Genomic DNA, 144,179 nt, shown 5'->3' with positions numbered 1-144,179 from the left:
TACCTAATATGAATTGAGCTTCTGTGAACATTGATGTGACTGTGTCATGTAGTATGCTTATTTTTAGTCCTCTATGGATAAACCAATGAGTGAAATAACTGGTCAAAAGATGGTTCCATTCCGAGATTTCTGAGGAAACTCCATATTGCTTTCCATAGTGGTAGCACCAATTTGAAATCCCACCAGAACTGTACGAGTACACCTTTTTCCCCACATCCTTGCCAACACTTATTGTTGCTTGTATTCTTGATACTTTCCATTCTGACTGGAGTGAGATGGAATATTAGAGTAGTTTTGATTTGCATTTTGCTAATAACTAGAGAAGATCAATATTTTTTCATATGTCTGTTGATCGATTGTATGTATTTCTTTTGCGGTGAAGTGTCTATTTAGTTCCTTTGCCCATTTGTTTTTGTTTTTGTTTTTTGTTGTTTATTAAAATCTCTTTTTTTATTTTTACAGACTGCATTTTGATTCATTGTACACAAATGGAGTAAAACTTTTTAGTTCTATGGTTGCATACAGTGTAGGTTGACACCATTCCTGTAATCATACATATACATAGGGTAATACAGTTTCATTCTACTATCTTTCTGTCCCCCACCCCCTCCCACCCCATTTTCCTCTACACCATCCAAATTTACTTCTTTCTTCTCTTCCCCGTGCCACCCCCCCATTATATATTGTCATGGACTTACCAGAGGAAACATTCAACCTTTGGGTTTTGGGGATTGTCCTATTTCACTTAGCATATTTTCCAACTTGATCCATTTACCTGCAAGTGCCATAATTATATTCATCTTTATTGCTGAGTAATATCCCATTGGATATATACATCACAGTTTCATTTTGCATCTGTCAATTGAAGGGCATCTCGGTTGGTTCCACAATCTGGGATAGGCAGAATTTATATTACCAAAATGGCAATACTTCCAAAGGTTCTATACAGATTTAACACAATTCCAATTAAAATCTCAATGACATTTCTCATAGAAACAGAAAGAGCAATCATGAAATTCATTTGGAAGAACAAAAGACACAGAATAACCAAAGCAATCCTGGACAGAAGAGTGATGCAGGAGTTATCACAATACCAAACCTTAAACTCTACTATAGAGGAATAGTAACAAAAATGGCATGATATTGTCACCAAAATAGACAGGTAGAACAATGGTACACAATAGAGGACATGGAGACATACCCACATAAGTACAGTTATCTCATACTAGACAAAGATGCCAAAAACATACAATGGAGAAAAGATAGCCTCTTCAACAAATGGTGCTGGCAAAACTGGAAATCCATATGCAGGAAAATGAAATTAAACCCCTATCTATCACCCTGTAAAAGATTCAACTCAAAAAGGATCAAGCATCTAGGAATTAGGCCTGAGACCCTTCACCAAATAGAAGAAAAAGTAGACCCCAATCTCCATCATGTTGACCTAGGACCAGACTTCCTTAACAATACCCCCTTAGCACAAAAGATAAAAGCAAGAATCCATAAATTGGATAGATTCAAACTAAAAAGTTTTTTTCTTCTTTGCCATTTGTTGATTGGGTTATTTGTTTTTGTTTTGTTTTGTTTTGTTTTTTTTGGTGTTAAGGTTTGTTTTGTTTTGTTTGTTTTGTTTTGTTTTGTTTTTATGTATCCTGGAGATTAGTGCTCCATCTGAGGTGTGTGTGCTAAAGATTTTCTCCCACTCTATAGGCTCTCTCTTCATGTTATTAACTGTCTCCTTTGCTGAAAAGTAGCTTTTTAGTTTCAATCCATCCCATTTATTGATTCTTGATTTTACTTCCTGTGCTTTAGGATTCTTAAGGAAGTCAGAACCTAAGCCAACATAGTGGAGATTGAACGTATATTTTCTTCTATTAAGTTGAGGGTCGCTATTATTCTGCATATGTCTTTGATCAACTTTGAGTTGATTTTTGTGCAATGTGTGAGATAGAGGTTTAATTTTATTTCACTAAATAGGGATTTCTAATTTTCCCAGTACCATTTGTTGAATAGGCTATCTTTTCTCCAATGTATATTTCTCATACATTTGTCTAGTATCAGATAACACTATTATTTATGTGGGTTTGGCTCTGTGTCCCCTTATCATTGGTCTTATCATTGGTCTACCTGTCTATTTTGGTGCCAAAACCATGTCGTTTGTGTTACTACTGTTCTGTAGTACAGTTCAATGTCTGTTATTGTGATATATGGGGACACATCTATGACTAGCAAAATCAGTCTTGTTTGAACCATCAGAAGCAGAGGTCTCACTTTCAGGAAAAGGCAATCATTGGGAGATTGTTCCCGATCACCTGAAGTATGTGATTTCAGTGTAGAGTGACTGGTCATCCATAATTTGCTGGTCCTGTTGTAATGAACTGCTAGAGAAATGGATGCCTTAACTCCACCCCATCCTTTTGATTCTCACAGCGGAAGCTCCTCCGGCTCCCCCTTTACCAGTACAACTATAAAAAAAACGGAAGTTAGGCTCCTCCATTATTATTAGAGCCACATTGGTATGGTTCAATGGATCATGCCCCTGTTTCAAAGAATAATCGTCTCCTGTGGTTCTTCTACTAAATAAGTTTCTTACTGATTAACGTACAGCCAGCCCATTCCTCCAACAGAAACCCTTTCCCTCACGCATGTTGGATGTGGAAGAAACTGGATAGCGATGCCTCCTTCTTGACTCCTTTTCCTAAGGATTGATTTGTCTCTTCTGGGTCTCTTGTTTTTCCAAATGAATTTCATGATTGTTTTTACTTGTTCCTTGAAGAATGACTTAGGGATTTTAATTGGAAATTCATTGAATCTGGATAGCACTTTTGGGAGTCTGACCATTTTGACAATGTTATTTCTGCCTAACCAAGATCATGGGAGACCTGTCCATTTTCTAAGGACTGCTTCAATTTCTTTCTTTAATGTTCTGTAGTTTTCATTGCAGAGGTCTTTCACCTCTTTTGTTAGGTTGATTCACAAGTCAATATTCTTTTGAGGTTATTCTGAGTTAGGTAGTTTTCCTAATTTCTCCTGCAGTGGATTCATCACTGATGTTTTGGAGTGCATTTGATTTATGGGTATTGGTTTTATATACTGCTACTTTGCTGAATTCATTTGTTATTCCTAGATGTTCTCTGGTGGAGCTTTTTGTATCTTCTAAACATAGAATCATGTCATCAGCATGTAGTAGTATTTTGAGTTCTTCTTTTCCTCTTTGTATTCCTTCATTTCTTTCATCTGTCTCATTGCTCTGCCTAAACTTTCAAGGACTATGTTGAATAGAAGTGGTAAAAGAGGGTACCCCTATCTTGTTCCAGTTTCTCTTTATCCATTTAGGTGTAGGCAGAAGCCTAGGCTGGTTGCATAACTTGGCTATTGTGAATTGTACTTCCTTAATTGCAGTGCATGTACTGCTATAGCATCTTCATTCTACTTTGTTGTGGTAAATTTTCAGTGTGGAATAGCTGGGTCAAAGGGACTTCCAACCCTGGTCTTCTGAGGAGTGTCCATACTGATTTTCATAGTGGTTGTAGTAATTTGCAGCAACACTGATAATGTGTAAGTGTTCTTTTTTTCCCACATCCTTGCTAACATTTATTATTTATATTCTTGGTTATTGCCACTGTACCTTGAAAGAGAAGAAATCTCAGTGTAGTTTTGGAGAGAGCATTTTCCTGATTGCTAAAGATGTACTTTTTTTTTTATATAGTTGTTTACCAGGCATTGTACATTTGTTCTTTGGTAAAATATCTCTATATTTCTTGAGTTTTGTTTGTTTCTAGCTCCTATTGTTTTTGGCATGAAGTTTCTTGAGTCTTTTAGATATTCTACTAATAATCCTATTGAGAGAATAGTCATGTACACCCACAAGATTGGGATCCAAATTATAATAAGGTAAACTCCATATATATATAATATTTCAAAATGACTGTGAAATGTGAATACAAAAAACAATCTACTGTCACGTAGATCTAAAAAGAACAAGTAGAAAAGTTACCAAAAAAATGAACATTTTTTTTTTCTTTTTTTTTTTTTTCTTTTTTTACGTTTACATAGGGTAATGATGTTTCTTTTTTTTTTCCCTTCCCCCCCACCCCTCCCACCTTTTTCCTTTATACAGTCCTTCTTTCCTTCATTCTTACCGCTCTCCTTAGCCTAACTCTAAACCTAACCCTAAACCTAATGCTAACCCCTCCCACCCCCATTATATGTCCTCATCCGCTTATCAGCGAGATCATTCGTCCTTTAGTTTTTTGAGATTGGCTTATCTCACTTAGCATGATATTCTCCAATTTCGACCATTTGCCTACAAATGCCATAATTTTATCCTTCTTCATTGCGGAGTAATATTCCATTGTATAAATATGCCACAGTTTCTTTATCCATTCATCAAATGAAGGGCATCTAGGTTGGTTCCACAATCTGGCTATGGTGAATTGAGCAGCAATGAACATTGATGTGGTTGTATCTCTGTAGTATGCTGATTTTAAGTCCTTTGGGTATAGACCAAGGAGTGGGATAGCTGGGTCAAATGGTGTTTCCATTCCAAGCTTTCTGAGGAATCTCCACACTGCTTTCCAGAGTGGCTGCACTAATTTGCAACCCCACCAGCAATGTATGAGTGTTCCTTTTTCACCGCATCCTCGCCAACACCTATTGTTGCTTGTGTTCTTGATAATCGCCATTCTAATTGGGGTGAGATGAAATCTTAGGGTAGTTTTGATTTGCATTTCCCTTATTATTAGGGATGTTGAACATTTTTTCATATATCTGTTGATTACTTGTACATCTTCTTCTGTGAAGTGTCTGTTCATTTCCTTAGCCCATTTGTTGATTGGATTATTTGTATTCTTCGTGTAGAGTTTTTTGAGTTCTTTATAGATTCTGGAAATTAGCGCTCTATCTGAGGTATGGTTGGCAAAAATATTCTCCCACTCTGTAGGCTCTCTCTTCACATTTCTGATAGTTTCCTTTGCTGAGAGAAAGCTTTTTAGTTTGAATCTATCCCAGTTGTTGATTCTTGCTTTTATTTCTTGTGCTATGGGAGTCCTGTTAAGGAAGTCTGATCCTAAGCCAACAAGTTGAAGATTTGGACCTACTTTTTCTTCTATAAGATGCAGGGTCTCTGGTCTGATTCCAAGGTCCTTGATCCATTTTTAGTTGAGTTTTGTGTAGGGTGAGAGATAGGGGTTTAATTTCATTCTATTGCATATGGTTTTCCAGTTTTCCCAGCACCATTTGTTGAAGAGGCTATCTTTTCTCCATTGCATATTTTTGGAACCTTTGTCTAGTATGAGAAAATTGTATTTATTTCTGTTTGTGTCCATGTCCTCTATTCTGTACCATTGATCTACCTGTCTATTTTGGTACCAATACCATGCAGTTTTTGATACTATTGCTTTGTAGTAGAGTTGAAGATCTGGTATTGCAATGCCCCCTGCTTCGCTCTTGCTACTGAGGATTGCTTTAGCTATTCTAGGTTTTTTATTCTTCCAGATGAATTTCATAATTGCTTGCTCTATTTCTGCAAGGTACATCATTGGGATTTTAATTGGAATTGCATTGAATCTGTATAGCACTTTAGGTAGTATAGCCATTTTGACGATATTAATTCTGCCTATCCAGGAACATGGGAGATCTTTCCATCTTCTAAGGTTTTCTTTAATTTCTTTCTTTAGTGTTCTGTAGTTCTCATTGTAGAGGTCTTTCACCTCTTTTGTGAGATTGATTCCCAAGTATTTTATTTTTTTCGATGCTATTGTGAATGGGGTAGTTTTCCTAATTTCTCTTTCTGAAGATTCATCACTTATGTATAAAAATGCATTGGATTTATGAGCATTGATCTTGTAACCTGCTACTTTACTGAATTCACTTATGAGTTCTAAAAGTTTTCTGGTGGAATTTCCAGGTTCCTCTAAATATATAATCATGTCATCAGCGAACAGGGATAGTTTGAGTTCTTCTTTTCCTATTCGTATCCCTTTAATTTCTTTGGTTTGTCTGATTGCTCTGGCTAGAGTCTCAAGGACGATGTTGAATAGAAGTGGTGAAAGAGGGCATCCCTGCCTTGTTCCAGTTTTTAGGGGGAACGCTTTCAGTTTTTCACCATTTAGAATGATATTAGCCCTGGGCTTAGCGTAGATTGCCTTTACAATGTTAAGGAATGTTCCCACTACCCCAATTTTTTCTAGTGTTTTGAGCATGAAGGGATGCTGTATTTTATCGAATGCTTTTTCTGCATCTATTGAAATAATCATGTGATTCTTAACTTTAAGTCTGTTGATATGGTGAATGACATTTATTGATTTCCGAATGTTGAACCAACCTTGCATCCCTGGGATAAAACCCACTTGATCGTGGTGCACTATCTTTTTAATATATATTTGTATGCGATTTGCTAAAATTTTGTTGAGAATTTTTGCATCGATGTTCATTAAGGATATTGGTCTGAAATTTTCCTTCCTCGATGTGTCTCTGTCTGGTTTAGGTATCAGGGTGATATTGGCTTCATAGAACGAGTTTGGGAGGGTTCCCTCCTCTTCTATTTCATGGAATAGTTTGAGGAGTATTGGAATGAGCTCTTCTTTAAAGGTTTTGTAGAACTCGGCTGAGAACCCATCTGGTCCTGGACTTTTCTTTGTTGGTAGGCTTTTGATGACCTCTTCTATTTCATTGCTTGAAATTGGTTTATTTAGGTTGTGTATGTCCTCCTCGTTCAGTTTAGGTAATTCATATGTCTCTAGAAATTTGTTGATGTCTTCGAGGTTTTCTGTTTTGTTGGAGTATAGATTCTCGAAATAGCTTCTAATTATGTTTTGTATTTCACTCGTGTCTGTTGTGATGTTTCCTTGTTCATTCCGAATTTTAGTAATTTGAGTTTTCTCCCTCTTTCTCTTTGTTAATGTGGCTAAGGGTTTATCAATTTTATTTATTTTTTCAAAGAACCAACTATTTATTTTGTTAATTTTTCCAATTGTTTCTTTTGTTTCGATTTCATTGATTTCGGCTCTGATTTTAACTACTTCCTGTCTTCTACTACTTTTGGTATTGGTCTGCTCTTCTTTTTCTAGCACTTTGAGCTGTAGTGTTAAGTCGTTTATTTGTTGATTTCTACTTCTTTTTTTGAATGCACCCCATGAAATAAATCTTCCTCTAAGTACTGCTTTCATAGTGTCCCAGAGATTTTGATATGATGTGTCTTTGTTCTGGTTTACTTCTAAGAATTTTTTTATTTCCCTCCTGATGTCTTCTGTTATCCATTCATCGTATAATAGTGTATTATTTAGTCTCCAAGTATTGGAGAAGTTTCTGTTTTTTATTCTGTCATTTATTTCTAATTTCAATCCATTATGATCTGATAGAGTACAAGGTAGTATCTCTATCTTCTTATATTTGCTAACAGTAGCTTTGTGGCATAAAATATGGTCTATTTTAGAGAAGGATCCATGTGCTGTTGAGAAGAAAGTGTATTCGTTCTTTGTTGGATGGTATATTCTATATATGTCTGTTAGGTCTAAATTGTTGATTGTGTTGTTGAGATCTATAGTTTCTTTATTCAATTTTTGTTTGGACGATCTATCCAGTGGTGAGAGAGGTGTGTTAAAATTGCCTAGTATGATTGTGTTGTGGTCTATTTGAATTCTATAATTGAGAAGGATTTGTTTGACATACGTGGATGAGCCAATGTTCGGGGCATAGATATTTATGATTGTTATGTCTTGCTGATTTATGCTTCCCTGAAGCAGCATGTAATGTCCTTCTTTATCCCTTCTGACTAGTTTTGGTTTGAAGTCCACATTATCTGAGATGAGGATGGATACTCCAGCTTTTTTGCTGTGTCCGTGTGCATGGTATGTTTTTCCCCATCCTTTCACCTTTAGTCTATGGGTGTCTCTTTCTATGAGGTGAGTCTCTTGCAGGCAGCATATTGTTGGATTTTTCTTTTTAATCCAATCTGCCAGTCTGTGTCTTTTGATTGATGAATTCAGGCCATTAACATTCAGGGTTATTATTGTGATATGATTTGTATTCCCAGTCAATTGACTCATATTTGTTTTTGACATGATTTGGTTTCTCCTTTATTTGGCTATTCCTTTAGGCTAGCGCCTCCTGTTGCTGATTTGCATCGTTGTTTTTCATCTCTTCCTCATGGAATATTTTGCTGAGAATGTTCTGTAATGCTGGCTTTCTTTTTGTAAATTCCTTTAGCTTTTGTTTATCATGGAAGGATCTTATTTCATCGTCAAACCTGAAGGTAAGTTTTGCTGGGTATAAGATTCTTGGTTGACATCCGTTTTCTTTCAGGGCTTGGAAAAATGAACATTTTTAAAAAAATTTCCTGGCAAGGAATTTCTTCAGTCAGTAGGGTGTCTTTGCATGTTCTTATTTCCAGTTTCTTCAGTTTTTATTATGAATGGGTGCTACATTTTTTAAAAGACTTTTTCTGCATCTACTGAGATGTTCATATGATTTTGATCCTTAATACAACTTGTGATTAATTATATGTGGTGATCAGATTATGTTGAACCATCTTACATCTCTAGAAAGAATTCAAATCAATCATGATATAAAAACTTTATAATGTGTTCTTAAATATAATTTGCTAACATTTTATTAAGGAAATTTGCATCTATGTTCATCAGGAACATTGGTTCTCTAGTTTTCTTTCCTAGGTGTATCCTTATCTAGTTTTATTATTAGTGTGATTCTGGCTTCCTAGAATGAATTTAGCATAATTTTACCCCTTTCTATTTCACAGGGTAATTTGAGGAGCATTGGCATTAGAACCTCTTTAAAGGTCTGGTAGAATTCAGTTGAGAGTTCATCTGATAGTGGGATTATCTTGTTTGCCAGGCTTTTATTACTGCTTAATTTTATTGCTGGTTATTTTTCTATCTTGGTTTCTATATCCGCTTTGATCAATGTTGGGAAATCTTCTGTGCCTACATATATGTCCATTTCCTCCAGAGTTTTCAATTTTTTGGAATATACAATTTCATATTGTTCCCTAATAATAATCTGGATTTCAGTAGTATCTGTGAGGACATCACCATATTCATCTCTAATTTTATTGAGTTGGGTCCCCTTCTTTCTGTCTATATGATGACTTAGGTTTTGTTAACTTGTTAACTTGTCTCCTCAAGGAATCAACTCTTCATTACATTGATACTTTTCATTTTGTATTTTTTATTGTTTATTTCTTTAACTTTAGCTTTGATATTAATGACTCCTGTTCTTCTACTGGTTTTGGAAATGAATTGTTTCTCTTTTTCTAGGTCTTTGTAATTCAGTCAAAATTTTCTGAATGTTTTCATGTACCAATGTTAAATGTTGACTCTCCTCTAAATAGCCAAAAATAAAGCTAGGTGTCTGAGATTATGATATGTTGAATCTCTATTCTTACTTAAATATTGGAAATTTTATATTTCTACCCTGACTTCTTCTATCACCCACTTATCATTCAAAAGTGTGCTGTTTAATATCCATGTTTTCATATTTCTGGACTTTTTCTTTCATTAGATTTCAAATTTCATCCCATTTCATGATCTTCCTGTTGATTTCCAATTTCATTCCATACAAGATTGAAGAAATTACAAAATTTATTGTATTTTCAAGGACTTTCCTTGAATCCAATAATATTGTCTGTTTTGGAGAAGGTTCCATGAGCAGTTGATTCAAAAGTTAATTTCGGTTAATTTAGCTGGATGACCTATTTTATAGATGTTTGTTAGGACCATTTGATTTATAATATTTTTAGTTCTGAAGAGTCCTTAATGATTTTATATCTGGGTGACTCATCTGGTGGGAGAGATGTGTTCAAATCATCCCTGTTATTGTATTGCAGTCTATCTGAGTCTTCATGTCAAGTGGTTTAGTGTATGTAACTAGGTTGACTGACATTTGGGAAATAAATATGTTTATTGTTTCATCTTCTTTTTGGATTGGTCCCTACCAGTATAAACTGGTATCTTTGTTTCTTCTTGATTCATTTGGACTTGATGTTTGTATTGTCAGATATTAGAGTAAATACCTTGCTTGTTTTGGGATGCCATGTGCATGAAATATCATTTTCCACCCTTTCAATTGTAGCATATGTCTCTTGATGACCATAAGGTGAGTGCCTTGCAAAGAACATATAGCTGTTTTTTTATTCATTCCTTTTTTATTTGGATAATCAAAAACACTTATATTCAGTATGATTATAGAGTAATATTTGTTAATTACTGCCATTTTGATGTTTCCAATATTTAGTTTTCTCCTGTTTCCCATTTGATTAGTTTCTTTTCTAATGACATTCATCCATTCACTGATTCTAAAGTTCGTATTTAATGGCTTCTCTTTGCTTCAAGTATTTTCTGTTGTGCTGGCTTCATACTCATCAATTGTTTTGTTTTCCATTCCATTTGAAAGATGTGTTATACCTCCTTCAATTCTGAAGGATAGTTTTGCCTGATATAATCATCTTATTGACAATAGTTTTCCTTCAGTTTTTGGAACGATGACCACATGGATTTTAGAGGTTGTGTTGAGAAATCAGAAGCATTTTATTTGCCCTACCTCTAAATATGACCTGACATTTTTCTCTGGAGTCTCTTAAAATTATATCTGTTCTCTATTTAGGTTTAGCATTTTAATTATAATGTGTCATGAAGAGGTTCTTTTATGTCTTGTCTACTTTGAATTTTGAATGATCCTGTACATAGATGTCCATCTCATTCCAAAGCTTTGGAAATTTTTCTGAAATTATTTCACTGAAAAGTTGTATCTCATTTTTCTTTTCTTTTCAAACCAAATTATTCTTACATTTCATCACTTAATGTTTTCTCAGAATTCTTGTATCTCCTGATCATGGTTCTTTTTTTTTCTCCTAATTATTGACTTAATATTCAAGTTCATAGACATTTTATTTAATACCTGAAATTTTGTCTTCTATATTATCTAATGTATTGGTGAGATATTTAAATGAATTTCTTTATGGTGCAGACTACCAAGGATTGAACTCATTGGCATTCAAATACTCAGCCATATCTCCAGTCCTATTTTATATTTTTAATTTACAGCCAGGGCCTCACTGAGCTCTTTAGGTCTTGCATTTGCTAAGGCTCTTTTTGAAACCTTTAAATAAACAATTTATGGGTTTTTTCCTTTATTATGGATCTTAACCATAAGGACTGATCCACCTATCAGACCCCAGCTTTTGAAACTAGTTTTCATGCATTTTTGTCATATTTCTAAATATATCTTAATCCTTTAATTTTAAACACTTGTTTACCACATTGTTTTGTTACTGATCCCTTGTTGCCTGGGTTGTAGCAAGAAAAACAACTCAATATAAAGAAAGAAAAGAACATATATTTGGAGGGTTAAATAAAGTTTCAAATACTGAAGAGGTAACAAGGAGAGGGCAAAAGAAAAGTAGCAGGTCACAACTATAAAGAATGAGAAAAAAACAAATAAAGGAAACAAAATAGAAAGACATAAAAATCAGCAAGAGAATGTGGTTATTACAGGGATAAGAAAGAATAAAAAAGAGTAGCAAGAGAAAAAAGAAACTAATCTTCCAAAAACAAAACAAAGATAGATAACAGAATTATAATGTAGAAAAAATGAGAAAAAGATGCAAACAGGTATGATATATGTATGAGCATGTACCAACTAGCAAATATAACAAGAACAACCAAAATTTTTTAATGAAAAATGAAAGAATTATCTCCACTGGAGATGGTTGAAACTATGGATAAGGATGAATATTAATTTTCTATCGATGGACTGCACTTTTTTCCAATTATTTTTGTCTTAAAAAGAACAAAGGCTTACGGTTACTAACTCTTTCTCCTTTTGTGTTGTTTACTAAACTACCTACTGGAGAGGCCTAGAATCAAAAACTGGTTGAAGTTGTCCTCAGTTTCTCTGCTCACCAATGCAAAGAAGGATAGAGTGGAAAGTACTGTGTATTGGACTTTTGTCCAGAAAGATAAGACTGATGCACTCCACAGGAAGGGATAATGCAGAGTTAGAAAAGGAATATTTTTGTGTCTGTAGTCTAGTTCTTATCAAAACACAGATATTTTGTCAGGTGGCATATACTTTAGAGAGATTAGATCAACACATCACTAGGGTCAGGCATACACTGATCTCTGTTCGGCCTCTAACATCAAGGGGTCTTTTGAAAATTGTACTCACAGAGCAGGGTTGCCAACAGCATGGGTAGATGGGGCATTGCAGGTCTCACACACTCCACCACCTACAGATATGGCCTTCTAAGGCACAGTCCCCAAAGGCAGTCATGCCTTTCTCTTCAGTTTAACCATCTTCTTCAGCTGGTTGCAGGAGGTAGCACACAAAGGGAAAGTGAGTTGCCCTCACCTCCATATCTCTGACTTGATCGCCCTGGGTACAATTTTCTCTGTTCCTGTTTCAATTGTGTTCTCCAAGGAGTACCCAGGCCACAAGGTAGATGTTGACTAGGATATTGTTTCAATATGTGCTATGATCTCCCAGGTTCCTGTACAAAAGTTCCAATGGGACCTGTTTATGAAGCTCTCCACCACAGCTCTCTGCTTAAATTTTGAGAAACATAGGCACTTTTAAACACCAGCTCACTATGACACCTCTGATTTAGCTAAATTCAGATTGCCTTTTTGTTTTACCAATGTTCCTCTGCCAAATTTATGTTTTCCTTCTTTCTGTTGGTGTAAAGCAGCCCATCTGATGTGACCTGATACTGCTACTGCCAGTAATTTGGCTCCAATGTACCTTTTCTTGTTCTCTGTTCAAAACACCGGAATTTCAGTGTCGCTGATAGTCTGATATTAAATTTCACTGAAATCTTTCAATCACTCAACTTGCTGAGCAGTAGCATTTCCGCTGCTTCCTTTTTCTTTATTTAAATTTGTTTTGAATTGACTCATAATATCCTTCAATATTTAACATTTATGAGGTAGAGTATGATAATTCAATACACATAAAATTCATAATGGTCATCACAGTAATTATCATTTCCACTTCCTCAAACATTTATCACTTCCACATATTGGAAAACTTCAGACTCTTCATTTGTAGTTATTTTGGAATTATTATTTAATGAAGCAAACAGCTCTAGCCAAGAGAGTGAAGCATCTGTATCTGTGAGGGACTTCGTATTAAGACCTCCTGTCCATTCATTTAGGCAGTGATGAGAAATCCCGAAGATGTGAGAATAGCTGAAGTGGGATTTTCCAATCCATAAGACCTAGATTCTAAAACAAGCTTTTGTATTGTGTACTTGGTGACATTTCTCCTTACTATGTCACCAATATCCTATTACTAAACTAAATTAAATTAAGGTAGTAGACCAGTGGATCTCTGAAATTACTTCTGTCTCTGCAATTCTGTTTGTAAATTTTAACATGCATTAATTCTACATATTAGCATGACTCAGGTGATATTCCATCACTTGTAGACATCATACATTAATCAAATACAACTTCCCTTTATATCCCTTCTTCCTTCCCACTGCGTCCCAACCTTTATTAATCACTACTGTAAACTTATGTTGACAGCTTTCTTAGATTCAGTATATCATAGTACTTTTCTTTCTCTGTCTGACTTATTTTACTTAAAATAATGACTTGTGGTTCCATCCATTTTGCTGCAATCATAGGAGTTCATTCTTCTTTAAGAATGAATAGTATCCCATTGTATACACACACCACGTGTTCTTTACTCACTCATTAATTTATGGGGACCTAAATTGATTCCATATCCTATCTATTGGAAATAGTGCTACAGTAAGTATGAACATGCAGGAATTTCTTTGGTAAGGTGATAACATTTCCTTTGGATATGTATACACACTCTGTGTATCTATATATATACACACACACACAGAGAAGTGATACCTGTTCTTAGCATTTGAATACAAGTTGTTCCCCCTCTAAAAATTTCTGTATTCATGCCAGAATGTGAAGTGATTAGAGTAAGAGTTGCAAGTTAATTGGTACATCTAGTTTAAATGAACTGCATTGTAATTGTAGGCAGGTGGGGTATAGCTGTAGGAGGTGGTCACTGGGTGTGTGCCTTGTTTGGCTGCCTGTTCCCTAAGGTCTTCCCTACCTCCTTCTCCTGCTTCCTTCCTTCCCCCACCCTTCATTGCTGTCAAAATAGAGCTAGTTGCCCCCTTCATGACACATTTCACCCAGCCTAGGTGTCTGTTCAAGGATGAATGGATAAATAAAATATGAAGTATATACACAGTGGAGTTTTATTCAGCCATAAAGAAAAGTGAAATTATGCCATTTACAGGAAACTGAGTGGAAATTGGAAAAATTATATTAAGTAACATAAGCCAAACTCAGAAGATTAATGGTCATATGATTTCTCTTATATGTAGAAGCCAGAGAGGAAAAAGGAAAAGAAAGGTGTGGGGAATACATGAATATCAAAGCAACATCAGCAGAGGATAGGGACCAGAGGAAGGTAGGAGAAAAAGCTAAAGTGAAATTTTAGTGAATGATATTGGCCAAGTTATACCTTTCTATTTTATATGTGTACACTTATGTAATGACAAATTTCACCATTAGGTACAACTACAATAAACCAATAAAACATGAGAAAAATAAAGCAGAAAATTTAAAGACCATTAACCAAGTCTTTAATGGGATCCTTTTGCTTTTTAGTTTCTTTTTTTTTTTTTTTTAGTTTTTATATATTTTGGATATTAACTTTGGTCACATGAATAGACGGCACATATTGTATCCTAATCTGTATGCTGACTCATCACTCTATTGATTGTTTACTTCGTTGTGTAGGATCATTTTAATTTGATGTAATACATTTGTGCATTTTTGCTTTTGTTTTCTGTGCCTCGCAATCATATGCAAAAAATTATCATTGCCTCTATCAAAGCCATGCAGAATTTCCCCTGTATCTTCTTCCAGCAATTTTGACGTCTTGTCTTACTTTATGTTTCTTTGACAAAACACACTTTGAGTTGATCTGTACAGATGAGAGAGAGAGTCAACATTCAATCCTCTGCATGTGTATTTATAATTCTCACAGTTGTATGAAAAGAGGGATATTCTTCAATGTTCTCAGAACCATTTTCCACAGATGCATGAGTTCATTTCTGGAGACTCTATATTTGCCCTTGGTCTATATGTCTGCTTTTATGTCAGCATCATGCTAGCATTCTCACTATACCTTTGTCATGCATCTGTCATGTATCTGGAAATTATTCAAGATAATAATGGCTTTTTAAAAATTATGCTTCCATATAAATTTTAGGGCTGAATTTCCAGTCATATAAAGAATTTCATTGGTGTTTTCATGGGGATTATGTATAATATGTTAATTTCTTTGAATTTTATAACCCTTCCAATAGTACTAATTCTTCCAATGCATTAGATACATTTTCTATCTCTCTCATACTCTGTGTGCATGTGTTTGTGTGTGTGTGTGTGTGTGTGTGTGTTTTCTTTAATTTCTTTCATAAATGCTTTGGAAGGATATAGAGATCTTTCACTTCATTGGTTAAGTTTTTTTCTACATATTTAATATTTCCCTGTAGTCTTAATGAATGGGATTCCTGTCATTGTTTCTTTCTCAGAAATCCTATTATTGGTATATAAAAATTCTATTTATTTTAATATTGTTATTGTATCCTGCAAATTTGTTAATCAACTCTAATATTCTTTTGGAGGAATCTTTAACTTTTTCTATTTCTGAATCATATAATCTCTAAACAGGGATAATTTGAATTCTCTCCTTCCTATTTACATCTTTTATTTCTTTCTCTAGCTTATTGCTCTGGCTAAAACTTCTACTTCTTCTTTTTTTTTTTTTTTTTTTTGGGTGTTGGGGATCGAACCCAGGGCCTTGTGCTTACAAGGCAAGCACTCTACCGACTGAGCTATCTCCCCAGCCCCTAAAACTTCTACTTCTATATTTAATAAGAGCAGTGATAGTGGATATCTTTATCTTGTTCTAGATTTGGGAAAAATGTTTTATAATTTTCCCAATTTATTTTTATGTTACTGTTTTTTCCATACATAGTCTTAATTATGTTAAGTTACAATCTTTCAATAGGTATTCTGTTAAGGGTTTTTATCATGAATTCATGTTGAATTTTATGAAATGCTTTTTTAGCCTTTATTTTGTTGATGTGATGTGTTACATTAATTGTTTTGCCTTTGTCAAGTCACCTATGCATCCCTTGGAAAAATACAACTTTATCATGGTGAATGAACTTTTGGGTGTACTATTGGATTTCATTTGCTAGAACTTTTTGAGAATATTTGCTATATATCAGAGATACTGATCTATAAAGTTTTGTTGTGTTCTTCTGTGATTTTTGTAACAAAATGATGCTGTACTTGAAGAATGAGTTTGAGTTTCCTCTCTTTCAATTCTTTAGAATTATTTGACAAATCATAATGTTGTTAGTTCTTCTGTGAGTTTGGTAGAATTAATTAATTAAATTAGTAATTTAGTAGAATTAACATAAGCAGTGAAATCATTCTATTTTGGACCTTTATTAGTAGGAAAATATTTGATAACCAGCTCAATTTCACTGTCTACCAAGGTCTGCTTTTATTTTTATGTCTTCATATATTTCAATTTTGGAGGTTTATGTGTCCAGAAACATCTATTTCTTCTAAGATTTCCCCTATTTCAAAATGTATTCTCCTTTAAAATATGTAATATTCTATGTTATATTTGTACTATGAGTTGTAATGAGTCATTTATTATCTCTAATTTTACTTATTTGTTTTCTTTCTTTTTTCCTGGTCTGGCTAAAGGCTTGTTGATTTTGCCTATGTTTTCTAAACATAACCTTGTTTCATTGGTTCTTTTAGACTATTGTTTTATCTTTTTCTGATCTAATATTTGCTATTTTACTTCTCCTATTAGTTTTAGTTTTCCTTTGCTTTACTATGTCCTTAAGATGCATGTTTAGGTTATTTATTTGATGATATTTTTTTAAGTTTTTGATGGCAGGCATTCATTGCTATTCCTTCTAGAGTTACACTTTATACTTTCCATAACTTTTGATATGTTGTGTGATTATTTCCTTCTATAACAGAGAAAAGGGGAAGTAAGAGCCTCTGTAGGAGGAGAGTAGAAACGTTCTTCTCCTTTAGAATAAACTTAATGACCCACAGAGAGCAATCAGATTTTTTTTTTAATAGTCAATGTGGTTCTATCAGAGATTAGATTGGTTGGTTTGGACTTTAGATCTCTATAAGTCAGAAAGCAAATTAGTTTTTTCTTGCCCTGGAAAAAGTTCACTGTGTCCTGGGTTTATGCAAATTCTAAAGGTTAAAGAATCAAACGTTTCTGACCCCCATTTTAACGAGTGTGATGCATGTTTAGGTTATTTACAATAACCTTGTACAATGAGTTTGAAAGAACACCCTCATTTTCAATTGTCTGACCAAAAATTTTAAAATGTTGTTAATTTTGTGAGAGTTTGATAGACTTCCATAGTGGAGTCATTCTATCCTAAACACTTATTTGGTGGGAAATACTTATTACTCCAATTTCACTGTCAATTATTGGTCTTATTGTGGATTCCATGGCTTATAATTCAATATGGGAAAGCAACATGTGTTCAGAAATTTAATCTTTTCCATTACCTTTTCCATTTATCATCTTACATATTTTAGTAAACTCCTGAATGAAATTTATATTTCTGTGATATAAGTTGTAATGTCTACATTTTTCCTCCTTCATTTTTTTTTTTTTTTTTTTTTTTTGTGGTGCTGGGGATCGAACCCAGGGCCTTGTGCTTGCAAGGCAAGCACTCTACCAACAGAGCTATCTCCCCAGCCCACTCCTCCTTCGTTTTATTTATATCTTCTCTTATTATTCTTAGTCTAGTTAAAGGTTTTTTGATTTTTATCTTTACATTTTTTCATTAATCTTTTTTTGTATTTTTATATCTCTACCTCATTTATTTCTACTCTGATCATGGTTATTTCTTTCCTCCCATTAATTTTAGTTTAGTTTCCTCTTGCTTTACTAGGTCCCTGACATGCATCATTAGGTTGTATATTTGAAACTGATTTCATCATGTAGGCATTCACTGCTATAACTTCCTTCTTAGTACTACTTTTGCTTGGTCCCTTCATTTTCAATTCTTATGTGACTATCTCTTTAAAAAGAGAATGGATAAGGCAAGAATTTCATGGAATGAAGAAGGACAGGAAAGAAATTCATCTCATGGAGAATCAAGCTAATAAACAAGTGATAATGTTTATTTTATCAAAATTAAGAAAATGTGGTTTATCTGTGTTTAGAGTCTGAGATGGTTAGTTCAGAGGTCACATTTCTGTGAGTAATACAACAAATTACTGCTACACTTTCACATGGATAAAAAGTACATGAAGATGTAAGTTATGGAAAAATCATACCCTCTGACCCTGTTTTAAGCAATGAATGTTGTAATATTATCAGGAACTATTTCCAAAGTCAATCAGGCATTATTTCAAAATAGGGCACCTTCCTGAATACTAAACATGTTCGAACTTTTTTTTTTTTTACACTTTTTTCCTTCTTTTTTTTAAAGTTGTGGATGGACAAAATACCATTATTTTTATGTGGTGCTGATGATTGAACCCAGTGCCTCACATGTGAGAGGCTAGTGATCCACTGCTAAGCTACCACCCCAGGCCCTGAACTGTATTTTTCCTTTGAGAAAACTCTATTACAGCTGGATATATGATTTCCAGTCTCACCTCTACCACCTGCAGTATGAATGCCATTGGCCAAGACATTGAAGCTCTGAGACCTGGCTTCTCCATTTCTAAAATGAGAATAATTTTAATTTAGCTGAAGATAATTAAGAAAATCAAAAGTGGTGTAAGTGTGAAATTACATGTTAATTTTGGGAACACCTGTAAAATTATGTAACTGGGGTCTTTGCAGCAATTTTCCTGACTAAATACATTGTAAATAACAATGCCAATTGGAAACAAGTACAATGGTCTCTTTATAGGACACAACTTTGTACAGCATTACCATTAGTGATCTAGTAGTGCAACCCAATTCAATAAAATACACCTCATGACTACCAAATAAAGTCTCACATTCCAATTTGCATAGTTTCTTCTGTGCTAGGGGTCTGTTTGGTGAACTCTCTGCCTCCTATTCACCTCTAAACCACATGCCTGTTTATGTCTCTAATATTATTGCTTATGGTCCAATATTTTTCATTCCTCTAAAACTGACAAGAACATACTAAACAGCAACAAAAACAGTCCCATCTGAAAGAGGTGAGAGATTGGCAGAGTCATATTTTCTCAATCCCTCCCATTCACTTCTCCAAGATCAACTCTTCCTCAGTTCTGCTGAGTAAGTTTTATATCTCCATTGATGCGTGAGGAGAGAATTCCTTCTGTGACTCTTCCTTTTGTTACAATCTATGACCCAATTATACTGGGAGTGAAATAATAGGTAGTAACTTGAGGGAAAGCTTGTTGGTCTATGAACAGAGACAGTATGGTGTTTGCTTTACTTTTCTAATGTGGCTTTGGTGGCTTTGGAGGCAGCTCTGATGTTAGCCACAGCACACCATTATGGGCATTAGATTGTCTTCAAACGCCAGTTCTGACCCTTGTAAGTTGTGTGAGTGAGGGCCTCCCAGGCTCACAAAATCTCAGTTTCCCCACTTGTCAAATTAAAAATAATAATCTCTTCCCTCTGGTCCCCAGGATTTGGGGATTTGGGGTACTAAATAGCAAGTTCTATGTATGTTTACTTAGTTACATGATGATGTGTGTTTGGTATTTCAAAATGTTTCAGTTGTTCTACCTAGTGTATGCTTAGGCACTTTGGATGTAAATTCAGCCTTTTAAAATATTTAAAAGACTTGATTTTCAAACATAAATGATCCCTTTAAGTGTTAGAAGTTCAATATTTTATATAAAAGTCAGAGATACACTTATTTCTTCCATGTCATGAATTTCCAAACAGCCATCAGTGTGAGAATCTAGGATGTTGAGCAATGTTTTGTATCAAATGTCTCATTTTTTCTTAATCCTACCTGCACATTGGTACCACCAGAGGTTAGGTGCTTCTGTGTTTTGTTGCTTGTTTGTTTTAAAATACCAATTCCTGAGATCTATCCCAGTGTGGCTGAACTAGATTTTCATGGATAGAGTTTCAGGAAATAGAGCAAGAGTAAAAATGTTTGTTTGTATTCTTATCAGGCTACCAATGTACACTCAGAAGGGGTCAAGACTTATCTAGTAGATTGACTCAGCAATTTATGTCAATTAGCACACATTCTGATTAACAGAACACTATAAAGGTTTACACTGATTGCAAGCTCACAGTTGTCTCGGGAAAAGGAGAAGGCTTCAATGGATCCAGTTGTGGTCCTGGTGATCAGTCTCACGTGTCCTCTTCTCCTCTCACTGCAGAGATAGAAGTCTGGGAGAGGGAATCTCCTACCATGACCCATGCCTCTCTCATCTCTTGGGAATATCTGCAGATAGATACTGAAACTTCAGTAAATCCTTAAGTAATGTAAGTGTGTCAATGCACATAACTTGTAAAGGATTAATAAATTGACAGTTAGTTGTAAAGTGTAAAGTAATTTTTAATTATATTTTATTTTTTTAAATTTTATTTATTGGTTTTCATTGTTAGAGGTATTCTAATGAAAAAAATGCATCTGGGATGAAAAAAATATTTAAGATGATCATGTTGACAGCAATAAGAAAATGTCAAAAATCTGGAGTACCCTTGCCCTTCATTGATTCATGGTCAATTGCTGTGATTTTCTATTTTTTGCACAATCTAATCTGTTTGTGATGCTCTGAATGAATTTTTATTTCTTTCAGTGTGTCTTTCATTTCCAGGAATTCGGACGAGTTTTTTTTTTTTCCCCAATATCTCTATTTCTTTATTCAAGTGGTCTTTCAACCCCTGAGTTTGACTAAATCATGCTAAAAATATTTCTGCACACCAAAGGAAATAATCTACAAAAAGAAATATCCCTATCAAAGGGAAGATAATAGTACCCCAAATGTCTAAAAACCCAAAAATATCAAAATCAAAATCAATTTAAACTTTAAAAACTTCACTTAAAAGTTCACTTAAAAATGGGCAAGGTGAAAAATGAACAACACAGGAGACCCTCATGCTAAGGAAATAGGTCAGATCTAGAAAGTGACCAATTGAATGTTTTCTCTGATATGTGGATGCTAGACCAAAATAAGGGACAAAAATTAAAGGAACAATTCCACAAAAATAGAAGAAATTGGTAGAAGAAAAGAAGGGGATTAAGGGGTGAGAAAAGGGATGGGAATATTGAAGAACTGAATGAATCTGACAAAAATTCCTATGTACATGTACTAATAGACTACGATGAATCTACTTTTGTGTATATCCACAAGGCACTAATTTAGGTAAAACTAAAACCAACTAATAAAAATGGACAAAGAGTTGCTATAAACATTGATGTTACTGTGTCACTGAAGTATTCTGATTTTAAGTCCTTAAGGGATAAACTGAGGAGTTGGATAGCTGGGTCAAATGGGGATTTTATTTCAAGTTTTCTGAGGAATCTCCATACTGTTTTCCATAAAAGTTGCACCAATTTGCATTCCCACCAGGAATGTATTGTTGAGAGCAGGGTGGTATCTGTGCCGCTAATTGTCTCAAGGACAAACAGGACTGCTGGGCCCTGTGCTTACCAAGGTTGTTAAGAGATATTTGTCCGAGGAATGTGCGGTTGCCTGGAGACCTTATCCGTCAAGGACGGGAGCGGGGCTTAGCCCCGACCCATCTCCTGCATAGTTCACCCCTTCCCTCCTCCCTTCTTCCACTAGGACCGTTCAGTTCTGGCAGGACCCAATGAAAAATCAAATAGATTGGCCAGACCCAACCAGAGGAGGACTAATGTTTAGCTGTTCAAATGTTTACCAATTAAAAGAACACTGTAAAACTGCTTGCCTTTCATTATAAAAACCCTGCTAACGAGGGCTGGGGGCCTCTCTTAGCATCACCGGTTAAGGACGCAGAGGACCAGGCTCGAGCTTGTTAATAAATGACTCTTTGCTGCTTGCATTGATCGTGGTCTCAGGTGGTCTTTGCGAGGTCTCGAGCCTTTGGGCACAACAGTATGAATGTACCTTTTCCCCAAGTCTTCACCAACATTTATTATTGTTGGTATACTTGATAATTGCCATTCTGACTGGGGTGAGAAGAAATTTTTGAACAGCTTTGATTTTCATTTCTCTAAATGCTAAAGATATTGAACATTTTTCATGTATTTGTTGGTCAATTCCATTTCATCTGTTAAGTGTCTGTTCAGTTCTTTAGCCCATTTATTTATTTCATTATTTGCATTTTTGCATGTTAAAATTCTGAGTTCTTTATATCCTAGAGATTAATGCTTTATCTGACGTTCATGTGGCAAAGATTTTCTCCCATTTTTTTTTGCCTCTCCAAGTTATTGATCATTTTCTTTGCTGAGAAGAAGTTTTGGTTTGAATTCATTCATTAATTGATTTTTTATTTAACTTCTGATGCTTTAGGAGTCTTATTGAGGTAGTCAGATCCTAAGCCAACATGATGAATATTTGGGCCTACATTTCCTCTATTAGGAATAGGGTCTCTGCGTCCCTGGTCTAGCACCCAAGTCTTCAACAGATGAGTAGATTTTAAAAAGTGTGATATATACATACACACACACACACACACACACACACACACACAAATACAATGGAATATTACTCAGGCTTAAAGAGGAAAGACAGTATGGATTTTGTTGGTAAATGGATTGAGTTGGAGAATATCATGCTACAGGAAACAAGTCAAACCCAAAAAACAATTACTAAACATTTTTTCTGACATGTGGATGCTAATTCACAATAAGGGAGGGAGTGGTTAGGGAAGAACAGAGTTACATAGTTGGAGGGGAGTGAAGGTGATACCGCCGTTTACCGGTGATGAGTTCTGCTCCTTCTAATGTTGAAGATTGAACACTAGAGAAGCACACCAAGGCAAGCATATTAAGCAGGTTTTATTTAAAGGTAATAATACAGACTTCTCCCGGCAGGAAGAAGGGGGCCATGGCTGATGTTCTAAAAGTCCCCAGAAGTGTGCTCACCCTACATCTCTTATAGACTAAAGTCTCTTTTGTTCTCCAATTCTCTCTCCCCTTATCTCTCCTTCCTGCCTACATGACTAGGCCTGGTTTTGCATTAAGTGAGAAGCCATGGGCAGGGGGAGGGCCCAGGTGATTCAGGCAGGCAAGGGCCCAGGGGGCATTAATTAGCAGCTCCATGCTTGCAGTCCTTGATAAAGGCAGGTAATTTTGGTAATCAATGGGCTCTGGAGCCCCTTGACATTCCATTCTTTCAGAGGCAGTCTCCAACATCCAGAGGCAGATGACTTCATGGCTTCATTTCCTCGAATTGATCAGATTTCCTATTTCTACACTAACTACCTGTTCTTAATTCTGGCTTCATGCCCCCCTTTTGCTTTAGGAACTCCTAACTGCTGTAAAGAAAGGGGGCGCTGATTGTTCTGGCTGCTTCGAAGATGAAAGGCAAGCAGTTTGGAGTTCCTTTTTTAAAAATCCGGTCAATCGAGGGGTCCAAGGTAGAAGTCTGGTTGGGGAAGAACAGGTTGTAAAGTCATCTGGGGGTGGGTGCTTCTATGATAGAAGAACAAAAAGACATGAGTACTGAAATGAGATTAGTACAAAGTAAATGTTGCAGCATCTGAAACATGCCACTGAGTATCATGAAAATGACAGAAGTCAATCTCTCACCAGGAGGTGGTAGAACTGAGAAATTATTCCCATAACTAGGCCTAGCAAAGGCTGGAAAGGACAAGGTCTTTATTTGGGGACTTTAACATTGTCCAGGTTATCAGGAATGTAAACACAACATTTAACTCTTAATGTCATAGATGTCCCCAGAAAATATAGTTAAGCTACTTAATATCATCTGATTTTTGTGAACTATCCCTTTATTGGTATAACCTGTGTTTAGTAGCGATCTCTATACTTCTGTTATTTGGTGATAGATAATCATACGAGCAAACATAGATTAAGTCTACCTGTGTAGCTTAGGAAGGTCTGCAGGCCTTAAACTGACTAAAAACTTCTGACTCTGGCAGTTTCTCTTGATAGTTATCAGGCACATTCACTGAAGAATCTTTCTTTCATTTGTAGCTTCCAGTCTTTATTCTAGTGGGCTAATACAAGTGTACATCTTAAGTTATTTAACTATTTTTTCCTTTAAATGCCCAAGAATGGCTATATTTTGGTTTTAACTGTTTTGTTGGGTGTCTAAGATCAAGCTGGTCAAATTGACCTGGTTCCCGTCTTGTTAAAGAGTCAGCTGAGTTCCCACAGGGGTCACTCATAGAGAACTTAAGAGCAGCTTCTTAGCTCCACCAGTGCCATTGGTTAGGCAGGGTCTCCTTGATGAGGTGACTTCCTTTGGAAGCATTAAGGGATGTCTCCCTTTTTCCATGACCCTCCTCTGCAGCAGATGCACTGAGTGATTTTTCATCCTCTAGTCTCAACAATCTCCTTGATCAGGAGGTTGTGTGACCTAGAGTTGAAAAGCTTCTTAGAGAAGTTCTCTTGTTCCTGGGTTCAGGCTGACTGAGGGCAAAAGATCCAAATACTGGTCTATCTTGCCTTCTGTATTTAATTCCAATCTCTAAGTTTGATCTTAATCATCCAGCAAGCCAGTCTCACCAGTCATAAAGTAAGAGTACTGGGCTTTAACTTCAATGTCTATAACTTTACAGTTATTTACCCTTTTATCTAATTGGAGTCTGCATTAGTACTGGAAGTTACCACTATCTGTTCTAGAGGTGATGGCTTATTATCACAAATTACCTAGGTTGTGTGTTCTTGAAGCAGGTACTTCTGCAAAACATTAACAGGTAACAGTTTTACAAAATGAAATTAGCAAGAGTAAAAATATATTCAGTTTGTATAATAGTTATCTTGAATTTTGACTGAGAACCACATTATATCCCCTATTTGAGTTCACACTACTTTTACAACAAGAACCAATCTTTTGACTATAACTTTAAATAAGTTGAAGTCTGCCTTATTTTGGAGTCACACTAACATGCAGTAAGGTGGGAGGCAGAGCCTTATCTCAGGTAAGGCATGGCTCTTCACAGATTTTAAGTGTTCTAATTCTGATGTTGATCTTTGCTTCTTCCTTAAATATCATTAAGTAGTTTACATAAACTGTTTCCTGAGTCTATATAAACTTTATAATTAACACAATTTAACATTGTATCTAAAACATGAATCAAAGAAAGGTTGAGAGAGCTTTTAACTTTCCTTTTGTGTGTCAAAGTGGCAAAATGTTTTCATGTTTCACAATATTAACCTTTAAACAAGTCAGGCTCTAACTTTTATAAATACATTTATATTTGAAATTCTTCATTTCAGTGTAAAAAGTAACAAATTTTACATATACCCTATGGATAGCAGGTCCTATAATAGAACATTAAATGATAGAAATAAATCCCCAATTAAAATTTACTCTTTGTAAGTTTAAGATTACCATTACAGACAAGTTTAATCTGGAAAATAGAGCTTGATAAATTTCCTGCTTTAAAAACTTGTGTACCTGGAAAATAGGAACACATTTAATATACAAAGAGTGACCATTTCACAATTACCTTGACACTTTTATCTCACCAAATTTAGTTTTTAAAGAAAAATGTAGACTCTGTAACATAGTACAATACTCTAACAGTTGTTTAACCATAATTGTATAAACCCCAATTTTTAAGACTAATTGTTCTAAAGAATAAAACTTAATAGACACAAAGTTAGGAGTAAATTAGTGTTTCTAAGAAATCCTTGTCATTTTACCATATAGATTAAACTTTGGTTTATATCAGAACATTAGTATTTCACCTTAGGAAAAACCTTAAATAACTTTAGCTGTCTCACATACACACAACCAATTTAGTTACATGCAAACTTGTTGAAACTTGCCCTTTACATACACAGACTTTCTTAGCACTTACTTAGACCCTCATGTATTTCATGACACAAGCACTTTCTTACCCAGAAACATTTCCTTTTCCCTTTTATTAAATATATTTCCATACCCAGAACCTTTTATTTTCTCTTTCCTATCTGTTGACCCCTTTTGTCCACATTCTGAAACAACTCTTATGAAATTTCTGAATTTAGATAAATTGCTCTATTTTAATAAGATTAAAATATTTTGTTGTTTATAGTACTCTAATTGAAACACAGTTGAAACTTTTGGGACTCTTTGTATATAGAATTGCACTTGTTAGGGCCTAACTCTTAGTAATCTTGTTTTTAGTTTAGTGATGACACAAAGCAAGTTTAAACCCTTTTATTTACCAACCTATGAAAACACCAATAATGTTTAAGTATGATACCCCATGGAATTTAAGGAGTTAAGAGTACTTGATGTTATTTAACAATTAGTATTTTAACTTTGTAAATTAATCAGATGTCTCTACAAACACATTTGAGTAATCCCATACATGTTAACTCTAATTCACTTATTCTGTAAAAACCAAGAAATGAGACAAGTGTTCTGAACAGTATTTGCTGTCTCTTTCCTGTTGAAGAAAAGTCCTAGAAACAATTGATATTAGACATTTTATTAACATCAATATTTTATTAGCTTGACCACCTAGAGACTTGCAAAGTATTTTCAAAGACATTTTACTTTCATTAGTTTACCCAATTTGAATTGAACCTTTAAATCACGTGAATTAAAAGTATTTGGATCCATTTTTAAATTTCAATTTTAGGAGCGCTCAGTTTTGATACAGACAAAACATGACATCAGACAACACGACATCCAAATAACACAAAATCAAAGGCCTTGTAACTTTATAGGTGAATCTCCATTGCAATGTAACAGATGTTTAAAAACTCTAGTTGAATAAAAAATAGAACTGATCAAAAAAATCATGAGCTCAAAAAATTATAGAATTAAAAAAACAAGAGTACTGGAAAAATGGTAGGGCTGTTAATTACTTTAGTAAGGCACCATAAAATTTACTTTTGCTGGAGTTTAGGTAAGGTTCTTTTCTACCTTTTTTTTTTCCTTGTGTTTTAGACCGGTCTCCTACTGAGCCTTTAGGCTTCCTTTATTTACATTTCAATGTAAGCCTTGACTGAGATCTGGAAGGATCTAACAGGTTTTAATAGAAACCTTGTGCCTAGGACATTTTAGCCATTTTATTAGGACAGGTTGGATGTCAAAGAAAATTATGAGATCTTATTTTCCATTACTTTTGAGAATGAAGCTACTTGCTAAGTTCCTCACTGAGATATGCCATTGGTTATTGAGTTGCCTATGACTGTCTATCCAGGATTTAATTTCCCCTTTGTAACAAACGGGTTAAATCTTGCTTCATAGGTAAGCTGAGGACAGGAGCTTGAAGTAAGTCCCCTTCTTGACATTCCTGGGGCAGAATATTTTTCTATAGTGGCTATTTTCTGTAGTATTGAACCTGTTGATGACTTAATTAAGCTTTATTTTTTGAGATCTTTTAATGCCTATTAGCTAAGAAGTTTAGGAGTTCTGCAGTGGCCTTTTGATATTCCTCCTGGGTGGAGAAACAAAAAGGATGTCATTTACTTACTGGAGAACAATCACAGAATGTTTTATCTCTGAATTTTGTTAAGTCCTTAGCTAAGGTTTGTCCAGAACAGGTGAGGGCCATCTAAATCCTGAGGCAATACTGTCTAGGTTAGTTGAGATACAGTATCTGGTTCCTCAAAGGCAAACAGAAATTGCTATTCAGAGTCTAACATAGACAGGAAAAACCATCTTTTAAATCTAACTTAGTAAACCAAGCAGCAGTTGGAATCCAAGATAAAAGTGTATGGATTAAGAACTACAGGGTGGGGGAAATTACTGCTTCATTATTCTAAGGTTTTGGACTAGGCAGTTTGCTTTTTAACTCCTAAAATGGGCAAATTGCATAGGCTATTGCAAGGCATTAAAAGTTTCTATCAGTTTGAATGATCTTTAATAAGTCCTTTTTCTTGCCTATATGTTCCCTTTTCTTTCTTTTTGATGTCTATTAAAAATCGAAGATGCAAGCTGGAGAAGATCATCTGAGGATTGATCAGGGCCACGTGCCAATTTTGTAATTTCCTCTAAATATTTGGGGCTGACTAAATGATAAATTTATACTTTAAAAGTAGGTGGCCCTTTATGGATTCGGGATTCAGAGTGGTGTGCTTTCTTATTGCTTTCCTAAGTCTCTCCATGAAAATAGCAGGACTTTCCTGAAGGCTGCATAATAGTATTTTAGGCATTTTACTCATTATTCAAATCCCAGTTAGGATGGTTTCTGTGAACTGTCAGTTCTCTAGATGGTTAAAAGCATAATTTTCCAGGTGAAGTCAAATACCTGGCGTAAGTTTTGAAACATCTCAATATTTATTAGGATCCTCCAAAAGCCTTCTTAAATTTATTTTTGTCTGTCTTAAGTTGGGAGGGTTCCCTCGATTTTACTCCCTTAGTAGGTGATTCCTCAAGGCTTTCTCCTCTCATGGTAGAGATTATTGCTGTCAAGCATGGTAAGATATGAAAGGCACTTTTCTTGATCATTTGTAATTTAGCAGTATGCAGTCTAGTGGTGAACCTGGCAATACAGTTGAGAGAGAAGCTCCCTTCTGAGTTAGAAGTATTAGGGAGGTCTCCCTAACTTTGAGCTTCCTTATGGTCCAGAAAAACCCATCTCTCACTACCTGGCTTTGCCAAAGTTATTTCTTGCCTCCTTTAGCAAAGTGCTAGGGTCCTAGTTTGCCCTGTGCTAGAGACCCTGGGAGGATTCAGACTTAAGGGCATTACTGCTTTCCTCCTGCCACTATAAACTCCTAATTATGAAAAATGATGACAAAAGTAAAAAGTGTGCCTTTTGCCTATCTTCTTGCCCTGTAGACTAAAGGAATCTCTGGAGGGCGAGGGGACACCTATTGGTTGTTAGGCGTATAACGCCCTTTGCTTGGAGGATCTCACGGGAGGGGTTTTTAAATTGCCTCCCTCTTGCAGCTTAAAGAGAACACAGTGAGCACATTTAAGCACAGGAACAGTAATGGGGAGACTCTAGTGTCTAGACTAGTGAAGGCTAACTATGCGAACAAAGGGAACCTGGGCAGTTTCATACTAATCATCCCAGGCCTTAATCCTACAGTCTGAATTCCTACTGTCTGACTGGCAAGGGAAGGGGAGCATCCAGGAAGGAGTGGATGTACAGGAGTGTTGTGCACTGTGCGGCCCATATGGAGGCAAAGGTAATTGGCGCTTTCCTTCAGTGCCACTCATCTACTGATCACTCTGGATACCCCTCAGGGCTGTCAGGAGGGGGAGTCCGGAGAAGGAACCTTTGGGGTCCACCCGAGAGTAGCCTGGGCAGAGAACCTCGCAGTTGCTCCAACTCTTCCTCCACCTCCACGCATCTGGGGCAGATCAGGACTAGGGACACTGTGTACTTGCAGCAATTGTGCTCCGGACCTGGACAGAAAAGTAGGAAATGACCTCAGCAGAATCCAACATGCCTACTGAGCAGGTGATTGGAAACTTGCCTGGGCCGGGAAATCTCTCACCCGAGTCTTAAGAATGGCGCTGCACTAACTGCATTTAAGTAGCCGACAGGTGCCCATTTTGCCCTCCAAAAATAAAGTGACAGAAAGATGTACCTCAAACAGATGTGGGGTGCGTGGAGAGAGAAGCTTACTTACCTTGGCGTAAGTCTCGTTGGGACCTCCAAATCTGATACCACTGTTTACCAGTGACGAGTTCTGCTTCTTCTGAGGTTGAAGATTGAACACTAGAGAAGTACGCCAAGGCAAGCATATTAAGCAGGTTTTATTTAAAGGTAATAATACAGACTTCTCCCAGGAGGATGAAGGGGGCCATGACTGATGTTCTAAAGTCCGAAGAAGTGAGCGCACCCTACATCTTTTATAGGTTAAAGTCTCTTTTGTTCTCCAGTTCTCTCCCCCTAATCTCTCCTTCCAGCCTGCTGTGACTAGGCCTGGTTTTGCATTAAGTGAGAAGCCATGGGCAGGGGGAGGGCCCAGGTGATTCAGGCAGGCAAGTGCCCAGGGGGCATTAATTAGCAGCCCCTTGTTTGCAGTCCTTGATAAAGGCAGGTAATTTTGGTAATCAATGGGCTCCAGAGATCCTTGACATTCCATTCTTCCAGGGGCAGTCTCCAACTTCCAGATGCAGATGACTTTATGGCCTCCATGTCCTCGAATTGACCAGATTCCCTATTTCTACACTAACTACCTGTCCTTAATTCTGGCTTCAAAAGTGTATGGATTAAGAACTACAGGGTGGGGGAAATTACTGCTTCATTATTCTAAGGTTTTGGACTAGGCAGTTTGCTTTTTAACTCCTAAAATGGGCAAATTGCATAGGCTATTGCAAGGCATTAAAAGTTTCTATCAGTTTGAATGATCTTTAATAAGTCCTTTTTCTTGCCTATATGTTCCCTTTTCTTTCTTTTTGATGTCTATTAAAAATCGAAGATGCAAGCTGGAGAAGATCATCTGAGGATTGATCAGGGCCACGTGCCAATTTTGTAATTTCCTCTAAATATTTGGGGCTGACTAAATGATAAATTTATACTTTAAAAGTAGGTGGCCCTTTATGGATTCGGGATTCAGAGTGGTGTGCTTTCTTATTGCTTTCCTAAGTCTCTCCATGAAAATAGCAGGACTTTCCTGAAGGCTGCATAATAGTATTTTAGGCATTTTACTCATTATTCAAATCCCAGTTAGGATGGTTTCTGTGAACTGTCAGTTCTCTAGATGGTTAAAAGCATAATTTTCCAGGTGAAGTCAAATACCTGGCATAAGTTTTGAAACATCTCAATATTTGTTAGGATCCTCCAAAAGCCTTCTTAAATTTATTTTTGTCTGTCTTAAGTTTGGAGGGTTCCCTCAATTTTACTCCCTAGTGGGCGATTCCTCAAGGCTTTTTTCTTCTCATGGTAGAAATTATTGCTTTGAAGCATGGTAACATATGAAAGGCACTTTTCTTGATCATTTGTAATTTAGCAGTATGCAGGCTAGTGGTGAACCTGGCAATACAGTTGAGAGAGAAGCTCCCTTCTGAGTTAGAAGTATTAGGGAGGTCTCCCTAACTTTGAGCTTCCTTATGGTCCAGAAAAACCCGTCTCTCACTACCTGGCTTTGCCAAAGTTATTTCTTGCCTTCTTCAGCAAAGTGCTAGGGTCCTAGTTTGCCCTGTGCTAGAGACCCTGGGAGGATTCAGACTTAAGGGCATTACTGCTTTCCTCCTGCCACTATAAACTCCTAATTATGAAAAATGATGACAAAAGTAAAAAGTGTGCCTTTTGCCTATCTTCTTGCCCTGTAGACTAAAGGAATCTCTGGAGGGCGAGGGGACACCTATTGGTTGTTAGGCATATAATGCCCTTTGCTTGGAGGATCTCACAGGAGGGCTTTTTTTTTTTTTTTTTTTTTTTTTTTTTTTGGTACTTGGGATCAAACTCAGGGCCTTGTGTTTGTGAGGTAATCATGCTACCAGTTGAGCTATCTCCCCAGCCCAGAGGGGTTTTTAAATGCCTCCCTCTTGCAGCTTAAGGAGAACACAGTGAGCACATTTAAGCACAGGAACAGTAAGGGGGCGACTCTAGTGTCTAGACTAGTGAAGGCTAACTATTTGAACAACGGGAACCTGGGCATTTTCATACTAATCATCCTAGGTGTTAATCCTACAGCTTGAATTCCTAATGTCTGACTGGCAAGGGAAGGGGAGCATCCAGGAGGGAGTGGATGTGCGGGAGTGTTATGCACTGTAAGGCCCATAGGAGGCAAAGGTAATTGGCGCTTTCCCTCAGTGCCATTTTCTACAGATCACCCTGGATACCGCTCAGGGCTGTCGGGAGGGGGAGTCCAGAGAAGGAACCTTTGGGGTCCACTTGAGAGTAGCCTGGGCCTAGAACCCCTCAGTTGTTCCAACCCTTCCTCCACCTCCACGCATCCTGGGCAGATCAGGACTAGGGACACTGTGTACTTGCAGCAATTGTGCTCGGGGCCTGGACAGAAAAGTAGGAAAGGGCTTCAGCACAGTCCAACATGCCTACAGAGCAGGTGATTGGAAACTTGCCTGGGCCGGGAAATCTCTCACCCGAGTCTTAAGAATGGCGGCTGCACTAACTGCATTTAAGTAGCCGACGGGTGCCCATTTTGCCCTCCAAAAATAAAGAGACAGAAAGATGCACCTCAAACAGATGTGGGGTGCGTGCAGAGAGAAGCTTACTTACCTTGGCGTAAGTCTTGGTGGGACCTCCAAATCTGATACTGCCATTTATCGGTGACGAGTTCTGCTCCTTCTAATGTTGAAGATTGAACACTAGAGAAGCACACCAAGGCAAGCATATTAAGCAGGTTTTATTTAAAGGTAATAATACAGACTTCTCCCAGCAGGAAGAAGGGGGCCATGGCTGATGTTCTAAAAGTCCCCAGAAGTGTGCTCATCCTACATCTCTTATAGATTAAAGTCTCTTTTTGTTCTCCAGTTCTCTCCCCCCTGACCTCTCCTTCCTGCCTATGTGACTAGGCCTGGTTTTGCATTAAGTGAGAAGCCATGGGCAGGGGGAGGGCCAAGGTGATTCAGGCAGGCAAGGGCCCAGGGGGCATTAATTAGCAGCTCCATGCTTGCAGTCCTTGATAAAGGCAGGTAAATTTGGTAATCAATGGGCTCTGGAGCTCCTTGACATTCCATTCTTCCAGGGGCAGTCTCCAACTTCCAGAGGCAGATGGCTTCATGGCTTCATTTCCTGGAATTGTCCAGATTTCCTATTTCTACACTAACTACCTGTTCTTAAATCTAGCTTCAAAGGGAGTGGAGGGATATGGAAGTAGGAAGGATAGCAGAATGAATCAGACAGTATCTTCCTATATGCATATATAACTGTATGACTGGTGGTATTCTATGTCATCTAAAATCAGAAGAATGAGAATGCATCAAAGTGAATTCTACTGTCATGAATAACTAATTAAAACAAATAAAAAATTAAAAAGTGAAAAATTTAATGGAAAATGTAGTATAGAAATGTATTAGGATGCTAATTAACAGAAATATTTAATTCTCATTCAATTATGATCACTTTCATAAGTAAAAATTTACATTTGGAAACAAATGGATAAAGAATATGAATAGATATTTTTCTAAAAGCATGCAAATGGTCAATGGATATATGAAAAGATGCCCACATTACTTAACATCAAGAAAATGCAATTCATACCACCATGAGATATCATCTCACTCATGTTAAGAATGTTTTATCAGTGTCAAAATATAGCAAGTTTTGGCAAATATGCAGAGAAAATGGAAATTTGCTCAGGTGTGGGGGAATGTAAATTGATACAGCCATTACAGAAATGACTGTAGCGCTTCCTCAAAATATTGAGAAATAGAAGTGCCATATGATCCAGTAGTCCCACTTCTTAGTATAAGTCCAAAGGGTTGAAATGAGTATGTGCAAACTGTATCCACACTCCATATTCATTACAGCCTTATCTGCAGTCGTCAAGAAATGACACCAACCTAAGCATCCACCAGTGGCTGAATGTGTACATCAAAGTTGATTTATGTATAAAAGACAATCTTATTCAATCCTTATTTTGAAAATGACCACATATTCATTACTACAACATGGAAGGAACCTTGAAGACTTTATGGTAAGGGAAATAGTCACATAGAAAGACCTCACTACATGATATCACTTACATGTGGAGTCTTACAAAACAAAGCAGGGGGCCTCAAACTCATAGTAACAGTTAGTACACTGGTGGTGATTGGAGGATGGGATCTGGGAGAAAAGATGAGATCTTGGTCCAAGTGTACGGTCCTTTGCTACTAGGTAAATAAGCACTGGAGACCTAAGGAACAGCATTGTGACTACAGTAAATAAGAATATATCTTACACCTGAAATTTGCTAATGTGTTTTCTCCATGCATACATGAAAATGTGTACATTGAGGTGGTGTACATTTTTATTAGCTTGGTTATCATAATTAATTGGCAATGTCTACATAAATCGAAATAGCGCACTTTTACACACTAAATATATATATATATATATATACATATATATATATAATTTTTTTTCAACCATACCTCAAAAAGGAATTAATAAAAGAAAACTATGGGCTGATAAGCAGCATAGGAGAGTGAGGGAAAGAACAATTCAGTGTCCACTGGCTGTTACAGAATCCTTGTGGGTTTTGCACAAAACTGCAGTCTATACACTATGAACTGTGACAAGGTGAGGGAAATTATTCTTCCATGCTGTACTGCATGGCCTGTGGCTGCCTCCATGGTAATCAATCTCTTGCTGTGTTAGAGATATCTGTGGTCTCAACCTATGAGTCTTAAGATCATCTGGGGTCACCATTAAAAATACAGACTTCCAGTACTTATCACAGACTTACTCAGTCAAAACATTTATGACATAAGCCCTGCTAATGACCCAGAACAATTCAGCTGGGTATTGGTGCAAAGGTGGATAAGCACTGGAAACTGATAAATTCTTCAAACTTCCAAAGTGGACAAAATAAAGGTCCAAATTTGAGTCTTCTGTTTATTAGTCATGGTATGTTGCAAATGAGTTTGTAACTGTCTGACTTCATCCTGTGCATGTAAAACAGGACAAATAAGTCCTGAGGAGAATACAACCACTCTATTATGTACAAGTCTTGATTATGGCCTGAGGCTTTCCTCTAAGGATTATTAGAGATAAAGGAACATTGAGTGATCTATAAGATCTGTAGATAATTTTTTATTAACACACTGAAGAGCTATAGGAAGCACAGGAGTTAAATGAAAAAATTGGTGGGATTATGTTACTTATTCAACAGTTGGAAAAAAAGTGACAACACATCGGTAAAGTAATATATCATCAGGCCCAATCTAAATGTCCTAAAAATTGTTGAAAATAAACTAAGGAAAATTTGGAAGGAAAAGTTAATTTTGGAACATGAGGATGGAATAACCTTGGAGTATTTTATGCCCTAGTTAATAGGGAATGGTTGAATTTTTTTGTTGCCACATGGAGGCCAGATTTTAATAAAATGTGTTGCAATTTAGTAAAAGTATCTTCTGCAAGTATTGGCCCATCAATCAAAATATCATCCATATGATAAACAAGTTCATGTGGGAATAATTGTCAGAAAGGCTAAAGAGCCTTATTCACAAAAGATTGACATAATGTGGGGCTATTTAACATACCTTGAGGAAGAACTTTCTACTGATATCTATCAGCAGGATTATGATGTTTGAACACAGAAACTCTGAAAGCAAATTTTTCTCAATCATCAGGAAAGAGAGGAATAGTTAAAAAAAAAAAAAAAACAGTCTTTTAGGTCTACTATTTATAAGGAAAAATCCTGAGGAATTAGATTATGGTTAGGAAATCTATACTGAAGTGGACTTATAGGTTGTATACCTTTATTAATCTCTCTTAAATCTTGTAATAATCTCCATTTCCCTGATTTCTTCTTTATGATAAAAATGGGAGTATTCCATGGATTGATAGAAGTTTTAATATGTTCCAACTATACCTGTTCTTGAATGAGGACCTCTGTGTCTGCCACCTTCTCCTTAGACAATGCACATGCTCTACAAGAGAGGAGTGGTGACCTTCTATTTTACAGAGAATGTAGTCAAATTCACAGAGTCCTCTATAAAAAAGGTGATATCATAGACATTTGTAACTTGTGTATGATGTCTCTGCCCCAAACAGGAAAAGGAACTACCATATGTACAGTTGAATATGAGTAACTACTCATGTGTTAGAAGTATCAGAGCATCACAACCCTAAAGAGCTTTAAGACACCTGTTTATTATTGCTTCCTATGCCCCAAACTAGGGTAGCCCTTTATAAGGTCCATGCACAAGGTCACATTGAGAGTGGTATAACTAACATGAGCACAGGTGTTCAATAACCCTATGATTGAATACTCACTTAAATAAGGGTTAAATTTGGTGTATTTTCAGTAATAGTTAACCATGCTTCAATAACAGGGGTTGTTGAGCAGTAATATAAGGCATCACCATTACTTGAGCTATGGAGGATCCTTTGGTGAGATTTAAGGATATATGACACTACACTTAAATGCGTATTATACCATTATTATCAGAATCAATCAATCCAGGTATTATAAACTTTCCTTCTGTAGCACTATGGGAGTGGGGCAAAATTAAAACAAAGGCATCTTTGGGGAGAGGTCTTAAATTTTGGGTAGCAATTTTACAAACTTCCCCAAAGAAACATAGTTGAGCATCCTCAATAGTGATTGAATCTACCCCTGCATTCCCTCTTGTGGCAAGAAAGGATTTGTGGAAGGAGCTTCTGTTTGAATCAGAAACTTTTGTGAAGGAGACATCTATGTCTGCTGGTGAAAAGGGTTCCTCCTCCTTTGACCCTGAGCCAGGAGGTTACCTGTAATTGGGTTTCCCAACATATCTGCTTAGATCTGCATTGATTAGCCCAATGAAGTCTTTTATGACAGATTGGATATTTCCAATTGGGCCATTTTTGTGGCCTTTTTTTTTTTTTTTTTAATCTTACAATCCTTTTGAAGATGGCCAGGGTTTTTACAATTGTAACAGAGTTTATCAAGGGGCTTTAAATCAGTGGCCAGTAAAGCTGCTTTATGAGTTTTAGTTCCAAATCGAATCAGAAAGTGTAGTTTTCACTTTATGGTAAATAGATTTCATGACTTCCTTCCAATCTCATTGGCATTTTCATAAGCCAGTAGTTTGTCAGAATATTGGAAGCCTCCAAATTGTCTACTTATCTTTCAATAGCTTTAGTCAATAGGTTAAAAAAAATAATGAAAGACTCCCCTGAGGCTTGTCAAATTACAGTAAAGGACTTGGAAGGATCCCAAGTGTCTGGGATCCTCTTCCATGTTATACAAACTAAGGTTTAAATCTGGGCCATGGTGACTGTGGGTAACTGAGCTTGTTGTTGTAATGTCCCTCTTTGACCCACTCCAAACAAATCCTCATAATCAATACTAATATTTACCTGAGCAGGTGTTTGTAAATTGATCTTTTCAAAGGTATTTGAAAATTAGTGATATTTTGTTTAAGAATGCTTAAGCCTTCTACTTGTCCAAGCTGTGAAGTGAGTCTAGAAACCAAAGTCTAGCCCAGGGTTGGGCATCATGAAGTGAGTATTAGAAAATTATGACTGAGTCCATTACTTTAATTTATGCACAGGAAAATGAATGCCCACATAAGAGATGATATCCAAGTCCATTGGCTCTCTGGCCAGTGCTTTACCCAGTAACCCCCAAAGCCTAATCTTTATAAAGTACTTTGGTTACTGCATTTGAGCAAGGTCATGGCACTCACTGCACACCAGGCCCCTGTGGAGGACTTATCACTGACAAGGGCTGCAATTTAATCTCCAGTTAGAAATTTCATCAGTTTACTTGGCAGGAAAACAGTTATGTGATATTTGACAAATGTTCCAAAACCAGATGTTGGAGAAAAGAAAGTCTTTTAAACAAATGGTGCTGAGAAACTGCAAATCAATATGTGGTAGATGAAATTGAACCCCTATCCCTCGCCATGCACAAAACTCAACTCAAAGGGGATCAAAGACCCAGGAATTAGACCAGAAAGCCTGCACTTGCTGGAAGAAAATGTAGACCCGCACTCCAACATGTCAGCTCTCGTTAAGGAATTGACTCCCTTAACAAGACTCCTAAAGTGCAAAGAAGAAAATAAAAAAATTAATAAATGGAGTGTCATCCATTAAAAAGGTTCTTCACAGCAAAGAAATTAATCAAAAGTGTGAAGACAGAGCCTACACAATGAGAGAAAATCCTTGCTATCTGCTCTTCAGAAGGGTAACAATATACAGGACATACAAAGAACTCATAAAATTTAACATCTTCCCCCCCACAAAAAAAAACATGCAAACCTATCAATGAATGGCAAAGGAACTAAATAGACACTTCTTGAAAGAAGACACATGAATGATTAACAAATATATGGATTTGCAATAAGGAGATTCCTTAGGGAAGTTGTAATGGAACCACCCAACTATCTCACACTTTGGCCTATGCCAAAAGGATGAAAAACCAGCATACTACAGTGATGTAGCCACATCAATGTTTATAGCAACACAATTCACAATAGCTAAGCTGTGGATCCAACCTAGGTGCCCTTGAGCAGATGAATGGGAAAAAAAAATGTGGTATATATTCAAATGGGATAGTACTCAGTCATAAAGAGGAAAGATTTGTAGCATTTTCCAGTAAATGGATGAATCTGAAGACTATAAGGCTAAGTGAAATAAGTCAGTCCCAAAGTCAATTGTTGAATTGTTTCTCTACTATGCAGAAGATAATGCAAAATAAGATCAGGTAGATTAAACAAAGACTAGAAGAAAGATCTGTTGAGTAGACAAAGGGGCATGAATGAAGGAGAGGTGGGAAGGGATAAGGAAAGAAAATGGATTGAATCTGTCCTAACATTCATATGTACACATGTAAAATACCATGGTGTTTCTCACCATCTAGTACATTCCGAAGACAATAATCCATAAAAAAAAAAAAAAACTATGAGTATATAAAGAATGATCATAAGGGTAGACTGAATGGAAAACTCACTAAGGGAAGGGAGGAGGTGGAGAGATCCAGGGAATGAATTAGAATAAATTTTATTCCATGTTGTTATAATTATGTCAATTCTATTCTCATGCATAACTAAAAAGGACTAAGAAAAAAATCAATGCTTGACATACACACACACTAGAAATATTTTTATTAAGGATATTAAGGAGGGAGAATGGGATCATAAATTCTGTAAGCACACTAAACAGGTAGAGATTTTTTTATGATTGTTTTAGTCAGCTTTTTCACAGCTGTGACCAGAAAACCTGAAAGAACAATCTAGAGAAGGAAATGTTCCTTTGGAGCCACCCGTTTTAGAAGTATCATTCCATAGATGACTGGCCCCATTCTTTGGGTCCTGAGGTGAGCAAAACCTAATGGCAGGAAGGTGTGGTGGGGAAAAGCAGCACAGGACATTGAACCAAGAAGCACAGAGACCCCACTCACCATGGACAAACTATATACAACAAAGACAAACCACAAGTGACTGACCTCCTCTAGCCACAACTTACATTCCTAGAGTTAACACCAACTTAATCCCTATCTGTGGACTATGGCTCTGATTAGGTAAAGCTCTCATAACTCAATCATTTCGCTTCTAAACCCTCTTGCATTTTTTAACACATGAGTTCTTAGGGACAATTTTCATCTAAACCATAACAATCCTTCAGAAGACATCTGACCTGACAAGGTAGTAGGGTTAGGCTAATGAAATGTTTGCATTTCTGTGTGTAAGGCCCTGAAAAAATAGTTTCACCCTATACTTAGCAGGACTGGATTCTTCATTCAAGTAAATTGACTCCTAAGTTCGCTTGTGCACAGTTACTTCTTCCATTGCATTTCACGTTATTTTTAAAACCTCCCCTATTCTATAGCAATTACTCTATATTTATCAGACAGCTTCACATAGGAAAAGCAAAGAGTAGCATTATACGCTTTCCTTTTTTATTTTTTTAAAATTTTTATTAGTTCTTTTTAGTTATACATAGCAATAAGTTTCATTTGACAAAATTATAAAATCGTGGGAAATAATATATTCTAATTCAGTCCCCACCACTTCCCCTTTTCCTCTCCTCCTCCCTCACTCTGTTCTCTTCCCTCTACTCCACTGAGCACAATTCTCAGTGACCAAGCATTGTACTCTTTCTATGGTTACCCAAAGTCCTTTAAATTCTCTTCTCATCTTCAAAGCATCAATCATGGTAGTCCATACCAATCTGTATTTCCAGATTGTAGGGAAAAATTGGTTTGATAAAGGAGAATTTATATACACTTATTCTTATCTCTAAAGATAATATGAGTATAATCTTCTGATCATACTCCTCTCCCTTAAACCTTTCTATAAGCTTGAGAAGTTTTAAATATCTACAGTAAAAATTTCTCCCTCAAGGTGGACACCAATTTTTAAATTATTTTTACAGCTATTCTTGCTAAGATACCTAGGTATACTATTTATTTTTCCATATTACCTGTTTCTAGTTAATAAGTATTTTTATTTTGTAGATCTGTCACAATTTTCCTCCTCTAATTGATTATTTTCCTGGGAGTCATAAGAAGTATCTTAAGAACTTTGCTGATATGAAACAGCATTATTTGGAGAAAATAAAAGAACAACAAGAATCCCTGGATATAAAAAATCCTTGGGACTTTATTGACTGCTTCCTGATTAAAATGGAAAAGGTAGAATGTGAACCACAGCTCTGTTATCTGATTGCTTCTACACTTTGTGTTTCATTGATTAATTCTATGCTTACTCGTAATAGTCAGGGAAGACATTCTTGACAGGCATTACAAGCACATTTTTTCTTTAAAGATTTACATGAATTATCATTGAAGAATTAAAATTGAATTATTAAATAGCTAGAATTCATGGATCCTGTTCTATAGATACTAATAATCTACCTGAGGAAACACAAAATTTCTACCTCAGGTGAGAAGGAAATAATCAAAAACAAGCTATAAAATATAACATTGGAGCCAGGAAGTTCAAACTGAAATGATTGTACTCAATGTGTGGGGGAATGGGAATGTGTCAAATGACTAACCTGTGTAATGGCTTCTCAATGATCAAGATCAAGTGATCACAGCATACAAACGGGATATTTGTAGGACATAATCCCTGTTGCCCATTGTGAAACCAACAAGATGCAACAGGACTGTAGAATCAGTCCTCACAGCTGCCTGCAGTGGGTGCTGCTGTATAGGGAATAGAGCTGGTATGTGAGACACTGTGATTTTTCAGAACTTTTCTTTACTATTTCCCTGGAGACTATAGTTTTCAACTAGCTTCCAGAGTTCCAAAAAGTTTGGTTCAGAAAGTTCATACTAGGTCAATAGTTGTTTCTCTGGACATGAGTGACACCTGGAACTTACTACTCCACCATCTTTGGGTCATTACTCCTTACTGTCATCATTACAAAAAGGTTTTTAATGATATATTACAATTATCCGTAAGAGTGGGATTTACAGTGCTATCTTCATACATGCATGTAGCATAAATTTGTCAGTTTCTTTCCCTTATATTATCCCTTTCCTTACTTTTCTCCCTTCCTCATTCCCTTTTTCTTATGTCATGATCTTTTTTCCATTTTGATTTGGTGCCTTTACTTCATCTCCTCTGATTTTCTGAATCTGGCTTATCTCATTTAGCATTATGTTCTTCAGTTTCACCTGTTTCCTTGGAGATGAAATTTTGTTCTTTAAGACAGAGTAAAACTTCATTGTGTTACCACATTATCTTTACCCATCCGTCTGTTGAAGGATACCTAGGTGGGTTTCATAACTTAGCTATTGTGAACTATACTACTATAATTGGGCATGCATGTATTGCTACAGTATGTGACTTTAATTCTTTTGGATAAATAATGAGTGGAATAACTTGGTCATTTTGTGGTTCCATTTCTACTGTTTTAAGGAATCTTCATACTAATTTTCATAGTGGTTGTACTAATTTACAATCCCACCAAAAGTGTAAAACGGTTCCTTTTTTTTTTTTTTTTTCAGATCCTCTCCAACATTTATTCTTCTTTGTTTTCCTTTTTCCATATATTTTTATTGCTGCATTATAGTTCTACATAATGGTTGGATTATTGCTATGTATTCATACATGCACACACTAAAACAATGCCATTCAGTCAATATTATTCTCCAGTATTTCCCCTTTCTGTCACCTCTTCATTTTCCCTGATCCCCTTTATCTCCACTGATTAACCACTGGTTTTCATGGATTCCCCCCAACCTTCTTTTCCTTATTTAGTTCTTTAGAATAATTACTGAGGAGTAGTATAGTTGGGTTATATGGTGGTCCAGTCCTAGTATTTGAGGAACCTTCATAATGATTTCCATAGTTATTGTACTTATTTTCAACCCCACCAACAGTGTAAAAGTATTATTTTTTCCTCTATATCATCTCCAGCATTAATTACTGCTTGTGTTCTTGATGACTACCATTCTAATTTGAGACAGATGAAATCTCAGTGTTGTTTTCATTTGGATTTCCCTACTTACTAATACTGTTGACTAATTTTTCATATACTTGTTGACAATTTTTATTCCTTTTGAGAGTGTGTGTTCTGTTCATTTGTTCACTTATTAGTTGGGTTATTTGTGGGTTTTGGTGTTAAGGTCTTTGAGTTCTTTGTGGGTTCTGGATATTAATCCTCTGCCACAAGAGTAGTTAGCAAAATTTTCTCTCCAATTCTGTAGGTTGTCTCTTCATATTCTGAAATATTTCCTTTTATGCTATCCCATTTATTAAATTTTTATATTATTTCTTGAGTTTTAGAAGTCTTATTGTTGAAGTCAATGCCTATTCTTATTAGTTAATAGTTGACTTTCCGTTACTCTCCAGCAATTTCAGTGTTTCTGATCTAATTCTTAGGTCTATGGTCCATTTTGACTTGACCCATGAGGTGAATGAAAGAGAAGAATCTAGTTTCATTCATTGACATACGAATATCCAGTTTTCTCAGCACACTTGTTAAAACAAAACAAAACAAAATGCTTTTTTATCTAATGTATGTGTCTGGCACCTTTGTCAAGGAATCGCTGTATCCACTTGGGGTTATCTTTATTTATTTATTTATTTTTCTTAGTCTACATGACAGAACCATGCAGTTATTTTTGCCAGAGCACTGTAGTATAATTTGAGCTTAGGTACTATGATGCCTCTGGTATTGCTCTTATTGCTCCATATTGCTTAAGCTATTTTGGGTCTTTTATTTGTCCAAATGAATTTTAGGACCTTTTCATCCATTTCAGTGAAGAATGGCATAGTTATCTTGTTTGGGATTTCATTCAATCCATAGCTTGCTTTGGTAATATGGTCATTTGATAATATTAATTCTGCCTATTTCAGAACATGGGGAGTCTTCCTTTCTTCTAAATTCTTCTTCACTTTCTTATTCAGTTCTATTGTTTTAATTATAGAGATTTTTCTCCTCCTTAGTTAGATTCATTCCAAGGATATTTGAATTTGAATTTTTTGTTTGTTTGTTTTTAGGCTGTTCTGAATGAAATTGTATTCCTGATTTGTTTTTCAGTGGACTCATTATTGATGTACATAAAAGGTATTGATTTTTATATTTTGATTTTTACTCTGTTACTTTTCTGAACTTGTTTTCTGAAAATCCTGAAAATCATCTGTGGAAGTTTTTTGGGTCTTTCAAATACAGAATCTTGTCATTTGCAAACAGTGGTAATTTGGCTTCTTTCTTTCCTATTTGTATCACATTTGTTTCCTTCTCTTGCCTAATTGCTCTGACTAAAATATCAAATACTTTTTTGAGTTAAAGTAGTGACAATAGACATCAATGTCATTTTCCTGAATGCACAGAAAAAAGGCTTTCAGTTCTTTCCTACTCTCTATATTTTGACTTGGTGTTTGTTATATACAACACTTAAGATGTTTAGGAAAGTTCTTTCTAGCCTTGCTTTCTTTGGCATTTTGAGCATGAATAGGTGCTAGATTTTGCCTCAGACTTCTTGATGCATCTATTGAGATTACCATGTCCTTAATTCTTTTTATGTGATTAATTATGTTTATTGATTTGTGGATTTGGAACCATCTATACAGGCACCCTTGGAATGAAACAATCTTGATCATCATGTACAATTTTTTTGTTTGTACTTTTTAGATGTACAATCTTACTGTGCTTACAAACATGATCTTCCAACACTTTTAAGAATTTTTGACATTATGTTCATCACGGTTATTGGTTTCTAGTTTTCTTTCCAGGCGATGTCCTAATCTGTTTTGATGTTCAGGGTGACTGGCTTCATGAAATGAATTGGGAGGTACCCCTTGGCACATGCACACTTTGTATTTCATGGAATAATATGAAATAAAGCTGCACAAGTTCTTACTTAAAGATCTGATTGAATTCACCTGGGAACATATTTGGTCCTGGCTTTTTGTTTTTTGGGGGTTTTTTCTTTTGGAAGTCTTTTTATCACTGCTTCAGTCTTATTGTTTACAATTGCTATGATTAAGTTTTCTATGACCTCTTGGTTCAAGTTTTGTAGGGAGTATCTAGATAAATTTGCCCATTTCTTCTAGATTTTTCTTATTTGTTGGAATAGTAGGTGTTTTTGTTTTTGTTTGTGTTTTGTTGTTGTTGATGTTGTTTTGATACAAGGGATTGAACTCAGGAGGCACTTGGTCACATTCCCCAGCCCTATTTTTTTATTTTATTTAGAGACAGGGTCTCACCCAGTTGCTTAGCACATGACTTTTACAGAGACTGACTTTGAATTCTATCCTTTTACCTCAGCTTCTGAGCCTCTGGGTTTACAGTTATAGGAGTTTTCAAGGTAGTCCATAATAATTCTCTGGATTTCAGAGATGTCTCCAGTAACTCCTTTTTTCATTTCTAATTTTATTAATTTGTGTCTTTTCTGTTTTGCTTAGTTTGGCTAATTTTTATCAGTCTTGTTTAATCTTTTCAAAGAAAGAAGTCTTTGTTTTATTGATCTCTTGTACTTTTTAATTCTCTCATTGATTTCAGCTTGCATCTTATTTCATGTTTTCTACACTGTTTGGGATTGTGTTGTTCTGAATTGTCTAAGCCCTGGAAATACATTCTTATGTTATTTGGGATCTTTCTGATTTTTTAATGTATTCATTCAGAGTTTATAAAATCTTGTCTTAGAACTGCCTTCCTAGTGTTTCGGAGATTCTGGTATGTTGCATCTCTAATATTTTTTGAATCTAGGAATTTTAAATTTCTCTCCTAATTCTCTCAATGTTCTACTCATCATTCAAAAGTGTATCATATAATTAGGTAATAATTATATACTCTCTAGGTCCTTATGTAGTTTCTATGGTTATTTTCTTGCTGCTGATTTCTAATTTCTTTCCATTATGACCTGATAGGATGGACGCAAGGGATTATAGGGACTCAGAAGAATATTTTCTAAGACTTAGTACTTTGTGTCTTAAAATATGGTCAATTTAGAGAGAGATCCATGGTCAACTGAGAAATTGAATTTAGCTGCTGTTAGGTGAAATATTCTATACATGTCTGCTAAGCCCACTTAATTAATAATACTTTTAGGTCTGAAGAGTCCTTAGTGATTTTATGTCTAGATGATGTATTTCATGGGGAGGTAGGTATGTTGAAATTACCCAGTATTGTAATGTGGCCTATTTGAATCTTTAAGTTGAGTTTTATCTGCCTTGTGTAATTAGATCCACTTATATTTGGGGTATAAATGCTATCCCATTACCATATTATTACTACCTTTTTGTGAATTATTTCCTATTACTATGACTTCACTGTTTTTTCCCTCCTCTTGAAGCCAGCTTTGTTTATTTTTAGAATAGCTACTCCTGCTCATTTGGATCTCTATTTTCATGAAATATCTTTTTCCATCCTTTCACTTTTAACCTATGTATGTCTTTGCATATAAGATGAAACTTTTGAAAGTAGTATATAGTTGGGTCCTATTTTTAAATCCATTCTGCCAGTCTATGACTTTGAATGTAAGAGTTGAGACCATTTACACTCATCACTTTTAGTCAGCTTTTTTGTTTCTGTGTTCAAAAGTCCTGACAAAAACAAGATAGAAGAGGAAATGCTTATGTTCACTCAAGGTTTTAGAGGGTCATTCCATGGTTGGTTGACTGAATAGCTCAGGTGTTACATGTGGCAGACCATCTTGGCAGAAGAGCATAGTGGAGGAAACCAGCTCAGGACATGGAAACCAGAAAGGAGAGCTCTGCTCACCAAGGACAAATATAAATCCCAAAGGCAACTCCCAATGACCTACTTCTCCAGCCACACCTAACTGGCCTACAGTTACTGTCCAGTTAATCCATACTCAATTCCTATAGCTTTTCTTGGCAGATGTTTCATGTTACTAGCATTTCTTAAGCACAGGGGTTTCCACAATAGCTTCAGCTTCCTGCTCATGTTTTCATGCATTGCCCTTTCAGGGGCTGTCTACACAGAATCTGACCTTGTCCACTTTACCTGGCCTCCCAGATCTCCTTTGAAATCAGGGTGGAAGACTCCATGTCCCCTAATTCTCCCATCTTGCATTATTGCAGTACCAGCACCACTTGGTTGACGCCAAGATTTTCCACCATCTGGAGCAATAACCAGGCCTCCAGGGACCATGGCTGCAGCAGTCCCTCTGCCTGCATCACTCTGCACATAGAAATAACTTCCTAGTCCCTTGTGAAGGCAGGGTGCTCCCAAGGTGGCTTCTCAAAGAATTTTTACTTTAAAAATTTTTGAAAGTAAATTTTTGAAAAATTTTTGAAAATTCTTTCAAAAGAATATTTACTTTAAACCTGAGATGGGTATGACATTGCCAGTTCCTTTGAGGTCCTCAAGCCATCTTTCCTACTTTTAAAAGTACTTAGCACCTATTCTATAATCTTTTTAACAACCACAAATTCTATAGCCCTAGGTTTTTTTTTTTTTTTTTTTTGGACGTTTCAGGCTAAACTACAATTTTTCAAATCTTTTTGTTTTTATTTCTGCTTTTGATTAGCACAGAAAACTTGGCTAAAAGTCACTCACAATATGAATGACACAGCAGGCTGTATATTGCCTTGAAATTTCTTCTGCCAGATTAATTGGTTCCTTTTTTTTTTTTTTTTTTTTTTTTTTTTTTTTTTCCTGCAGTGCTAGGGATTGAACCCAGGGCTTTGTGCTTGCGAGGCAAGCACTCTACCAACTGAAATATGTCCCGAGTCCCCAATTTCTCTTTTAGCAAAGTTTTTGTTGTTGTGCCCATAGACCTGGCAAGAACAGCAAAGAGGAGGAAATGTTTATTTTGGCTCATGGTTTCAGAAGTTCAGTCTATGGTTAGTTGACCACAGCTCTGGGCCCGAGGTGACGCGAAACATTATGGCAGAAGGGCATAGTGGAGGAAAGCAGTTCAGGACATGATAATCAGGAAACAGAGAGAGAACTCCACTCACCAAGGACAAAATGTAAACCCAAAGGCTCGCCCCCTAGTGACCGACTTCATCCAGCCACACCCTACTTGCAAACCTTTACTGCCCACGAAAACCATATCAATGGGTTTATTTAGAGATTAGTCTACAAATCTCATAATCTAGTCATTTTGTCTCTGAGAATTCTTGCCCTTTCTCACATGTAAACTTTTGTGGAGGACACCTCATTTTAAAACCATAACAGTTATTAAGAAAGGCATTTAATAGTTGCTTTCATTTTGATTTGTTTTCAATGTTTAAATGCTTCCTGTTTCTCATTTGCTGGTCTCATCTTTTCATAAGATTTATTTGCTGTATTTAAAATTTATTTTTAACTTCTGTGTATAGCATTTCTTTTATTTATTCATTTATTTATTATTTATTTGGTAGTGATGACTTATTATCGATGAATTCTTTTAGTTTCTTCTCACCTGGAAAATTTTTTATTCCTCTTCAATTACGAAGGTTAGTTTTGCCTGATATGGTCATCTGGATTGGGAATTATTTTCTTTCAAGACTTGGAATACACCATTCCAATTCCTCCTCTTAGAGTCTCAGTTAAGAAATCAGAAGTAATTCTGCCTGGAATACTTCTAAATATGACATAATATTATCTCTTGAGACTTTTAAAATTCTTCTTTCCAGTAAGATAGGTGTTTAAGTGTGATGTGTCCTGGAGAGGTTCTTTTTTGATCTTGTTTGTTTGGAGTTCTGAATGTGTCCTCTCCAGAGCCCCTCTCACTCCATAGGTGTGGAATATTCTTTTTCCAAATCCCTCTCTTTTTTGAAATGTTTTTTCGCTTTTCATATTTTCTCTCCTCCTTCATCACTGACCTTTGTCTGGTTCATTGTTCATTTTAATCATTAAATTTTTAATTCTTTGACACTTCATCTGCATCTAAATCTGTGGATTCAGTTATTGCTAAGTTATATATTGCCGTAGATGTCCTCTTGGCCTCTTTGCTCACGTTATCATTGAGATGTATTCCTCTTCCTGTTTTATACTAGGGCCCATTGTAAATAGGTATCTTCTAATAAGACCTTATACATTAGCTTCGGCACATCCAATTAGCATTTAAAATTTGTAATTCAACTATCGGGTACCCCTTTGAAAGGAGAGAGTAACCACTCATACAGTGGTAATCAAGGAGCAAACCATAAATAACATAATGATTAGAGAAGTTATTATTACTAATCACCACCACTCTATTAACCAAAGAATATTGGTTTATAATAGGTTGAGAAGAATAAGTATTGATAGTAGTATAATAAATTTTATTGGAAATAGGGATAAAGTGAGTAAATTAAAAATGAAGTAAAATGAAAAAGGAAAAGTGAAAGAAGGGTGTGATGCAGGAAATGAAGATTTAAGTTAAAATGAGGTTAATATAAAGGATGAAAGACTTGAGAAAGATATGGATAGCAAAGGAAAGAAAATATAAATTGAGATGATTCAATTAATTGACAAAATATATAAAATTAGAAATAATTCTCACAAAATACCAAATTTAGGCAGACACTAGGAAACAGTATAAAGAAGTTGATGCAGTATCTACCTTAATGAAATTTTTCTTTTCCTTTCTCAGGGTTTTGAAATAGAGGCTTTTTCCCCCCGCAAGTGTTCAGTTTCAGAATCTCCTAAGAGTAAGATTGTTTTTCCCCATTCTGTTTTACTGACCTCTATGTGCCCAAATTTATCACAGTGTAGACACTCACCAGTCAAATGAATAAAGCCTAAGAGGCTAATTGGTCTTCGTTATTCTAAAAGCAAGTGTAAAAAAGAACCAGTAAAAAAGTGTAAAGCAAAGAAAGTAGGAAAAAGAGAAAAAAAATAGTGCAATATGAAACACTAAGTTAAATTGCAGGAATTTGTAGTTTAACACTTAAGAAGTTCAAACTGATTTTTTTAGGCTGTCATGGTTTTCCTATTGTAACTATTTCCACTGAGGATGATGGATATATAAATATATATCCATGTATATGTATATACATACATATAAATATGCATGTATTTACACATACATATATATAACTATGTCCATGTGTGAACATACCACAATGAGTCCTGCATGTATGCTTAATTTGGTAGATTTTGTGCTCCACACCCACCCTTCTTTCTCCCTCTTGATCCCCTTCCTCTACTTGACATGTAAGCAAAAACATTGAACTTTTGCATTTCTCAGTCTGGACATTTTTTACCTTGATGTTCTCCAGCTTCATCCATTGACCAGCAAGTGAAATAATTTCATTCTTCTTTATGATAGAATAAAACTTTATTGTGTATATTTATCACCTTTTTTTTTTATCCACTTTTCCATTGAGGGCCATTGAGACTGTTTCCATCACTTAGTAATTGTGAACTGCACTGCTATAAACACAGGTGAGCATGGATCACTACAGTGTAGTAATTTTAGTTCTTTTGGGGTAAATGCCAAAGAGTGAAAGAGCTGGGTCATGTGATTTTTCCATTCCTGGTATTTGCAGATCTCTGCACTGCTTTCAAAGTGGTTGTACCAATTTTCAGTCCCACCAAGAATGTATGAGTGTACCTTTTTCCTAATATCCTCCAAAGCAATTATTGTTCTTTGTATTCTTGATGGTTGACATACTAACAGGGTGGTGATATTTCAGTATAACTTTGATTTGCATTTCCTTGATGACCAGGAATGATGAACTTTTTTTATATATTTGTGAATTTACATTTCTTCTTTTGAGAAATGTCTGTTTATTTATTTGTTCATTTCCTGATTGTGTTATGTTTGTTTGGTGTTAAGGATTTTTTTTTAGATCTTTATAAAATCTGAATATTAATCCACTGTCAGAACAATACCTAAAATAGATTTTCTCCAAAACTGTAGGCTCTTCATGCTCTTGTTTTCTTCGCTATGTAGAAAATTTGAAGCCATCCCACTTATTGATTCTTGGTGTTGTTTCTTGAGCTTTACATATCTTATTCAGGAAGTTGGTACGTGTGCCAATGTTAGAATCCTGACCCTGTATTCTTCCAGGAGTTAAAGAGTTCTTGATATAATGCCTATGTCATGGATTCACTTTGAGTTTAATTTGTGGAGAGTGAGACACAGTAATCAAGTTCCATTCTTCTGCATATGAATATCCAGTGTTCTCAGCATCCCTTTTTTAAAATAGCATTTTTTCCAACATAAGTTTTTGGCGGCTTGGTCAAGTGCCAGATGACTGCATCTGCATGAATTTGTCTGTGTCTTTTATTCTGTATGATTGGTTTTCATGTTTCTTTCTCTGCCAGTATTATGCTTTTTTCATTACTATCACTCTAAACTATAGTTTTAAGTCAGATATTGTGATGCTTACAGAATTATTCTAATCACTCAATATGCTTAGGATATTCTGGGTCTTTTATTTCTCCATATAATTTTTTTTCCTTCCCCCTCTCCCACCCCTCTTTTCCCACTATAGAGTCTCTCCTATCTCCAGTCCTGCCCCCCTCCCACCCCCCATTAAGTGTCATCATCCACTTATCAGTGAGATAATTCATGCTTTGGTTTTTTGAGATTGGTTTAACTCACTTAGCATGATATTCTCCAGTTTCATCCATTTGCGTACAAATGCCATGATTTTATTATTCTTTATAGCTGAGTAATATTCCATTGTATATATATACCACAGTTTCTTTATGCATTCATCAATTGAAGGACATCTAGGTTGCTTCCACAGTCTGGCTATTGTGAATTGAGCAGCTTTGAACATTGATGTGGCTGTATCTCTGTAGTATGCTGATTTTAAGTCCTTTGGGTATAGTCCAAGGAGTGGGATAGCTGGGTCAAATGGTGGGTCATTCCAACTTTTCTAAGGAATCTCCACACTGCTTTCCAGAGTGGCTGCACTAATTTGCAACCCCACCAGCAATATATGAGTGTACATTTTTCCCCACATCCTCTCCAACACCTATTGTTGCTTGTGTTCTTGATAATCGCCATTCAAATTGGGGTGAGATGGAATCTTAGTGTAGTTTTGATTTTCATTTCTCTTATTACTAAAGATGTTGACCATTTTTTCATATATCTGTTGATTGCTTGTAGATCTTCTGTGAAGTGTCTGTTCATTTCCTTAGCCCATTTGTCGATTGGGTTATATGTATTCTTTGTGTAGAGTTATTTGAGTTCTTTATATATTCTGGAAATTAGTTCTGTATCTGAAGTATGAGTGGCAAAGATTTTCTCCCACTTTTTAGGCTCTCTCATTGCATTGCTGATAGTTTCTTTTGCTGAGAGAAAGCTATTTAGTTTGAATCTATCCCAGTGGTTGATACTTGCTTTTATTTCTTGTGCTATGGGAGTCCTGTTAAGGAAGTCTGATCCTAAGCCAATAAGGTGAAGATTTGCACCTACTTTTTCTTCTATAAGATGCAGGGTCTCTGGTCTGATTTCAAGGTCCTTGATCCACTGTGAGTTGATTTTTCTGCAGGGTGAGAGATAGGAGTTTAGTTTCATTCTGTTGCATGTGTATTTCCAGTTTCCCCAGCACCGTTTGTTGAAGAGGCTATCATTTCTCCATTCCATATTTTTGGCATCTTTGTCTAGTATGAGAAAATTGTATTTATTTGGGTTTGTGTCCGTGTTCTCTATTCTGTACCATTGATCGACCTGTCTATTTTGGTGCCAATACCATGCCGTTTTTGTTACTATTGCTTTGTAGTATAGTTGAAGTTCTGGTATCGTGATACCCCCTGTTTCATTCTTCCTGCTAAGGATTGCTTTAGCTATTCTGGGTTTCTTATTCTTCCAGATCAATTTCATGATTGTTTGATCTATTTCTGTAAGGTACATCATTGGAATTTTAATTGTAATTGCATTGAATCAGTACAGCACTTTTGGTAGTATGGCCATTTAGACAATATTAATTCTGCCTATCCAAGAACATGGGAGATCTTTCCATGTTCTAATGTCTTCCTCAATTTCTTTCTTCAATGTTTTGTAGTTTTGTAGTTTTCTTTGTAGAGATCTTTTACCTCTTTGGTTAGATTGATTCCCAAGTATTTATTACTAATATTACAGTTCAAAACCCTAGAAAAAGAAGAACAGAATAACAGCAAAAGTGGTACAAGACAGGAAATAATTAAAATCAGAGCTGAAATCAATGAAATTGAAACAAAAGAAACAATTCAAAAAATTGACAGAAGAAAAAGTTGGTTCTTTGAAAAAGTAAACAAAATAGGCCAACCCTTAGCCACACTAACAAAGAGAAGGAGAGAGAAAACTCACATTACTAAAATTCTTGATGAAAAAGGAAATACCACGATAGACACCACTGAGATACAGAACGTAATGAGACACTACTTTGAAAATCTGTATTCCAACAAAATAGAAACTACTGAAGACATTGACAAATTTCTGGAGACTTATGCTCTTCCCAATCTGAACCAGGAGAACATACACAATTTAAACAGATCAGTATCAAGCAATGAATTAGCAGAAGTCATTAAAAATCTACCATCCAAGAAAATCCCAGGACCAGACGGATTCTCAGCCGAGTTCTACAAGACCTTCAAAGAAGAACTCATTCCAATACTTCTCAAAGTATTCCAGGAAATACAAAAGGAGGGTACCCTACCAAACTCATTCTATGAAGCTAATATCACCCTCATACCCAAACCAGGCAAAGACACATCAAGGAAAGAAAATTTTAGACCAATATATGTGATGAATATAGATGCAAAGATCCTTAACAAAATATTGGCAAACCATTTCCAAAAACATATTAAGAAAACCATGCACCATGATCAAGTGAGGTTCATCCCTGGAGTGCAAGGATGGTTTAACATCCGTAATGTCAATAGACTTAAGGATAAGAATCATATGGTTATTTCAATTGATGCAGAAAAAGTGTTTGACAAAATCCAACAACACTTCATGCTCCAAACACTAGAAAAAATAGGGATAATAGGAACATACCTGAACATTGTAAAGGCTATTTATGCTAAGTGCATGGCCAACATCATTCTTAATGGAGAAAAACTGAAACCATTCCCTTTAAAAATGGGAACAAGACAGGAATGTCCTCTTTCAACACTTCTATTCAACATTGTCCTCGAAACTTTAGCCAGAGCAATTAGACAGACTAAAGAAATTAAAGGGATACGAATAGGAAAAGAGGAACTGAAGATGTCACTATTTGCTGATGACATGATTCTATATTTAGAGGATACAAAAACCTCCTCCAGAAAACTTCTAGACCTCATCAATGAATTCAGCAAAATAGCAGGCTATAAAATCAACACGCATAAATCTAAAGCATTTTTATACGCAAGCGATGAAACATCTGAAAGGGAAAGGAGGAAAACAACTCCATTTGCAATAGTCTCCATATAAATTTTAAGACTGATTTCCCTAATTCTGTGAAGAATGTAATGTGTATCTTGATCAGGATTGCATTAAACTGTAGGCCATTTTTGGTAATATCATCATTTTAATAATATTTATTCTGTGTGTCCAAAAACATGGGTGGTTTTTCCATCTTCTATGGTTGTCTTCATTTTCTTTCTTTAGCATTTTATGATTTTCAGTGTAGGGATCTGCACTTACTTGGTTAGATTTATTCTTAGTCATTTTGAGGTTATGAGGCTATATTGAATAGAATTTTTTTCTGAATTCTTTCTCAGAAGATTTATTTTTTAGAATACAGAATATCTACTGATTTTTGTATATTGATCTTGTATCCTGGTATAGTCATGATTTTTAAAATCAATTCTACCAGTCTTGTTTTGTTTTGTTCCATTTTGTTTTGGTTGGGGGGGTGGGTACTTATGAGATTAGGATCATGTCATCTGACTTCTGTTCACAATGTGACTGTGTTGGACAATGATGTCTCCTTTTGTTAAACTTGGTAGGACAGATTCATGTGTCTCATGGAAGGGAAGCTTCCCCTTCCCCACTGAGCCAGCACTCACTGGAGGCTACTCTTACCTGTTGCTTTTATTAATTCCTTTCTGCTGCAGAACCTGATGTTTCTGGTATTCACCTGTCTGCTAGTTCTATGAAAATCTCTCACAGTCTTTCTATCTGAGTTTATTCTGTAGAACTGATATTTTCATTCATTATCAAGAAACTGCCTCAATATTGTGGGTTCCTCTGGTCTTCCATTTTCCTTATTTTCAGTACTTGCATTTTAACTATACTAAATGCTTTACTCCATGTTGTGGAATATGCTCCTATTTGGGTCTTCTTTGAAATTCATATTATTGAACATCCTCTCGTCCACCTGGATATGACATAAGCAGTGAAAAATGAATTGTCCTTTGGATTGGTTATGAAATTTATGTGTTAGGGTTATTCTATGTTTTCTTATCTCCCATATTCATTATTTAAAATTAACCCTTGTTGGTCACCCAAGCAGGACCCGAAGCCAAAATTCCATTAGGGTGAATAAGTACCGTGCTTTCATGGGCTTCTCCTTTATGAAGCAAATTGCCATAAAGGACAAATAAGTGAAATACTTTATACATTACAGTGGTTGGAATAAAAATTGGGATGAATGGGTTCCAGAGAGCAGAGTACTCAAGTACGTGGACACCAACTGCAGAAACAGGGAGAACTCCAAAAAGCCAATCAGGAGCAGTATGCAGAGGGGAAGATGAGAGGGGCTGCTCCAGGAAAGAAGACATCGGGTCTGCAACAGAAAAACATTGAAGTGAAAACAAAAAAGAACAAACAGAAATCACCTGGAAATGGAGATGGTGGCAGTACCAGTGAGACACCTCAGTCTCCCCTGAAGAAAAGGGCCCAGGTAGATCCTACTGTTGAAAATGAAGAAACATTTATCAACAGAGTTGAAGTTAAAGTAAAGATTCCTGAAGAACTAAAACCATGATTTGTTGATGACTGGGACTTAATTACCAGACAAAAACAACGGTTTTATCTTTCTGCCAAGAAGAATGTGGATTCTATTCTAGAAGATTATGCAAATTACAAGAAATCTCCAGGAAACACAGATAATAAGGAGTATGCCATTAATGAAGTTGTGGCAGGAATAAAAGAGTACCTCAAATTAATGTTGGGCACTCAACTGCTCTACAAATTTGAGAGACCACAGTAGAGGAAACAAAATACAAAAACAAATAACCCCACCCAACCCAACCAACCAACCAACAAACAAACAAACCCAAAACAACAAAACTAAAAAAAATCAACAAAATGGAACATGTTTTTAGATCCATGTCTGCTATAAATTTATTTAACTTTATTTATTAACTTACATAGAAAGTTACTAGAGGATATGCTCCATCCGAATATTTGAAATCAAGGCAGAAGCAGTGACAAGCCCCAGGAATCAGTAGACCTATGTATAAGGAGAGGAGTTTAAGGAAAGGTCCTTCCCCAGGTCTAGGAAACAACCAATTGTCCATAGTAAGTAGATAAATCAGGTGTAATGAAAGATAAGAAAAATAGAAGAGATAATTAGAAGTTTAAAATTTAGAATATTATTACTAGGAGTTTGAAACACCAACCTAAGAATTTGTATACAATATAAAACAAGCAACTAGAAAATTAGGAACTGGTATAGGGTGTTCAAATGTAGATTAAACAGATGCAATGAATGAAACATACACTTACAGTGTAAACATTAGGTATGTGGTCATAATCGTGTAAACAGAGTACATTGATACAATCAAAAATTGTGATCCAAATATATAGCAGTAGACAGGATAAGTATGTGAGGGATGTGTGTGCATATTTCTTTGAGTTTGTATTTTAGATGGAGAGAGATCAATCTTAATCTTCCTTACCTGGAAGTCATTAGAAATTTTCTACAATTGTATAAATCAAAAAACCAAAATAGAGCATTATTTAGAAATATGAGTAATTCATAAGACTTCTGGAATGATTCTAAAAGCTACTTTTAAGGATTGAGAGATTGAAAAGTGTACCACTAAAAACCACACACACACACTCATACACAAAGACCACACACATACGAACACAGACTTGCATGTATAAAAACCCAGTAGAAGTTAATTTTATAATGTCATATTATTTCAGTATAAATAATGTTTATTACTGTTTTTCTGCAATGATAATTCTTTAATTTTGTGTTAACATGATATTTTAAAACATTTGTCATTTCTAATTATATTTGATACATATGCTGGTATGTTAGGCTTATATAAGTTTATACATATATTTTAATACCTAGATTATAGGAGAGTCATAAGTGGATATGACTCACAATATATGTATGTATTTATATATGTCTATCAATATTTGTTGATAAATATTGATAAAAGGATATAGATAGATATAGATAGATATAGATAGTATCATGGTGATCTGGTTATATGTCCAAAAGTATTTGTTGCATTTCTAATACCTTTTGGATACACCCACAATGCTTCATAAACCCACAATTATTTTAAGAAATGTATTATTTTTATATTTTCCATTAGTTATCTACATCTTATGAGATAAAGTCCAGGAAGAGATTGACCTTGTGATTTGCTGACACCAAAGCCCCTGCATGCAGGACAAGAGCAGTATGCCTTATACAGAGGCTGTCCTGCACGAGATCCAGAGATACATAGACTCCTCCCAAGTAGTCTGCCCAGTGCAGTGACCTGTGACATTAAATTCAGAAACTACTTCATCCCCAAGTAAGATTGTTTTTCCCACAGTGAAGTCCCCAAGTTAGCAGAATGGGTCCAATCCTCTGCCAACACTAAATGAGAGAAGTACAATACTCATCCATGTAGCACCTTGATGGACTCATGCTGGACCACTCTAGGTCATGAAGCTTCCAACTATTCCTCATATCCAGCAGTGTGAATGTTATATATTTCTTCTACTCCTTTGAGATTGTTTTTTCTACCCTCTCCAAATTTTGGAATCAGATTGTTAATTTCCTAAAACATTCTCCTGGGATATTTTTCAGTATAATATTAAATCTATGAATCAGTTTAGAAAGAATTGACATCTTAACAAGTTGACTGTTTCAGTTAATGAACATCATATATGTTCTTATTATTTTGGGGTTTTCTTTATTTTTTCCAGTAATGTTTTGTTTTCAATGGAGTGGTTTCCACACTTTGTGGAATATTTTTTAATTAAGTGTTTAATATTTTGAAAGCTAATATGTGAGGGATATGAGGGATGTGAGGGAATGAGTGCACTTTTCTTTGGGGTTTGTATTTTATATGGAGAAGAGATCTATCTTAATCTTCCTTACCAGGAAGAAATTTTCTACAATTGTATAAATTAAGAAACCAAAATAGATCTTTATTTAGAAATATGAATAACTCAGAAGGCATTTTGTTGTTCTAGGCATATCGACATATAGTCACAGTTTTATTTATGACTTTATATCTAGAGTTCTTATTAACTTTATTAATCATTGATAATTTGTGTTTAGATTCATTTGGAATTTCTTATGTACATTACCATGCTATCTGGTTAGTATTGGTTTTATTTATTATTTTCCAACTCTAGTGACCTTACTTTCTGTTTCTTACATTATTGCATTGGTTGGGAAATTCAGCACAATGTTGAATACAAGTGGTGTGTTGAGCATTCTTTTATTTTGTTTTACTCTAGCAGAAGGTGAAAGTTTTACATCACACTACTGAGGATAATGTTTTATGTACCTTTTGGAAGATATTCTTGATCAGGTGAGGGAAGTTTTCTTTTTTCTTATTTCTGTTTGATGTTTTCTTATTATGTATCATTCTGTTTGCCACTAAGGTACATTTTTATCAAATGGATTCTCTGCATCCATTGATCATGCATTGATGGTGATATAGTTTGGTCTCTTTCTCCACTAAATATGCATATTGTAAGAACTTGATTTTCTGCAACTTGTTAAAGACTTTTTTTCCTCTTCCTACATTTTTTGTTGGTGCATTACTCTTGTACATATTAATGAGATTTGTTGTCACATATAAGTGCCTGTACACAATATAACTCTAACTTGGTCAATATCACTCCCCAGCAATTTTATTCATATTTTAATAGATTATTCTCCAATTTTTCTTCTTGAACTTTGACATATTTCTGTCAATGTAATGCTGGCCTCATAAAATTAAAGAGAGTGTATTTCCTACTTTGTGACTATTTTTATTGCTTTCCTCTCTTCCCACTCTTCTTTTTGTGGCCTCTCAGATTTGTATTTGGAATGCTTAATAATATTTGCCTAAGTACAGTTATATAGAAAAACTACAGTTTCAAATGATATTCATCTTCTTCCAGAAAGAATTCTTCCCTCCCCTACTAGATAGTCAGAATGCCATAACACTTTCTACCCTGACTCAGAGTTATTGACTAACACCATTGAAAATTGACCACAGTCAACCTCTTAGGTTCCACCAGCTGTGAACTGATTTTTATCTCAGCAACTTTCCAATGAGTCTAACTGACATTAAGTTCCTATATTTATTTAGACTTTCAGGTCAGTATGCTCCTAGTTCCTCCATTTCATGTAAAGTAGAACATATTATTAATGAAATTCACAAATGATAGTACTAAAAGTTGTGTTTTCAAGGTAGAGAAAGAACTATTATTTTACTATGGCTAGAAGTACTATTTTCGTTTTCTGGAGAAGAATAAATTGAGGAATTTCCTGAGAGGTGTTAGGCATTTACCTGATGATGAGAGATTTCATACTATGGTTAGATGTTCCACTTCATTCTGTTTTCAGTAAAAAAAAACAAGCAAGAATCGTGTTATGCCTGGTTTTATGTTGAGTAAAGAAGGCCCACAGCCCAATGAAATGAGCTTTTTTCTGCATGGTACAATCCAATGAAGGAAGTTGCAATGCTGCATAGCATATTCTAATGATCCCCATATAAATTATAAAAAGAATTTCTGCTCTCAAAGATTGAGTCAGTCAGTGACATGAACATAATTGTCTAAGATAAAGTTGGCAAACTTCTTCTGAAATGAGTCAGATAGTAAATATTTTAGTTTTTTAGGCAATAGATTCTCTCTTGTTACTTCTTGTCTCTGCCATAGTTACACAAAAGCTCTCATAGATCATATATAAATGAGTGAAAAAGGTGTGTTCCAATATTTATGGACAGTGATTTTTCTAATCTCTGTCATAGAATACATGTATTTTTTTCATTTAAAAATTACTAGATAAAAGAATGTATGTGAACAGATTATAGACTGGATTTGGATGGGTTGTGATTTACTAATTACTAGACTTAGTTCTGTCCATAGAACTTTCTGAATGATAGAAATGTTCTATATCTCTGCTGCCCAATACAGTGGTTACTTTTAAATTTATTAAAAGTTTTTAATTTGATTTTTTTCCAATTGAAATTTAAATGTGTAGCATGAGTCTTTGTTTTGGATGGCACATATCTTGGGTTATTTCCAAATAGGATTCAGTATCTTTCATCATTTTTGGATGAGGTGCAGCAAAATATAGTTAGATAGTGGTAATAATTCCTGATGGTCTACAGCATACTCTGATAACTTTAGTTATTATATATATTATCTATCATATAAGGGACTGAAAGAGCAGTTCAAAGAAAAAACTAAGGTGATGAAAATGCTACTTACACTGGTTTGATCATTACACCTTGTATACATGCAGTACATTATCAAACCATGAATACATTTTTAAAAAAGACATCTTCCACCACCAAAACCTCTGAAAACAAAAACTGGATTTGGGGGCTGTCTCATTGAGTGGCCAAAACTGAATTGAATTGGAGTGAATCATTGATATTCTTTTTTATTCCACTTTCTATGCATTATTCATTAATTTTTCTAAAAATATCCATGCATTCTATGTTCTTATCCTCCATTACCAAATTGAGAGTATTATAAATATCCACAGTGTATACATCATAAAGCCTTTCTAAAACATTAAACAGTCTGACAATGTAGCAATTTCACCTCTGAGACCAATAGTCACACTAAAGGAATGAATCAAAAAGGTAGAACACAAAAAAACTGCCCTCCCTGATACACACAAACACACACACACACACATGCACACACACACACACAATCTTGAAATGATTTATGAAACATTTTGAGAAGGATAGCTTTGTCTGAGACATGGAAGGATTGGTGGTAATTACTGCAGTAAGAGCATTCACCTTTTGTGCTGGGAGTTCTGATTTCTTAGTCAGGGAAATGAAGCATCAGGATCACAGTCACATACATAGGGAAGAGGGTGAAAGAAGTGTCACTTGTGTGAAAGAGTACTTCCCTTTTTCTATTCTAAATAAATAAGGTACTGCTTTCTCTAACTGTATCCAGAAAAGAAAAATTCAAGCAGTCACTTAGAAATGTTTACCTTATTCTAAAAATTTATCTTATCCAGGGGTCCAGAGGTCTTCAGTGTCAACTCTGGCTCTGAAACTCTTGTCATATTGGGTAGATTTGTGATCCCTTTGAGCCTTGGCTTTCTCATTTGAACACTGTTGATAATACATTATTTATATTATGATGCTGTAAGAATTTGACCAGGTAATATCTGCAAAATAAAAGCTAATACTAGGAGATATCATTTTGCCCACATCATTGATATAGTCAAGACTGAGAAAACATTTTGTTGGTGAGGATATATATAAATTAGCACTTTTGCATGCTGCTGACAGGATTCTAAACTGGTACAAGCAATGTGAAGAACAATTTGGCAGAATCTTTTAAAATAAAAATGTAAGCTAGGTGGAGTAGCACATACCTATAATTGCAGCAGTTTGGGAAACTGAGGGAGGAGGATTGCAAGTTCAAATCCAACCTTAATGGCTTAGTGATGCCCTAGCAACTTAACAAGTCTCTGTTACAAAAAATAAGAAATAAAAAATAGCTGGGACTGGGGATGTGGTTCAGTGGTTAAACACGCTCAATTCAATTCAATTCCTGGTGTTTAAAATAGAAAGAAAAAGAAAGAAAGAAAGATACGAAAAGAAAAATAGAAAATGTATATTCTATGATGTGAAAATTCTAATTTTTGGTATATGCCCCATGTGCAAACAGAAATTTCCACTATATTCTCACTTCATAGTTGCTTTTCACCAAGAAATTGTGCAAATTGCCTAAAATTTATCAGCAGTGTAATAATGCATTCATATTATTGAGCATGAATAGTGTGGATATATGTTTCAACAAAGAGCAATATCTGCATTGTTTTATTAGATACAAAATCAAAATGTTGTAGAATACCTTTAATTTGGGTGAACAAAAAGAGCAAAGTAACAAATTGCATAAACCTGCTGCACTCAGGTTTGTTTGCCTTACGTGCATAGAGTAATTATGAAGGATTATATTCCATGGAGAGATATATTACTAATTGATGTTGGCAGATGTGTCTGAAAAGTCCAAACTGGGTTCTGTGCTATCCGGACTCCCTCTCACTCTGCTTCTTGGAGCAGGCCTTCCCAGTGAGACCTTTTCCACACAGAGCCAACCCCAAGCCCTGAACCCAGAGGTGGTCTCCGGCCCGCAGGGAGCTTCTGGGACCAAGGCATAACAGGGAAAGGCTTTCCCCAAGCAGTCCAGCTCTGTCAGGCAGGGACAGGCCCTGTCTATAGCCAGCTTCTAGGAGCAGGACCGCCCAGTGAGAGGATTTCCAAGCAGAACCAGCCCCCAGCCCTGGACCCAGTAGTGGTCTAGGGGCAGCTTTCTTCAGAAGCACTGCATAATCATGTTCCTCCAAGACTTCAGGCTACTGAAGGCTGGGAGGTGATATACTGGAAATCTACAGGGACACTATAAGCTAATAGAAGAAATCTGCAATATATCAGAGTCCCACTGGTATCTGAAAAATATGAGAAAAAAATGGAAGAAAATGTCCCAAACAAACCTAGATAATATATCAATAAAACCCAATGACAGCACAGCAGAAAAAATGTCAGAAAGGGAGTTCATAGTGTACATAATTAAAACAATCAGGGAAGCAAATGAGGAGATGAGAGAGCAAATGCAGGCATTGAATGATCACACCAATCAAGAGTTAAAAGAGCAAATACAGGAAGCAAAAGATCATTTCACTGAAGAATTACAGATATTGAAAAAAAAAACACAGAAATCCTTGAAATGAAAGAAACAATAAACCAAGTTAAAAACTCCATAGAAAGCATAACCAATAGGATAGAACACCTAGAAGACAGAACCTCAGACATTGAAGACAAAATATTTAATCTTGAAAACAAAATTGACCAAACAGAAAAGATGGTAAGAAATCATGAACAGAATCTACAAGAATTATGGGATATCATGAAAAGGGCAATTTAATAATTATTGGGACTGAGGAAGGCTTAGAGAAACAAACCAAAGGAATGAACAACCTATTCAATGAAATAATATCTGAAAATATCCCAAATCTGAAGAATGAAATGGAAAACCAAGTACAAGAGTCTTAGAGGACTCCAAATACACAAAATTACAACAGACCCACACCAAGGCACATTATTATGAAAACACCTAACATACAAAATAAAGACAAAATTTTTAAGTCTGCGAGAGAAAAGTATCAAATTATATTCAGGGAGAAACCAATAAGAATATCAGCAGATTTTTCAATCCAGACCCTAAATCTAGAAGGGCCTGGAACAACATTTACCAAGCCCTGAAAGAAAACAGATGCCAACCAAGAATCTTATACCCAGCAAAACTTACTTTCAGATTTGAAAACGAAATAAAGTTCTTCCATGATAAACAAAAGCTAAAAGAATTTACAAAAGACAGCTGGCATTACAGAACATTCTCAGCAAAATATTCCATGAGGAAGAGATGAAAAACAATGATGCAAATCAGCAACAGGAGGAACTACCTAAAGGAATAGCCAAATAATAGAAAACCAAATCATGTCAAAAAACAAAAGTGAGTCAAATGACTGGGAATATAAATCATATCATAATAATAACCCTGAATGTTAATGGCCTGAACTCATCAATAAAAAGACATAGACTGGCAGACTAGATTAAAAAGTAAAATCCAACAATATGCTGCCTGCAAAAGACTCATTTCACAGAAAGAGATACCCACAGACTAAAGGTGAAAGGATGGGAAAAAACATACCATGCACATGGACACAGCAAAACAGCTGGAGTATCCATCCTCATTTCAGATAATGTGGACTTCAAGCCAAAACTAGTTAGAAGGGATAAAGAAGGACATTTCATACTGCTTAAGGGAAGCATAAATCAGCAAGAAATAACAATCAGAAATATCTATGTCCCAAACATTGGCTAATCCATGCAAGTCAAACAAATCCTTCTCAATTCTAGGAATCAATATGACCACAACATAATAAAACTAGGCAATTTTAACACACCTCTCTCACCACGGGATAGATCTTCCAAACAAAAATTGAATAAAGAAACCATGGATCTCAATAACATAATCAATAATTTAGACTTAACAGACATATATAGAATATACCATCCAGCAAAGAACGAATACATTTCTTCTCAGCAGCACATGGATACTTCTCTAAAATAAAACATATTTTATGCCACAAAATTACTGTTATCAAATACAAGAAGATAGAGATACTACCTTGTACTCTATCAGATCATAATGGATTGAAATTAGAAATAAATGCAGAATAAAAAGCAGAAACTTCTCCAATACCTGGAGATTAAATAATATGTTATTATATGATGAATGGATAGCAGAAGACATCAGGAGGGAAGTAAAAAATTCTTAGCAGTAAACGAGAACAAGGACATAACGTATCAAAATCTTTGGGACACTATGAAAGCTATACTTAGAGGAAGATTTATTTCATGGAGTGCATTCAACATAAGAAGAAAAAATCAATAAATAAATGACCAAACACTATAGCTCAAAGCCCTAGAAAAAGAAGAGCAGACCACCACCAAAAGTAGTAGAAGACAGGAAATAGTTAAAATCAGAGCTAAAATCACCGAAATTGAAACAAAAGAAATGATCAAAAAATTAATGAAATAAAGAGTTGGTTCTTTGAAAAATAAACAAAATTGTTAAACACTTAGCCACACTAACAAAGAGAGAGAGAGAAAATGCAAATTACTAAAATTCGGAATGAACAAGGAAATATCACTACAGACACAAGTGAAGTACAAAACATAATTAGAAGTTATTTTGAAAATCTATAATCCAACAAAACAGAAAACCTCAAAGACATCAACAAGTTTCTAGAGACATATAAATTATATAAACTTAACCAGGAGGACATACACAACTTAAATATATCAAATTTAAGCAATGAAATAGAAGAGGTCATCAAAGCCTATCAAAAAGGAAAAGTCCAGGATCAGATGGGTTCTCAGCCAAGTTCTACAAAACCTTTAAGAAGAGCTCATTCCAATATTCCTCAAAGTATTCCATGAAATAGAAGAGGAGGGAACCCTCTCAAACTCATTCTATGAAGTCAATATCACCCTCATACCTAAAGCAGACAGAGACACATCAAGGAAAGAAAATTTCAGACCAATATCCTTAATGAACATCGACGCAAAAATTCTCAACAAAATTTTAGCAAATTGCATACAAAAATATATTAAAAAGATAGTGCACCACAATCAAGTGGGTTTTATCCCAGGGATGCAAGGTTGGTTCAACATTTGGAATTCAATAAATGTCATTCACCATAACAACAGACTTAAAGTTAAGAATCACATGATTATTGTGATAGATGTAGAAAAAGCATTTGATAAAACACAGCATCCCTTCATGCTCAAAACACTGGAAAAAATAGGGATAGTGGGAACATTCCTTAACATTGTAAAGGTCATCTATGCTAAGCCCATGGCTAATATCATTATATATATATATATATATTTTTTTTTTTTTTGGAGGTTCTGGGGATTGAACCCAGGGCCTTATACTTGCAAGGCAAGCACTCTACCAACTGAGCTATCTCCCCAGCCCCCAATATCATTCTAAATGGTGAAAAACTGAAAGCATTCCCCCTAAAAAATGGAACAAGGCAGGGATGACCTCTTTCACCACTTCTATTCTACATCGTCCTTGAAACTCTAGCCAGAGCTAATAGACAGACCAAGGAAATTAAAGGGGTACATACAGGAAAAGAAGAACTCAAACTATCCCTATTTCCTGAGGACATGATTATATATTTAGAGGAACCAGGAAATTCCATCAGAAAACTTTTAGAACTCATAAGTGAATTCAGTAAAGTAGCAGGTTACAAGATCAATGCTCATCAATCCAATGCATTTTTATACATAAGCAATGAATCTTCAGAAAGAGAAGTTAGGAAAACCAAACCATTCACAACAGCCTCCAAAAAAATAAAACACTTTAAATCAATCTAACAAAAGAGTTGAAAGACCTCTACAATGAGAACGACAGAACACTAAAGAAAGAAATTAAAGAAAATCTTACAAGATGGAAAGATCTCCCATGTTCATGAATAGGCAGAACAAATATTGTCAAAATGGCCATACTACCAAAAGTGCTATACTGATTCATTGCAATTCCAATTAAAATCCCAATGATGTACCTTACAGAAATAGAGCAAGCAATTATGAAATTCATCTGGAAGAATAAGAAACCCAGAATAGCAAAAGCAATCCTCAGTTGAAAGAGCAAAGCAGGGGGTATCGCAATACCAGATCTTCAACTCTACTACAAAGCAATAGTAACAAAAACAGCAATGGTATTGGTAGCAAAATAGACAGGTAGATCAATGGTACAGAATAGAGGACATGGACACGAACCCAAATAAATACAATTTTCTCATACTAGACAAAGGTGCCAAAAATATGCAATGGAGAAAAAATAGCCTCTTCAACAAATGGTGCTGGGAAAACTAGAAATCCATATGCAAGAGGATGGAATTAAACCTCTATCTCTCACCCTGCACAAAACTCAACTCAAAATGGATCAAGGACCTCAGAGTCAGACCAGAGACTTCATGTTACAGAAGAAAAATTAGGTCCAAATATTCAACATGTCGGCTTAGGATCAGACTTCCTTAACAGGACTCCAGTAGCATAAGAAATAAAAGCAAGAATCAACCACTGGGATAGATTCAAACTAAAAAGCTTTCTCTCAGCAAAGAAAACGATCAGTAATGTGAAGAGAGACCTACAGAGTGGGAGAAAATCTTTGCTACTCATATTTCAGATAGAGCACTAATTTCCAGAATACATAAAAACTCAAAAAACTCTACACAAAGAATACAATAATCCAATCAACAAATGGGCTAAGGAAATGAACAGACACTTCACAGAAGAAGATCTACATGCAATCAACAGGTATATGAAAAAATGTTCAACATCTCTAGTAATAAGAGAAATGCAAATCAAACTACACTAAGATTCCATCTCACCCCAATTAGAATGGCGATTATCAGGAACACAAGCAACAATAGGTGTTGGCGAGGATGTAGGGAAAAAGGTACTCTTATACATTGGTGGTGGGGTTGCAAATAAGTGTAGACACCCTGGAAAGCAGTATGGAGATTCAGAAAGCTTGGAATGGCGCTTCCATTTGACCCAGCTATCCTACTCCTTGGCCTATACCCAAAGGACTTAAAATCAGCATACTACAGAGATACAGCCACATCAATGCTCATAGCTGCTCAATTCACAATAGCCAGATTGTGGAACCAACCTAGATGTACTTCAATTGATGAATGGATAAAGAAACCGTGGTGTGTATATATGTGTGTGGAAGCACAAGATGGAAACAGCCTGGGTCCCTAAACCACTACGCAAAGCAGGCCTGCTTGCCAATTAGGAATGTCCCTTTAGGACTTTCAATAAGTAAGAAAGCACAAGTAGCAGGTCTGAGCCTTCAGACATGTTGGGCTTTGCTATAGAAGCAAACAGATATATATATATGTATATATCTATGTGTATATATGATATACACATATATAACAGATATATATATGTGTATATATATATATATATACACAATGGAATATTACCCAGCAATAAAGAATGTTAAAATTGTGACATTTGCAGGCAAATGGATGAAATTGGAAAATATCATGCTAAGTGAGATAAGCCAATCTCAAGAAACCAAAGGATGAATGATCTCACTGATTAACAGATGATGGCACATAATGGGGGGAGTGGGAGGGGTTAGTGTTAGGGTTAGGTTTAGGGTTAGGGTTAGGGAGGGGGGCAAGAATGGAGGAAGGAAGGACTGTGTAGAGGGAAAAGAGGGGTGGGAGGAGTGGGGGGAAGGGAAAAATAACAGAATGAATCAAACAACATTACCCTATGTAAATTTATGATTACAGAAATGGTAAGTCTTACTCCATGTACAAACAGAGAAACAACATGTATTCCATTTGTTTTAAAAAAAAAATACTAGCAACCAAAAACTGAAAGTGTTGAAAGTAGAAAGACAGAAGTGGCTCATCACATTCAGTATCTTCCATAATAGTGAAAACTGATATTTCCTCAGAAACTATGAAAGACATTCATCTGTGGCAATATGGATTCAAAGTGCTGACAGGAAATATGTCAATGAAGACTTTTCTGCCTGCCAACACTATCCATTCACAATATGTGGGAAATTAAGACATTTCAAGATAAGAAAAAAGGTAAGGTAGTTCATCATGTGTACATCTTTTCTACAAGAAATGTTAAGACAACTCAGCTTTGTAGCTGAAACAACAGGAATCTGACATAATTTTCCTGTGTCATATAGGAATACACCACAGCAAATCCACCATTTTGTAAATCCAAGAGTATGGATCCTATTTAGAATAAAATACATTCAATGTTCATATAATTTTATTAAAATGGATTCTACTCTCATGTATAACTAAAAAGAACCAATAAAAGGAGAATAAAAAGCAAAAACAATGATATAGGAAATAAATCGCTGCAAATTTAATAGTCCTGATGAACTGTAGCTCTATGAATCAATCTAAATATCAATAACATTCTATTTTTTATTTAACCATTTTTAATTTTCCATATTATTTCAATGAATTTCATTAAAAGAAATTATAAATATAGGCTATGGGTACAAAATGTAGAAAGGTGTAATTTATAACCAAAAGAAGACAAAGACAGAGTAATAAGTTGGATCAGAGCAGAATAAATATATGTGTTTGAAAAACTGAGAATCATTTTAAATTAGATATTTGTAACAGTATTCCCCATGGTAACTACTAAAAAATAACTTCAAAAAATATACAGATAAAAACCAAGAGGGAATCAAAAAGTGCAATATAAACAAAGGTGATCAAATAAAACTTAAGTCAACAGAAGAATGAGGAAAAATGTATAAAAGGCATACAAAATAAGATAGCATTACAGGAGAACAAAATTATCAACATCATTAAGCTCTTCATTTGAAAAGTATTAGGCACTTCATTAAAAAAAGATATAGAAGTAATAGGCAAAGTAAAAGAGACTCACTCATACCAAACATAATTTTGTTGCAAGTTAAAAAATGAATGATTTCCCGTGCAATTAGTAACCAAATAGGGAGATGGTATAGCAATATCAAAAAATCCATATTAATGAAAATGTGTTTAGAGGTCAAATGGTTTTCTTTCTTTTTTTTTTTAAGTGTATGTGGTTATATATTTTTAATTTATTTATTAATTCATTTTTATTGTAAACAAATGGGATACATCGTGTTTCTCTGTACATAAAGTAGAGGCATACAGTCTTTGTAATCACATGTTTACCCAGGGTAATAGTGTTTGATTCATTCTGTTATTTTTTTTCCTTCCCACCACCCTCCCACCCCTCTTATCCCTCTATATAGTCCCTCATTCCACCATTCTTGCCCCCCTCCCACCCCTCATTATGTGTCATCATCCGCTTATCAGCAAGATCATTCTTCCTTTGGTTTTTTGAGATTGGCTTATCTCTCTTAGCATGATATTCTCCAGTTTCATCCATTTGCCTGCAAATTCCTTCATTATATTATTCTTTATGGCTGAGTAATATTTATTGTATTTATATACTACAGTTCCTTTATCCATTCATCTAGGGCATCTAGGTTGGTTCCACAATCTGGCTATTGTGAATTGAGCAGCTATTAACATTGATGTGGCTGCATCTTTGTAGTATTCTGCTTTTAAGTCCTTTGGGTATAGGCTGAGGAGTGGGAAAACTGGGTCAAGTGGTGGTTCCACTCCAAGTTTTCTAAGGAATCTCCACACTGCTTTCCAGAGCAGCGCACTAATTTGCAGCCTCACCAGCAATGTATGAGTGTAACTTTTCCCCATACATCCTCGACAATACCTGTTGTTGCTAGTATTCTTGATAATCCCATTTTAATTTGAGTGAGATGGAATCTTAGGGTAGTTTTGATTTGCATTTCTCTTATTACTAAAGATGTTGAATATTTTTTCATATGTCTGTTGATTGCTTGTAGATCTTTTTCTCTGAAGTGTCTGTTCATTTCCTTAGCCCATTTGTTGATTGGGTTATTTGTATTCTTGCTGTAGTTTTTTGAGTTCTTTATATATTCTGGAAATTTATTCTCTATCTGAAGTATGTGTGGCAAATTTTTTCTCCCACTCTGTAGGTTCTCTCTTCACATTGTTGATAGTTTTCTTTGCTGAGAGAAATCTATTTAGTGTAAATCTATCCCAGTTATTTATTCTTGCTTTTATTTCTTGTGCTACGGGAATCCTGTTAAGGAAGTCTGATCATAAGCCACCATGTTGAAGATTTGAACCTACTTTTTCCTTCTATAAGATGCAGGGTCTCTGGTCTGATTTCAAAGTCCTTGATTCATTTTGAGTTGAGTTTTCTGCAGGGTGAGAGACAGGGGTTTAATTTTGTTCTGTTGCATATAGATTTCCAGTTTTCCCAGCACCATTTCTTGAGGAGGCTATCTTTTCTCCACTGCATATTTTTGGCCCATTTGTCTAGTATGAGAAAATTGTATTTATTTGGGTTTGTGTCCATGTCCTCTAATCTGACCATTGATCTACCTCTCTGTTTTGGTGCCAATACAATGCAATTTTGTTTTTATTGCTATGTAGTATAGTTGAAGTTCTGGTATTGTGATACCCCCTGTTTCATTCTTCCTGCTAAGGATTGCTTTAGCTATTCTGGGTTTCTTATTCTTCCAGATGAATTTCATAATTGCTTGCTCTACTTCTGTAAGGTACAAAAATGGCATTTCAATTGGAATTACAATGAATCAGTATAGCACTTTTGGTAGTATGGCCATTTTGACAATATTAGTTCCGCCTATCCAAGAAATGGGAGATCTTTCCATCTTCTAAGGTTTTCTTTAATTTCTTTCTTTAGTGTTCTGTAGTTCACACTGTAGAGGTCTTTCAACTCTTTTGTTAGATTGATTTAAAGTATTTTTTTTGAAGCAATTGTGAATGGTGTGTTTTTCCTAACTTCTCTTTCTGAAGATTCATCGCTTATGTATAAAAATGCATTGGATTGATGAGCATTGATCTTGTAACCTGCTACTTTACTGAATTCACTTATGACTTATAAAAGTTTTCTGGTGGAATTTCCTTGTTCCTCTAAATAAATCATGATCTCAAGAAATAGGGATAGTTTGAGTTCTTCTTTTCCTATACGTACCTCTTTAATTTCCTTGGTCTGTCTATTAACTCTGGCTAGAATTTCAAGGACGATGTAGAATAGAAATGGTGAAAGAGGTCATCCCTGCCTTGTTCCATTTTTTAGGGGGAATGCTTTCAGTTTTTCACCATTTAGAATGATATTGGACATGGGCTTAGCATAGATGGTCTTTAGAATGTTAAGGAATGTTCTCACTATTCCTATTTTTTCCAGTGTTTTGAGCATGAAGGGATGCTGAATTTTATCGAATGCTTTTTCTGCATCTATCGCAATAATCATGTGAGTCTTAACTTTAAGTCTGTTGATATGGTGAATGACATTTATTGAATTCTGAATGTTGAACCAACCTTGCATCCCTGGAATGAAACCCACTTGATCATGGTGCACTATCTTTTTAATATATTGTATGCAATTTGCTCAGATATTGTTGAGAATTTCTGTGTCGATGTTCATTAAGAATATTGGTCTGAAATTTTCTTTCCTCGATGTGTCTCTGTCTGGTTTAGGTATCAGGGTGATATTGGCTCCATAGAATGAGTTTGGGAGGGTTCCCTCCTCTTCTATTTCATGGAATATTCTGAGAAATATTGCAATGAGCTCTTCTTTAAAGGTTTTGTAGAACTTGGCTGAGAACCCATCTGGTCCCAAACTTTTCTTTGTTGGTAGCCTTTTGATGACCTCTTCTATTTCATTACTTGAAATTGATCTTTTTATATTGTGTGTGTCCTCCTAGTTCAGTTTAGGTAATTCATATGTCTCTAGAAACCTGTTGATGTCTTCAAAATTTTCTATTTTGTTGGAGTATAGATTTTCAAAATAGCTTCTAATTATGTTTTGTATTTCAGTCATGTCTGTTGTGATATTTCCTTGTTCATTCCGAATTTTAGTGATTTGGGTTTTCTCTCGTCTTCTCTTTGTTAGTGTGGCTAAAGGTTTAACAATTTTGTTTATTTTTTCGAAGAACCAAGTATTTATTTTGTCAATTTTTTGTATTGTTTCTTTTGTTTCAATTTCGTTGATTTCAGCTCTCAGTTTAACTATTTCCTGTCTTCTACTACTTTTGGTGTTGGTCTGTTCTTTTTCTAGGGCTTTGAGTTGTAGTGTTAGGTCATTTATTTTTTGAGTTTTACTTTTTTATTAAATGTGCTCCATGAAATAAATCTTCCTCTAAGTACTGCTTTCATAGTGTCCCAGAGATTTTGATATGATGTTTCTTTGCTCTCATTTACCTCTAAGTATTTATTAATTTCCTTCCTAATATCTTCTGATATCCATTCATCATATAATAGCATATTGTTTAATCTCCAGGTGTTGGAGAAGTTTCTGATTTTTACTCTTTCATTTATTTTTAACTTCAATCCATTATGATCTGATAGAATACAAGGTAGTGTCTCTATCTTCTTGTATTTGCTGACATTAGCTTTGTGGCATAATATATGGTCTATTTTAGAGAAGGATCCATGTGCTGCTGAGAAGAAAGTGTATTCGCTCTTGGTTGGATGGTATATTCTATAAATGTCTGTTAAGTCTAAATTATTGATTGTGTTATTGAGATCTATCGTTTCTTTGTTCAATTTTTGTTTGGAAGATCTGTCCAGTGGTGAGAGAGGCATGTTAAAATCACCTAGTATTATTGTGTTATGGTCTATTTGGTTTCTAAAATTGAGAAGGATTTGTTTAACATACATGGATGAGCCACTGTTTGGAGCACAGATTTTTATGATTGTTATATCTTGCTGATTTATGCTTCCCTTAAGCAGTATGAAATGTCCTTCTTTATCCCTTCTGACTAACATTGGCTTGAAGTCCACATTATCTGAAATGAGGATGGATACTCCAGCTTTTTTGCTGAGTCCATGTGCATGGTATGTTTTTCCCCATCCTTTCACCTTTAGTCTATGGGTATCTCTTTCTATGAGGTGAGTCTCTTGTAGGCAACATATTGTTGGAACTTTCTTTTTAATCCAATCTGCCAGTCCATCAGTCATCAGTCTTCTGATTGATGATTTCAGGCCATTAACATTCAGGGTTATTATTGAGATATGATTTGTATTCCCGGTCATTTGGTTCATATTTAAAATTTTATTTATTTATTTATTTATTTTTTTACACATCTTGGTTCCTCCTTTATTTGACAGTTCCTTTAAGATAATTCCTCCCTTCGCTGATATGCTTCTTTGTTTTTTATCTCTTCCTCATGAAATATTTTGCTGAGAATGTTCTCTAATGCTGGTTTTCTTTTTGTAAATTCTTTTAGCTTTTGTTTGTCATGGAATGATTTTATTTCATCGTCAAATTTGAAGGTAAGTTTTGCTGGGTATAAGATTCTTGGTTGGCATCCATTTTCTTTCAGAGCTTGAAAAATGTTGTTCCAGGCCCTTCTAGCTTTTAGGGTCTGGATTGAAAAATCTGCTGATATCCGTATTGGTTTCCCCCTGAATGTAATTTGGTTCTTTTCTCTCACAGCCTTTGAAAGTCTGTCTTTATTTTGTATGTTAGGTATTTTCATTATAATGTGCCTTGGTGTGGGTCTGTTGTAATTTTGTGTATTAGGAGTCCTATAAGCCTCTTGGACTTGATTTTCCATTTCATTCTTCAGATTTGGGAAATTTTCTGATATTATTTCATTGAATAGATTATTCATTCCTTTGGTTTGTTTCTCTAAGCCTTCCTCAATCCCAATAATTCTCAAATTTGGCCTTTTCATGATATCCCATAGTTCTTGCAGATTCTGTTCATGATTTCTTACCGTCTTCTCTGTTTGTTCAACTTTGCTTTCGAGGTTAAATATTTTGTCTTCAATATCTGAAGTTCTGTCTTCCTGGTGTTCTATCCTATTGGTTATGCTTTCTATGGAGTTCTTAATTTGGTTTATTGTTTCCTTCATTTCAAGGATTTCTGTTTGTCTTTTTTTTCAATGTCTCTAACTCTTTATTGAAATGATCTTTTGCTTCCTGTATTTGCTCTTTTAACTGTCGATTGGTGCTATCATTCAATGCCTGCATTTGCTCTTTCATCTCATCATTCAATGCCTGCATTTGCTCTTTCATCTCATCATTCAATGCCTGCATTTGCTTTTTCATCCCATTGTTTGCTTCCCTAATCATTTTAATTATGTACATTCTGAACTCCCTTTCTGTCATTTCTTCTGCCATGCTGTCGTTGGATTTTATTGAAGTAACATCTAGATTTGTTTGGGGCATTTTCTTCCCTTGTTTTCTCATATTGTTCAGGAATCAGTGGGTCATTAAGATATTGCAGATTTCCTCTATCGACTTATAATGTCCCTGAAGATTGCTAGTATATCCCCTCTTATCCTTCGGTAGCCTGAAGTCTTGGAGGAAGTTGATAATGCGGAGCTCCACGAAGAAGCTGCCTCTCTAGGGGTGGTGACCCTCAGGTGGCGTATATTCCCTGCTAGTGGTCAGAGGTGCCTCCACTTGTTGACCAATGGTCATCCAACGGGGAACTAGGCTGCGGGCTGAGGCAAGTCCTGTTTGTGCCTGTGTCTCTGGTTTTACCGTCCCTGTGGGAAAACCTCACCCGGCAGGGAAGACTCACTTGGTGGGGACGTCTTGCTGATCCAGTTCCCCTCCTAGAGGTTCCCCTCAATCTACAACTACCACCTGGGCTGGGCTGTCTTCCTCTGCAACGTTCCCAGGGGCCCGGACCTACCTCCTGGGCCTGGGAGCCTCACCCTTCGCAGGCGAGTCTCCTTAGGTTGCCTGTCCCAGAGAATCTGCCCGCAGTCCTGGAAACTTCGCTCCGCCCCTAGGTGTGTCTCTGTGTGGCTCTTCCAGCAAGAAGTCACCTAGCTCCTGGGACCCTGCTCTGCACCTAATCACCTGGCTATGCGGTCACTCCTCTGAGCCACCACCTGGAGCCCTGTACAATAGCTCTGATACCCAGAGACCCGCCACACACCTCCTCCTCCGGACAGCGGCCGGGTTTCCGATGCAGTCACTAGGAGCCCAAGCAATTCACTTCGCGTCTCCTCCTCCCGCCAACCGCCCGTAGCCCAGGCAGTCACTCCGAGTCCAAGTGACCCGCCCTGTTCCCCCTCCTCCTCCTCCTCAGGGTAGCCCCCCAAGTGTTCAGGAGCGGTGGCTCCGAGACCAAGTGACCCACCACACTCCTCCTCCAGGCAGGCCACCAGTGTTCAGGAGCGATCGCTTTTAGTCCAATCAACTCACCACTCGCCTCCTCCTCTGGCAACTGCCTGTGGCTCTGATGCAGTCACTCCTAGACCAAGCGACCCGCCGCACTTCTCCTCTTCCTCTGGGCAACCCCCCGGTGTTCAAAAGCGGTCATTCTGGGTCTAAACAGCTCGCCACGCAACTCCTCCTCAGGCAGCTGCCCTGAGCCCCAGTGTTTGTCCGAGTCCAAGCGCTGTGCTGAGCCGCCTCCTCTACGATGATCCCAGTTGTCCGTGTTTACCGCTCCAGTGGGGGGAGGGGCGTCTCGCCGGGCAACTCTACTTCACAAAGTTCCCTGCATTCCGGGGCTACCGCCCCATCTGGGTCGCCTCCCCAATGGGAGAGACTCACCCAGCGGCTTTGAGTTGGTCCCAAGTCTCTCACTATCTCCTCTTTTGAATCTTGCGTCCTGGAACAACGTGAAATGCAGCCACCCCCTAGTCCGCCATCTTGAAACCTCCCTCGAGATTTTCTATTTTGTTGGAGTATACATTTTCAAAATAACTTCTAATTATGTTTTGTATTTCAATAGTGTCTGTTGTGATATTTTCCTTGTTCATTCCAAATTTTAGTAATTTGGGTTTTCTCTCTCCTCTTTGTTAGTGTGGCAAAGGGTTTATCAATTTTGTTTTTTCAAAGAACCAACGATTTTTTCAATTTTTTGATCGTTTCTTTTGTTTCAATTTTGTTGATATCAGCTCTGACTTTAACTATTTCCTGTCTTCTACTACTTTTGTTGTTGCTCTGTTCTTTTTCTAGGGCTTTGAGCTGTAGTGTTAGGTTGTTTATTTATTGATTTTTTTCTTCTTTTATTGAATGCACTCCATGAAATAAATCTTCCTCTAAGAATTGCTTTCATAGTGTCCCAGAGATTTTGATATGATGTTTCTTGTTTCTCATTTACCTCTAAGAATTATTTTAATTTCCCTCCTGATGTCTTCTGTTATCCATTCATCATACAATAGCATATTATTTAATCTCCAGGTGATGGAGTAGTTTCTGATTTTTGTTGGGGGCTGCAGACCCCATCCTAGCCTGGTACTAAGCCGGGGCAACCTGCCATTGAGCCGGGGATCCTGGTTTGCAACATCAAGGACTTCAGTATGGCACCTGGCACTGAGCCGGGGCTCCTGTTTTGCAACATCAAGGACTTCAGTATGGCACTTGGCACTGAGCCGGGGCAACCTGGTTTGCAACAAACAGCTGACACTGCTTAAAGAAGTTGCCCCGGCACTAAGCCAGTGCCAGAATGGACTGCTCTGATTGGACAAGGTGACTCATGCTCGCTGTGCCCTTATTGTATTACATTGTTATCATGCTTATTGTATTACATTATTAAGGTGACTCATGCTCGCTGCATTACATCATTATCATGCTCTCCCCACATGCTCTGTAATCTGATTGGCTCATGATTCATATAAATATGACTGTAACTGCCTTGTAAAGATGAGAGAGGATCATCTGAGGATGATCAGAGGAAGAAGAGAGAAGAATAAAGAGCTCTGATGAACAACTGATGTGTTGTGTCTCTCTCTGCGGGCAGAAGGAACGCGACAGATTTTTACTCTGTTGTTTTTTTTTTTTTTCTAATTTCAATCCATTATGATCTATTAGAATACAAGGTAGTGTCTCTATCTTCTTGTACTTGCTAACATTAGCTTTGTGTCATAAAATAAGGTCTATTTTAGAGAAGGATTCATTTGCTGCTGAGAAGAAGGTGTATCCGCTCTTTTTTGTATTGTATACTCTATAAATTTTCATTAAGTCTAAATTAATGATTGTGTTATTGAAATCTATGGTTTCTTTGTTCAATTTTTGTTTGGAGGATCTGTCCAGTGGTGAGAGACATGTGTTAAAATCACCTAGTATTATTGTGTTGTGGTCAATTTGATTTCTGTAATTGAGAAGGATTTGTTTGATGAGACACTATTTGGGGCATAGATATTTATGATTGTTATTTCTTGCTGATTTATATTTCCCTTAAGCAGTATGAAATGTCCTTCTTTATCCCTTTTGACTAACATTGGCTTGAAGTCCACATTATCTGATATGAGGATGCATACTCTGGCTTTTCTGCTGTGTCCATGTGCATGGTATATTTTTTCCCATCCTTTCATCTTTAGTTTGTTTATCTCTTTTTATGAGATGAGTCTCTTGGAGGCAGCAAATTGTTGGATCTTTGGATCTTTCTTTTTAATCCAATCTGCCAGTCTATGTCTTTTTATGGATGAGTTCAGATAAGTTCAGGCTTTTAACATTCGGGGTTATTATTGAGATATGATTTGTATTCCCTGTCATGTGGCTCATTTTTCTTTTTTTATCTTTTTTTTTTTGGCATAATTGGTTTCTCCTTTATTTGACTGTTCTTTTAGGATACTTCCTCCATTTGCTGATTTACTTCATTGTTTTTCATCTCTTCCTCATGGAATACTTTGCTGAGAATGTTCTCTAATTCCAGCTTTATTTTTGTAAATTGTTTTAGCTTTTGTTTATCATGGAGGAATTTTTTTTCATCATCAAATCTGAACGTATTTTTTGCTGGGTATAAGATTCTTGGTTGGCATCCATTTTCTTTCAGGGCTTGATATATGTTGTTCCAGGCCCTTCTAGCTTTTAGGGTCTGGATTGAAAAATCTGCTGATATCCATATTGATTTCCTCCTGAATGTAATTTGATTCTTTTCTCTCGTAGCCTTTAAAATTCTGTCTTTATTTTGTATGTTAGGTGTTTTCATAATAATGTGCCTTGGTGTGGGTCTGTTGTAATTTTGTGTATTTGGAGTCCTATAAGCCTCTTGGACTTGATTTTCCATTTCATTCTTCAGATTTGGGAAATTTTCAGATATTATTTTATTGAATAGATTGTTCATTCTTTGGTTTGTTTCTCTGTGCCTTCCTCAATCCCAATAGCTCCCATATTTGCCCTTTTCATGATATCCCATAATTCTTGTAGATTCTGTTCGTGATTTCTTACCATCTTTTCTGTTTGGTCAATTTTGTTTTCAAGATTAAATATTTTGTCTTCAGTGTCTGAAGTTCTGTCTTCCAGATGTCCTATCCTATTGGTTATGCTTTCTATGGAGTTTTTAACTTGATTTATTGTTTCCTTCATTTCAAGGATTTCTGTTTGTTATTTTTCAATACCTCTAACACTTTATTGAAATGATCTTTTGCTTCCTGTATTTGGTCTTTTAACTGTCGATTGGTGCGATCATGCAATGCCTGCATTTGTTCTTTAATCTCATCATTCAATGACTGCATTTGCTCTTTCATATTCTTGTTTGCTTCCCTGATCATTTTAATTATGTACATTCTGAACTCCCTTTCTGACATTTCTTCTGCCATGCTGTCATTGGATTTTATTGCTATACCATCTAGGTTTATTTGGGACATTTTCTTCCCTTGTTTTCTCATATTGCTCATGTATCTTCCCCTCTAGTAGTGAAACTATGGGATATTGCAGATATCCTCTATTGACTAATATTGTCTCTGTAGATTTCCAATAACTCATCTCTTAGTCTACAGTAGCCTGAATCTTAGAGGAACTTGATAATGCAGTGCTCCACGAGGAAGCTGTCCCCTTAGGGATGGTGGACTTCAGGTGGGGTATATTCCCTGTCAGTGGACAGAGGCCCCTCCACTTGTTGACTGATGGTCAATCAAAGGTGAACTAGACTGCAGACTGGGGCATGTCTGATGTGGACCTGCGTCTCTGATTCTACTGCCCTGGTAAGAAAGCCTCACCCAGCAGGGAAAGACTTACCCTGTGGGGAATTTTTGCTGGGCAGCTCTCCTCCGAGAAGTTCTTCAGTCCAGAACTACCATCTGGACTGAGAAACCCTCTTCTGCGATGTTCCCAGGGGTTCTGACCTACCACCTAGGCTGGGGAGCCTGGTCCTGGGAGGAATTCCCTTGCTGAGCGGCCCTCCTCTGTTATATTCCCTGGGGACCGGAGTTACCACCTGGGCCTCAAACCCTCACTCTGTGTGGAAGCCTCTTGCTGTGTGGCCCTCCTCTGCAATGCTCCTGGTTGACGGGGTACTCGGCTCCAGCAGGGGAGCCTCACTGGGCTGCTCTACCCCACGAAGTTCCCTGCATTTTGGGACTACTGTCCCATGCGTGGAGCCCAACCAGTGGGAGAGATTCACCCGGTGACTCTGAGTTGCTCCCAAGTATCAATACCTCCTCTTCTTGACTCCTTGTTCTTGTCAAAGGTCCTCTAATCTCCTGTAGGTGTCTCAGGAAGGGAGCTGCCCTTCCAATGATGATAGCCACATCATCAGGTATCATTCAAAATGCCTTTACCAGTCTATAAAGAAGCCTCTGGCTAGCTCCATGATGCAGGCGGGCTGGCTCGTCTGCCGGCTTGCTCCGTGATGGCAACAGATCTCGTCGTGGTGGTGGTCCTCTGGGGTCGCTCAGTGATAATGCCAATATTGGTGCAGGGGTCAGTGATGGCCTCTGCCTTTGGCCTGGTGGGTGGGAGGGTTAGCTGCCTGCTGCCTAGCTCCACAAGGCAGGTGGGATGGGTGCCTACCTCCTTCTTCTGTGATGCAGGCAGCCTGACTCACCTGCCAGCTCCCTCCATGACTGCAACCCACCAGTGAAGGAGTTCTCAAATGGTTTTCTGATATGCAGATGCTAACACATAATAAGGTGTGGGTGGGGAATAGAAGTTCATTGGATTAGACAAAGGAGAATGAAGGGAAGAGAGGGAATGGGAATAGGAAAAACAGTAGAGTGAATCAGATATAACCTTCCTGTGTTCATTTATGAATACACAGTGTATCTCCAAATCATATACAACCACAGGAATGGGATCCGCATTATAATAAGTTATACTCCATGTGTATATAATGTCAAAATGTTCTCAACTCTCATGAATATCTAAAAAGTACAAATTTAATAAAAAAACCATTTTATTAGAAATGAGAATATTTTATATTAGAAAAAAGGTGAATGTATCTACTACATACATTCTAATTGTATATGTAACAATCAAGAGAACCTGAAATTGTAATAAAGTAAGCATTGAAAATTGAACAGAAAAATAGTTGTAAAATAGAAGTGGGACATTCCAACACTCAACTTTAGATAAGAGATTAAGCATCTGGACAAATATCAAAATTTAAATAGTACCAGTTATAAACTATAACTAACATGTAACAGGACATTTTTCTTAGCAATTATACAGTACACATTCAACTCAGGTACACAAAGAATTTTCTCCAGGATAGACCATATGTAGATGATGCATAATCCTCAAGTATTTAAAATATTTAAATCATGTATCTTCTCTCATCACAGTGGAATGATGTTAAAAACCAACAACACAGGGAAATGTGAATGTTAAGGAACATACTCTTGGACAACCAGTAAGTTAAAGAAGAAATCACTAGGAAAACTAGAAAAAGGGAAGATGAGTGAAAATAAAACACAACATTAAAAAAAAATGGTATATAATTCAGTTCACAGGAGAACAATGAAAGTAGTGAATCTATATTTAAAAATTAGGAGGTGCAAATAATAACACCAAATTGCTGAAAAACCTAAAAATTACAACTGCTTTCTACAAAGATAATGTTTTAGTAATTAAGGGAACATGGTAATGGGAGTGTAACAGTTTCTGTCATATTGGAGGGGAATTGAAGGCTTTTGAAGAATATGGCCATTCAAGCAATTCAGGTTTGAAGAATGCCTCAAACTTGATTCAATGAAAATAAAAACTTTAAAAAATAAAAAGTAAAGAAAGAACAGCTGAATTTTCAGTGATATCAGCTCTGTTACACAATATAGCAATTTATTTGTGTGGAGCAATGGACTTCAGGAAGTTAACTTGATCTTCTGCACAGTAACTACTGGTGTCAGCCTACACCCTGGTGAGGATGGCCTTGCAGTCAATGAGCAGTGCCTGGGACCAGGCATTGCACAATTCAAACTTGTTGGGCTTGCTATAGTTTATCATGTGACAGGGACTAAAACAATTTCTCATTTTTGTGTCTCACTCACCTCTTCTCATCTATAAAACATGGAGATTAGGTGAGGGAAGTCTACTTTTTCTCAAGTTCCATGATTACTTTATAAATTCATCTGTTTCTCCTCTATCAGGGAGCAGACAAAATAACCTGTATGATTTCTGTCCTGCATGATGACAAAGAGTTTCCCAGTCTAGAGAATTTTGACCCTGCCCTCTTTCTGGATGCAAGTGACAAGGGTGAGGAGAGTAACTGTTTCATGGCTTTCTCAGCGGGCAAGCAAGCTCTGTTTTCATTTCTGCATAAGTGGTCAAGAGATGAGAATGATCTTTGCATGGAGGCTACTCTGAGCTATACACACAGCCTTTTCTTGAAGGTCTGAGGCACTATTTCCAATGTCCAGGTTGGTAGTTAATTTTCTCAGTGACTTTGAGCCTCCAACCACTAATTCTGCTTCCTGAACCTGCAGAGATTCTTAGGAGCTCCTAGAAGTCCAATTCTAACAAGACTTTTCTCTTTGAACCTGAAAAGCCAGTTCAATCAATAGCATTACCAAGCATCTTATATGTAGCAATCCCAAACTCACATCCAGGGATACAAATGTGAATGAGAACCAGAGATTCCCTCTAAGACAGAGGAAGATGAATTAACAGTCAATGAAACTGCAGTGTGGCCAGTGCTATGCTAGAGGCTGCCATGGGTGTCCAGAGAAGGGAACTCCTGATGGGCCTTTTTGAGGCAGGGGAGAGCAGTCAGAAGGTAAAGGAACATTTTTTAAGGAAGTGACATTTAACTATTTTCTCTTACTTTTTAACAGTCCTTTAAAGAAACAGGTGGCACACACTCAATAATGTTAGTTGAAAAGTTTAACGAGGAGGCTGGTGTTTGATAAGTTCTGTATTTGTTAAGTGGCCATGGAAAGCTGAGGTTGGGAGCCATCTTGAGGAGGCCACACTGCAGCTTTCTGTTGCAGGAGCCTGGAAGATCATGGCAACATTGCCATAGTGCTCCCATGAGTGCCTATGAGTGGTCTACAGTTAACTTTGTAGAGAGTGACGCAGACACAAGAAATTTTACCAGGGAGATTTAAGTCAGAAATACAAAGGGGAATCCAACTCATTTTCCCTTTGAATCTGGCTGCTCACATGACCAGCTGCAGAGAGATGGGAAACTGAACAGGAGGGTGTGTGCACACTCAGGGACTCAGTTGGGAAGTCTGTGTTTATGGGCAGCAAAGTTTGTGGATTCACTTCTCTCCTACAGGAGCAGATTTCTTGGGAGCCCCCAAACTTTTAGACTCCCAATATAAATCACCATTTTCCAGGTCCTAAGGGTGTGTTGGTCTCCTCTCCAGAGCCCATATCACCCAACAAAACCACAGAGGCCTTATTAGACTTGAGCCACAACTTTGGAATTCCCTTCATTTTATTCTGCAGCAGCTCCACCCTGGGAGTTTCTCAATCTTGTCTGTGTAGACAAAACTTCAACCTACAATACTGGCCTTTCCATCCTACCTTGTATTAGTGAGAACGGAAGCTGAGAGTTACAACAGCTTCAGGTTTATGCCAGTCCAATTGACAGATCAGTGAGCAACACAAAAAGGGGAAGGGGTTAGCAACTTCCAATCCTTTCACTTTCTCTCCCTCTGTCCCTAGTTGGTCTGGAAGCCTAGAGCCCATCTCTCCTCCTATGGCCAACCTTAACATGCTCTGAGATTTTCACTTTGACCACCCTCTTGGAACTTCTGAGCCTGAATCCAGCTTCTCCTTTGTCTTGTTTTTCTCTCTTGTTTGCAAGAACACTCTCCTCGTGGTTGGGGGAATATGCTGGGGATATGTAATGATTAACTTTAGATTTCCACTTGACTGGATTAAGTGATACACAAGAGCATAATTTCTGGGTATGTCTGTGAGGGTATTTCTAAAAGAGCAACACTCAGGCAATACTCATGAGCATAGACTTGGACTGAGTCACACCACGGGTTTACCTTTTTTTCCAGACTGCAGAGAACCTAGCATGAGATTTTTTTTTCTCCACAACCATGTGAGTCAATTTCTATAAAAAATTCCTTATCACCAGTTTATCATCTATCTCTCACTTTGATAAGCTCTCTCTCTCTCTCTCTCTCTCTCTCTCTCTCTCTGAAGATTCCTAAACTAATACAGGAAATCAATTTGCTGATCTTTCCTCATCAAATAGTTGAAAGGTGACTGGGCCTAGAATACTAGATTTTGAATAGTTTCTCTTAGAATCCTAGAAAGAGCCAGGTGGGGCGGTGAACGGCAGTAATCCCAGCATCTCAGGAGATGTGTGGATGTGGCTCAGTGTTTAAGCTCCGGTGGAATAATCTCCTGCATCCAAAATAAAATAAAATAAAATAAAATCTCAACATCTGTCTCTAGTACATTCTAGTCTACTGAAGAAATTGTATTCCTTCCTGAATATTGATCCTTGGTATGAAGTCTATTTTTTTTCCTTTGAAATCTGAAAATATTTTCTCTTTCCATTAAATATTAACAAATATATCATTACATCATTACGTACCAATAAAACTTTAAAACAAAAAGACCCTTAAAGTATTAACAACACCTGATTAGGAAAGTTTAGTTTTATAGCCAGATGGCCCTGGGGTTCCCCTCCTTGTTCTGACATGTGAACACAAACACAATACTTAGCGAAGCCTTGTCTGAATTATCTCAGTAGTAATAGGATATAATCATAATGTCATAGTCTTAATAATGACCTCACACCCCAAAGCATCTACATCTTAATCCTTCAAACTTGTGAACCCATGAATTTGGTTTGATTATATAAAAGAAAAATGAGAAGCTATGAGGAGGTAGCAGATGTGGACACTGAGGTTGAATTGATGTGACAAAGGACTCAGAAGCCAAGGGATGCAGGCAGTTTCTACAAGATGAAAAAATTAGGGAAATGGATCTCCCCTAGAGGCTCAAAAATGAACTGTACTGGTTGACAGAATCAACTTACCCCAGGGGAGATAATATTGGATCTCAAACTCCAGAACTCTAAGATAGTTAATGTGTGCTGTTTTCAGTCACTATATCTGAGGCACTTGTTGAGGCAATAATGGTGACTCATACAAATACTATCTATCTCACAGAATTATGAGAAAGAGTAAGTAAAAGGAAAAGAGGAAATGGTTAAAGCAGGAAAGGGGAATCAGAAGTTTTATGATGGGGAAGATGGTGGTGAAGGGAAAATTATAAATTTTGGTAAGATAATTAGAGTAGCAATATTGAGAAATTGTTCTGTCAGGGTATAATTCTGCCTGTTGTTCCACACTTCTGTCAACACCTCATTAATATGTTGCCCTTTTCCAATGAAGATTGTTAAAAATAGAAACAATGTAGATTTCATGTGCATTTTAATTTTTAATCTACTCCACATCTTTTTTAGTTGAGAAGTAGTGATCATATGTATTTATGGGGCACATTGTGGTATAAGTATTCATGGAACAATGATTGATCACGATAATTAACATAGTCATTATCTCAAAATTTGTCCTTTATTATGGGTAGGATGTGTAATATCTCCCCCTTTTAAGTATCTTGAAATATGCAACAAATCATTATTAATAATAGGGACCATGTTCTACACTATATCACTAGAACTAATTCCTACTGTCTACCCTAAACTCTGAACCTTTAACTAGCTTCTCTTCTTTCTCCATCCACTCATACCCTCACCCGGTCTCAATTTCTAGTAATCATTACTTATCACTAATCTAAGAGTTTGACATGTTTATATTATTCAAAAATTGAAACCATGTGACTTTATCTATCTGTGCATGACTTATTGCACTTCTCATAATGTCCCCCAGATTCTTCCTGGTTTAAAGTGATGGTATAGTGAAAAGCCACTAATGTTTTAAAATACAGAGTGGCTAATGCAAGTGTTGGAGTAAGGGAACAGGAAGCATGCCTTTGTGAAAACTGAGTACACATTCTACAGTGGGGTTCCATGTTCACTGGAATTCAAAGGAATAGGGTGGTGAAAAGCAGGTCAGAGGAGACAACTGACAGGGAAGGAAGTGGAGCATGCCCCGAAGAGGAGATTCCAGATGACACCACAGCAGCAGCCAAAAAGACTGCTCTTTTCAGACAGGAATGAAGCAGATCTGGTATGCAGGTGGCACAGAGACAAGCCCCCTGGAAACTGGGGTGGTATCAAGATCCTTTGGGTCCACCACAGATTTCAGGCGAAAGTTCTGTAAGATGGTGGTCAGGAATAAGAACAGTTCCATGCGGGCCAGACCTTCTCCTGCACAAGCCCGTTTTCCTGAAAAATGGAAAAAAAAAAAAAAAAAAAAAACAAGTGAGAGAGGATAAATTCTCCTTGCACAGTATATTTCTGACTGGTATAAGAAAAACACAGTCACTATTCACCAATTATTGGAGGGATGGATGGATGGATGGATGGATGGATGGACCAGGAATAAATATAAGGAGGTATTGTAGATGAATAGTAGCGTTACCTAGTTCTTGTGAGATACTGCGTTGGATTCTCAGCATCATGTAAAAGTAAATGAATTAAATGGATGAAAAATTAAATCTATTGTGTCCATCTACAACTAAAAAATTTTTAAATGAGTAAATATAAAGGACAGCTGATTTGATAGAATGGACACACCTGTTATCTACCAAATAATTTAGTAGCACTGTTCATTCCATCAATATTTATTGAACATCAGCTCTATTCCAAGAAATAAATTAACCATACCCACATTAAAACCGTTGTTATGACATTTCATGTTTCCATCAATCTTTTCCCAGAAACACACACTGATTACTTGTGTTCTCTGTTCCCAGTCTGATTTCCATGATCTCTCCTCCCATTCATCTGATCCAATGAGTCTCATCAGCCTTAAACATAGAATGCAGTTTCAAGCTTTATCTCATTCTCTTCCTTTTGCCCAGGTGCACTTCATAATTCTCTCAGATCGTAGATCAAATGTTTTTTCTTTAACACTGTTTGTGATTCTACCAGGCTCTAGAGTCTTATCCTCTTTGTTCTTACTCAGCAGTGAAGCTTTTATTATTTAAATCATTACTCATGATTTGTCTAACCTTCTGAAATAGGAGTTCCATTAAGGTGGGACTAATCTTCGTCATATGAGTATCTATAGTGCAAAACCTAAAAGCAAGCCTGAGGAGTCATAGAATAAATTTGGGCCATGATATGCCAGAGATTCAGCACATACTTCAGGTCTGAGGTCCCTGTGTCCCAACAATCAGGACGTAGGGACATAAGGGTGCTCTGATGTACTTAAAGTATAATCTGCCCCACTCACAAGGATTGCTGACCATCATTCACCAGTCAGAAGGCTCTGGCATCCTTAACCAGAAGCAAATATCCTACTCCTATGGTCGATGGTCTCTAAAAATGCCCTGCCTCTCTTCATTTCTTTTTACTTTGCCTCTTATAAGGGTGCTCTAGTGTCCTTTCTTCTATTTGAATGTCACTCAATCCATTTTATGCCTCACTATGTGGTATGAGAGAACAGGCAGGAGGCATTTTCTCCCTCTGCCATCATGAACAGCCAATCTTTTCTTCTATCTCCCACAAGACTAGTCATATTGGATTACAACAATCACTTTATCAATCTGTTTGATTAATTGGGACACTTTTGCTGCCCTATTCTGTGCTGGGGATACTTACCATAGAGGCACCATATGGAAGGTACTCACCAAAGTTATGGAATTAGATACTTGTCACAGTGAAGATGAGGACAGTAGAGGTGAATTTCATCTTCTGAGAAGTGTTCGGGAGCACGGTCTTGCATTTTGAGACATGACTCAATGTACCCTTTCTTTAGCTTTCTTACTTTGAAAGAACTAGGTCAATTCACCCCAAGCCCCAGGAAGCAGACTGATGTTGTAGCCTGATCTTGGACAGTGCATGGGCACTGGGACTGTTGCTCTTGACCACGTGCAAAGAACATTTCTACCAGCTCCAAAGTGACCATTATACAGGTTTAACTGATCCCATGAAGGTGTCTGGTCCACTAAAGACCCAGTGGAAATAAATTTCTATTACCTGTTGAGAAAGGCATGAAGTAGTCACTCTTCTTGAATTTGCCATTCTCATCCAGGAAATGGCCTGGGTCAAATTTCTCTGGGTTGGGGAATTCTTTGCTGTCACACAGCACAGATGTCAGGGATGTTATTATGGTTGTTCCCTGCAATGAACGGACACAGATAAACCGAGTTGTAAAGAAGTCATAGAGGTATAGAAAATGTTGAATATGCTTAGTCCAAACATTATGATCTACAGATAAGAAGTCCTTTTCCAAAGAAGAGCAGTGATATTTTCAGTTAGCCAACCAAATGATAAAATACAACTGTGAGGCCAGTGACTAGGACATTGTTATAATGCCCCCAGTAGCATTTGACATAGGGAGTGCTTGAGTACTTGAGCTCCAAACTTTCTTTTCTCCTCATCATGTTTGGATGCTGATGTCTGCTCCTAATCAATGCTCTATTTTATCACGTCAGTTTTCACACATCTTTATAGGATTCTGCTTTAAAAATGGGTCTGTGGCTTTTTAAATATCCAGGAAATTTTATAAGACCTTTCTAAGATAATAAAAAGTACAGCAAAACCAACATAATGTATTTAACATTATCACAAAATTTGAGTTTTCTTACAACTGTGGAGATCTCTCATTTTTTTAGATGAATCCTGTACCCCAAATGCAAAATGGATAATAAATTTTGAAAAAACAATAATTTTCTAAAATTTGTTGACAATCATAAAAAAGGCCATAGTTTTTAAAACATTTCATATTTCTTTAAAATCAATATGTGAAAATGTTTATTTTTCTACATTTTATTCATACTTTACAATTATACATCATACTGTGATTTTTTGTTTTACATTCATATTTGCACATAATATAATACTATAATTTGGTCAGTATCATTTCCTTGTTCTTCCCCTTTTCTTTCACTCCAAACTCCCCCTGGTCCCTTTGTTTTCTCCACTGATTTTTATACAGTTTTAATGAAACTTCCCATTGATTTCTTTTTCCTTATTTCCCCCTAATTTCTATATATAACAGTAAGCATGCATCCCTTGGCTTTCTGACTTTGACTTATTTTGCTTAACATAATGGTCTCAACTTCCATCTCTTTTCCTGAAAATGACATAATTTCATTTTCATGGTTTAATAAAACCCCATTCTGCATATGTACCATATTTCTTTATTCTTTCATCTCTTGATGGATATCCAACCTGGTTCATGTATTGACTGTCGTGAACATTGCTGCTATTAACATGGATATGCATGTATCACTTTAGTATGCTGACTTTATGTACTTAGAATAGATGGAGGGGTGTATTCAATTATGCAGTGGATCCTGGGATTACAAATGTTTCTTGAGGTTGGAAAGATAGATATAATTGCAAAAATTGTACGAATTCAACACTTCATAGAGAAACAAGTAGACTGGGCATGGTGGCATGTGCTTATAGCCCTAGATGCTAAGGAGACTAAGGCCTAATGATTGCTTGAAGCCAGGATTTTGGAGCCAAACTATGAAACATAGAGAATTCTTATCTCAAGAAAAGAAAGGAAAAGAAATGAAACAATTACATGATCATTTACTCCAAAACACAAATATTTAACTTGAAATCAATCACCAATTTAATTGTAGGAGCTAAAACTATTATTATTCTTGGAAACATGTAATAGCCAATTGTGCAATTTGAGCTGTCAAATAATTTTACTTATGAAATAAAGGGCAAATTAAAAGAGAAAAACTTGATTCTGTCAGTTTAACATTGTTAAAAAATTATGCAAAATTATTGGTCTTAGGTAATTACTCAAAAGAAATGAAAATATAATCAACCTCACATTTCTACACAAATGTACATATTGCTTATATTTAAAAAACAAAAAGCCAGAAACAACCACAATTATCCAACTCCTTATGAGTGAATAAAAAATTCAAGGTATTCTTTGTAATGGAATACTATTTAGTAATAAAAGGGAATGAACTACTAATACATGTAAATGAAAACAAATCCAAAATGTATTCTTCTACACTAAAAAAAAAAAAAAAACAAAAACAGAAACATGAAAATATAAGGGAGAGCAGTAAGGTATAGGAAGGAGATTAGGAGGAGGATGAGGGGAGGGCACTGGAAGATACTGGGGAATGAAATTGATCAAATTATTTTATGTGCAAGTATCAATTGGCCACAATGAAACATATTATTCTGTACAATTAATATATGCCAATAAAAAGTTTTAAAAATTTGGATCAATAAGAAGATTATTGGAGAAAGAATCAATGAAGGTAAAACAGCCAGAGATAAATGATTTGATTATGTGGTGTTCTATGTCATATTCTCTTGTATGACTTTCTTGATAAATCAGGACCATAGGTTCAGAAATCAGTACAGAAATTTGGATGAAAATGATATGCCCTAGTATTCACCAGGGTCTAGACATGAGGAAGTATGATTTTCTGTCATTGGAGGATGAAGAATCTTCATGGAGTGATGGAAATACTCTATCCATAGACAAAGTATCTCTCTGTGATTCTTAGGCTGCTTTCAAACTTGTGGGCACACGCCACCCTCCTTCTTCAACCTCCTGAGTAGCATGGCCTATCATGCCCAGCAATATTTTATATTTTAATTTTTCTGTGGCTGCAGCAGTGCATATATTTGTCCCAACTCATTGGACTGTATACATAAGAGATTCAGTGGGAGGTTGGGAATGTAGCTTAGTGGTAGAGTGCTTGTATAGCATGCACAAGACCCTGGGTTTGATCACAACCAGGGCAAAAAAAGAAAGTGAGGGAATTTATTTTACATTGAATCACTTAGAACTCCACCAAAAATAGAACAAGGTTGAGTAATATTCCATTGCATTTCTATGCCTCATTTTCTTTATCCATTCTTCTGTTGAAGAGCACCCAAAATACATTCTACTGTCATGTATAACTTAAAAGCACAAATAAATAGAAATATAGAATAAGGAACTGTATCAAAATGAATACATGGTGAAAATTAAGTTTTCCTTTCACTTTACCACAGAAAACAATTTGGATTCTTCAGAAACCATTGTTGCAACCAATCAGTGATATGTTCCTTCGTAATTGTTCTATGGATGTAAGGCAAATAAACCTGTATTCAACAGCTTTATGCAACTTCTTGTGTTGCTCCTTTTTCCACCCAAATTAAAAGTATTCTGTTGCATTTTTATTTTGTATTAACAGAAAAATTCAGGTACTGCCTTATGTTACACATACAGTCACATTTTACATGCTGAATTGTATGACTGTCCTATTACACTGCTGACAATTTTAGACAATTTGCAAAATTTCTTAGTGAGAAATAACTGTAATGAACACATATTGGACATTCCTGTTTGCACTTAGAGTATATACCAAAAATTAGATTTTCTACATCATAGAATATACATTTTATATATATGTTTATATATTATATATATATATATGTTTTTTTTTTTAGACCAAGTATTGAACTGAGGGTATTTAACAATTGAACAACATTCGCAGCCACATCTCTTTTTATTTTTTATTATTTGAGATAGAGTCTTGCTAAGTTCCTAGGGCATCACTAATCTGTTGAGGCTGGCTTTGAACTTGCAATCCTTTGGCCTCAGTCTCCTGAACTGCTGCAATTATAGGTATGTGCCACTGAGACTGCGTTATATTTTTACTTACATAGATACTGCCAAATTGTTCTTCAAAATGGATGTACCAGTTTAGAATTCGGCCAACAACACATGAAACTGCTCATTGATACATACATATCTTCATCAACATTATGCTTTCTCAGCTTTTGCATTAGAGATTTGGATGAAAATGATATCCCCTAGTTGTAGCTTTTATTTTGCAGATGTTAACTGGTCAACTCTCACAGAATCAGAAGGAAGCAAATAATGTATTATCAACAATGTGCAAATGAGAAAGCCAAGGCTCAAAGGGATCACAAATCTACCCAAGATAATAGTTAAGAGTTTCAGAGCCAGAGTTGATACTGAGGTCCTCCTGACCTTGGATAAGATAAATTCTTAGATCAAGGTGACTTGCACTTCTAAGTAGCTGCCTGATATCCATTTTCTGGATACAGTTGACAGAAGGCAGTATCTGATTTGTTCAGAAGACAAAGGGGAAATACTCTTTCACACAAGTGACATTTCTTTCATCTGCTGCCCTGTATATGCAACTGTGATCCTGATTCTGCATTTCCATGGCTCAGAAATCAAAATCCCCCAACACAAAAAAGACATGTTCTTACTGCAGTAATTATCATTGACCTTTCCATGTCTCAGAGGAAACCATCCTTCTCAAAATATTTCATCAGCCATTTCAAGATCATGTGTGTGTGTGTGTGTGTGGAGGGGGCAGTTTTATTGTAAGCCACCTGTCCGATTCAGTTCTCAAGTAAGAACCTCTGTCTTAGAGGTGCAATTGCTCCATTGTCACACTGTTTAACATTTTAGAAAGGCATCATGGTACATGAAATGTGGATATTCATGATACTTCCAATGGCATAAAGTAGGATAATGTCCTAGAATTAAATACAAGAATATTTTTAGCAAACTAAATACTTTATATTTCATAGAAAATGGAATTAAAAAAGAATATCAATGATTTACTGCAATTCTATTAGTTTTGGTCACTCCATGAGACAGCACCAAAATGCATTTTTGTGTGATCTAGGTTTTTAGGTCTGGAGGATTTCTTTTTCAATTATGTACTTATTTACCATGTGAAGAAGTACTGTATTGATGTAAAGATCAAATCAGGATAAGTAGCATTTTCATCATGTTATTTTTCTTTTCTTGCATTTGAACTGCTCTCCTCATTATTTACAAGATACAAAATCAATGGCTGTACGGTAAAGTTATCTTAGTGTGCTATAGAACACTAGGATGTATTGCCTCTATCTAACAATATTTTGTTGTCCTTCATCCAAAAATGATGAAAGATACTGAATCCTATTTGGAAAATCCTCAGATAAGTGCTGTCCTACACAAAGACCTCAAGCCACACATTTAAGTTTAATTAGTGAACAATTAAGTTAAATAAAAAATTAAACAAATTTAAAGTAAACTAACATTGGGCATCAGATATATAGAACATTTCTATGATTCATAAAATTCTGTGGAAAGGGCTCAGACCAAGAATTAGAAAATCACAACCCATCCCAATTCATTCTCTCACCTGTTCATATACAGCAAATTTTAAAAATTAAATGGTCATTCTATTTTATGAGTTCTAGGCTTCTGGAATATGAAGCAATAGGAAGTCAAGCATGGTGAGGCTTGCCTGTACTTCCAGTGACTTGGAAGGTTGAGGTATGATGATCCCTAATTCTGGACCAGCCTGAGCAACTTAATGAGAACCTAACCAACTTAGTAAGGCCCTGTATCAAAATAAAAAATTAAAATGGCCAGGTTTAGGTCACTGGTAAAGCACCATTGGGTTCAATCCCCAATACCAAAAAGAAAAAGGAAGAAATAAAACAAAGATGAATTAGAACCTTTAAATCACATTTAATACTAATATTTAGATTCAAATATTCTTTTGATAAAATCGTATGAATTGCTAAAAAATAAATTATTCTTTATATGATAAATCTTGTTTTTACTTTTAAATTTTTTGAATTTTAATTCATTGTACACAAATGGGATCAACTATCATTTCTCTTTTTGTACACAAAGTAGAGTCATACCATTTGTGTAATCATACAGTAATGATGTTTGTTTCATTCTATTATTTTCCTTTCCCCAAACCATCTCCACCCTCATAATCCTGTATACAATCCATCCTTCTTCCATTATTGTCTCCCTCCCACACCCCATTTTTTATCATCATCCATGTAACAGAGAAATCATTCAGCCTTTCGATATTTGGGATTATCTTATTTCACTTAGCAGATATTCTCCATCTCCATTCATTAACCTGCACAGGCCATAATTTTATTCTTCTTTTTCATTAAATAATATTCTATTGTGTGTATGTACCACAGTTTCTTTATCCATCCATCTATTGAAGGGCATCTAGGTTGGAGCTACAATCTACCTACTGTGAATTGAGCTTCTATGAATATTGATGTAGCTGTGTCACTGCACTACACTGATTTTAAGTCCTTTGGGTATAGGCCAAGGAGTGGGATAGCTGGGTGAAATGGTGGTTCCATTCCAAATTTTCTAAGGAATCTCCATACTGCTTCTAGAGTGGCTGCACCAATTTGCAACCCCAAAAGCAATGTATGACTGTACCTTTTCCCCACATCCTTGCCAACACATATTGTTGCTTGTATTCTTGATAATAAACATTCTAATTGGGATGAGGTAAAATCTTAGGGTAGTTTTAATTTGCATTTCTCTTATTACTAGAGATACTAAACATTTTTTTTCATATATCTGTTGACTGCTTATAGATCTTCCTCTGTGAAGCATCTTCTCATTTCCTTAGCCCATTTATTGACTGGGTTATTTGTATTCTTGGTGTAAAGTTTCTTGATTACTTTATAGATTCTGGTGGTTAGTGCTCTATCTGAAGTATGTGTGCCAAAGATATTCTCCCATTCTGTAGGCTCTCTCTTCACATTGTTGATTGTTTCCTTTACTGAGAAAAAGTTTTTAAGTTTGAATCTATCCCAATATTGATTCCTGCTTTTATTTCTTATGCTTTGGGAATCAGTTAAGGAATTCAGGTCCTCAGCTGACATGATGAAGATTTGGACCTGCTTTTCTTTCTATTAAGTTCAGGGTTTTTGATTAAAAAACAATTAAACACATGCTTAATGCACCACTTCTACTCAACACTCTCTGGCAATCCCAGACAGTGCAATAGCATAAGAAACAGAAATTAAGGTCACTAGGAATGGAAAATAATAAATAAAACAAATACTAACAAGATAGCAGGATAAGGTACATAAGAAATCCCAAATGGATCTAAACACAAATTATTAGCAATGATTTAAAAAGTTACTAGGAATTATAGATATAAAGTCATTAAAATAGAACTAGCAACATATCCAAATGCCTGAAACATCACATTGGGAAAGGCATTATTCAAACTGTAAAATTTATATTAGCTTTCAACATTAATTAACTAATTAAAATCTTTCAGGGCTGTGGATATAGCTCAGTTGGTGGAGTGCTTACCTTGTGTGCAGGAGATACTGGGTTCAATCTCCAGCACCAAAAAAATTTATATAATAATATAAAAAAATTTTTTAAAATACTTCTGAAAGTATGAAATCACTCCACTGGAAATAAAACATTATCAGAAAAAAATAAAACACAAAAAGAATGAGAACATATTCAATATTGTTAACTGAAATATTCAACACGTTAAGATGTCAATTCTTTCCAAGTTGATCTATAGATTTAATATTATGCTGAAAAATATCCCAGGAGAGTGGTTTTGGAAATTAACAAACTGATTTCAAAATTCAATTGGAAATGGAAAGAGCTGAGAGTAGAAAAAACAATCTTGAAGGAGCAGAACAAGTATGGAAAATTCACAATGCTGGATATCAGGAACAATTATGGAACTTCATGATCTAGTCTGTTCAGCACTGAGGTCATCAAGGTGCTTCATTGGATGAGTTTTGTACTTCTCTCCCTTGGGTTGGCAGAGGATTGGGACCATAATATTAATTTGTGGACTTCAATGTGAGACAAACAATCTTACCTTAGGGATGAAGTAGTTTCTGAATTTAGTGTCACAGTTCACTGCATGGGGCAGACTGGTTGGGACGAGGTCAATGTATCTCTGGATCTCATGCAGAACAGCCTCTGTATAAGGCATACTGCTCTTGTCCTGCATGCAGGGGCTGCGGTGTCTGCCAATCACATGGTCAATCTCTTCCTGGACTTTTTCTGATAAGACATAAATAAGACTAATGGAAAAGAGAAAAATAGTATATTTCTTAAAATAATTCAGAATTATGTGAAGCATCATGGGTTTATCCAAATGTTATTAGAAATATGACTTATGTGCAATAAGTACTTCTGGACATTAAAAAGATCACCATGATGCTATATTATCTATTTATATCTATTTATCAAGATCTATCAACAAATAATGATACACATACATAAATACATGTGTTTACATAAATGTATGATTCATATACATTTATGACTCTCCTACACATTAGATATTAAAACATACCTACAAATTTATATGTTTAACTTTCTAGCATATATCAAATATAAATATTAATGATAAAATGTTTCAAAATATCAGGTTATCTCATAATTCATTAATTATCATTGCCAAAAGCAAAACAGGTATAAACATTCATTTTATGCCAAAATAAAACATGATTATAAAATTAAATTCTATTAATAAATCTATTTGTATGCATGCATGTGTGTGTTTTTGTGTTTTTGTAGAAGTGTTTGTGGTTTTCACTGGAACACTGTTCGATTTCTTATTCCTTATATGTAGTCTTTTTGAATCATTCAAGAAGTTTCTTCTAAAATGTTTATATTTCTAAATAACATTCTATCTTGGTTTCTTGATTTATCCAATTTTAGAAAATTTCTAATGACAGACTGGTAAGAAACATTAAGATCTGTCTCTACTCCATGCAAAATACATACCATGAATAAATATGCACGCCCACACCCCTCATATTCTTTCCCTCTGTACTCCAATTCATTTTGGTCACCATTTTTGATTATATTAATATATTTTATTTACACCATTATAATCTCATAAACAGTGTTCACTGGTAAGGTAACTATATTTATGTTTTGTTAATTGCATATGCTTAACTTATATTTCAACAACTTATTCCAAATTCTACTTTTCCAGTTTCTTATTTTATATTCTATCCAAATTGTTATATTGTTTCAAACTCTTAGTAATAATTTTCTAAATGTTTAAACCTCAGACTCTCTTATTTTCCTGATCTTCTATCACATCAGCTGTGTCTACTTAATATGGACAATTGGTTCTTTCCTAGACCTGCTGCTCAGAAGCCTCACTTCAGCTCCCATCTTTATACCTAAGGTCCTCTCATTCCTGGAACCTGTGACTGCTTCTGCCTTGATTTTAAATATTTGGATGGAGCATATGCTCTAATATATTCCTGTGAGAGTGAAAAAGAGGAATAAATTTTGAAGCAAACATGGATCTAAAAACATGTTTCCTTTCTTTTTATTGATTTTTTGTTTCGGTGTTCTTTTGGGTTTGTTGGTTGGTGGGTTGGTTGGTTTGGGTGGGGGTTTTTATTTTTGTATTTTGTTTCCTCCTGTTTGTCCTGGGGATTGACCCAGAGGCTCTCTATCTCTGAGCCACCACCACAGCACTTTTGTTTTATTTTGAGACAGTCTGGCCTGGCTAGCCTTGAATTTGCCTAAATTTCCTACTTCAACCTCCAAATAGCTGGGATTATAAGCTTGTACCAACACAACTGGCTCTTATATTTTTCATTAACACACAAAACAGCAGTTGCAGTTTAGAATTCTGATGTCCTTCTGATTCATAATTCCTTATACAAGACAGAATTTAATTCTGAAAGTTTATGTGATTTTTAACTTTACTTTGATGTTCTAAAATTGATTGCACAAACTCTTACCTTCAGTTCCCCTAGAGAGTAAACCTCTCTTCCAATGAGAGGAAAACAACTGCTCACAGGAGTTGTAGCAGGTCATTCACAAGGTTTACTAAGGCTTCAATGGTAAATTCAGTCTGTGGATTGTCCTTTTCCTGAGCATAGAGGGGCTCCTAATAATGCCTCAATTTTCCCCTAACTTGATTGACATGGGGTGCTTCTAAATCTTGAACTTCATGGATACTTTTTGGTACTCAGACTGATTTTTCCACACTAATGAAACTTCTTCTGACATACAGGCTACAGTTTGATCCTCTCTGTACAGTTCTGTCCCTTCTTTCTGCCTCTGTGTTTCAGAAATTTGTTGAAGTTTTGTTGGCTGTTTCCTTTACTCCTCTTCTCCCACATTAGCAGGAGTAATTCTCATTTGTATTTACTGTATAATAGTTTTGATGGAGTTCTGAAACTAGAAAAGATGGTGTTTTGGTTCTATTCTGCTATGCATTACTGGCACTCTTTAAAGGTACATTTCTAAATAGAGTTGTTGGTGAAAAATAAACATAATAAAAACATACTTCTGGAATCATAAAATTCCTTTAGGGATATCTTCTAAGTAGCAATACTTAAAACAAGGTTATTTTTCTAACCTTTTAGAAAACTTTTCAGACACTAGTAACACAACTGCAACCTCATTAAATTTCTAAAGATTCTATTTACACTCCCATAAAGAATTTTTATTCTCCCTGTCTAGCAGTAGAGCATATTTTCAGAATAAGGAAAGATTTCCACAGAAATCTTGCAAGAACACACCTAATATTCCAAGTGTCTTTTCCTTGGAAAGACCAATGTGCAGTCTTAGACCAACTCATGCTGGCTGTTGCATGCTGCAAATCACTTCCCAGTGGAGTCCGGAAATGAACAGAGCTCCACTGCTTTGCTACTGGCCATGCTGTCCTTCACTTCTCTGTACTGTTCCCTACTGTGCCATGTTTTCTTTTTTATATCCCTTCACTAAATTTGGACAAATATAACTAGAAGCACAGAAACTTCAATATGGACACTTATATAAGAGAAATAGATGAGGGCACTAGCAGTGTCTTACCATATTTCTGTTGTGAAATTCACCCTGCTCACCATCAGCAGTCATACCTGTGACCTCTGGGTTCTTCAACAGGTGAAGGAGTCCATGTCTCAGAGTGGTGCTTATTGTCTCTGTCCCAGCTGCAAACAGGTCATTCACAAGGTTTACTAAGGCTTCAATGGTAAATTCAGTCTGTGGATTGTCCTTTTCCTAGGAATAATTCAATACACTTATTTCACAATTCATTTAGCATTTAATTATAATAATTTCAAAAAAAATCAGTAGGTTATAAATATAAACCAACATAAAAGCAAAGAATACAATTTTATAAAGAGTCTGTGTGGTATGCTAAACTACAAATTAATTGTCCAAATGTCCATTTCTTACCCTCTTACCCCTTGTTCCCTAAAGATTCTGTTCCCCATTATTTTTTGCAAGGACATGCAAAGTATTTATCTTCCCTTCATTCTTTGTAAAATATAGACACATAATGTAGTAAAGACAAAAATATATTTCAGATAGCAATATTTAAGCAAGAAGATAAAAACTAGCATATTAAGTACAATATTTTAGTTCATTTTCTGTTGGTACAACAGACTACCAGAAACTGGGTGATTTATAAAGAATAGAGGTTTATTTTGTCCCAGCAACCTGTCAATACTGCTACTTTGTGAACCAACTTTCATTATGAGTTTTGAGGGGGACTATTTAAATGCAACTATACGATATTGTGAATGAAAATGGAAGGTACCTGAGTCTCCAATGTTTCTGGGCTATTGTACTAACCCTAGTATAGCTCACCACAAAACTTCCTTGCATGTAAGATGAATAAATTCACTATCCTAAGCACTGGAAAATGAATATTCTCTAACTTCTAGATAAAGATAATGATGATTGATAGCAAGAGGTAAATTGGTAAATTAGGGCTATATCATGGAAGGTAAAATAACAAATCAAGAATATCCACATTTCTTCTTCTGATGACTCACTTGGGCTCAAGATTTCCCACACATTCATTAAGAATTGGAAAATGTACAAAAGCTAATATGGCAGCACAGTATAAAACAACCAAAAAGGGAATGAATTACAAAAACAGAATGTACTCCAGATGTGAGGTGTCAGGTAACTTGGCTTAGGAAAAAATTACAAGAGTGAATTCCCCCTGATATTTACCCTGCTCTTAAGATAAAAATTGAACAAGGCCAGACAAACATGAAGACAGAGAGTTTAGGTATTAACTGTTCATTTAGAATTAAGCAGAGCATAGGGATGATGCATATTCTGAGGTTAAGGGACTGACTCAGTAGAGCTCCAATACCTTCCAAATTGAGAAATAGAAAGTGCCTGATAAGAGCAACAAATTTTGATTGAGGATTGAGTGTATTATTTGACACAAACATGACATCAGCAAGGATTAATTTTAAATATTGACTAACAGAAACTTGAAAACCTAGAATAACCCTAAAACTTGAATTATATATAAAATATAAAATTTTATAAATACACTATAGGCAAAATTCATTTTCTGCAGCTTATAAAATATCCAGGTGGGCTATAGGATGTTCAATAATATATAATCAACATTTAGAGAGTCAGCTATCTCAATAGGCATATTTTCTGGACAAGTTCACATCGACTTTACCTAGTTTTCTGAGATCAAAATTTCCAAGAAGACCCAAATAGGAGCACGTTCCATGGCATGGAGTAAAACATTCAGTATAGTTAAGATCAAACTACTGAAAATAAGTAAAATAGAAGACCAGAGGAACCCACAATATTGTAGTAGTTCCCTTAGCATCAATGAAAACATCAGTTCTACACAGAAAATCTCAGGCAGGAAGATTGTGGGAAATTTTCATAGAGCTAGCAGACAGGTGAATATCAAAAATGTCATGTTCTCCAGCAAAAGAGAGTGAATAAAAGCAACAGACAGGTGCAGCATTCAGTGAGTGGTGGCTCAGTGGGTAAGGGAAGCTCCCCTCCATGAGACAAATGAATCTCTCTCACCAAGTTTAAGAAAAGTAGACATCATTGTTTAACACAGTCACATCTGAGCAGAAAACAAACTCAGATGACATGATCTTATACTTAGAAGTACATCCCATCCAAAAATAACATAAAATAAAACAACAAAAACAAAGTCACCAAAAAAAAAAAAAAAAAAAAAAAACAAGACATGTAGAAGTGACTTTTTAATAACCATGAATTTAGCAGGATACAAGATCAACATGCAAAAATCAATGGATTTCCTGTACTTTAATAATAAATCTTCTGAGAAAGAATTCAGGAAACAATTCCATTCAAAATAACCTCAAAAACTCAAACTGAGTTAAGTCTAAATCTAACCAAGGAAGTGCAGATGTCTACACTGAAAATCTTAGAATGCTGAAGAAAGTAATTGAAGAGAACCATAGAAGATGGAAAATCTATCCATATTTTTGGACAGGCAGAATTTATATTATTTAAATGGTGATATTATAAAAAATGAGATATAGGTTTAATGTAATATTGATCAAGATACAAATGGTATTCTTCACAGAACTAAGAAAATCAGTCCTAAAATTAACAAGACTCAGAACATCCAAAGCAATAATGAGCAATAAGAATAATTCTGGAAGCAACACAATATATACTACAAATTATACTACAGAGTGTTAGTAATAAAAATAGCGTAGTATGGCAAAAAAGAAGGCATAAAATCCAACAATACAGAGACAAATCCACATAGACACAGTCATCTGGTACTTGACAAAACTGCCAAAAATACATGTTTGAGAAAAGATACATTTTTAACCACAGATGCTGAGAAAACTGGTTATTTATGTAGAAGATTAAAACTCAGTTATTGTCACTAACCCTCGACAAAAGTAAACTCAAACTGGATCAATGAGAGAGGCATTAGATCAGCAACTGCAACAGCTAAAAGAAAACAAGGTCAGTTTTTAACATACTGGCACAGGTACCAATTTCCTGAATAAGATATCTAAAGCTCAAGTAATAAAACCAAGAATCAATCAATGAGATGTTTTCAAATTAAAAAGATTCATCACAGCAAAAATACAAACAAACAAAAAAAAAATCAAGAGCACGAAAAGCCTAGAGATTTGGAGAATGTCTGTTCCAGGTGCTCTTATGACAGAGGATTACTATCTAGAATTTAAAAGTACCCTTAACACCAAACAGATAACACAATCAGGAATTGGGCAAATAAACTAAACAGATATTCCTCAAAAGAAGAAATGTAAATGACCTACAAATATATAATAAAAATGCTCAGCATCCCTGGTGATGGAGAAATGCAACTCAAAGTTATATTGAAATATCATCACACTCCAGTTAGTATGTCAACCATCAAGAATACCCATTTTATAGCAGTACAATTCACAATTACCAAGTTATAGAACCAACCTAGATGTCTTCAATACACAAATTGGTAATGAATATTGATAAACATACACAATAAAATTTCATTCTACCATGAAGAAGAATGAAATTGTGTCACTTGTTAGTTAATAAGTGAAACTTGAGGACATCATGTTAAAAAATATCCTGACTCATAAAGTCAGAAGATCTATGTTTTGCTTATAAGTAGAGTGCAGAGAGATAAAAGAAGTAGAAGGGAAAATAATAGAGTAAGAGAATCCAGAGGAAGAAAAGAGGGGAGGACCTGAATGAATTACTGGAGCACAAAATCTACCAAATTATGCTATGTTCAATTTTGAACCATACTACAATGTTCATGTATATGCAGGATTCAATGTAGTATGTTCACAGGTGTGTGTATGTGTGTGTGAGTGTGTGTGTGTGTATGTATACACACACACAAACATTTACACATAGCTCATCAACAGCAAGCTAAGCTAGAATTAGAAATCCCCAGCATCCCCCAGTGGAGACAGTTAAAGTAGAGAAACCAGGATGTCTAAAAATAAATAAATAAATAAAAACTGTTTGAACTTCTAAAGTGTCAAACTAGAAATCCCTGAAGTTTACCTTTTTTTTTAAACTGCAGTATGTTTCCCCCTTTTGTCACTTATATATAATACTGGGTATTGGTACACTGGTTTTTAGAATACACACAACCAATAGCCACTTATGCTCTACTATTCACTGGGTTGGTGAGGGCCCAAGTTGTGACTCAGTCTGGGCACAGAGAGGATGTAAAATAGAATGGACTACTTGGTAAAAACTGTTTCCTACTGTCTGCCCAAATTTTGTGTTTTGTCAGAATTATCTCTCATTTTATGTATTTTGTCAATTAATTCAATCATTTCTTAATATACCTTTTCTTCTCTTTGGGTGCATTTCCTACCCATGTAATTCATCCTTTATATTTAAACCACTTTAACTTGTGTCTCCATATCTTGCACCACATTCTTTTTTTTTCTTTATATATTCTACTTCTTTATTTGTTATTTGCACATTTTATTCCTTTTTCAATAAAATTTAATGCACTATTAAATCTTAATTTTCCCTGCCTATTGCAAATCAATCCTCTTTGGTCAATAGAGGTATATTGGTCAGTAATAATAACATTTTTTTTTTTTTTTTTTGCGGTGCCAGGGTTTGAATCCAGGGCCTTGTGCTTGCAAGGCAAGCACTCTACTGACTGAGTTATCTCCCTGGCCTTAGTAATAATAACTTCTGTGAACATTAAGTTGATATACGGTTTGCTCTTAAATTATCATTGCATAAGTAGCTACTCTCTCCTTTCAAAGTGGTAGCAATGATTGAATTAAAATTTATAACATGCTAATTTGACATGTTGAAACTAAGTCAGAGGCACATTATTGAGATGTAAGTACTTACAAAGGGACTTCACTTAAAAGAGGAAGAGGAATCCATCTCAACAGACCCACAAAACAGGACCCAAGATAACATAAGTAAACAGGTCAACAGGACATCTACAAAATATATATAATTTACCAGTAGCTGAATCTACAAATGTAGACTCAGATGAAGTGTCAAAGAATTAAAAAATTTTAATGGTTAAAATGATCAATGAGCTAAAGGAAGATATAAGAAAGGTGAGAGAAAATATAAGAAATGAAAGAGCATTCCAAAGAGCAGATAGAGATTTTGAAAAAAGAATATACAGATATCCTGAGAAAAAATAAAGTAAGTAAATCTAATGTTCAGTTAACAATCTCACCAGTAAATTAGACCACATAGAAGACAGGATTTCAGAGTTTCAAGACAAGGTGTATGAACTTTAAAACTCAGACAGCAATAAATAAAAGAAATAAAAATCATGATCACAAGTTAAAGAAATCTGGGACAACTCTTAGAGAGTTGTCTAAAGAATCATTGGAATTAAAGAGAGAACTGAAATTAAATCTAAAAGAATGAATAACCTTTTCAGCAAGATATTTCAAAGAAATTTCCATACTTATGGATTGTGAGGGGCTCCAGATAGGACACATTCAGAACCCCAAATAAGCAAGATCAAAAAAGAATCTCTCCAGGACACATCACACATTCAACACCTCTCATACAGGAAACAAGAATTTTAACAGTTTTAAACATAATATTATGTCACATTGAGAGGTATTCTAGGCAGAATTACTCCTGATTTCTCAACCGAGAATGTAAAACAGAGAAGGAATTGAAATGGTGTCTTCCAAGCCTTGACTGAAAATAATTGCTAATCAGGATTACCATATCAGGCAAAATCAGCTTTCAGAATTGAAGAGAAAGTGTAAAACTTTCAAAATGAGAAGAAACTACAAGAACCCATGATGATTTGGGGGACCAGTTGTGGAATGTTATGATTTAGAGCTGAGGGATTACCCCAAAAGATCATATATGAGACAATGAAAGAATTTTCAAAGATGGAATGATTAGAAATGAGAGGTATAAAACCATCAGTTCATTAGTCACTGATGTGGGTTCACTGGGCAGGACCTGTGGGCAGGTAAGGTAAGGCTGAAGGAAGGAGGTCACTGGAGTGCGCCACTGGGATTTATATTTTGTCCTTGGTGAGCAGAGGTCTCTAGCCTCCTGCTTGCCATGCCCTGAGCTGGTTTCCTCCACTATGCTCTTCTGCCAAGATGTTCTGGCTTCTCGTGAGCCCAGAGCTATTGAGTCATCCAACCATGGGTTGTCCCTCTGAAATCATGAGTCAAAATAAGCATTTCATCTTCTATCTTGTTTTTGTCAGATCTTTTGATCCCAGAAACAAAAAAGCTGACTAGAAAGATGAGTGTAAATAAACTCTCACATTCATAGACATAGAATGGCTGATTGGATTCAAAAAACAGACCCAACTATATACTGTTTTCAAGAGACTCATCTTAAAGGCAATGACATATGTAGGCTAAAAGAGAAAGACTGGAAATATGTTACATGAAAGTGGAGAAAAAAATAACAGGCAAGTCATACCTCTAGAAAATAATTTGCTGAAAAGGTAAGGATAGTGTTTATACCTCAAATATCAGTGCACCTAATGACATAAAGCAGACACTACTCAACTTAAAGATCCAAATAGGGCACAATTCAACAATATTGAGTAATTTCAACACACCTCACTCCCCATGAGATAGGTCATTCACACATAAAATCACTAAAGACCCTTCAGACATAAAAATATTATATATTAAATGGACTAGCAGATATTCATATAATAATTTATTAAACAACAGCTAAATTCAATTTTTTCTTAGCTGCTAATGGAGCTATCTCCAATTTGCCCATATTATAGGAAACAGTAGTAAGCCTTAGCAAATATTTTTCTTAAATTCCTATAATTACTTCCATCTAAAATATCAGGTTATCATGGAATGAAATTAGCAAGAGAACAACCACAGAAATTACATATGGACATGGAGATTCAATAATGCAATCTTAAATGATGAATTCATCATTGAGAGAATGATGGGACTAATTTAAAATTCCTAGACTCAAAATATAATAGAGATGAAATGTACAAGGATCTCAGAAACTCTAGGAAATTAGTTCTAAGATGAGAGCTTTATAAACTATGAATTAATACATTTAATATCAGAAAGATCCTAAATAACCTCATAGTGCATCTCCAGGCTGTAGAATATTAAAATACAATCCCAAATGCTGAATAAAGAGAAAATAATGAAGATGCAATATGAAATTAATAAGAAATTTAAAAACTACAAAGAAACTAAGAAACAAAACTTGATTCTTTGAAAAGAATAACAAGACTGATAAATGTTAGCCAAAATAAGCAAAACAGAGAAGACAGGAAGTACTAAAATTAGAAATAAAAATGTGCAATGACAGAGAAATCTCTGAAATCCAGAGGATTATTATGGACTACATTGAAATATCATATTCTAATAAATTAGAAGATCTAGAAGAAATGGACAAGTTTATACCCAGATATGAACTACAACAATTGAAACAACAAGATAAAAAAAAAACTCAATCACACCAGTTGTATACAATGAGATTGAAGCAGTGACATAAAGCCCTCCAGAGAAGAAAAACCCAAGACCACATGGGTTCTCCGATGAGCTCTACCAGACCTTTAAAGAATTAGTGCAGCTCTTTCTCACAATATTGCATGAAATAAACAGTGTGGGGGGAGGGGGATAACTCCCACTTCATTTTGTAAAACCCACACCACCATGATTCCCAAAACAGATAAAGACACAACATGGAAAGAAAACTAGGATCCAATAACCCTGATGAACATAAGCGCCAAAATTTTTAATAAAATTTTGGCATATCATGATTGAAACCACAATAAGATTGCTGAATGTTTTCCCAGGGAAGTGGAGAATGATATATAATGGGGGTGGGGGGGATGGTGAATGAGAGACTAATGGGGGAACTTAAAACATGTAGAAGCAAATGAGAGGGAGGGGGTATGAAAGATGGTGGAATGAGGCGGACATCGATGTCCTATGAACATGTATGATTAGGTGAATGGTGTGGATCTACAATGTGTACAACCACAGAAAGAAAATGATGTACCCCATTTGTGTACAATGAATCAAAATGCTGTCTGTAAAAAACATAAAAGCTAAATAAAAAAATAATAATTAAAAAATAGAGTTGCAAAAATAAAAAAAACAAAACAAAAAAAATAGTAATAAAATGGCTAATTTACACAAGCAGGAAATGGGACAATTTTAAGGAACTATGAAAACATTTTAGTGCCTTTTAAATAAAATCAGAAGAAAAAAATGAAAATAGGGCAACATGGATCATATTTATCTTTATGCAAATAAAGTCATAAATGCCCATATGGGAAAAATAAATAAATTTTAAAATTTTTTAAAAAAGAACAATAGCAAAATTGTAAATTATGACCAAGTTTGTTTCAATTCAGGGATGCAAGAATGGTTCAACACCTACAAATCCATGAACATAATTCATTACATAAAATAAATTAAGGAATAATAAACACAAGATAATCTCAATAGTGCAAAAAAACACTGTGGCAAAATCTAGCACCTATTCATGTTACAAATGCAGAAGAAAGGAAGGATAGAAAAAACTTCCTAAATATCATGAGTGCAGTATATAACAAACTATAATTCAACATATAGTGAATGTTAAATGAATGACAATATTTTTTCCTATACTCAGGAATAAGACAAGATGTCCATTGTCCCTACTTCTACTCAATAAAGTATTTGATATTGTAGACAAGCAATTTGGCAAGAGAAAGAAATAAGTGTGATATAAATAGGAAAGAAAGAAATCCAATTATCACTCTTTGCAAATGATATGATTCTGTATTTGGAAGACCGAAAGAAATTCACCAGAACAAAAATAAATCCATTAAAATACAAATCAGAAATATAATTCCATTCACAATAACTTAGAAACAAAGAAACCCAAATCCAATACTCTAGGAATGAATCTAAATAAAGAGGAGAAAAATTTCCATGATTAAAATTATACATTGAGGAAAGAAAATGAAGAAGACCTTAGAAGAAGGAAGACTTCCCATTTTCTTAAATAGGCAGAATTAACATTATCAAAATGGCCATATTACCACAGCAATCTATACATTCAGTGAAATTCCAATCAAGATAACAATGCCATTCTTCACGGAACTAGAAGAAAAGGTCCTAACTTCACTAAGAAAAATAAGAGACCCAGAATAGCTTAAGCAATATGGATAGATAAGAAAAATGGTAGATATATCACAATACCTAATATCAAATTTTGCTATAGTGCTCTGGAAACAGAAACTACATTGTTCTGTCATGTAGACTAATGGAAAACAAATCATCAAGAGAAACCCACATGGATACAGTGATCCAATCCTTGACAAAGGTGCCAAACGCATACATTAGAGAAAAGGCAGCTTTATTTTGTTTAACAAGTGGTGCTGAGAAAACTAGATATCCATATGTAAATGAATAATACTAATTCCTCTCTTTCATCCTGCTCATAGGCCAACTCAAAGTATAACAAAGACCTAGAAATTAGACCAGAAACACTGCAAATCCTGGAATAAAACAGAAAGGGAACACCCTAACTCATAGGTGTAGGCATTGACTTCTAAAATAAGACTCCTAAAATGCAATAAAGTAAAAAATTAATAAATGTGATGGCATCAAATTACAAAACTTCTGTACAACAAAGGAAATAGAAAAGAATGTGAAGAGACAAACTACAGAATGGAGAAAAAAATGTTTGCCAGCTATTCACTCTGAAGAATATTAATATCAAAAATATGTAAAAAACTTGAAAAATTTAACACCAAAAAACACAAATAAACCAACTTATAATTGAACAAATAAATACACACTTCTCAAAAGAGGAAATAAAAATGGTGAACAAGTATGTAAAAAATTATGTGGCAATTTTAACAATTAGGGAAATTCAAATTGAAATGACACTGAGATTTCATCTCACTCCAATTAGAATTTCAGTCATCAGGAACACAATAATAATAAATGGGGATATGATGTGGAGGGGAAAGCAACACTTTCACACAATTAGTAGTATAGTAAGTTAGAATAATCACTATGAAAATCACTATGGAGATTCTTCAAAAGGGTAAAATTGGAACAACAAAATGACCAAGTTTTCCAACTCCTTGGTATTTATCAAAAAGAATCAGTCACATACTCTAGCAATACATGCATGCCCATTTATAGCAGTACAGTTCACAACTGCCAGGTTATGAAACTCACCTAAGTATCCTTCAACAGATAGATGGGTAAAGATAATGTGATAGGTACACACAATGAAGTTTTACTCAGTCTTAAAGAAAGAAATGTCATTTCCAAGGAAACAGAAGGAACTGAAGAACATAATGCTAAGTGAGATAAGTCAGACTCAGAAAGTCAAGGGTCCCATGTTTTCTGTCCTATCCGGCATCTAGACAGAAAATGAAAGGTAAAGGGACCTCATCAAAATGGAAAAAAGACCAGAACAGTAGAAAAAGGGAATGGGTAAGGGAGAAAAAGAAGAAAATGGGAAGAATGGGGGAAAGAAACTGACAAATTTGTGCTATATATTATGTGAATATAGTACAATAAATCCGAAACTTATAATAATTACAATGGAGCAATAAAAATTATTTTAAAAAGACGACAGTATGGGAGTAATGACCCCAAAATGGTGGAGTAGAAAGTTCCCGGTGTCAGTCCTTCCAGAGAAACAACTATTGACCTAGTATGAACTGTCTGAAGTAACTCTTTTGGAATTCTGGTATCTAGTTGGAAATGATAGCATCCAGGGAAATAGTTGATAAAGTTCTCAAAATTCTCAGTGTCTCACATACCAGTAACTATTCCCCACAGAGCAGCACCCACTGCAGGCAGCTGTGAGGACAGATTCTACAGTCCTGTTGCATATTGGTGCTAGAATGGGAAACAGGGATTGTTGCTACAAATATCCCACTTGTATGCCTTGGTCACTTCATCTTGAACAAGGAGAAGCCATTACACAGACTGGCCATTAGGTACTTTCCCTTTCTCCCAAACATTTCAATTTGCATTTCATGGCTCCAATTTTATATTTTCTAAGTTGTTTATGAATATTTCCTTTTCACCTCAGGTGTCAATATTGTCTTTCATCAGGTAGATTTTTAATGTCTCTAGAACAGTGTTCATGTATTCTAGATATTTAATGATTCAATTTTATTTCTTCAATGATAATTCATATAGATCTTTAAAGACAAGATATGCATAAAGAGTTTGTCAGGAATGTCTTTCCTGACCATGTGACTAGGCCTAGTAACCATAGAATTAATCAATGAAACACAAAATGTAGAAGCAATCAGATAACAGAGTTGTGGTTCACATTCTACCTCTTCCATTTTGATCAGGAAGCAGTCAGTGAGATCCCGAGGACTGTTCATATCCAGGGATTCTTGGTGTTCTTTTATTTTCTCCAAAAAATACTCTCTCATATCACCAATATTCTTAAAAAATGTTTTATGACTCCCCGGAAAATAATCCATGAGAACAGGAAAATTGTTGCAGACCTACAAATTAAAAATATATTTTAGTTAGAAACAGGTAAGATAAACAAGCATATTATCCCTAGTCCATTGTAGAAACTATAGCTTTAAGAAAAACTAAAAAATCCTTTTTATATATATCCAGGAGTGGTAAAACTGGTCAAAGTGTGGTACCATTCCAAGTTTTCTGAGGTATCTCCATACTGCTTTCCACAGTGAAGGTAACAATTTGCAGTCCCACCAACATCATATGAGTGTACCCTTTTCCCCATAGCCTCCCCAACATCCACTGTGACTTGTATTCCTGAATATTTCCATTCTGTCTGATTTGAGATTAAATCATGGTGTAGATTTGATTTGCATTTCTCTAATTGCTAGAGATGTTGAACTTTTTTCATATATTTGTTGAACATACATATTCCTTCGTTGGATAAGTGTCCATTTAGTTCTTTTTACCATTTATTGATTGAATTATTTAATGTTTTGGTTTTTCTACTTCCTTGTATATCCTGTAGATGAACATTATGTCTGAGTTACATGTGGCAAAGATTTTCTTCCATTCTGTAGCACTTTCTTCATGTTCTTGATGGTTGCGTTTGCTGTAAGACTTTAGTTTGAGACCATTCCATTTATTGGTTCTTGATTTACTTCTTGCCCTTCAGGAGTTTTATTGAGAAAGTCAGTTCATAAGCCAACATGATAGAGAAAGGCCTCCATTTTCTTCTAGTGAGTGCAGGGCTCTGGTTTAATGCCTGGGTCTTTCATCCACGTTGAGTTTGCTTTTGTGCAGGTGAGAGAAAGGGTTTCAATTTGATTCTACTACATATAAATTTGCAGTTTCCCCTAAACTGTTTGTTAAGAGGCTATCTTTTCTCCAATATATATTGTTGGAAACCTTGTCAAGTATCAGATAACTCTATTTCTGCCAGGTAAAGTGGTGAAATTTCTAAGTGGTGATTGGAGTGCAGCCTTTTCAGTGATGAGTCCCCAACAGGGTCCTGAATGTCCACTGAGTGCCATGACCTTGCTCAAATGCAATCACCAAATTTCTTTATAAAGATTAGGCTCTGCGGTTGCTGGGGAAAGCATTGGCCAGAGACCCAAAGGGTTTACATGTCACCTCTAATGAGGGCATTTGTTTTCCTGTGCATAAATGACTCAGTCATCTTCTCCTGATACTTCATGATGCCCAACTCTGGGCTACACTTTGGTGTCTGGACTCACTTCACTACTTGGGCCATTTTAGTCAGAATAAAGACCATATGCATTTTCTTAGGAAGAAGGGATAGGATTTTTCTCACCTGGATCCATGGAGAGCTCAGAATCTCCTGGTTTTCAAGTAATTTCTGTATAAATTTGAGAAAATTCTGATCTTTATAATGAAAACGACTATGGAAGATAATGGAGCAGATCACATTGCAGGGAGCATAGCCCAAGATAAAGTTGGGATCACAGGGTGAGGCTAAAGAAATGGAAACATTAAAAGTTAACATTAAAATATACATAAAAATGTGTTTCTCTTTGAGATAGCAGGGAAAGGTAATTGTAGGATCTCTAAGCAATATCTATCAAGAAATTTCTTTGAGATAAAAAATATTCAGCATGCTAAAAGTCATTATCACTTTTACATGAATCTTGAATTGATTTTTACCTTCTAGCCAGTTCAGTAGTGTTTTTTTTAGTGCTCTATTCAAATCCACTGCCTTTTTAAGCCATTCTAACACACACTATCCCTTATTTTTTTAAAATATTTTAAAAGATCACTTTAAAAACACCTGATAATACGATTTCAGTGCAGAATCATAGTTGTCATCAAACCACTATACATATATATATATGTATAGTATATATATATATATATATATATATATATAAACATATATATATATGTTAAGTGACCACTGAAAGATTCCTCTGTGAATTTTTTTGTTTCATTTTGGAATTGGCTAATGAACTCAGATGTATTCAACCACAGAGGCACATCCCTGGCCCTATTTTGCATTTTATTTAGAGACAGGGACTCACTGAGTTTGTTAGCAACTCGCTGTTGCTGTGTCTGGCTTTGAACTGGACCCTTCTGCCTCAGTCCCCTGGTCCACTGTGATTACAGTTGTGGGAAAAAGCCCTGAGCTGAAAGATTCATGTGTAAAACAGGAATAAAAGCTAAATGGAGTAACTATGTACAAATTTCTATATCTATGGAACAAATGAAAACATTCATGTTTTATGAGGAAAAATGGCAAGATAAATAATGATATGCACTTATGAAAATAAAAGTGAGAAATTTTAATTTTATAGTAAAATCTCGATAAAAAAGTTAAACTTCATGAACAGATCTCTTTAATTCTTCATTAGAGAGAGAACGAGAGAGAGAGGGATAGACACAGAAGGAAATTTTGCCAACTTAGAAAATAGCACCCATCAATTTCAAATGGCTCAAAATTTAATCTACTTAGTAATGTTTCCCGCTTGTGAACTTCAGAACATTTTTCTGAACCATATAGTTACTCTCAGATTAATATAGTTTAGTTGATTTTAATGCTAGTCATCATTTTAGACAATACTGTCCTTTTATAGGGAAAGAAATTATAGTAGGGCAAAGTTCTATTTGTGGCACTCTATAAAAAGGAAATTACAATTAGGAGATCAATTACTTTCATTTGAAAATAAAAGTCTTCAAATTCACCACTATGGATTTAAAGTTTACTTAATAAAACTGATTAAAAATGGAAGTGAAAGACCTCTACAATGAAAATTACAAAAAACTGATAAAAGAAGTTGAAGAAGACACACACACACACACACACACACACACACACACACAAAGATGGAAAAACCTCCCATAGTCATTAACTGCAGCATTTGGATCCTACTATCCAAATCAATTTGCAGGCTCCATTGAATTCCCATGATAATACCAAAGATATTTATCACAGAACTAGAAAAAAATCCTGCAATTCATATTTAAGCACAAAAACCAAAGACAAACATAAGCTGGAGGCAGGACAATGCCTGAGTTCAAGCCATAATACACAGCCAGAGTAAGCAAAATATCATGGCACTGGCATAAAAACAGGCACATAAACAATGAAAAACAGAGGAGATTCTGGGGAGTGGGGCAGGGAAGACATGCATCTACACTCGAATGATTCTTATAAAAGTTACCAAAAGTTATGGTGGAAAATGAGACACTCCTCAATAAATGAACCATGAAGATGACTGCAACTTAACCCATATCTCTCACCTCATACGACATTCAACTCAGAATGGCTCAGAGACATTACTATAAGACTTAAAACCCTAAAAGAACTAGAAGAAAACATAGGGGAAACACATGGAGATGGATGCAATTGATGATATTTTTGTATAGGACCCTAAAAGCAAAAGTAGGCAAGTAAAGTACATCAAACTGAAAAGTTCTTACACAACAGTCAAGAGACTGAAGAGACATCCTACAGAATGGGAGATAATTGCCAATTATTCATCTCATAAAAGATTAAAATAGACAAAATAATAAGGAATAAAAAAACATAACAATGGGCCTCAAGTAATACAATAAAAAATGAGTAAATGATCTTAATAGGCACTTCTCAAAAGAAGAAATGAACTGTCCAATAAATTCATTTTTAAAATGCTCAATATCATTAGACATCAGGGAAATACAAATCAAAACTACTATGAGATATCATTTTGCCCCGGTTAGAATGACTATCATCAAAACGCAGAAACAAAAAAAAGAAACCCAACTTAACACCACAACCACAACAACAAATAACAATATTGGAGAGGTGTTCAGAAAAAGGACACCTTATACCTGTTGCTGTGAATGTTTCATTAGAAAGTCATTATGGAAAACAGTATGGAGTTTCCTCAAACATAAACAGATCTTCCATAGGATCCAGATGTCCTGATTCTGGTGCACAGATGAAAGAAAGTAAATCAACATACCATATAGATTCCTGAATGTTTAGGATAATTATGACACTATTCATAATTGCTAGGCCATCATACAAATTTATGTGGTTATCCACAGATGAGTGGATAAAAACAATATGTTATACAGACACAATGTATTTGCATTCAGTCATAAAGAAGAATGAAATCTTGTCATTTGCTACCAGGAAGAAAAAACTGGGGAAACTGGTGCTAAGTAAGAGGTCAGAAACAGAAAGTCAAGTATTGCATGATCTCTCTCAGGTGTGGAAGGTAAAATGAATGTGCACCTGAGGGTAGAAAGTGATTACTGGAGATGGGGAAGGGTGTGTGGTGGTGGTGATGAGAGTAGAGTGATGAAGAGAATGGATTTTAACAGTATTTCCTGCACACATGTGGGAATACCACAGTGATATTCATTAATGTGAACTGATTAGATGTTAATAAAACTACAATAAAATAATTTAAAAATAAATGATAAAATGATGCAAAGGAAGTATAGAGCATTGGGTCAGAACAAGTTTTTGAAGTTATCTACTCTTCCACCAGGCACTCTAGGTGTTCCAGGATTCTGAGAATTCACAACAAAGATTTATTTTAGCTATGGAGTTGAAGGGTAATTAGAGAAGACTGCAAATTTCTTTATGTATATCATTCACTGAAAAAGTCTGATTTTTAGTCTTCCCTTTCTCATTGAATGGGAAGAGAAATTTAAATACAGCAATCTGGTTCCAACCTGAAAATCAGAGACATTGAAAAATACTTCATGGGTCAGTAGAGAAGACATGGAGAGGTATGTGATTACCATAAGCATGATTCATGAGACTTTCCAGGATATATGCAAATCAATGGAAAATCATAGATAAGAATAATAACTAGGCACTGGCCTTGGAAAATCCTGAGAGTCGTGAGACAGCAAAAGCAACTCTACAACCACAATCCAATTAGGTGAAAGCACACCTCACTTGCTTCAGCTCCACAGGGTCTAAGACTGATGTTTCCACTGTGTCCAATGGACAGTGGTGAAAGCTATGGAATGGGAATCTCACAAATGTGCCCTGGGTAAACCCTGCTCTTTAACTCTTTAAGGGAATGGATCTCTAAACCTTCTGTCTTCATGATGCAATGATTTGAAAACAGAAACAGCTGGTCAGAGGAGGATTATATGACTTTTACACACATCATGCTTCCCACTCATGCCTGTGCACAGGCAGCACAGATCCACAGACTCTGACTCTCTGCTTTAAATCATCCCTCCTCCACATGAGGACTGACAGCACCCATGATTAAGGTCTGGCTGTTGCTGAAACATGTCTGCTAGACACAGAAGAGAGCAGTCTGTTAAGGACAGTGATATGATGAGTCACTCACACTTGGTTTTCCTCAACTCCTCCACAAGGCAGCGGGCTTCTTCTTGAATGCGGTCCTCAATGCTCCTCTTCCCCATCCCAAAATTCCGCAGAGTCATGAGTGAGAAGCGCCTCATCTCTCTCCATCTGTTTCCATTAGCGAAAGCAACTCCTAAATGAGGGACAGCAGAATCTAGGAGGGATACCCCAGGCAAGGTAGAGGAAGCTCAGGAGTGGCAGCCACAGAGATGGTCAAGCTCATCCTGGCTTTCTCTTTTCCTTTCTCCTCATCACCATGACCATTGCTCTCACATTTCACATGCACACACACTTACCAAATCCTTTATGAACTCTATCAGTCACTGGGAAACTGCCTCTTCCAGAAAATACTTGTCCATGATCAATCAAGGCTTCCTTCACAGCTTCATAGCCATGCAACACTACAGTGGGCTTCGTACCCAAATACAAAGTGAACACAGACCCATAGACTTTTGACACCTGAAAATGTGAAAGAAAGTGCAAATATTAGCTGAATGAGATCAGCATTTGATCTACATATTTGGCTGATTCAGACTGTCATTCAGATCTTTCTCATTATATTTGTTACATTTTATTATGCCACAAGAATCTTCAAATATTTTTGAATATTTTCTACGAATAAGATGACAATCATAGCTGTCAGTTATGGATGGTCTATGATGGGCCATGCCTGGCTCAGGCAATTGATATCTATTCTATAATTAATCCTCACATCAATGTATTTTGGGGGCTTATTTGTCCTGTTTTACATGCAATGGAAATGAAGTCAGAAAGTTACAAACTCATTTGCAGTATACTATGTCTACTTAATGGCAGACTCCCAAATTTGAACCTTTATTTTGTCAACTTCAGAAGTTTGAATAATTTATCAGTCTCATTTTTTATAGGGCTCATTTTGACCTAATTCTAAAAGCATGGAATAATGTGTTCTACTTCAGTCCCCAGTTCTTCCCTTTTCCCTCCCTTCTCCCTTATGCTTTTCCCTTTCCTCTACTCTACTGATATTTCTTTTATTATTTTGGGGTTTTTTTCTGATTAGAGCCTTGTGAATATACACAAAGGTAGATTCATTGTAGTATATTCTTATACATACATAGGAATTTTGGTTAGAATCATTCCATGGTTCATCTATTTTCCCCTCCCTTCTCTCTCTCCTCAATCCTTTTTTCCTGCTCCACTAATTTCTTCTATTTTTGTGGAACCCCCACATTAATTCTTGCCTCTTATTTTGGTCTAGCTTCTGCATCTTGGAGAAAACATTAAATAATTGACTCTCTGGATAGGTCCTATTTCTTTCAGCATGAGGATCTCCAGTTTCATCCATTTCCCACCTTGGCCATTTTTAATAAGGTTATTTATATTAATTTTTCAGTTTAATTTTGTTTTGATTTTGATTTCTTTATGTCCTTATACATTTTTGGATACTATTTCCTTCACTTCTATAGGGGTCTTTCTTTTTGTACATTCTTTCCTTGGTGTGAAATATTTATAGCATGAATTAGTCACACTTTTGTATTTGTTTTTTATATGGTTTTTTGGTGTAAAATAAAATAAAAACATGTTAAAATAACACTATAGAAAAAGAAAAAGAAGCATATCAGAGACTGTGGAGTGTAGCCCCAAGAGGGAGGGATGAGGCAAATTTGATTTGTCATCATTCAGGTATAGATTGGAAACATAAGTCCTAGCACTATGTCGTGAAGTTGGACGATGACAGATAATGTACTGCTCATTTTGAAACAGGTAGAACAAAGGATTTGGAAGATTTTCATCACTAATGAATGATAAATGTTTGAAGGGAAATTGATTTTAACCTTGATTGAGCATTACACAAAGTACACAGGTATCAAAACATGAAATGGTGCCACATAAACATGTATGACTCCTGGGAGTCAATTAAAAAGGAAATGTACACAAAACATGGTTAGAACAAGATTAGGGAACATCTTCCCCATGTTTTTCTCCAGTACTTTTATGGTTTCGAGGCTTCCATTTCTCTTGAATCTATTTGGAATTGATTTTTGTGTGTAGTGTTAGAAATGAGTGTAATTGCATCTGTTTTTTGCAAGTGGATGTACAGTTTTCAAATGCTATTCAGTGAAGAGACTTTCCTTCCCCCACTGTGTATTTCTGGCCCTTTGGTGAATAAATAGTCAATGTATATGAGTAGGGCTATTTCCTGGACTCTCCATGGGATCCATGGGTGTATGTGTCTGCTTTATGCCTGCATGGTCATGTTTCATTTACTATAGTTTTGTACAGTGTTTGAAGCCTCAGATTTCTTGCATAAGGTACTGTTTGCTATTCAGAATCTTTTGAGGTTCTATGCAAATTTTAAGAATTGGAAAATTTCTTTGAAGGATACCATTGTATTTTTCATAGGGATTGCACTGAATCTGCACATAAGTAGTGTCAAAAAATATTCTTCCAGTCTGTGAACATGAAATATTTTCCATGTATTTCTGTCTGCTACAAATTCTTTCACTGATTTTTTTTATATTTCAGCATGCAGATTTTTCACCTCCTTGTTTAAATTTATTTCTAAATATTTTATTCTTTCTTGTGATATAAAAGAAATACTTTCCTGATTATCTATTTATTACTAAAAATGCTGCTGAATTTTGTATGTCATTTGTGTATCCTGTTTATTTAGAATCGATTTATTAGTTCTAATTGTTTTCAGATGAAGTTTAGAGTTTTCCATAACGGACAGTGTTTTGCTTCATTCTTTTTGGTTTGTATGTCTTTTAATTTTCTTTCTTGCTTAATTGTTCTGGCTGGACTTGAGTTCTATGCTGAGTAAGGGTGGCAGACTGGGCATTCTTGACTTTTCACTAATTTTTAAGAAAGCTTTCAACTTTCACCTTGGAACATAATGTTAAATATTGTGTAGTCACCCATAGCAATTAGTGTTCTCTGAAAATTTCCTTCTGTGTAATGTGTTTTTGAAAGTTTCATCATGAAAGACTTTGAAATATGTCATATGTTTTTCTTGCATCTATCAAAATGCTCCTGTGATTCTTGTCCTTCATTTCATTAACCTGATGTGTCACAATTATTGATTTATGCATGTGAATCATCCTTGGATGTCTGGGATGAATCCTGCATGATCATGGTGGGTGATCACTGTAAAGCGCTGCAGCACAGAAAGATGCAGGTAAAATAGAAGTGTTCTTTCTAGCCTTGGAGAAGTTATTTTTGGTCTTTTGCATCGTGGTGTTGCTGTGATGGACTGCTGAGTCTACTGGAGCTTTTGTCATTTGTAGATATTTCTCCTATTGTTGTTCTTGTGAAAAAGGAGATGAAGACTGGAATATCATACTTCACATCTTACCACAGTCTATCTCATAGGTATTTCTTAACCTGAAGATAGTTGTCTTCTTCAGAGAAATTTAATTTTGATGGCGATAAAAATACCTACAAGTCATGCAGCAGATCACTGTGTTAATGAACGGATTACACTGTAAGTATAATTAATCTTTAGGCAGGAAGTAACAGCAAATGACCAAAACTAAACCCAAACTACTAACTTCCAATTTAGAACTCTGCACCATTCCCATTACAGGAATTTAGAATTCATCACCACTACTCAGTGGATCCCACCTACACTGGAAGAATGGAAAATGAGAGCTACTACAACAATGGGGCTCCTAGTCACAGTGTCTGGCTGCTGACTAAGTTATGAATGTAAAAATATTTGGCTTAACAAAGACCAAACTTCAACTCTAGGATTGCAAAAAAAAAAAAAAAAAAAAAAAAAAAAGAATGTGAAGAATGAAAACCTATCCCTATTAACAATTCAGACCACCTTGGTGGAAAAAACCTTTTATTTTCATTTAATATTTTTCATTTTTTTCCACCTCAAGCTCACCTAATTTATATACATTCTTTCCTTTATTTTTAAAAAATAAAGGACTCACAACATTAACTCAAAAAAAAACACAAATAACCCAATCAATAAATGAGCCAAAGAACTGAACAAGTACTTCACAGAAGAAATAAGAATGGTCAACAACAATATGAAGAAACGATGAAACTCTCTACCAATTAGAGAAATGCTAATTACAACTACACTGATATTTCATCTTACTCATGTCAGAATGGCAATTAGCAAGAATACAAGTAACAAAAACAATTGGCAAGGATGTGGAGAAAAAGTTTCACTTATGCGTTGTTGGTGATACTGCAACTTGGTGCAACAACTCTGGAAAGGAACTCCCCTTGTAAAGCATGGAAGGGAACCACCATTTAACCAAAATATTCCACTCCTCAATTTATACCAAAAGCACTTAAAAATCAGCATACTACAGTGACACAGCCACATTTAAGGTTTATAGTAGCTCAATTCACAAGATCCAATCTATGGAACTAAACTAGGTTCCCTTCAACAGATGACTGAATAAAGAATATGAGATATATACACAATGATTTGAATATTACTCAACCATAAAGAAGAATGAAATTCTGATATTTGCCAGTAAATGGATGGAACTGGAAAATATCATGCTAAGTGAAATAACCCAGAAGCAAAAAACCAAAGGTCAAATGTTCTTTCTGATATATGGATGCTAACCCATAACAAAGGATAGTAGTAGGGAGAGGAGAATAGAAGTTGATTGGATTAGACAAAGGGGAATGAAGGGAAGGTAAGGGAGAAGGGAATAGAAAAACAGTATAAAGCATCAGAAATAACTTTCCTTAGCTCATAAATGAATACACAACCAGGGTAACTCCACATCAAGCACAACCACAAGAATGGGATCCTATAGGAATTGAATGTACTCCATATATGTATAATGAGTCAAATAACACTCTACTGTCATGTATATTTAAAAACAACAGGGGCGGGCCAAGATGGCGGACTAGAGGGTGGCTGCATTTCACATTGCTCCAGGACAAAGATTCAAAAGAGGAGATAGTGAGAGACTTGGGACCAACTCAAAGCCGCCGGGTGAGTCTCTCCCATTGGGGAGGCGTCCCGGATGGGGCAGTAGCCCCGGAACGCAGGGAACTTTGTGAAGTAGAGTTGCTCGGCGAGACGCCCCTCCCCCCCACTGGAGCGGTAAACACGGACAACTGGGATCATCGTAGAGGAGGCAGCTCAGCACAGCGCTTGGACTCGGAGCAACCACTGGGGCTCCGGGCGGCTGCCTGAGGAGGAGCTGCGTGGCGAGTTGTGTGGACGCAGAACGACCGCTTCTGAACACCGGGAGGTTGCCCGGAGGAAGAGGAGAAGCCCGGTGGGTCGCTTGGTCTAGGAGTGACTGCATCAGAGCCACAGGCAGTTGCCAGAGGAGGAGCCGGATGGCGAGCTGTTTGAACTCAGAACGACTGCTCCAGAACACCGGTGGCCTGCCTGGAGGAGTAGAGTGGTGGGACGTTTGGTCTAGGAGTGACTGCATCAGAGCCACAGGTGGTTGCCAGAGGAGGAGGCGAGTGGTGAGTTGATTGGACTAAAAGCGACCGCTCCTGAACACCGGTGGCCTGCCTGGAGGAGGAGCGTGGTGGGTCACTTGGTCTCAGAGTCACCGCTCCTGAACACCCGGGGGGCTAACCCAAGGAGGAGGAGGAGGAACAGGGGGGGTCACATGGACTCGGAGTGACTGCCTAGGGCTACGGGCAGTTGGCGGGAGGAGGAGACCCGAAGTGAGTTGCTTGGGCTCCTAGTGACTGCGTCGGAAACCGGGTGGCTGTCCTGAGGAGGAGGAGTGTGGCAGGTCTCTGGATCTCGGAGCTATTGTACGGGGCTCCAGGTGGTGGCTCAGGGGAAGGGCTGCATAGCCAGGCGATTGGTGCAGAGCAGGGTCCCAGGAGCTAGGTGGCTTCTTGCTGGAAGAGCCGCACAGAGACACGCCTAGGGGCGGAGCGAAGATTCCAGGGCTGAGGCAGATTCTCTGGGAGAGGCAGCCTAAGGAGACTCGCCTGCGAAGGGTGAGGCTCCCAGGCCCAGGAGGTAGGTCCGGGCCCCTGGGATCATTGCAGAGGAAGACAGCCCAGCCCAGGCGGTAGTTGTAGATTGAGGGGAACCTCTAGGAGGGCAACTGACCAGCAAGACGTCCCCACCGAGTGAGTCTTCCCTGCTGGGGGAGGTTTTCCCACAGGGACGGTAAAACCAGAGACACAGGCACAAACAGGCCTTGCCTCAGCCCGCAGTCTAGTTCCCCATTGGATGACCATTGGTCAACAAGTGGAGGCACCTCTGCCCACTAGCAGGGAATATACGCCACCTGAGGGTCACCACCCCTAGAGAGGCAGCTTCTTCGTGGAGCTCCGCATTATCAACTTCCTCCAAGACTTCAGGCTACTGAAGGATAAGAGGGGATATACTAGCAATCTTCAGGGACATTATAAGTCGATAGAGGAAATCTGCAATATCTTAATGACCCACTGATTCCTGAACAATATGAGAAAACAAGGGAAGAAAATGCCCCAAACAAATCTAGATGTTACATCAATAAAATCCAACGACAGCATGGCAGAAGAAATGACAGAAAAGGAGTTCAGAATGATTAGGGAAGCAAACGATGAGATGAAAGAGCAAATGCAGGCATTGAACGATCGCACCAATCAACAGTTAACAGAGCAAATTCAGGAAGCAAAAGATCATTTCAATAAAGAGTTAGAGATATTGAAAAAAACCAAACAGAAATCCTTGAAATGAAGGAAACAAAAAACCAAATTAAGAACTCCATAGAAAGCATAACAAATAGGATAGAACAGCTGGAAGACAGAACTTCAGATATTGAAGATAAAATATTTAACCTCAAAAACAAAGTTGAACAAACAGAGAAGATGGTGAGAAATCATGAACAGAATCTCCAAGAACTATGGGATATCATGAAAAGGTCAAATTTGAGAATTATTGGGATTGAGGAAGGCTTAGAGAAACAAACCAAAGGAATGAACAATCTATTTAAAGAAATAATATCAGAAAATTTCCCAAATCTGAAGAATGAAATGGAAAATCAAGTCCAAGAGGCTTATAGGACTCCAAATACAGAAAATTACAACAGACCCACACCAAGGCACATTATAATGAAAATACCTAACATACAAAATAAGGACAGAATTTTAAAGGCTGTGAGAGAAAAGAACCAAATTACATTAAGGGGGAAGCCAATACGGATATCAGCAGATTTTTCAATCCAGACCCTAAAAGCTAGAAGGGCCTGGAACAACATTTTTCAAGCTCTGAAAGAAAATGGATGCCAACCAAGAATCTTATACCCAGCAAAACTTACCTTCAAATTTGACGATGAAATAAAATCATTCCATGATAAACAAAAGCTAAAAGAATTTACAAAAAGAAAGCCAGCATTACACAACATTCTCAGCAAAATATTTCATGAGGAAGAAATAAAAAAACAAAGAAGCAAATCAGCAAAGGGAGGAATTATCCTAAAGGAACTGTCAAATAAAGGAGGAACCAAAATGTGTCAAAAATTTTAAATATGAACCAAATGACTGGGAATACAAATCATATCTCAATAATAACCCTGAATGTTAATGGCCTGAATTCATCAATCAAAAGACATAGACTGGCAGATTGGATTAAAAAGAAAGATCCAACAATATGTTGCCTGCAAGAGACTCACCTCATAGAAAGAGATACCCATAGACTAAAGGTGAAAGGATGGGGAAAAACATACCATGCACATGGACTCAGCAAAAAAGCTGGAGTATCCATCCTCATTTCAGATAATGTGGACTTCAAGCCAATGTTAGTCAGAAGGGATAAAGAAGGACATTTCATACTGCTTAAGGGAAGCATAAATCAGCAAGATATAACAATCAAAAACATCTATGCCCCAAACAGTGGCTCATCCATGTATGTTAAACAAATCCTTCTCAATTTTAGAAACCAAATAGACCATAACACAATAATACTAGGTGATTTTAACACGCCTCTTTCACCACTGGACAGATCTTCCAAACAAAAATTGAACAAAGAAACCATAGATCTCAATAACACAATCAATAATTTAGACTTAACAGATATTTATAGAATATACCATCCAACCAAGAGCGAATACACTTTCTTCTCAGCAGCACATGGATCCTTCTCTAAAATAGACCATATATTATGCCACAAAGCTAATGTCAGCAAATACAAGAAGATAGAGACACTACCTTGTATTCTATCAGATCATAATGGATTGAAGTTACAAATTAATGAAAGAGTAAAAAACAGAAACTACTCCAACACCTGAAGATTAAACAATATGGTATTATATGATGAATGGATATCAGAAGATATTAGGAAGGAAATTAATAAATTCTTAGAGGTAAATGAGAACAAAGAAACATCATATCAAAATCTCTTGGACACTATGAAAGCAGTACTTAGAGGAAGATTTATTTCATGGAGCACATTTAATAAAAGAAGTAAAACTCAAAAAATAAATGACCTAACACTACAGCTCAAAGCCCGTAGAAAAAGAAGAACAGACCAACACCAAAAGTAGTAGAAGACAGGAAATAGTTAAACTGAGAGCTGAAATCAACGAAATTGAATCGAAAGAAACAATACAAAAAGTTGACAAAATAAATAGTTGGTTCTTCGAAAAAATAAACAAAATTGATAAACCTTTAGCCACACTAACAAAGAGAAGACGAGATGTCGGGGGCTGCAGACCCCATCCTAGCCTGGCTTGAGGATTTCAGTGTGGCCCTGATGCAGGACATCAGTGTAGCCCTGATGCTGAGACAAAGAATTGCTACAAACAGCTGACATTGCTTGTAGAAGGAGCCCCGGCGCTGAGCCAGTTGGCTAACACTGATCAAGGACTGTACCCTGGCATTAAGCCGGGGCAACATAGATTGCATCAAGGACTGTACCCTGGCATTGAGCCGGGGCAACATAGATTGCATCAAGGACTGTACCCTGGCATTGAGCCGGGGCAACACAGACTGCAACATCAAGGACTGGCACTAAGCCGGGGCAGCCTGGTTTGCAACATATGACTGATACTGCCGTAAGAACTGGCCCCGGCACTAAGCCAGCAGCGGATGCTATCTAAGAAAGCAGCCCCGGCATTAAGCCAGGGCCAAGAAGAACTGCTTTGATTAGACAAAAGTGACTCATGCTTACATGCGCTCTTTAATTACTCTGATTGTATTATATTGTAATCTTGCTCTCCCCGCATATTCTATAACTGATTGTTCTTCTGTACCTTCTTGTATCTGTGCCCACTATGTACCTTTTGATATGTAATACTGTAATCTTACTATTGTACTCTGTAACCTGATTGTCTCATGATTCATATAAATATGACTGTAACTGCCTTGTAAAATCATCATCTGAGGATAAAAGAGCTCTGATGATCAACTGAGGTGTCGTGTTTTCTCTCTGCGGGCAGAAGGAACGCGACATTCTGGTGCCGAGACCCGGGAATGAACCAGGCCAAGACTCGAGATGTCAAGCCAGCAGCAACTACCTAGGCAAGTTAAATTTTTAAAAAACTATTAATATTATAATAGTTTTTAAAATTAATATTATGGGTTTTTAAGGGTTAGTGTTATAAAGATTAATATTATAATAAAATTAATATTATAAATTAATATTACAAATAAGATATATAAATTAATGTTATAAATAGTTTAAAAAAATTAATATTATAATATGAATAATTTTTAAAGATTAATATTACAAATAAAGTTATATAAAATAATATTATAATAATTTTTTAAAAACTATTAATATTATAAAAGTTTTTTAAATTAATATTATAAAAATTAATATTATAATAAAATTAATATTATAAATTATTACAAATAAGTTATATTGATTAATGTTATAAATAGTTTTTAAAAAATTAATATTATAATATAAATAATTTTTAAAGATTAATATTACAAATAAAGTTATATACATTAATATTATAATAATTTTTAAAAACTATTAATATTATAATAGTTTTTAAAATTAATATTATAAGTTTTTAAAATTAATATTATAAAGATTAATATTATAATAAAATTAATATTATAAATTAATATTACAAATAAGTTATATTAATTAATGTTATAAATAGTTTTTAAAAATTAATATTATAAGTTTTTTAAATTAATATTATAATAAGTTTTTTAAATTAATGTTAAAAACTATTTCTAAGATTTATGTTATAAATAATTTTTATAAATGTTATAAATTTTTAAAAATTTTTAAATTAATGTTATAAATAGTTTTTAAGATTAATATTATAATAAGATTTATGTTATAAATAATTTTTATAAATATTATAAATTTAAAAAAAATTTTTTTAAGATTACTATTATAATAAAATTAATGTTATAAATAATTATAAATAATTTAAGGTTAATGTTATAATAAGTTTTAGAGATTAATGTTATAAATAATAAACATAAAAGTAATAAAGGCAGCCTTACCATTACATCACAATAAAGCAACTAAAAGGGTAGTCCAAGGACATCACAATAAAGTAACTAAGAAAGTGGTCCGGGGACATTACATTACAATAAAGCAATTAAACAAAAAAGGGTAGTCCAGGGACATTTCATTGCAATAAAGCAATTAAAAAAGGACACGTGAAAAGCGGTCCAGTTTATAAAGATATCACAGTAAAGTAACTACAATTACAAACAAGCAATCAGGACTCACTCCTTGTGTGTCTACCGCAGTTTTAAACTTCAGTTCCGATTTTTGTGTCTTAATTCAACTATGGCCTAGAATTTCCTATTTAACATCCAACTATGTGTTAGGGTCTTTTGTAGGATGGACTCGTTATCCTAGGGAACCTATAAATATGACCATTGCCCTCCTTCTGGGCATAGGTGGGATAGCTGCAAGTATAGGGACTGGAACTACTGCCTTTGTACACGGAAACCAGTTATTACATCTCCAACTAGCTATAAATGAAGACCTAGCTGCTATGACAAAATCTATTACAGCCCTGAAGAAATCTCTTACTTCCCTCTCCAAGGTTGTGCTGCAAAACAGGAGAGGTTTAAATTTACTCTTCCTGCGTGAAGGAGGCCTTTGTGTAGCTATAAAAGAACAATGTTGCTTCTATGCAGACCATACTGGAGTAGTCAGAGAAACCATGGAAAAAGTCACTGAGAGATTAGTTAAGAGACAAAAGGAATTTAAATCCCAACAAGGATGGTTTGAACATTGGTTTTATAAATCTCCTTGGCTCACCACCCTCCTATCCACTATAACTGGCCCCCTTATCATCCTACTCTTAATTCTGATTTTTGGGCCATGTATTTTTAATAAACTAATCCATTTCATAAGACTTAGACTTGACACTATTCAGGCCATGATGATAATTCACCAACACAAAGTTTAATCTTCTTTTGATAACTATTTTCCAGCTTCAGTCTCTCCTGCAGGTACGGCCTTACCTCTTCCTTTTTCCAGCCACTAAGAAAAGCTCCGAACAACGCTTTCCTGCACCATCGCCTTGTCCAGCATCTTCATCTGTTACCAAAATCCTGCCTGCAATGCTAGACTGGAAGCCGATAACGGGTAATGTAGGAGGTGGCCATGTACCAACCTAAGACAGAAGCTGTAGCATGCTCTACAGTATTCAAAGACGGGTAAGGACATGTGCTCGACCCCTCAACCTAAGACAGGCACGGTCTCAAGCCTTTTCTTTTTTAATAAAAAGAAAGGGGGAGCTGTCAGGGGCTGCAGACCCCATCCTAGCCTGGCTTGAGGATTTCAGTGTGGCCCTGATGCAGGACATCAGTGTAGCCCTGATGCTGAGACAAAGAATTGCTACAAACAGCTGACATTGCTTGTAGAAGGAGCCCCGGCGCTGAGCCAGTTGGCTAACACTGATCAAGGACTGTACCCTGGCATTAAGCCGGGGCAACATAGATTGTATCAAGGACTGTACCCTGGCATTGAGCCGGGGCAACACAGACTGCAACATCAAGGACTGGCACTAAGCCGGGGCAGCCTGGTTTGCAACATATGACTGATACTGCCGTAAGAACTGGCCCCGGCACTAAGCCAGCAGCGGATGCTATCTAAGAAAGCAGCCCCGGCATTAAGCCAGGGCCAAGAAGAACTGCTTTGATTAGACAAAAGTGACTCATGCTTACATGCGCTCTTTAATTACTCTGATTGTATTATATTGTAATCTTGCTCTCCCCGCATATTCTATAACTGATTGTTCTTCTGTACCTTCTTGTATCTGTGCCCACTATGTACCTTTTGATATGTAATACTGTAATCTTACTATTGTACTCTGTAACCTGATTGTCTCATGATTCATATAAATATGACTGTAACTGCCTTGTAAAATCATCATCTGAGGATAAAAGAGCTCTGATGATCAACTGAGGTGTCGTGTTTTCTCTCTGCGGGCAGAAGGAAATCGACAATGAGAGAAAACCCAAATCACTAAAATTCGGAATGAACAAGGAAATATCACAACAGACACAACTGAAATACAAAACATAATTAGAAGCTATTTTGAAAATCTATACTCCAACAAAATAGAAAATTTCGAAGACATCTACAGGTTTCTAGAGACATATGAATTGCCTAAACTGAACGAGGAGGACATACACAATTTAAATAGACCAATTTCAAGTAATGAAATAGAAGAAGTCATCAAAAGCCTACCAACAAAGAAAAGTCCAGGACCAGATGGGTTCTCAGCCGAGTTCTACAAAACCTTTAAAGAAGAGCTCATTCCAATACTTCTCAAAGTATTCCAGAAAATAGAAGAGGAGGGAACTCTCCCAAACTCATTCTATGAAGCCAATATTACCCTGATACCTAAACCAGACAGAGACACATCAAGGAAAGAAAATTTCAGACCGATATCCTTAATGAACATCGATGCAAAAATTCTAAACAAAATTTTAGCAAATCGCATACAAAAACATATTAAAAAGATAGTGCACCATGATCAAGTGGGTTTCATCCCAGGGATGCAAGGTTGGTTCAACGTCAGGAAATCAATAAATGTAATTCACCATATCAATAGACTTAAAGTCAAGAATCACATGATTATTTCGATAGATGCAGAAAAAGCATTTGATAAAATACAGCACCCCTTCTTGCTCAAAACACTAGAAAAAATAGGGCTAGTGGGAACATTCCTTAACATTGTAAAGGCCATCTACGCTAAACACATGGCTAATATCATTCTAAATGGTGAAAAAGTGAAAGCATTCCCTCTAAAAACTGGAACAAGGCAGGGATGCCCTCTTTCACCACTTCTTTTCAATATTGTCCTTGAAACTCTAGCCAGAGCAATTAGACAAACCAAAGAAATTAAAGGGATACGAATAGGAAAAGAAGAACTCAAATTATCCCTATTTGCTGATGACATGATTATATACTAAGAGGAACCAGGAAATTCCACCAGAAAACTTGTAGACCTCATAAGTGAATTCAGTAAAGTAGCGGGATATAAGATCAATGCACATAAATCTAAGGCATTTTTATACATAAGCGATGAATCTTCACAAAGAGAAATTAGGAAAACTACTCCATTCACAATAGCTTCGAAAAAAATAAAATATTTGGGAATCAATCCCACAAAAGAGGTGAAAGACCTCTAGAATGAGAACTACAGAACACTAAAGAAAGAAATTCAAGAAATCCTTAGAAGATGGAAAGATCTCCCATGTTCTTGGATAGGAAGAATTAATATTGTCAAAATGACCATACTACCAAAAGTGCTATACAGATTCAATGCAATTCCAATTAAAATCCCAATGATGTACCTTACAGAAATAGAGCAAGCAATTATGAAATTCATCTGGAAGAATAAAAAACCCAGAATAGCTAAAGCAATCCTTGACAGAAAGAGTGAAGCAGGGGGTATCGCAATACCAGATTTTCAACTCTACTACAAAGCAATAGTAACAAAAACGGCATGGTATTGGTACCAAAATAGAAAGGTGGATTAATGGTACAGAATAGAGGACACGGACACAAACCCAAATGAATACAATTTTCTCATACTAGACAAAGGGGCCAAAAATATGCAATGGAGAAAAGATAGCCTCTTCAACAAATGGTGCTGGGAGAATTGGAAATCCATATGCAACAGAATGAAACTAAACCCATATCTCTCACCATGCACGAAACTAAACTCAAAATGGATTAAGGATCTCGGAATCAGACCAGAGACCTTGCATCTTATAGAAGAAAAAGTAGGTCCAGAGCTTCAACATGTCGGCTTAGGACCAGACTTCCTCAACAGGACTCCCGTAGCACAAGAAATAAAAGCAAGAATTAATAACTGGGATAGATTCAAACTAAAAAGTTTTCTCTCAGCAAAGGAAACTATCAGCAATGCGAAGAAAGAGCCTACAGAGTGGGAGAAAATCTTTGCCAATCATACTTCAGATAGAGCACTAATCTCCAGAATCTATAAAGAACTCAAAAAACTCTACACCAAGAATGCAAATAATCCAATCGACAAATGGGCTAAGGAAATGAATAGACACTTCACAGAAGAAGATCTACAAGCAATCAACAAACATATGGAAAAATGTTCAACATCTCTAGTAATAAGAGAAATGCAAATCAAAACCACCCTAAGATTCCATCTCACCCCAATTAGAATGGCGATTATCAAGAATACAAGCAACAACAGGTGTTGTCGAGGATGTGGGAAGAAAGGTACACTCATACATTGCTGGTGGGGCTGCAAATTAGTGCAGCCACTCTGGAAAGCAGTATGGAGACTCCTTAGAAAACTTGGAATGGAACCACCATTTGACCCAGCTATTCCACTCCTTGGCCTATACCCAAAGGACTTAAAATCAGCATATTACAGAGATACAGCCACATCAATGTTCATAGCTGCTCAGTTCACAATAGCCAGATTGTGGAACCAACCTAGATGTCCTTCAATCGATGAATGGATAAAGAAACTGTGGTATATATATATACAATGGAATATTACTCAGCCATAAAGAATGATAAAATTATGGCATTTGCAGGCAAATGGATGAAACTGGAGAATATCATGCTAAGTGAGATAAACCAATCTCATAAAACCAAAGGAAGAATGATATCGCTACTAAGTGGATGATGACACATAATGGGGGGTGGGAGGGGTTAGTGTTGGGGTTGGAGTTGGGTTTAGGAAGGGGGGCAGGATTGGAGGAAGCAAGGACTCTATAGAAGGAGGGGAGGGGTGGGAGGGGTGGGGGGAAGGGAAAAAATGGCAGAATGAATCAAACAACATTACCCTAAGTAAATTTATGATTACACAAATGGTATGCCTTAACGCCATGTACAAACAGAGAAACAACATGTATCCCGTTTGTTTACAATTAAAAAAAAGAAAAAACAACAACAAATAAAGGGTTTTTTTATTTTTTTCAAATATCATTTCATTGTATTTTTTTTTTACTTCTTTCCATTGTAAAAGATCTGTGTGTGTGCCCTACCTCAGATGAATTGGTTTAAAAAATGTCGTGTATATACACAATTGAATATTACTCAGCCTTAAAGAAAAATGAAATTGTGACATTTGCCAGTAAATGAATGAAACTGGAGAATATCATGCTGAGTGAAATAAGCCAATCCCCAAAAAACAAAGGTGGAAAATTTTATCTGATACACAGGTGATAATTCACAATAGGAGAGTGGGTTGGCTGGGGGAGTGTGTTGGTTATAGAATAGGATTAGGTAGAGAGGAGTGAAGGGAAGGTAAGGGGTATGAGATAGTAAGGATAGTAGATGAATTTCACATTAATACCCTCTGTGCATATATGACTACATGACACCTGTGATCTTACATTATGTTCAACTAGAAGAATGAGAAGTTATACCCCATTTATGGGGGATACGTCAAAATGCATTCTGCTGTCATGTACACCTAATTTACTTTCACATATTATTTCATCGTATTTTGTTGTTTTTCCTTCATTCCATTGTGCAAGAATTGTGTGTGTGTGTTCTTACTGCATGAATAGGGTATATATATATATATATATATATATATATATATATATATATGAATTCATATATGAATATATATATGAATTATATGAATTATATTCATATAATTTTGTTTTCACCTGTACTTTTTTCTTCTGTGCCTGTTGTTATTTAGCCTTGATTTAGCACATGAGGAGTGTATCCACACATGGTTTGAATTGTTTTTATCTTAAATTTGCTTGTTGGCTGTACCTTGGTTTTTTTCCCTCTTACTGCCATTCTTCATTCTCTTCTCCCAGTAATAGTCAAGTTTTCCTCTTCCCTCTTCCTCTTCTTAATTTGTAAACTACTTAGTGTTAATTTTTTATTATTATTTCTTTATAATCAAAACTTGTGATCTATCTCCTATCTCTCCTCTCCTCACTTTTTACAACATTTCAAACATTCTCTTGCATTTTTACCCTATTTTTCCCTCCACACAAAAAACTATAACTTCACTAAATGTAGAATTATATAGTCTGTGCAATTCCTTACTCATTCATGCTGTTATCATTATTAACACAGCTGGCTATGTAGTACACCTCTGCTGTCTAATGAATGAACTCGTTCATAGTTATTGTGTTTTTGGGTTTTTCTTTTATGTTTTTCAGGTTTTTTAATTTTTTTTAATTTTACAGACTGAATTTTGATTCACTGTACATAAATGGGGTACAACTTTTCATTTCTATGGTTGTACATGATGCAGACACAGTTTTATTTATTGTTTATCCCACCCTTCCTCTATAGGTGGCAATGAGTGTTCCAGATGTCAAAATAGATACTGGACATTGTCTTAAGATTGTAATCTGTGGATAACAATAATGCTGCTCCTGGCCCACCACTTCCTCTCAGGGGACATTGGAAAGTGAGAGGGTCACTGTGGCGGGCGAGACCCAGGGCCCACGGTTACACCACATGCATCTAAGATGGCGACTGGCAGAGAGCCAAAGGGTGTGCTGAATGTGCCTTGAGAAAAACAGGAAGCGTTTACCATTGACTGTATGATAATTAGTTCAGCCGCCATGCACGTGGACAGATATATCTTACATGTATGCTTGAGCTCGTGATCGCTTGACCTTTAATAGGATTGGATGGACATATCTGGTTACAATTGCTTATGCATGAGACTGCTTATATATTGAGGGTGTTATCTGAATGAAGAGGAAGCTGCTTCATGAACTTCTGAAGAGTATGTGTCGTTTGTCCCGCTGGTCGGCGGCAAGCGGCAGGTCACTTCAGGTTCACAGATTAGACATTCTGCTCACAAGCAACACTCCCAATTCAGCCCAGTAACAAGGAATCTCACCCCACACATGTTCTAGCACCACCTCATCTCCAACATTACTTCAACACATAGACTTGAGGAGACAAAAACGTGAAACCAACAACCAGACCCCAAGGAGAATCTACCACAGGGGGACCTCAGGTCACCTCCTCGATCTCCTCAAATATCAAACACAGAGAGAAGTCCCAAAACAAAAGGACATTGCTATACAAGAGAAAGGGGAATATATCTCAATGAACTTCAAGTCCAAGACCTCTGAAAACTTGAGGGAACAAACAATTCTTCCCCCCAAATTCACAATCCTCCTAAAAAGGATTCAACAAGAGGAAAGACCATGAAACAATGAAGGGCACATGTACTCCAGATTTTTGATATTTTCATATGGCCATCAAAATATTAAACTTAAATGCTTCTTTTATTCCAGATACCTTGCTTCATTTCACTACCTCCAACAAAGGAAAACTATAAATGGAAATGGAAACATCACCATCCACAGAGTATTTGCTGTGCAACAATATCTTTTAATAAGTTTCCTTGTGCAATTTAACTTAATTTTAATTTTAATAAAGAATTGATGCATTTCTATTTAATTTAAAATAAAGAATTAAATTATTTACCACTTAAAAGCCACTGAAGAAGCATAAACATACTTACATTAGTTAAGGATTTGCTGATGTTTTTAGCATCTATCTGCAGGATATTCCCAATAATTGGCAGAGGCATGGGTCCTGGCGGGAGTTTCCCTCTCCCAGATCTCTGTCTCCATAGTGAGAGGAGAAGCAGACAGGAGAGACTGATCACCAGGACCACAACTGGATCCATTGAAGCCTTCTCCTTTTCCTGAGACAACTGTGAGCTTGCAATCAGTGTAAACCCTGAAAGTGCTCTGTTAATCAGAATGTGTGCTATTGACATAAAGTGCTGAGCCAATCTGCTAGATAAGTTCTGACCCCTTCTGAGCAGACATTGGTCACCTGATAAGAAAGAAAACAAACTTTCTTACCCTTGCTCTCCTTTCTGCAACTCTATCCATGAAAATCGAGGTCAGCCACTCTGGGGTAGATCCCAGGAATAGGTATTTTAAAACAAACAAGCAACAAAACACAGAAGCACCCAACCTCTGGTGTGCAGGTAGGATTAAGAAAAAATGAGACATTTGATACAAAACTTTGGTCAACATGCTAGATTCTCACACTTATGGCTGGTTGGAAATTCATGATTTAGAAGAAATGAGAGTACCTCTGATTTTTATATAAAATATTGAACTTCTAATACTTAGTCAAACAAAAGGATCATTTATCTTTGAAAATCAAGTCTTTTAAACATTTTCACAGGCTGAAAATACATCTGAATTGCCTAAGCATACACTAGGTAGTACAACTTAAACATTTTGAAACAGAAAACACAGATCATCATATAACTAATTAAATATACATAGCATTTACTGTTTAGCACCTCATACCCCAAAATCCTGAAGAACAGAAGGTAGAGATTTATATTATTTTTTTATTTCATAAGTGGGAAAAGTGAAATTCTGTCAACTGGGAGATCTTCACTCAAACAGCTCAGAGGGGTCACAACTGGATTTTGAATATCTAATACCCATAATGGTGTGCTATGGATTACATCAGAGCTGCCTCCAAAACCACATTAGAAAAATAAAGCAAACACCACACTGGCTCTGTTCATAGACCAACAAGCTTCCCCTCAAGTCACTACCCATCATTTCACTCCCACGATAGCTGGATCATACATTCTACATGCAAACAGGCACACGAGGGATCCCCACCCATCAATAGAGAGGTAAAACTTATTCAGTAGAACTGAGGAAGAGTTGATCTCAGAGAATGAAAGGGTAGGGCTTGAGAAACCATGGTTCTGCCAATCTCTCACCTCTTCCAGATGGGACTGTTTCTGTTGCTGTTTAGTATGTCCTTGCCAGGTGTAATGGAATGAAAAATATTGGACCATAACCAATAATATTAGAGACAGATAAACAGGCATGTGGTTTAGAGGTGGATAGGAGGCAGAGAGTACACCACACAGACTCCTAGCACAGAAGAAACTATGCAAATGGGAATGTGAGACTTTATTTGGTAGTCATGAGTTGTATGTCATTGGATTGCTGTGCTCTACTAGATCACTAATGCTAATGCTGTACAAAGATGTGTCTTATAAAGAGACCATTGTACTTATTTCAAATTGGTAAGTGTTGTTATTTATAATGTGTTTAGTAAGGAAAATTGCTGTCAAGACTCCAGTTATGTATATTTAATGCACACATATACATGTATTCTCAAATTTAACATGCAATTTCACACATATTATATCACTTCTGATTTTCTTAATTATTTTTAGCTAAAGTAAAATTATTCCCACTTTAGAAATGAAGAAACTGGGCCTCAGAGATGCAATGCCTTGGCCAAAAACATCAATGGTAAGTGGTAAAACACAGCCTGGAACTCCTGTGCCTCTAGTCTCAAAGTCTTCCCTAGAGTAAAACATGTAGTTCAAACAGGTTCAATATTTACTGAGCATATATTATTTTGCAGTTTTCTGATTATACTAATCAGTGACAAGAAAGAGCCACTGATAATAATTGCAGCATTCATTGTTTAAAATGGTAAGTCATAAAATTTTATTTTTTTAACCTGTAGAACTTTCATTAACTCAAGTCTTGATGAATTCTTTATCCATGTTAAGGGGACACAGCAATTTGTTGTATGACTCACATGATGTGACATGTAATTCAACGTGGCTATCAGTCACTAAATTCTGATAGAACCACACTTAACTTATTTTGGACAAAATTGATTTCATGGGTTTTATTCAGATCTTCAGCTTTATTGTCTATGAGATAGAAGTTTCTACTCTCTTCCTTCATTTCATCATGTCCCTGCCTGAACTTTTCTCTTTTTAGTGAAAGAAACACACAGCATACGAAAATTATGGGATACAGCAATCATAATACTAAGAAGGAAGTTTACAACAATGAATTGCCTAGCTAAAAAATTAATTTCATATATGTATCTAAGTATGTATCTAAAGAACCAAGAAAAACAAGAGATTAGCAAACTCAACATTAACTGAAGGAAAGAAATAACAAAAATCAGAGGAGAAATAAGGGAGAATTTTAAAAATCATAAAAGAACAATGAAAGATTTTTATAAGAAGAAATCAAAAAATCTTTAGAATAAGCATAAAAAGCAGATAAAACTAGAGATAAAAAGGACATTATAATTGATGTCACAGAAATTCAAAGATCATTAATATTATAAAAAATTATAAATCAAACAATGGAAAAATCTAATAGAAATGGTTAACTTTATGCACACATATAACCTATCAAAAGTCATCTATGAGATATGAGCACAATAAACAGACCAACATGGGTAGTAATATTAAGTCAGTAAGAAAATATTTTCCAATCAATATGTTAAGGATAGAATGTCCTCACTGCTGAATTCTATCAAATTGTCATAAAAGAACTGACATTTTTTTGTCAAATAATTAAAAATAATTGAATGGGAGGGTACTCTCATTCTAAAAGGTCAGCATCATACTGGTTGAAATGGGGGTTGGAAAAGTTTAATTTTTTTTTAACCTTTAGAATTTGCTTAAACCCAGGACACAATATGCTCTTTTCCCAGGCAAGCAGAAAATAACTTGCTTTCTGACTCAGAGAGATCTGAAGTCCAATGCCGGGGTCCAGCCATAGCAGGAGTCCATGGGTTCCACACAGGTAAACGGGGCGCGGGGAGACAGCGTCGGCGATGGATGGAGAATGAAAGACACAGACTCTAGTTCTGGCACAATCACTCCCACTTTATTCTGGGGGAGGCTGGGTTTATATACATTTTTTTTTCAGGCTATAATGGCAGTCTTGTGGTTAATGAAATTAAAGAAGTTTCCAAAGCATAGGCAGAAATCAGCAACCTTACAGATTATCCTTTCCTAATCACAATTGTTTTAAGAATATCTAACTACGTCAACGAGCTAATACAATATTTATTTCCTTAATATCTAAACTCTATGTGACCTAAGACTATTCTTATTACTCTCGCGGTTAAAGCCATAGACAAGTAATCTCATGTGTCCATCTCTACTAGGTTCATCTGGTTAATATCTAAATTGCTGAGTTAAGGGCTACAGGAGGGCAGCAGTTGCAGTGGTTCTTGTGGCCAAGTTTTTTTACTGAATATATTACATTGTCTTATGTAGCTCTTTTTTCCAGACAGGGCATTGTGCACCAACGTTTATTATAGGGGTGACCTATTCTTTGTAGGAAGGAAGGAATGTTGTGAAACATTATTCTTTTACACTACCACCACACATAAACAAAATGATAATTAGAATTTAACCAGCCTGTTGGAGACAAAGGCAGATCTATATCTATTTTCTCCAGAGGCTTTCAGGGACTCATTGCATGGTTGCAAAATTGTTTTTAACTTTGTTAGTGGTAAAGACCCATTGTCTTTCAGAATGTAGGTAATATTTTCTGGAATTTTTGTTGTATTCCCCTTGTCCCCTTAAGCAATTCGTTCAGACTGAAATGAGTAATATATTATCAGAAAAACACAGCAGAAAAAACACCATGCTCTGGAGCAAAACATCCCGCAATTCCCTTAGGATGAGCCTTTGCAAACATCCTCCAGAGGATCCTTGTCAAGCACTGGATGGAATTCCGGATGCCCCCGCAGTCCAAACCAATCAAATCGGGCTCCAATGTCTGAGAGAACCATACTGACTTATTTTAAATAAAAGTGACCTGATGGCTCTCTTTGCCTCATTAACTTTATTCCTTATAAAATGAATATTTATACTCTCTCCCTCCAGAGGATCTTTTAACCTTTTTTTCTTTTTATAAAAAAAAAAAGAATCACACAACGTGACAAAAGTTATGGGATAAAGAAAGGTTAACTGTGGTCTATTTTAGAGCTGCAAGTTTTCTCTCAGCAAAGGAAACTATCAGCAATGCAAAGAAAGAGCCTACAGAGTGGGAGAAAATCTTTGCCAATCATACTTCAGATAGAGCACTAATCTCCAGAATCTATAAAGAACTCAAAAAACTCTACACCAAGAATGCAAATAATCCAATCGACAAATGGGCTAAGGAAATGAATAGACACTTCACAGAAGAAGATCTACAAGCAATCAACAAACATATGGAAAAATGTTCAACATCTCTAGTAATAAGAGAAATGCAAATCAAAACCACCCTAAGATTCCATCTCACCCCAATTAGAATGGCGATTATCAAGAATACAAGCAACAACAGGTGTTGGTGAGGATGTGGGGAGAAAGGTACACTCATACATTGCTGGTAGGGCTGCGAATTAGTGCAGTCACTCTGGAAAGCAGTGTGGAAACTCCTTAGAAAACTTGGAATGGAACCACCATTTGACCCAGCTATCCCACTCCTTGGCCTATACCCAAAGGACTTAAAATCAGCATATTACAGAGATACAGCCACATCAATGTTCATAGCTGCTCAGTTCACAATAGCCAGATTGTGGAACCAACCTAGATGTCCTTCAATTGATGAATGGATAAAGAAACCGTGGTATATATATACAATGGAATATTACTCAGCCATAAAGAATGATAAATTTGTGGCATTTGCAGGCAAATGGATGAAATTGGAGAATATCATGCTAAGTGAGATAAGCCAATCTCAAAAAACCAAAGGACGAATGATATCACTAATAAGTGGATGATGACACATAATGGGGGATGGGAGGGGTTAGTGTTAGGGTTAGAGTTAGGGTTAGGGAGGGGGACAAGAATGGGGTAAGGAAGGACTGTATAGAGGGAAAAGTGGGGTGGGAGGTGTGGGGGGAGGGGAAAAAAGAATGAATCAACCAACATTACCGTATGTAAATTTATGATTACACAAATGGTATGCCTTTACGCCATGTACAAACAGAGAAACAACATGTATCCCTTTTGTTTACAATTAAAAAAAAAAAAAAGAATCCTGAAAAAAAAAAAAAAAGGTTAACTGTAAGAATGGAACAGCAATAAATGCACAAAAATACACAATTTAAATAACGATGATGCATCTCAAGGATCTAGTAAAGCAAGGGAAAACTAAAGGTAATAGAAAAAATAAAATAACAAATATCAGATCAGAAAAAGATGATATAGGCATCTAAGAAAAATTAGTGAAAGTTAGTTTTTGAAAACATGAACAAAATAAAGAAATTTTTATCTAGACTGGGAAAAATGAAAGAATGTAAGTTAGCAAAATTAGAGATAATAAAAGACACATTATAACTGGTACACATAAATGCACAATAATATTAGAGATTTTTATAAAAACTTTGGGCCCACATAGGAGAAAACTTAAAAGAACTGGGTAAGTGTCTGGACATATATGTATATATATATATATATATATATATATATATATATATATAACTACCAAACTTAAACTGTCTGTAACCATTTTAAAAATACAAACAGACTAACAATGTATAATGAAATTAAATCCATAATTTGAATCATTTTGAGTTTTTTGGGCAAGGTGAGGCATAAGTATCTAGTTTTAATGTACATATACTTATCCAGCTTCCTGATCACATTTGTTGAAGATTTAAACTTTTCTCCAACGTGCTTTTTATGTCTTTGTCAAGGATCAGATGAGTTCATCTTTCTGGATTTGTCTCTCTGTCTTCTTTGCTATTACATTGGATTATATATCTGTTTTTATGCCAATACTGGTATAATGCTGTTTTCATTACTATAACTCTGTTGTATAATTTAAAATTAGATATTGAGATACCTCCTGCATTGGTATTGTTTTCATTAGACTTGGTTTCCCTTTTCTGAATTTTTAAGTTTTTTCAAATTTTTTAATTTTTAATTTTTTTATATAAATTTTAGGACTTTCTTTTTCTGGTTCTGTAATGAATGTCATTGATGTTTTGATGGGGATTGCCTTGAATATGTAGATTGCTTTTGATAATCATTCCAACAATATCATTTCTACCTGTCCATGAACTTAAGTGGTCTTTCCATCCTCTACTGTCTTCTTCAATTTCTTTCTTCAGTGTTCTGTCATTTTTATTGTAGAGAATTTTCACCTCCATGGTTGAATTTAATACTAGGGTGTGTGTGTGTGTGTGTGTGTGTGTGTGTGTGTGTGTGTGCCTTCTGCAAATGGAATTAATTTTCTGATTTATTTTCATCAGATTTGAATGTTGATTTTATATCCTGCAACTTTGCTGAATTTCATTATTAACTCTATAAGATCTCTGGTGGAGTTTTTTGAGTCTTCTAGATATATAATCTTATCATCTGAAAAGAATGATAATTTGACTTCTTCTCCTGTTCATATCCGTTAATTTCCTTCCCTTGCCTAATTACTCTGCCTAAAATTTCAAGTATCATATTGAGTAGAAACGGTGAGAGTGAATACCTCGAATTGTTACTGATTTTAGAGGAAATGCTTTCAGTTTATCCCAATTTGATATGATGTTAGACATGGGTTTCTTGTGTACATGCTTTATGGTGTTTATGTAAAGTTCCTTCTATCCCTGTTTTGTTTTTTAATTATTATTTTGTTTTTACTAGTATATTATAATTATACATAACAGTACAGTTCGTTGTGATATATTCACACGTGCACATAACATGATTTACTGCTTTTCATCCCCCAGCACTTCCCCTTTACTTTTTTACTGGATTCTCTTTTTCTTGTTGTTGTTGTTGTTATTCTTGATGTATGTTTTATTTTTCTTTGTTTCTTGACTGGTACATTCTAATTATACAAAAATTAGGATTCATTGTGCTGTATTCATTCATGTACATAGCATACATGTTGAGTATGTAAACCACATTTTCTCTGTTTTTTTTTTTTTTTTGAATTGGTTTACTGATATATTATGGATTAAAAAATATTCTCCTCTGAAGTATAATTTGGGCAAAAGTAAGAAAACAGAAATCATGGGCAGTCTCTTCAAGGTTTAACCCATTAAGTCCTAACTCTTTTCTCAAATTTGTTCTAATTGGTTATACGTGACAGTAGAATGCATTTTGACACGTTGTACACAAATGGAGCACAACTTCTCCTTCCTCTGGCTGAACATGGTGCAGAGTCACACCAGTAGTGTAATCATACCTGTTGTAGGGTTATAATGTCTGTCTCATTCCATTGTTCTTCCCATTCCCACAACTCTTCCTGTTGCCTCAGTCCCTTCCACAAAATCCAATGTTCTTTCATTCTTCCCCACCCCCCCATTATGGGTTAACATTCACTTATCAGAGAAAACATTCAGCCTTTGATTTTTTGGATTTGGCTTATTTTGCTTAGCATGATATTCTCCAGCTCCATCCATTTATCTGCAAATAACATAATTTTGTTCTTCATTAAGGTTAAGTAACATTCCATTGTGCATATGTACTGCATTTTCTTTATTCATTCATTCATTCAAGGGCATTTAGGTTAGTTTCATAGTTTACCTATTGTGAATTGAGCTTCTATGAACATTGATGTGACTGTGTCACTGTAGTATGCTTATTTTTAGTCCTCTGTGGATAAACCAAGGAGTGAAATAACTGGTCAAGATGTCTGAAGAATCTCCATACTGCTTTCCATAGTGATAGCACCAATTTGAAGTCCCACCAGCACTGTATGAGTACACCTTTTTCCCCACATCCTTGCCAAAACTTATTGTTGCTTGTATTCTTGATACTTGCCATTCTGACTGGAGTAAGATGGAATGTTAGAGTAGTTTTGATTAGCATTTCGCTAATCACTAGAGAAGATGAATATTTTTTCATATGTCTGTTGATCGATTGTATGTATATCTTTTGCAGCGAAGTGTCTATTTAGTTCCTTTGCCCATTTGTTATTCTTATTATTTTTTGTTGTTTATTAAAATCTTTTTTTATTTTTACAGACTGCATTTTGATTCATTGTACAGAAATGGGGTACAACTTTTCATTTCTATGGTTGTATACAATGTAGGTTCACACCATTCCTGTAATCATACACATGCATAGGGTAAATCTGTTTCATTCTACTATCTTTCTGTCCCCCACCCCTCCCACCCCATTTTCCTCTACACCATCCAAAGTTCCTTCTTTCTTCTCTTCCCCCTGCCACTCCCCGGCAACATATATTGTCATGGACTTATCAGAGGTAACATTCAACCTTTGTTCTTTTTGGATTGACTTATTTCACTTAGCATGATATTTTCCAACTTCATCCATTTACAAGCAACTGCCATAATTTTATTCATCTCTATGGCTGTGTAATATTCCATTGGATATATATGTCACAGTTTCTTTATGAATTCATCAATTGAAGGGCATCTAGGTTGGTTCCACTATCTGGGACAGGCAGAATTTATATTACCAAAAATGGCCATACTTCCAAAGGTGCTACACAGATTTAATGCAATTACAATTAAAATCCCAATGACATTTCTCATGGAAACAGAAAAGCCATCATGAAATTCATCTGGAAGAACAAAAGAGCCAGAACAGTCAAAGCAATCCTGGGCAGAAACAGTGATGCAGGAGTTATCACAATACCAGACCTTAAACTCTACTATAGAGCAATAGTAACAAAAATGACTTGGTATTGTCTGTCACCAAAATAGGTAGACCAATGGTACAGAATAGAGGACATGGAGACATACCCACATAAGTACAGTTATTTCATACTAGACAAAGGTGCCAAAAAAATACAATGGAGAAAAGATAGCCTCTTCAACAAATGGTGCTGGCAAAACTAGAAATCCACATGAAGTAAAATGAAATTAAACCCCTATCTCTCACCCTGTACAGACTCAACTCAAAAAGGATCAAGCATCTAGGAATTCGGCCTGAGACCCTTCACCAAATAGAAGAAAAAGTAGACCTGAATCTCCATCATGTTGGCTTAGGACCAGACTTCCTTAACAAGACCACCATAGCACAAAACATAAAAGCAAGAATCCATAAATTGTATAGATTCAAACTACAATGTTTTTTTCTTCTTTGCCATTTGTTGATTGGGTTATTTGTTTTTTGGGTGTTAAGGTTTTTTGTTTTGTTTTGTTTTGTTTTTATGTATCCTGGAGATTGGTGCTCCATCTGAGGTGTGTGTGGTAAAGATTTTCTCCCAATCTGTAGGCTCTCTCTTCATGTTATTATTTCCTTTGCTGAAAAGTAGCTTTTTAGTTTCAATCCATCCCATTTATTGATTCTTGATTTTACTTCCTGTGCTTTAGGATTCTTGTTAAGGAAGTCAAGTCCTAAGCCAACATGGTAGAGAATGAACCTACATTTTCTTCTATTAAGTTGAGGGTCACTATTCTACTGCATATGTCTTTAATCAACTTTGAGTTGATTTTTGTGCAGGGTGAGAGATAGAGGTTTAATTTTATTTTACTACATAGGGATTTCTAATTTTCTCAGCACCATTTGTTGAATAGGCTATCTTTTCTCCAATGTATATTTCTCTTACCTTTGTCTAGTATCAGATAACACTATTTATGTGGGTTTGGCTCTGATTCTCTATTCTTGCCATTGGTCTACCTGTCTATTTGGTGCCAAAACCATGTCGTTTTTCTTACTACTGTTCTGTAGTATAGTTTGATGTCTGTTATTGCGATATATGAGGACACATCTATGACTAGCAAGATCAGTCTTGTTTGAACCATCAGAAGCAGAGGTCTCACTTTCAGGAAAAGGCAATCATTGAGAGATTGTTCCCAATCACCTGAAGTATGTGCTTTCAGTGTAGAGTGACTGGTCATCCATAATTTTCTGTCTTGTTGGGATGACCTGCTAGAGCAAATGGATTCCTTAACTCCACCCCATCCTGTTTGGTTCTCACAGGGGTAGCTCCTGCTGGTCCCCCTTTACCTGTACAACTATTTAAAAAAAAAAGGGGGAAGTTAGGCTTCTCCATTATTATTATTAGGGCCACATTGGTATGGTTCAATGGATCATGCCCCTGTTTCAAAGGAAAATTGTCTCCTGTGGTTCTTCTATTAAGTAAGTTTCTTACTGATTAATGTACAGCCAGCCCATCCCTCCAACAGAAACCCTTTCCCTCATGTATGCTGGACATGGAAGACACTAGATAGTGATGCCACCTTCTTCACTCTTTTTCCTAAGATTGATTTGTCTCTTCCGGGTCTCTTGTTTTTCCAAATGAATTTCATGATTGTTTTTACTTGTTCCATGAAGAATGTTATTGGGATTTTAATTGGAATTGCATTGAATCTGGATAGCACTTTTGGGAGTCTGGCCATTTTAACAATGTTAATTCTGCCTAACCAAGATCATGGGAGACCTTTCTGTTTTCTAAGGACTTCTTTTATTTCTTTCATTAATTTTCTGTAGTTTTCATTGCAGAGGTCTTTCACCTCTTTTGTTAGGTTGATTTGCAAGTATATATATTTTTGAGGTTATTCTGAATGGGGTAGTTTTCCTAATTTCTCTTGCAGTGGATTCATCACTGACGTTTAGAAGTGCATTTGATTTGTGAGTATTGGTTTTATATCCTGCTAATTTGCTGAATTCATGTTACTCCTAGATGTTCTCTGGTGGAGCTTTTTGTATCTTCTAAATATAGAATCATATTATCAGCAGGTAGTAGTACTTTACTTCTTTTCCTCTTTGTATCCCTTCATTTCTTTCATCTGTCTCATTGCTCTGCCTAAACTTTCAAGGACTATGTTGAATAGAAGTGGTAAAAGAGGGCACTCCTGTCTTGTTCCAGTTTCCCTTTATCCATTTAGGGGTAGGCAGAAGCCTAGGCTGGTTGCATAACTTGGATATTGTGAATTGCACTTCCTTAATTGCAGTGCATGTATTGCTATAGCATCTTCATACTACTTTGTTGTGGTAAATTTTAAGTGTGGAATAGCTGGGTCAAAGGGATTTCCATCCCTGGTCTTCTGAGGAGTGTCCATACTGATTTTGATAGTGGTTGTAGTAATTTGCAGCAACACTGATAATGTGTAAGTGTTCTTTTCTTCCCACATCCTTGCTAACATTTATTATTTATATTCTTGTTTATTGCCACTCTACCTTGAGAGAGACGAAATCTCAGTGTAGTTTTGGAGAGAGCATTTTCCTGATTGCTAAAGATGTACTTTTTTTTTATATAGTTGTTTGCCAGGCATTGTACATTTGTTCTTTGGTAAAATATCTGTTTATTTCTTGAGTTTTGTTTGTTTCTGTTCTCCTGTTGTTTTTGGCATGAAGTTTCTTGAGTCCTTTAGATATTCTAGTAATGATCCTATTGAGAGAATAGTCATGTACACACACAAGATTGGGATCCCAATTATCATAAGGTAAACTCCATATATGTATAATATTTCAAAATGACTGTGAAATGTGAATACGAAACACAATCAACTGTCATGTAGATCTAAAAAGAACAAGTAGAAATGTTACAAAAAAAAATGAACATTTTTAAAAAGATTTCCTGGCAAAGAATTCTTTCAGTCTGTAGGGTGTCTTTGCATGTTCTTATTTCTAGTTTCTTCAGTTTTTATTATGAATGGGTGCTATGTTTTTAAAAAGACTTTTTCTGCATCTACTGAGATGTTCATATGGTTTTGTTCCTTAATATGACTTGTGATTAATTACATGTGTTGATCAGATTATGTTGAACCATCTTACATCTCTAGAAAGAAACAAATCAATCATGATGTACAAACTTTATAATGTGTTCTTAAATATAATTTGCTAACATTTTATTAAGGAAATTTGCATCTATGTTCATCAGGAACATTGGTTCTCTAGTTTTCTTTCCTAGGTGTATCCTTATCTAGTTTTATTATTAGTGTGATTCTGGCTTCCTAGAATGAATTTAGCATAATTTTACCCCTTTCTATTTCACAGGGTAA

The 144,179-nt window shown here is 35.9% G+C and overlaps 1 protein-coding gene and 1 pseudogene across 1 annotated transcript; one reads left to right on the top strand and one right to left on the bottom strand.

The window, feature by feature from the left end:
• The first annotated feature begins 54,601 nt into the window (after positions 1 to 54,601).
• LOC124985777 (mortality factor 4-like protein 1) lies at positions 54,602 to 55,166 on the top strand (annotated as a pseudogene).
• A 28,699-nt stretch (positions 55,167 to 83,865) lies between these two features.
• Positions 83,866 to 132,241, bottom strand: LOC124985911 (cytochrome P450 2C9-like). Its single transcript, XM_047554546.1, has 9 exons — positions 131,980 to 132,241; positions 114,415 to 114,577; positions 114,102 to 114,251; positions 110,099 to 110,259; positions 108,645 to 108,821; positions 97,462 to 97,603; positions 94,440 to 94,627; positions 86,788 to 86,929; positions 83,866 to 85,029 (listed from the first exon to the last, which is right to left on the bottom strand). The coding sequence occupies exons 1-9, from the start codon at positions 132,238 to 132,240 to the stop codon at positions 84,848 to 84,850; spliced, it is 1,566 nt and encodes a 521-aa protein (XP_047410502.1). The 5' UTR covers position 132,241; the 3' UTR covers positions 83,866 to 84,847.
• Positions 132,242 to 144,179: the final 11,938 nt, after the last annotated feature.

Source organism: Sciurus carolinensis, chromosome 5 (genome assembly GCF_902686445.1).
Source record: "Sciurus carolinensis chromosome 5, mSciCar1.2, whole genome shotgun sequence".
Classification (NCBI taxonomy): Eukaryota; Metazoa; Chordata; class Mammalia; order Rodentia; family Sciuridae; genus Sciurus; species Sciurus carolinensis.
This window is presented reverse-complemented; position numbering and strand designations above follow the sequence as displayed.

Excerpts from the sequence above, each read along its gene's own strand:
- LOC124985911 (XM_047554546.1), bottom strand. The coding sequence starts at position 132,240 with ATGTCAATAGCACACATTCTGATTAACAGAGCACTTTCAGGGTTTACA. Across the intron at positions 94,628-97,461 it reads GAAGAACCCAGAGGTCACAG|AAAAAGTCCAGGAAGAGATT; the intron begins GTATGACTGCTG and ends ATGTCTTATCAG. Across the intron at positions 85,030-86,787 it reads CTTCATGCCTTTCTCAACAG|GAAAACGGGCTTGTGCAGGA; the intron begins GTAATAGAAATT and ends TCCATTTTTCAG.